We start from the raw sequence: 125,890 nt of genomic DNA, 5'->3' as shown, positions 1-125,890 counted from the left end.
TGCCAGACTCAAACACCAGAGACACCAACATTCAACATTAAAGGGGTTGTACACCTTTAAATGAACTTTCGGTGTGACGTAGAGACGATTTGCAATTGGTTTTCATTTTTTATTATTTGTGGTTTTTGTTTTTTAGATTTTTATTCAGTAGCTCTTCAATTTGCATCTTAACCAATCTGATAACTAGGGTCCACATTCCCCTAGCAACCATGCATTCATTTGAATAAGAGACTGGAATTGAATAGGAGAGGGTATGAATAGAAGGATCAGTAATGAAAAATAAAAAGTAAAAGTGTTTAGAAGGTGAGCAACCCCTTTAAGAAAACAAAATTAAATTGTGGCGCTGTACCTTTAAATGGGCTCTTCAGTCTCCTATTGAAAAGACTGGTTATCTGATCAGTTGCTGCTGCACCGACAGTCTTCCGGAGCTTATCATAATCAAATTGGAACATTAATAAAGGGGTGCTTCACCTTAAAATTGACTTTTAGTATGTGATAGAAAGACTGTCTCATTCCATGCAACTTTTCAGTTGGTCTTCGTTTTTTATTTTGTATAGTTTTTGAATGATTTGCCTTCCTGTGACCCTTTCCAGCTTTCAAATGGGGGTCACTGACCCCATCTAAAAAAAAAACAATTGCTACTTTTTATTACTCCTCTTTCTATTCTGGCCCACTCCTGTTTATATTCCAGTCTCTTGTTTAAATCCATTCATGGTTGCTAGGATAATTTGGACCCTAGCAACCAGATTGCTAAATGCAGCACATATCACACTCTACATCATACTAAAAGTTGATTTAAAGGTGAACAAACTAGGGAGGCACCTATTTTGGATTTCGGCTGAACTCCCGAATCCTTTGCGAGAGATTCGGCCGAATACCGAACCACAAATCCTTATTTGCATATGCAAATTAGGGGTGGGAAGGGATTTGGATTCGGTTCAGCCAGGTAGAAGGATTTGGCCGAATCCGAATCTTGCTGAAAAAGGCCGAATCCCGAACTGAATCCAGGATCCGGTGCATCCCTAAAACAAACCCTTTAACTGCTCATAATTAAATTCTGCACCCGCCCCACATCTGAATTTATTAGCCTGGAGTAGGCTTGGGCCATTAGCCAATGGCTGCACCGCTCCAGTCCCACCAGCAGCCACAGGCGTTTAGGGGATGCTGGGATTTGTGGCTTAAATAACCACTTATGGGCAGCAGTTTGGACTTTATAGAATTTTCTCTTGATTAGAAGGGGGCTCAGCTTCCCTGTATTGCCAGAGGCCCCATTTTTTTTTTTTTCTATCTCTGCTTTCTGCTAAGAAGCGGAACAGTTTTCAATATAACGGGACAGTCCATTGTTGGTGATGTGTACTATAAATAAATATATTTAGAAACACACTGTTCTGTTCTGCACATTTTCACTTATTTTTCTCATTGAATACACAGCCAAGCGTCTCCTCCGGGGATATGTGGTCTGTGATGGGAACAGTGTGAAATCCAGCGCGCACACACACACACCGTATTAATCCCTTCGCTAGTATGACAGTTCCCACATTGCTGCACATTGCGTACTTCTAACTGTCAGCGCCAACTGACACATACACATGGCTAATGCTCTCGCACACTCACTCGCTTTATTTGGCACACAATGTACAAGCAGTTTCTGTTTTCATATTCTCACACTCTGTTTTGGTCTTTTTTTTACTTCTCTATTAGGAGATACTCTTTCTTAAGGGCAGAGACACACGCAAAGATTCAGGGAGATTTAGTCGCCCGGCAACAAATCGCATCTTCTTCAGGTCGACTCATCTCCCCAAACTGCCTTCCCGCCGACTTCCTCGAGAGGCAACTCATCGGTGATTTAGAGTCAAGCTGACAGGAAGGCAGTTTAGGGAGATTAGTCGCCCGAAGAAGAGGCGATTTGTGGCCGGGCGAGTAAATCTTCCCGAATCTTCGCATGTGCTAAAAAACCCTAATTGACTCACAGACACCAAGGGGCAGATTTATCAAGGGTCGAATTGAAAATTTTGATTTTATGTTTTTTTTTTTAAACACTTTATTTTCAATTTTAACAACTAACATTATCGAGTATCTGTAACAATTGAAAATGACAATGAAAATCACAAGTTACATTCAGAATAATTTTCTTAAACATTTCAGTCAGTTAAGTTTTTTTTTTTATGGTCAAAACTGTCAATTTAGACTAGGGAGCTATTCAAATTTCTATTAGAGTTTTTTCAAAAATTCTAATTAGATTTTTGAGATTTTGAGATTTATCATACTCTGGCCCTTTAAAAATTCAAATTCAACTATTCGCCGCCTAAAACCTGCTATTTAAATCAATGGGAGAGGTCCAGGGATCAATTTGGAGTTGTTTGAAGCCTTCCTGACGTTAAAATTCAAATCGAATTCGATTCGAGTTTAATTCATCCGAGTTTAAAAAATTTGATTTTATTTATAAATTTCAATTGGTCGAATTTTGAATTTATGGGAGTTTTTAAAACTCACCTGAATTTGAAATTCGATCTTTGATAAATGTGCCTTCAAGTGTGTGCACACACATACACACACAGCTTCCTTGTTGATTGCTGCAAAGGGGACGGAAACTGGCTGTCATGTGACCAAAGATGGCAGCCACCATCCCAGCTGTACAACTCTGAGCTTCGCTGACAGTAGGTCCCCTGGACATTTATGTGCAGACAGCAATAAAATTCAGGATGATGTGCTGTAGTCGTGGTCATCGATTAAAAATGTGGGGGTGCCCTTTAAGATATAAAAGTCTTTCTAAATTGCAAATGGTGCCATAAAAACCTCATCATATTATTTGCTTGGTAATATCCAGATTGCTGCTACTCACCAGACTGGTCACATTTATGTACCTGCTGCTAGGGGTTCCCCTCAAGTTCCTCAGTTACCAGCCAACACTCTGTGGATCATTTATCAACACTGGGCAAAATTTGCACCTGGGCAGTAACCCATAGCAACCAAACGGCGGCTGGCTTTTTTAAGGCAGTTGCAGGTAGAACAATAAAAGCAACAATGCTATTGACAGATCAGGGATATCCAGCAGCGTAACTAGAGGGGGGTGGGACGTGCAGCCGGGCTCCGCCCCCCCTCCGTACACCCGGAAACGGCTGCATTTACAGCCGCATTTAGGTAAAAACACAGTGGTGCACGAGCTGCCGGGGGGCCCTGAGGGGGTGCGGGCCCTGGCCCAATCGTACCCCCTGCTCCCCCGGTAGTTACGCCACTGGGGATATCCAGTTCCAGTTTTGGCTGAAAAAAATCTTGCGATGTCTCCACCACGTGTTCCTTTCGTCACACACAATTCTTATAACAATGAACCAAAACCGGTGAAGGAAGCTTGAGAAAGGGCTTGCGGCCCGAAACATGTAGTGGCACAACTTAATAAATGTAATTGCAGCAAAGACCTGCTTTTGAGGCTTCCTTCATCGATATTTTTTTTTGGTTAATTGTTACAATTACATTTGGTTGCCATGGGTTACTGCCCATGAGCTAGTTTGCCCAATGTTGATAAATTATTTAAAGGGGCACCATACCCTCAGAATTTTCCTGCGTAGCCGTCCTTGGTGCGGGGAAATCCTTATGCTGGAACAGATTGAGGCTATCCCACTGAAAGAAGTTATGAAAAAACGTAGGAGTTACCCCTGCTACGGAGAGTGCCATTTATGGCCCGGTTTGGCTGGCCACACCCACAGTCACGTCATGCTCTGCCCCCCCCCTTTAATGCCTTCTTATGGGTTTCTGACACAGTTCGAGGTGGGAAGTGACTCTTTCATTGTTATTAACCCCCCACACTCTATATCTACACTGGGAATAGTATACCCCTTATTGTAGAATACAATCAATGAGGCTGAAGTCTTACTGCTTTTCTACAGGTCCTAAAACTACAATTCCCATCATCCTTCCAGCACACTCTTGCCCTGTGCATTCATGCAACTATAATATCATTATATGTATACACATGTACATAATATATACTTATGACACTTGAGAAGACACAAGCAGCTTGCACTGTGGGATTGTCTCCTCGCACACTTGACAGCCTCACACCTTTATTAACCCATTGACAGCCAGACACATCTCTCCTAGTGCTTGTGCACATGGGGAAACTCACACATCTCTCCTTTGCCCTCTGATAGGCTCACACGCCTCTCCTTCTCACTGATAGGCTGCCTCACACATGCAGAGCTCTCACCGCACACACACACACACTCTCTTTCTCTCTCTCTCGCACTATTCTCTTCCTTGAAGTTGATACTGCTGTGTGTGTGTGTCTCCTTACACAGTGGGCTCAGTTTCCCTTGGCCGGAGTCTCCTCTGCAGCGCTGATCAGGTCACACACTTTATTCCTCTCTCGTCTGTCTCTTGTGTTATGGAGGGGGGTCTCGTGAGGGGTTCCTGTTATGTTGTGGGATGGCTCACGGCTAGTACAGCCTTATACCGTTCATATATTTGGAGCAATATTCTGCACATCTCCAGCACTGGACAGGGTTATAAGGAGGTATGGAAAATTAAACAAAAAAACAAAAATAACGAGCATTATTGGAGTTGCACAACACAAGTGTGAACATTACTGTGTATATGCACTGTTTATACAGTGGGTATAGACTTACATGTAATAGAATGAACACACACCCCCACCTCTGACTGTCACTTCTAATGAAACAATGCCTAGGCAATAATTATATGTGTACACAAGGGATGCACATGAATGTTCTCAGCCTACGTATATTATTTATATAATGTCTGTATATTGTATATGTAGATACCAAACAGGACATTTTTAGAAATATAAACAAATTCAATTGTGTGTGTGTGTGTATAAATATAGTGTATAAAGTAACCCCTATTGTAAAATATAATGATATTATATGTCACAAAGGAGTTTCATGACCATATAAAACAACGAGGGTGAAGGCCAAGTGCTTTTATACAGGACATGGAACTCCGAGGTTACTTCTAATATCCTCATATTTTACAATAGGGAGTACTTTATTTATTATACACAAGTTTTAGTGAGTGAGTCATGTGACAGAAATTACATCACTAAGGATTACAAGATATTCATGTTTTTTGCATATATATATATATATATTTATTTTAGTCCTCAATGGAACGCACAACCAAAAGTTTAAACAAATCCTGGGTGCCAGTCCGTTAATGTTAACCGTATACAATTCTTCTGGTGACCACTCTCCAATTAAAGTAAATCCAAAAACAAAAGAAATAAACTAAAGCAGGTTTATTACCGTATATATCCAACGATTCGGTTCTATCTCAGAACCTTCATCAGGGAAAGGTTCTGAGGTAGAACTGAAACGTTGGATATAATAAACCTGCTTAGTTTTAGTAGTTCTTTTGTTTTTGGATTTACTTTACTCGGAGTGCTGTCACCAGAAGAATTGTGTGTGTGTGTATATGTGTGTATATATATATATATATATATATATATATATATATATATATATATATATATATATATATATATATATACACATATACACATATACACATATACACATATACACATATACACATATACACATATACACATATACACATATACACATATACACATATACACATATACACATATACACATATACACATATACACATATACACATATACACATATACACATATACACATATATATATATATATATATATATATATATATATATATATATATATATATATATATATATATACAATCCAGAAAGCTCCTAGCGCACACCGTTAAAGTGAAATACCTGGGTGCTACCTTCAATGGCAGATTACGTAGTTTGCAAAAACGAAGATGCACACCAGGATTTGGCAAGACGATAAAGGTCTTAGAATTAGACCGAAACGTTGACCAGCTCTTTTTAAATGTAAATTAATAAAAATGAATTTTTAACTTTTTTGCCAAATCCTGGTGTGCATCTTCGTTTTTGCAAACTATATACTTGTGAAAAAATCAAGATTTATCGGAGAGGGAAAAAAAAAATGTATATATATATGCATGCATGCAAATTATTGGTGGGAAGGGGAAAACATTTTTTACTTCCTTGTTTTGTGACAAAAAGTCACACAGTTTCCACCCCACCCCTAATTTGCATATGCAAATTTGGATTTGGTTTGGCCGGGCAGAAAGATTCGGCCAAATCCGAATCCTGCTGAAAAAGGCTGAATCCTGGATTCTGTGCATCTCTAATTTGTGTGTGTGTGTGTGTGTGTGTGTGTGTGTGTGTGTATATAGTTCAAATTAGCACTTGTATTTAAAGTTTGTTGAAATGGCATTTTATTATCCTTAGAAATAGGTCCTAGTGAGGACCGAAACGTTGGACTCTAATATAATGTGTTGAAATAAACAGGTGAAGATTTTCATCCCTAGATGATACTGGGCCCTACAGCAAATTTATTTTAGGGCCCCCAACATGTCCTGGGGTTGTCTAATATATGTTAAAATTGTTTTTCAATTAGGATCTCAGGGGCCCCCTGCAACCACAGAGTTTGCTTCCTCTGTAGTCACACCCCTGAGAAGCAAAAAGTTCTACACTCCTAATATTAAACATTTTTTATTTATTTTTATCTCAAAACAAATTTGTTCAACTGACACAAAACCTGTGCCAAACGTTTAAACAATAAACATCTATTAATTTTTTTACTATAAAGTGCAGAGTTTTGTGCTTCAATTTGATACAGGTGTGGGACCTGTTATCCAGAATGCTCAGGGCTTGGGGTTTTCCAGATAACATGATTTTCTAGTAGACAAATTAGAGAAAGATCAGTTAACATTAATGGGCACATTTATCAAAGGCCGAATTTCGAGTCCATGTCAGTTTTTAAAAACTCCCATAAACTTGAAATTCAACCAAACTAAAAGAAAACCACATTTTCAAAACTCTGGTGAAAAGAATCGACCCAAAAACTCAAATCAAATTCGATTGGAGTTTTAAAAACTCGATTAATTGATCCCAGAACGTCTTCCATTGACTAAAACAGTAATTCGGCAGGTTTTATGTGGCGAATATTTGAGTTCTTAAGGACCAGTGTATGATAAATCTTCAAAATCCAATTACATTTTTTTTAAAAAAACTCGAATCTAATTTTAACAATTCCCTAACTGATTTGACAGTTTTGGCCATAAAAAAAAACTTGAGAATTCGAATTTGAATTTTCACTTCAATGTTCCCCAGCATGTAAATTCACACTACTGTGTTAGTGCAGCTCCCGTGCTATTAATAGTCAAGTGGGGAGTGCGGCCTGTCCTCTATTAATAGCCGCCTGACTCTATTTAGTTAGCCCTGCATTAAACCTTCTTAAAATATCTGACTTATTAACTCCTTGTTCTCTCTTGCATTATCCACATAACCAGATACCTGCCTCCTTGGCTGTAACACTACTAATGCAGTTGCCATTCTTGCTTAAACATCTGATTCACTCAGGCATTCAAGGGCCAAAATGACAGCCCAGCCAATCAATGTCTGCCTAGAGATTGGCCACATGAGTATTGGGCAGGTTTAAATTGACTTCTTTGGCCAGTTATTCCGTCACTCACAGCAAGTCTGTATAGGTTCCCCTGATAGGGACTTGTCCGCTTCCCTCCTGTCGCTCTGAACTGCTATACTCAATAATGTGATCTAGTTATGGACGGGTTGTACCTTACATCACTTGCTATACCTCAACTAAACCTCATCAGTTATTAGTACTGTCCAATATTTTCCTTATTATACTTGTATAACAATGATGTAGTTCAGAGAGGTCTATAAAGACATTGGGCATTCACTGCCCACAGTCACACTCCCTTCCCAGAGACTATTATCCATTGTTACTATAGGCACCATCTCTCCCTACTATACCTGCTATCCCACAGTCACACTCCCTTCCCAGAGGACTATTATCCCACTGTTACTATAGCACCATCTCTCCCTACTAAGCCTGCTATCCCACTGAGGCACACTCCCTTCCCAGAGACTATTATCCACTGTTACTTATAGGCACCATCTCCCCTACTATACCTGCCTATCCACAGTCACACTCCCTTCCCAGAGACTATTTTCCCACTGTTACTATAGGACACCATTCTCACCCACTATACCCTGCTATCCCACAGTCACGCACTCCCTTCCCCAGAGACTGATTATCCACTGTTACTATAGGCACCATCTCTCCCTACTATACCTGGCTTCCCCACAGGTCACACTCCCTTCCCAGAGACTATTATCCACTGTTACTATAGCACCATCTCTCCCTACTATACCTGCTATCCCACAGTCACACTCCCTTCCAGAGACTATTATCCCACTGTTACTATAGACACCATCTCTCCCCTACTATACCTGCTATCCCACAGTCACACTCCCTTCCCAGAGACTATTATCCCACTGTTACTATAGACACATCTCTCCCTACTATACCTGCTATCCCACAGTCACACTCCCTTTCCCAGAGACTATTATCCCACTGTTACTATAGGCACCATCTCTCCCATCTATACCTGCTATCCCACAGTCACACTCCCTTCCCAGAGACTATTATCCCACTGTTACTATAGACACCATCTCTCCCTACTATACCTGCTATCCCACAGTCACACTCCCTTCCCAGAGACTATTATCCCACTGTTACTATAGACACCATCTCTCCCTACTATACCTGCTATCCCACAGTCACACTCCCTTCCCAGAGACTATTATCCACTGTTACTATAGACACCATCTCTCCCTACTATACCTGCTATCCCACAGTCACACTCCCTTCCCAGAGACTATTATCCACTGTTACTATAGGCACCATCTCTCCCTACTATACCTGCTATCCCACAGTCACACTCCCTTCCCAGAGACTATTATCCCACTGTTACTATAGACACCATCTCTCCCTACTATACCTGCTATCCCACAGTCACACTCCCTTCCCAGAGACTATTATCCCACTGTTACTATAGACACCATCTCTCCCTACTATACCTGCTATCCCACAGTCACACTCCCTTCCCAGAGACTATTATCCCACTGTTACTATAGACACCATCTCTCCCTACTATACCTGCTATCCCACAGTCACACTCCCTTCCCAGAGACTATTATCCACTGTTACTATAGGCACCATCTCTCCTTACTATACCTGCTATCCCACAGTCACACTCCCTTCCCAGAGACTATTATCCACTGTTACTATAGGCACCATCTCTCCCTACTATACCTGCTATCCCACAGTCACACTCTCTTCCCAGAGACTATTATCCCACTGTTACTATAGACACCATCTCTCCCTACTATACCTGCTATCCCACAGTCACACTCCCTTCCCAGAGACTATTATCCACTGTTACTATAGGCACCATCTCTCCCTACTATACCTGCTATCCCACAGTCACACTCTCTTCCCAGAGACTATTATCCCACTGTTACTATAGACACCATCTCTCCCTACTATACCTGCTATCCCACAGTCACACTCTCTTCCCAGAGACTATTATCCCACTGTTACTATAGACACCATCTCTCCCTACTATACCTGCTATCCCACAGTCACACTCTCTTCCCAGAGACTATTATCCCACTGTTACTATAGACACCATCTCTCCCTACTATACCTGCTATCCACAGTCACACTCCCTTCCCAGAGACTATTATCCACTGTTACTATAGGCACCATCTCTCCCTACTATACCTGCTATCCCACAGTCACACTCTCTTCCCAGAGACTATTATCCCACTGTTACTATAGACACCATCTCTCCCTACTATACCTGCTATCCCACAGTCACACTCTCTTCCCAGAGACTATTATCCCACTGTTACTATAGACACCATCTCTCCCTACTATACCTGCTATCCCACAGTCACACTCTCTTCCCAGAGACTATTATCCCACTGTTACTATAGACACCATCTCTCCCTACTATACCTGCTATCCCACAGTCACACTCCCTTCCCAGAGACTATTATCTACTGTTACTATAGGCACCATCTCTCCCTACTATACCTGCTATCCCACAGTCACACTCCCTTCCCAGAGACTATTATCCCACTGTTACTATAGGCACCATCTCTCCCTACTATACCTGCTATCCCACAGTCACACTCTCTTCCCAGAGACTATTATCTACTGTTACTATAGGCACCATCTCTCACCACTAGTCTTGATGTCCCAACACGGTCACACACTATTTAGACAAGTTTCCAACAGATTCAAAAGTTCATTGCTAGTTTGTAGGTGTTCATTGTGGTTTTCAGAACCTGCTGTAGAAGATGCACAGGGACTCCTGGTTGAAATGTGTCAGGGCTTATTCAGTTCTTGAGAATAATATTTATAAACGACATGTAATTCCCAAAACAGGTGTAAAAATGTTAACCCATAGTAACCAATAAGATTATTTGCTTTTGTTCGTGCAGAAGAGCGAAACTGCTGATTGATTGATTGAATCTAGGTTAGCACTCAAGAATCACATTTACACCAGCTTTATTAATTCTGACTTGGAATAAGGTTTGGTCGGTACTGAATGCTTGCATTATCTATTACTGTTATTATGGGAAGGGATCAGACGTAGCGCTTATAGTTGCTTCAGGGTTGATTGCCATGAAAATGTGTACGTTGGGTTCAGGGTTGATTGCCATGAAAATGTGTACGTTGGGTTCAGGGTTGATTGCCATGAAAATGTGTACGTTGGGTTAATCCATTTTACTGGGAGTATATGTGGCTTATTCATTATCCTGTTTCAGTGGCTTCACCGCAGCTCTGAGTTAATGATATTGCGATATTTGACGTTACCCAGAAGCGAATAACACAGTGCAAATAAGCCGCCCCCCCTGTATGCACGGGGGGCACAGGGCAGTGGTTGTGCATCAGATTTGCCCTCCTCCCGAGCAAAGGGCACACGTTGTGCAGAAGATTCAGTGTACAGGAAACGCACAAAACAAACCAGCTTCCTGTTCATTCTTTTCAGAGCAGAAGGACCTTTAACCTGTGTCCTTTTTGGCTGTTCTGGGCAGGGGTCCAGAATGATTTTAGGAAAGAGGCTGAGAACATCCCGATTAGGGGCACAGTGTATTGCTCTGAGCCCGGGGAGCTTATAACCGAGCCAAGGAACGACAGCGCCTGCACAAATATGCTGCAGGCATAAGGTTAAAGAGCATACTAATCCACTATGGCCCATAGCACAATGTTTCAGTCTTGGGCTTTAGTGGCCAAATTCCCCATTCATTCATTTACATCCGTTTACCATTGCCTGGGAATCTGATGGCTGATATGCCACCACATTGCTTTACCTAATCTCACCACCTCCTTCTCTTACTACATGCAGGATTTGACCTATAAACACCTCTCTTCCAGCTGTTTTGCTTAAAACACAGGACTGGTTCATATACGCAATTAGAGACAGACGGTAAAGTGTAGGGATGCACCAAATCCAGGAATCTATTTGGGAATCGGCCAGGATTCTGCCTTTTTTAGCAGTATTCGGGCGAATCCTTCTGCCCGGCCTAACCAAATACAAATCCTAATTTTTATATGCAAATTATGGGAGGGAAATTGCGTGACTTTTTGTCACAAAACAAGAAAGTAAAAAATGTTTTTTTCCCCCTTCCCACGCCAAATTTGCATATGCAAATTAGGATTCGGTTCGGTAATCGGACTAATCTTTTGCGAAGGATTCAGGGCTTCGGCCAAACCTTTTGCAAAGGATTCGGGGGGTTCGGCAAAATCTTTCGCGGAGGATTCGGGGGTTCGGCAGAATCTTTCGCGAAGGATTCGGGGGTTCGGACAAATCTTTTGCAAAGGCCAAATCCAAAATAGTGGATTTGTTGCATCCCTAGTAAAGTGGCACAGTATAGAAAAGGTGTTTGCGGGTGTCCAGTTTGCTCACGACTGACTTTTTTATTTCTTCAGGCAGTGTGCCATTTCATTGTACAAATCCCTGCATTGACCACAAAGGTTCCCAATGTTCCTAAACTGGCTGCAAACATTTTAATTGTGTATGTCCTGAAACCACCCACAATCCTTAAGACCCTACTCTATTATTTGCCCTCTTTTCAACTTTCAGAATGAGTCTATCCTTGCACTGACCAACACTCTCCTGATAGACATTAGGCTGCACCATTGTTGCTTAGTGTAAAGGTTTCCCTACATTGGCACCTATTGGTTGTCTACAGAGACATTATTGGCTGACCCACAACCCATTGCATGGTCCCAAACCTCTTTCCTTCCTTACCAATAATATGAAGGGGGCCTAGTTAGGCCAGGCAGTAAATCTTACAGGGTATAGACCCTGTCCCACCATTGGTGCAGGTCGGCACAGGCCATCCAGTTGATCCCATCATTGGCCTGGGTGATGATTGGATCATTAAACCACATATTACCCATTCATCCCACTATTGGTGATGACTTGTACAATCCATGCAACACCAAACTGGATAGCCCTTGTCCTCATTATACACCCTCTTACATTTTATCTATGGTATTGTCTTATAATTCCCAATATATGGACGATGGTGGTGCAGTCCCAAGGGCTTTTGGACCTGAGGTGGCCCTATAGCAGTGATCCCCAACGAGTAGCTCGTGAGTAAAATATTGCTCTCCAACCCCTTGGATGTTGCTCCTAGTGGCCTCAAAGCAGGACTTTTTTTTTTGAATTCCTGGCTTGGAGGCAAGTTTTGGTTGGAAAAAAACCAGGTGCTCTGCCAAACAGAGTCTCAATGAATGTCGACAATCCACATAGGGGCTTATTTGGCACCACAAGAACATTTTTCATGTTAGTGTTGCTCCCCAACTTCTTTAACTTCTTGATTTTTGCTCCCAGGTTCAAAAGGTTGGGGATCCCTGCCCTATAGCTAAAAAGTTAGTTTTTCCAAAGAGTGGAAAAAAAAACCCGGTGTTCAATCAAAATGCATGAGTTGAGAGATTTGGGTGCATAGCGGGTTGAATTTAATAATAGAAGATTTTTGGGGCAAAAGTTTGAGATGGTAACCATGAAGAGAAAATTAGACATGGGCTTCTAGTTGTTCTTTTATGCACCCATATGGTGTTATACTGAATGCTGATCAGCTCAGTTTAATGTGCCCATCATTAGTCTTCTATAGCCAATACTAACCTGCTACTCAAGAGACTACGTAGGCCTCAAGAGACTGTAATGTCTGTACATGTTCACTTGATGCATTTACATATGACTACATAAAGAGGAGTGTGGGCATGGCCCTATACCTAATACATTGGCCTGATCTAACCTAAGTGACGTAATTGGTGACTCAGTCATACCTTGCCTACACCTGGGGGCATGAAATTGTTCAACGCCACTGTGATGTTCCAAGGGCCGTACCTTACCTGCACATTCCAGACCCTAATGTCTCACTGTGCAGTCCATAAAATAGACACTTCTATTACTACTGCCCTTTATCACCTTGCATGTGGTCACCGGGCACCCTGTTGTGCACCATGCCCTTTCCTCCGCTTCTCATCATATTCCGCCTCTAACTGCGTAGCTACCAGGGTGGGGGGTTCTGCCCTGATTAGCAGATGAAAAGAAGCTAATTAATTCCGAAAACAAAGGACAATGCTACACCTACATCAAAGGGGATCGTGCTGACACTTTGGGGGGGGGTGTATTTAACCCTTATTTTCCAGTTATAGCCTCTGGAAACTCCACATGTTCATTCCTTGGCTGGGAAACTCTTTTTTTCCCCCCACTGCTGAATGATATGCAGAATATTGGTCTATTTTGGGTGGCTCGCTTCAGGAAATGTATATATTATTTAGGCTGCTGCCTCGCAATATCTAATTGGAATTGTCATTTTAACACCATGGTTTCTACACCAACAGCCTACTCAAGTGCCCCGCGGTGTCTCTCTCTAGTTGAGGTATCCAACCAAAGGAGAAGAACGGCAGACACTCGCAGGTCTCACAAACAGGCTTGTTAACAAACTGAAAACTTTATTTTAGAGCAAAAATATATCAATACATAGCCTTACTCGTTTTGTCATAAGCTCTCTCTTGGTGAGACCCCAATGGATACTTTTTTTAAAAAACATTTCCGCAGGAAAATTGGGGCTGCCCCCATGAAATCTTGCCTTACCCCAACGTCACGTCGGTGCAGTGTGGTTGTTGCCACAGGGAAAGCCCGCCGTCGGTCTAGTGTCGGTCTACCATCCTCTTCCCTGTCCATTCAACGACGAACCTCTATCAATCCGGCACAACCAGTTCCTCTTAGCGTTGGGGCACCAGCTCGAATTGCAAAAAGAAATGGGCGCCGGAGATCAAGTACAACCACTCCAGGACTAAGTCCGCGTTTTGCAGTGCGGAAGAAGCACGGTGGGAGACTACACGGCATTGACCACCAATTTATTGGCCCATCTATGCTGCTGGCCAGCCTAATCCCTATTCAGAAAGATACAGGGAGAAAAAACGAAAGTTCTGAGGATGAAGAGTTGATCTACACGTCCGATGAGGGAGTCGATCTGGAAAATCCCTCCCCCGAGGATGTAGGAGCGACCAGTTCTGGGAATGGATCAAACCTAGAACCTTGCTCTATTGATCATCATAACTTGTAGGTACTAAGGAAAGAATAGATTGATAGGGGGGCACGTTATGCTTAAGGTACTTAAAGAAGAAGGAAAGCTATCAATAGATTATCCACAATGGTGCAAGCTAGAACACTATATTTATTCTGTAGAATACCTGAGTAAAAAGCTCTATAAACTGTTTGTTTAGGATAGCAGCTGCCATATTAGCTTGGTGTGACATCACTTCTGCCCGAGTCTCTTCCTGCTCACTCATAGCTCTGAGCTCAGACCACAGCAGGGAGGAGGGAGGGAGAGGAGCAAACTGAGCATGCTCAAGCCCTAGCCCTGGAGGTTTAATCTGAAGACAGAAACCCATGAGTACACAATAAAAGGAAAATAATGTTGTGTTTCTTTTGACTCAGGACTCAGAGCAGCATTACTTTGAGGGTTTACTGGTGTATTTATATAGACCTTTCTGATAAAGCTTACTTAATGTTAACCTTTCCTTCTCCTTTAATGGCCAGGCTGCATCAGATGACATGAGTGCATTTTGGCAGGTGTATTCAGTTACATTTCCCGGTATAATTGATCATGATGGAGTTAAAAATTTTTTTTTAAAAAAAAGCATAGTCTGACGCGTTTTACCCTAGAACCCCATGCACAGCAGTGCTCTCTGGAGGTAGGTATATCTTTGCTGCCAACCCAGAAGCTCTTCAGCCAAGACCGCCAAGTGTTCGTGAGTTGTAGACTCCGCTACAGAGCCACGAGTTTCAAACGACTATTTTATACAAATGTAATTGAGGCTAAACAGCCCAGTGTCTGCTCAGAACAGGAGTGCATTTCATTTGCAGAACAGAGATTCTCTGAATGTAATTCAGATAATAGCATCTGTTGTGAGTTAATGAAGAATAATCTGCTCTTTGTTCAATATTCCAGAATAATCTCCAGTTAAAAGGAGAACTAAAGCCCTAAAAATGAATCCAGCTACAAATGCTGTATTTTTTTTTTATACTGCACATACTATATCAGCCTAGAGGTTCGGCAGCCCTATAACAGTAATGATACAGGCCTTTAAAGTTGATTCTAGCGATTCCCCATCTTGGATCTTGTTAGGCCTTTTTAGTGTGTCGGTGGCACTGCACATGCTCAGTGGCCTCTGGGCTGCTGGAAGCTAAGCTTAGGGAGCGTGGGAAATCATCAAGCAAGTGAGGTTCATCTGGAATAGAAGCTGATGCTACAGGGGTGATTATTATATTCTGATGCAGACTGCACTGGTTTCTGTGCTGCCATGTAGTAATTATCTGTATTAATTACTAATCAGCCTTATATTGTGACATTTCTATTCTATGTGTACTGTATATTGTGAGTGGGTCTCTAAGCTCAGTAAGTGACAGCAGCACAGAGCATGTGCAGTGAATCAGCAGAAAGAAGATGGGGAGTTAATGGGGGCAGATTTAAAGGTACAGATCATCCCTTCCAAAGGGCTGTGGTCGCCTCGGGCTGGTACAGAAAACCAAAACATAATGTGCAGCGTTTTTATCCTACCTCTTTGTTAAGCTTTAGTTCTTTTACAAAGGACTGATTGTTTTTATACTCTCTCTTCCTCCTTTGAAACCTCAGGGCAGAACTATTATTGTCCCTAAATAAGGAGCCCTTAGTATAGGGCGATAAGCAGGGGAGGTGGGGGGTACGGCAAAATTTCCTCTTTTTAACCACACTGTGCCTATACAGACCAAATAAAACCATTTTCCCGTTGCAATGTTTAGTGCAGCAAATGACACATTTCAAAGGGGAACTACTATTGCGAAAATGAAAATTTAACATAAGCTTCAGCATACTGAAATAAATACTGATTGTAATTACAATCAATTAAAAATACTGCATCATTTCTGAAATAATCAAGTTTATATTCACTATCCCTTTCTCAGCATCTGTTTCTCTTCATTCTCTCTTCATGCAGCAGTTGGGTGTCAGATATTCATTGACAGTTAGGGGCCGATTCATTAAGGGTCGAATATCGAGGGTTAATTAACCCTCGATATTCGACTAGGAATTGAAATCCTTCGACTTCGAATATCGAAGTCGAAGGATTTAGCACAAATACTATTTTTGCGAATTCCTTCGATCGAACGATTCGAAGGATTTTAATCCAACGATCGAAGGAATATCCTTCGATTAAAAAAAACTTCACCATAGGCTAACATTGACTTCGGTAGCTTTTAGCTGCCGAACTAGGGGGTCGAAGTTTTTTTTAAAGAGACAGTACTTTGACTATCGAATGGTCGAATAGTCGAACGATTTTTAGTTCGAATCCTTTGATTCAAAGTCGTAGTCGAAGGTCGAAGTAGCCCATTCGATTGTCGAAGTAGCCCAAAAAATACTTCGAAATTCGAAGTTTTTTTTACTTCGAATCCTTCACTCGAATTTAGTGAATCGGCCCCTTAGATTCAATATATGTATTAGAGCTCACTCAAATAACTGATTCCAGTACAAACAAAATAACTGTCTTTTGCACAAATCCTGCATGTAGAGAGACATGATGTCTGGTGAGTTTAATAGAGTGAGCTCTAATACATCTTCTAGGCAAAAGGAGCCCCCCCTATAAAATATATTGGATCTAACTGTCAATGAATATCTGACACCCAACTGCTGCATGAAGAGAGAATGAAGAGAAACAGATGCTGAGAGAGGAATAGTGAAGATAAACTTGATTATTTCAGAAATGATGCAGAATTTTTAATTGATTGTAATTACAAAGTTTCAGTATTTATTTCAGTATGCTGAAGCTTATGTTAAATTTTCATTTTCGCAATAGTAGTTCCCCTTTGAAATGTGTCATTTGCTGCACTAAACATTGCACGGGAAAATGGTTTTATTTAGTCTTCTTTATTTTAGAAACAGAATATAATTTTTAATTGATTGTATTTAGTAAATGTCTTATTTTAATATGATGAAGGTTATATTCAATTTTCATTTTCGCAATAGTTCCCCAATCGTCAGGGTGTTTATTCCACACCAGCACTTGTTTTATTGGTCGTACAGACATGCCATTGCTCTACACTGACGGAGGAAATGAAACCCAATGATATCCGATCCACAGATCAGTGATACCGGGTTCAGCAGGAACCACGCAAGCACTTAAAGAACCAAAGCTTAACTAAAGATGTAGATAGAAATGTTGTACATAATGTTTTGTGCTTCTGTACCAGCCCAAGGCAACCACAGCCCTTTAGCAGTAAAGATCTGTGTCTCCAAAGATGCCCCAGTAGCTCCCCATCTTCTTTTCTGCTGATTCACTGCCCATGCTCTGTGCTGCTGTCACTTACTGAGCTTAGGGAGCCACTCACAATATACAGTACACATAGAATAGAAATGTCACAATATAAGGCTGATTAGTAATTAATACAGATAATTACTACATGGCAGCACAGAAACCAGTGCAATTAGCATCAGAATTTAATAATCAGCAAACCTGTAGCATCAGCTTATATTACAGCCAGGGAAGCTCATTTTCTGCTGGATAATTAGTGACGAGCCCTAAGCTTAGCTTCTCAACAGCCAATCAGAGCCCACTGTGCATGTGAGTGTCACAGACACTTTCCAAGATGGTGACCCCCTGTGACAAGTTTGAAGTCCTGGATCATTGCTGCTATTGACAAGCTCAAACTTTAGCCTCGTGCAATAAGTTCATTATATAAAATATGGTATATTTAGCCATGTTAATTTTTAGGGTTTAGTTCTCCTTTAAGGCTGAATGTCAGTGCTGTGGCTGTAGCTGTTCTTGGCCTTTTCGGCTAATGGGCTAAAGTGAATATTTCCATTCTCCAGCCTCATCCCACTGGCATGTGGCACGCAGAAAGCCGTGGCTGCTTAATTTATTTTGGCCGGGGTTTGGCTTTCTCTCCTGGCAGCTTTTCTCGGGCACCTGTGTTATATCCAGTATGGGGGATGGAGTCCCTAAGCGCCGGCCCGTTGCCGATTACTTGTCTCGCGTATCTCTAAATACCTTTCCTAAGGCTCACGTGTCTCCTATTGCTCCCGGGTACATTTCAGAGAAAGGAATCTTTTAACAACAGCGAGTATTCTCTTCCTATTAAGTTCCTTATCTCTTGTGCTGATCAGGTCCCGATGGCTCTTTCTATTTGGGCTTAACCATTATTACAAAAAAAAAAAAAAAAAAAAAAATAATGAATGCCTTCCTCTGCTAGTGAGCCAATATTACCCAGGGTGGTAGTGCCAATGTTCCCCATTGGTACCTTGGCACTACCACATGTGGAGCGCTAGACCAGAGTTTAAAGGAGAAGGAAAGCTACTGAAGCAGTTTATTGCCAATAGATTAGCCACAATAGTGCAAGCTATAACATTATATTGTGCTCCTGCAGAACAAATAGTACAATAAAGCACAAATTTGAATGTCAGGAAGGCTACAAACATCACCAAATTGATCCCTGGACATCTCCCATTGACTTATGCAGTAATCCGGCAGGTTTTAGGTGGGGAATAGTCAAAGTCGAGTTCTTAAAGGGCCAGAGTATGATAAATCTCGAAAGTTGAATTTGAATTAAAACATGAATCGAGTCTGGATAATTTGAGAGTTTTGACCAAAAAAAAAAAAAATCGAATTTTCACTTCGATGCTTAATAAATCTGCCCCTCAATATGTATAGGAAAGTAGTCTATGATTTTTTTTTTTTTCCATTGCTGTCTTCAGTATTACTTCCACTTTAAGCATTGACTTGCTTGCAACATTCAGCCTATCCCCTTGTGTCTTTTCAGAAAAGCCATTGCCAAATCCGGAGCCCAGCACCTGGTGGCTACCCCCAGTGTCCTGCCCAGTGAGCCCGATACCCAAGTGCGGAACACAGTAGACTGGAGCGTGAGTATTGATTCTGCAGTTGGCACATTATACACTATAAATGGTCAGTCATTACGGTATATAATGTGTATTAAAGTGGGTAGGCCATTATTCTCATCAGCTGTGGGCATTATGCCTGGCACATTGAAATAACTGAATTTCCCCTTGCACTCTACTCATTATCAGCATCATCATCATCACCTTCTTTTCCTATCTGGCACCCATCCAGGGAGCCCTATCAACCACTGGTAGGGCTCCATTTGTATGGCTAGACTCCTCCTCTTACCTGGTGTATGAACGTAGGTTATATCCACATAAAGCTTTTATCTGCATATTTATATTCTTTAAAACGGAACTCGGCCCAAAACGGTTTTTGGTTTTTTTTCTCTATTAAACAAATTAAAAAAAAAAAAAAAATTTTTTAATAATGTTGGAACCTGCCACATTGGTTACCGTTATTTGTATATTTGAAAATCAGAAAAATTGTAGATGTTAAAGGGATTCTGTTATGATTTTTATAATGTTGTTTTTATTTCTAAATGACACTGTTTACACTGCAAATAATTCACTCTACAAGATAAAATTTAATTCCTGAACCAGCAAGTGTATTTAGTTGTAATATTGGTGTGTAGGTGCATCTCAGGTCATTTTGCCTGGTCATGTGATTTCAGAAAGAGCCTGCACTTTAGGATGGAACTGCTTTCTGGCAGGCTGTTGTTTCTCCTACTCAATGTAACTGAATGTGTCTCAGTGGGACCTGGATTTTACTATTGAGTGTTGTTCTTAGATCTTGTGTTAGGGAATTTTGTTTATTGATAAAATACTATAACAAAGTAACAAATCAATATAAAATTAACATTACACAGGGCACAGAATAATAAACTTAAAAATAACAAATCAAATAATCAATCTGTAACTTTCAGAGATTTAGCTGCTGATGTTCTCTGTTCTCCTGAATGAGCCCCACTCATTCGTGGGCATCCCTCATCCTCGTCTAGGAAGACACTTTGCCCTTCACTTGAAACCTCCAACTTTCCCTTCCTTTTCTTCCCAGAATCCTCTTCCAGCCTCCTGAGACCTGTTGTTTTACAGGGGAGTCTAAAGTACCCCCCAACTGCCCATCACCATTTCTTTCCTTCTCAGAATCCCCTACCTCTCTGTCTCTGCTTTAAAGAGAGAAGTTTATCAGAGCACAAGTCACATGACTGGGGGCAGCTGGGAAACTGATATGTCTAGCCCAATGTCAGATTTCAAAATTAAATATAAAAATAATCTGTCTGCTCTTTGAAGTAACGGATTTCAGTGCAGAATTCTGCTGGAGCAGCACTATTAACTGATGCATTAAGAAAATGTTTTTTCCCGATGACCGTATCCCTTTAAATGCAATAATAATGTCCCTATTAATTGAAATTCCCTTTAGGACTCTGCGGTATACGGGGACCACCTTTGGTTTGAAACAAACGTATCTGGAGATTTTTGCTACCTGGGAGAACAAAACTGCACCTCCAAGGTAAGTGCCTATTTTTAGAATCCAGATCCCACGACATCCGTTCACCCAGAATAGTCATTTACAGACCAGTGATGGGCGAATCTGACCCGTTTCGCCGAAAATTCAACAAAATGCATTGAAGTCTATGGGTGCCATTTTTTTTGATGTGCGGCAATTCTTTTCACCCTTTGGAGTCATTTTCACGGCGAAAACTTGCTGAAAAGTTTTGCTCATCACTTGTTATATCAAATCCATTTTTGTCTCCCTCTTGTGGGCACACGAGAGAATAGCATGACTATTTTGACATGTAAGAACCCAAATGAATGACATGATTGCTCTGTCTTGGCTAATAAAGAGTAGCTGGGGAGATGCCCTGCTATATATAACAGCTGTGTGCAATGCTTGGATGGCTTCCACCGTTTCATAACGTCAGTATTCTGCCTTGTGCCTTGAAGGCATTCATGCTACTGCAGCTCACTGGATACACACAATGTAAAAGGCAGCCATGGAACATTGTCCTAGAACATTGTTTTGTGATGAAATATATCCCCAAGTCTTTCTAAAGAGACTAGACAATGATGAGCATTGTTTCTTGGCTCCACTGGATTGTGAGTGGGATGCAGCGATTCAGTAGCACTGCCATAGGCATAACCCAAGTATACTTTAATATATTGTTCCATTGTATACTGAAAGCTTTTAGTCCCTCACCCATAGGTTGTGCTTCCAACTGTAGGAGTTTTACAGTCTCCCCTCATTGTTTGGTTTTCACATACACTCGTAAAAGGGAATACCTAAGAATAGGACACTATAACATACTTTATATCCTTGTAAGTGTATTCGATCACCTTTAAGGTCATTTTTAGTATGTTATAGAATGGTTTATTTTTTTATAGTTTTATGGTTCTTTGCCTTTTTCTTCTTACTATTTGCAGCTTTCAAATGGGCGTCGCTGACCCCTTCTGAAAAGCAAATGCTCTGTAAGGCTACAAATTTATTGTTAATGTTAATTTTTATTACTCCTCTTTCTATTCAGGCCCTCTCATATTCATATTGCCGTCTCTTATTCAAATCAAGGCATGGTTGCTAGGGTACTTTGTACTCTAGCTACCAGATTGCTTAAAATACAATATAAATATATATATATATATATATATATATATATATATATATATATATATATATATATATATATATATAATCATATATATATATATATATATATATATAATCATATATATATATATATAATCATATATATATATAAATATATATATATATATATATATATATATATATATATATATATATATATATATATATATATATATATATATATATATATATATCCAGCGAGCAGGGGAACGCACAACCATAAGTATAATCCAAGTGCTGGGTGCCAGTCTGTTTAAACTTTTACAAATATCGCCATCGATGAAGGCACTCCATAATCAATCAGGATACACAGGACATCTAGTCATTCATAGGTTTATTAGTGGACCAACGTTTCGATTCAAAACCACGTGAAGCCAGCACTCTCAATAAAATACAGTAAGTTGCCTGGGTGCACGATCAAAAAACTTCTCCATACAGTCGCAAAAAAGGATGATGTCATCAGTTATAAACGGTAAGCAGTGATGTCATTTTTGTCACATGACTCGCTTAAACTTGTCTATTATAATATGATTATTATAATAAAGTACTACTTGTTGAAAAATATGAGGATACTAGAAGTCACCTCGGAGTTCCATGACCTGTAAAAAAAATATATATATATATATAATATAGTGAATAAAGTACCCCCTCTTGTAAAATATAAGGATATTATAAGTTACCGAAGAGTTTCAAGACCATATAAAAACACGAGGCCTTCGGCCTCGTTTTTTATACAGGTCATGGAACTCCGAGGTGACTTCTAATATCCTCATATTTTACAAATGGGGTACTTTATTTATTATAATACACAAATTTCAGTGAGTCATGTGACAGAATGACCTCAGAACTCACCGTTTCTGATGACATCAGAACTCACCGTTTATAAGGATATAATTTACAAGATATTCGTGGCTTTTGTGTATTATATATATATAAATTGCCTGGTGTGTGGCTTATAGCCCTGTGACTGTCCCTGTACACGGTTACACAATGAATGGCAGAAGGGACAGCAGCAGGCACTTTATAGGTTTAAACTGCCATCCATCGTCTCTCTCTATAATAGCATTAATCCTCTCTGCCCTGTACTAAAACCCTCTCTCTTCTTTAAATAGCAAAAGTCGGCTACTCGCAGAAAGTGCGCAGCGTGTAAGATTGTGGTCCATACGCCGTGCATCGAGCAGCTGGAAAAGGTGAGAAAAGAAGCCTGTTTAACCCAGAAAGACTTTCAGAAGTCTATTCTACTCTCCACTTCTTTTTTTGTTTACTGTTAAAGGACCAGTAGCAAACAATTCTAGACAAAAAAAAACAAAACATGTTTTTTATATATATATATATATATATATATATATATATATATATATATATATATATATATATATATATACACATACACTTAATCCAAGTCGGTTCAGCACACCTTCCAGTCAAGAATGACCCAGGTGCTACTCTCATCAGCGAGGTGCACACCAGGAGCCTTTAAAGAGTTTAAAAAAATTTTCCTTTATTTAATACATCCTTTAAAAAAACAGGTCAACGTTTCGGTCTTTGCCTAAGACCTTTCTCAAGACCATACACGGTGTATGGTCTTGAGAAAGGTCTTAGGCAAAGACCGAAACGTTGACCTGTTTTTTTAAAGGATGTATTAAATAAAGGAAAATTTTTTTAAACTCTTTAAAGGCTCCTGGTGTGCACCTCGCCTTTCTGAGATTGTATATATATATATATATATATATATATATATATATATATATATATATATATATATATATATATATATATATATATATATATATATATATATATATATATATAGCACAATGTTTCCAAACACGAATCTGCCCCGTTTCCCTTCGCCAAAAAAATTTGCCAAACTGCTGAAAAATTTCGCAAACGCAGTCAGTGGGTGTTTTTTTTCCTCAAGTTTTGTCTCGCTCCAAATGCACTGAAGTGAATCTGCATTTTTTTCCTTTTTTTCTCTACCAAAAAATTTTCGCGGCAAAGTTTTATGACAAAAATCTTTTGATGGTTGAATTTTGCAGCGAATCCACTTGCGGTGAAAACATTTGCTCATCGCTAATACTGATCTGTTGTGTTTTCAATGAAGAGGAACAAAAGAGTAACGCCACCTATAGAGACTTTAAGAGCTGACATTCTGTTTGTTTTAAATGGCAATATTTGGGCAAAGAGCACTCCAGAATGCTTTATGATAACGCTAACCTTGCAGCCAACCTTTGTAGTAATTTTGGCCACACCAGTCATTTAAAGGACAAGGAAAGTCAAATTTTTGTGGGGTTATATATTGGGCATCCCCCAGTGAATTAAAAACACAAAAATCTGCCAACTTGAGGATGTATTTTTGTTTCATGCCTCAGGTCTGCTAAATTAAACCCCTAAGGGCAGAGACGCACTGCAGTTCCGGGAAATTAATCGCCGGCGACAAATTTCCTCAAACTGCCTTCCCGTCGGCTAGAATGAAAATCGCCGGCGGGATTGCACTTGGAGCGCTTCGTTTTCCGAATTCAGCTGAGGAAACTTCGGGAAACTTCGAAAAACGAAACACTCAGAGTGCCATCCCACCGGCGATTTTCATTTTAGCCGGCGGGGAGGTAGTTCGGGGAGATTAGTCGCCCGGCGACAAATCTCCTCTTTGGGGCAACTAATCTCCCCGTATTGCAGCATGTGTCTCTGCCTTAAGTGGAAGCTTTCCTAGGCAATCCTCTGGTTTGTGTTTGTTGGCAAGAACTGCAAATGCATATTTACATGTATAATGGCAGATTAGTGCTGGGGTGTGCAGATTAATGCATTTAAGCAGCAACATTTCAGATACTCTAAGGTCTTATCCAGGTGGGAGGCAGTGATTGCTTGATTAGCTCTCGAAAGGCTGAAACACATATTTTCTTTTAATCAGCCTATAGACCGTGCCTGACACGTGGGAATCAATCTCGCAACCCATACCCAAAAATAGAAATAATTTGAAGTGCACACAAGTTACCATATTAATTATGTCAGCCCAATTAAGAAGATAATTATTTTGATACCTTATAAATGCGTATTTTTTTTCAATCTGCAGATAAACTTCCGGTGTAAGCCCTCATTTAGAGAATCTGGTTCTCGCAATATTCGGGAGGTGAGTACCTCATCTTACGTTGTGGTTCTTCCATCAAGCCCAAAATTCAGAGGGCCACAGATTACTGTTGTGGCTGCTGCACAAAACTAATTGCATCAGCAGGGAATTCTGCGAGATAAAATAACAAAAATTACTGAGCAAAGATAATTGGCTATATTAGAAGGTGTCACTACTTAAATTACCATAATATAAAACAAAAATACAATAGGACTTCATCCCCCAAAAGCCAGTTACTTGATTGGTAATATTGAATATAATTTAAATGGCGATGTTTATAAGTCAACCATGCCAAGACATACATATTAAAGGAGAAGGAAAGGTTAAAACTAAGTAAGCTTTATCAAAAAGGTCCATATAAATATACCAGTAAACCCCCAAAGTAATGTTGCTCTGAGTCCCCTGTCAAAAGAAACACATTTCTTTCCTTATATTGTGTACTCATGGGCTTCTGTATCAGACTTCCTGTTTTCATTTTAAACCTCATTGCCCCGGGCAAGAGCATGCTCAGTTTGCTCCTCCCCCCCCCCTCTCTACTGTAATCTGAGCCCAGAGCAGGGAGAGACTCAGGCAGGAAGTGATGTCACACCACATTAATACTGCAGCTCCTATTCTAAACAAACAAGAGAGTTTCTAGAGCTTTTTACTCAGGTATGGTAAAACATTCTACAGAATAAATATAGCATTCTAGCTTGCACTATTTCAGCGACTCTATTGGCAATAAAATGCCTCCGTAGCTTTCCTTCTCCTTTAAAACCCTAAGACTCCTGTAAAAGGAGGGGCCCCTCCTCAATTTGTTATTAATATGTATGTGTTGGCATGGTTGACTAATAAACATCACTATTTTAATTATATTCAATATTGCCAATCAAGTATCTTGTTATCTGGCTTCTGGGGGATGAAGTCCTATTGTGTTTATGTTTTATAAAATGCTTTCTCTTATTTAAACCTAGGAATGAAAGTGAATCTAGCAGGATTTCAAAAGCTTCCTCCGACCCATTTGTTTTCAGGCTTGAGAGTGCATATGCTTTGGGCTTCCAACACTCTTGGGGGGCAAAAGGTTGCTAAACTATGAAACGTATATAATGTTTCTCTCTCTCTCCTGATTTCGATGTGACGTCCTAAAAATAATAGGGGTAAAATTGTTTGGCCAGCTGATAAGATCAGGCCGGAGTTGCGGTAACCCCCAGTCAGATTGCATCTTCTATTGATTAGCCCCAATGTGACACTTTTCTGGGAACTATATATTTATATTTTTCTCCAGTACTGATGATAAATAAGTGAGGGCAATACAGATGCAAATTACCAGGTGCTTTGCACGACATCAGGAGACCTGCACGAAAGTTCGTTAAATGTTATTCTATCCTTTTGTTTTATTTTCCCCTTTGTGCTACCTTGACAGCCTGTAATTGTTCGGCATCATTGGGTTCACCGGAGGCGACAAGCGGGAAAATGTCGACAGTGTGGGAAGGTGAGTGATGTTCATCTTGGCATATCTGTAAACCCCTACGCCTTTTAGATGTCTCGCTTTGGGGCTGTATAGGAGGGGACTCCTTGTCTTATATAATGACTATAACACACAGGAACCGAGTGGGCCTCAGCCAAGGACAACTCCCAGCAACTCTTTCTTGCTCCCATCTTACGCCTATGTAACGCCTATAATGTTTTGCTCTTAAATGTAATTTTTTTGCAGTAGTTCCCCTTTAATATAGGCTTTATCTCATGGAAATTAAATCCTTCACCCTGCAGACTATCTTCATTCTCTCCATGTGGGTCAGATTTTAATCGACAGGTAGGTCGAACGCATCTTTTAGGTGGAGGCTTCCTTTCCTAACAGATGTGTTGGCGTTAACTCAAATAACCGACTCCAGCACAAACCATATAACTCACTCTGATATGGATCCTTGGATTCTTGGTTATTTTGAAGAGACCACCCCAAAGGCTGTATTTGAGCTACCTGGCAATTAAAATGAGACTCCAACTCCTGCATGAAGAAGCAATAAGATGAGACATATTGATGAGAGATGGAAGCTTAAATTTTTTCAGAAACCGTACAGAATTTCTAATCGAGTGTTTTTTTAGAAAGTTATTATTTTAAATAGATGAAGCGTATATTTTATTTTTATTTTCAGCATAGTTGCCATAAATCTTTTGAGTTTGGGCTCAGAATGTACAGTTCTTTGGAGGGCTCTAGGAGGCTCAGTCTGACAATGTTTTTTAACAGTTGTCTTATTTTCTTGTTTTAGGGGTTCCAGCAAAAATTTGCCTTTCACAGCAAAGAGATTGTTGCAATCAGCTGCTCGTGGTGCAAACAGGCTGTGAGTTGACTTGAGAATTCCCATCAGTCTCTGGTTTTCTCTCTGTTGATTTTATATTTGTGGGGTTTGTCCCCTCCAACGGTAAATGTCCTAAAAAGCCTACTTTTGTTTTCCTTCCCCTCTCAATTTTAGTATCACAGCAAAGTGTCTTGCTTCATGTTTCACCATATAGAAGAACCTTGCTCTTTAGGGGTTCACGCTGCTGTCATTGTGCCCCCCACATGGATTATTCGTGTGCGTCGGCCACAGGTAGGCCGAGTTAAATTCTCCATAGCCCAGATCTGTATGTGTTTCCTTTCTATCTTATTATTGCTCTTCTTCCTTTCAGAGTTCCCTCAAGTCCAGTAAGAAGAAAAAGAGACCGTCGTTTAAAAGGAAACTCAGCAAGAAAGCATCTGAGGTGAATGTAAAGGCCATGTTTAATACATTATTAATCTAGATGGCCTCCTGGAAACAGCGATGGGGCTGTAACACTAGGATGGAGCATAAAAAGGAGGCTTATAATGGATTGTTACTTTCCCATAGGATCCCAGGCAGCGACCGTTTATCATCAGACCAGCACCATGTCACCTAATGAAACCTGTGCTCGTCTTTGTTAATCCCAAAAGTGGTGGAAATCAAGTGAGTGCCTTCTCTTTCGTTTTCTTTTTCCCCCTTTATCGTGTTTTATTAAAAAAGACCAGCTTTCTTTGGACTTATCTTTCTGTAGGGAAATGTAATTGGGACCTTATATACATATTATTTGGGTGATATATAGCAGTAGGCTCTAATACAGGGGTCCCCAACCACTGGGCCACGGGCCAGAATCAGTCTGCGGACAGTCTTGAACTTGGCTGCCGAGCCTAGCGACAAATTAAAATGGTGCACCGTATTGGACGCTGGCGCTCCAGAAATTGGGCCCCCCTCCCCCGGGCCTTGCAAGAAAAAATTGGCTCTACACCGGTCCCTGGGCCAAAAAAGTTTCGGGACCGCTGCTCTAATACATACTGCTGTCTCCCCTTCACTTGTCTGTCCTATTCCTTTCTGTTTCACCCATTTTTCTCTCCTTCCTCATACATTTATCCTTTCTTCTTTCCTTGTCCCTTCTTTTCCCTTCCTTATTACTACTTTGTCTTTCTCACCTCTGTCTCTTCCAGCTTTTTACTACTCTCCCACTATTTCACCTAAATCCCCATCTGCAACTTTCTCGCTTCACTTTCCTCATCTTCTTATTTCTCCTTCCACATCTCATCCCTCTTTGCTGCTCTTCCTCTGTTTCTTCTTACTCTTTATTCTCTGCCATCATGTGATTTAGTCTTTGCATATTCTCACAGTTCTACATTGATTTATAGACCCCTTCCTGGGTTAAACATCTTACTTTGCACAGTTTTCCTTTTATAGCTTTACAGACACCAAAATTATTTTTAAAAAGCAATATACTTTTTAAATAACATATTTTATAGTGTATGTGAAAGTTTTTGCCTCTTATCTTTATCTGTTACGCAGGGAGTCAAAATCCTTCAGTCGTTCATGTGGCATCTGAACCCTCGTCAAGTGTTTGATCTGAGCCAGGGTGGTCCAAAGGAAGCGTAAGTATTAAAGTGCATGCCTCGCCCAAGACAAGAGGCATTATATTGAAGACAAGTGGGTACTGCTGTAATAACACATGCACATATGCCCCCATTCCTGCCAGCAACCGCTTCCCATTCATTTGAAAGAGAAATGCTCTGCCTGTGACACTGCCAGGAAGGGACTGCTCAATAATGAGGAAACTTCTAAAAATGAGAAGAATTGAGAAGTGGTGGTGGAGGGAGTTTTTGCAGAAGCTGCATTTGGAAATGGAAACAAAAATAGCCAGTAACACTAGCATTACACTAGAGTTAAGTAAAAATGCAGTGCATTACAGGGTCTCTGAGCCTTTAAAGAGAACGGCTGAGTATAAATCCTATTTTTGGCTGGCCATATATATAGGGGAGAGACCTGCTTGTTTGGGGACGTCGCCAAATGAGCAAATCTCTCCCTGCCCACCTTGAGGTGGGCAATATCAGGCTAATCTGATCCTGGGGCCCAATGATTGAGGATCGTAAAAACAAACCGATGCAGTCCTCAATCCGACTGGATTTTTAAACCCGACCAATCGATATCTGCCCAACTTTCTGCCAGATATCGATGAGGGAAGCCCGTCTGAGGGCCCCATACACTGCACAATAAGCTGCCGACTTAATCTGTCGACAGTTTATATCTGTGTCAGTGCTATATAAATACCAGGGATACACTGAATCCACGATTCAGTTCGGGATTCAGTCAAGATTCATCCTTTTTTTCAGCAGGATTCGGTTGAATCCAAGTGCCTGGCCGAACTGAATCCGAATGCAAAACAATTGTGTGACTTTTCGTCACACAAATAAGGAATTTTTAACTCTATTTTACTTTCTTTCCCCCTTGTTTCCCTAATTTACATTTGCAAATTAGGGTAAGGATCCAGTTAAGTATTCGGCCAAATCTTTCCCAAACCATTCTGGATTCGGCTGAATCCTTAATAATTACCTGGAAATAAAATTGAACAATTATTATTGCTGTGCAGAAATGGGCACAAAATTGAGGCCATTGAAACACACCTTACTGAAACCCACTTGCACTCATCTATACTGTACCTACTTTGGTGTATAAGGCAGAAGCAAAGCAGGTGAGCTGCTGCATATCTAAGTAAAGGGTCCCTTTGCATGCGGTGCCTGTTGAATTGCAAGCCTATGTTCCACTAAATGCTGCCCTTTACCTTGCAGAGTAAATGCTGTAGCAAATGTGACGTTTTGCCTTACAAGGCAACTTTGGTCTGCTATGCAATGCCTGTGTTTTAACAGCAGCAATTTAATTAATCTCAGTAAGAAGTAAACTTTAGGTGCTTTGTCACCCTCGCTGGAGGAGATTAGGCATGGGTGATAAAAATAAAACCTGCCATAGCCTTTAGGCTGCACGATTTCTGTGCAAAGTAATAACAGGCACAAGTCTTTGTTCATCTGCTGCAACATTTTGTGCCTGATTGCAGTGTGGCATTTACTCTGGAATTATGAAAAAGAATGTTGCACTTTGGGTAAAAACATGGCTTATTTTTGCACTACTTCTTCTCTGTGGTCTCATCTTCCCTCTTTTGTATTTGCTTGGCAGGTTAGAAATGTATCGAAAGGTCCCTTCTCTGCGCATCTTGGCCTGTGGTGGAGATGGCACTGTAAGTCTCCTATGGGCTGAATATTTTTGATTCACCCTATACGATCCTTGATTGCTTCTCACACACACCCGTTACCTTTGTGTTCTCCACTGTGCTCTTCTCGTTGTTCCTCCTCTAATTTTCTCTCTTACCCATTCAGATTTTATATATATTGACTCATGTCTCTACTTTTGGCATGGTCCTCTCTTCCCAAAGGTTGGATGGATCCTTTCCGCTCTGGACCAACTGCGCCTTTTCCCTCCTCCGCCTGTTGCCATCCTACCTCTAGGGACAGGGAATGACCTTGCCAGAACACTCAACTGGGGTGGGGTAAGTAACTTGCCTCCGAAATTCCCGAATTAACTGCTGCTAAGAAGCCTATACTTTTTACCTACTAAACTCCATGGGAACATTTTTATTTTTTATTTCTATGCACATGCTTCTCTATTGGAAGTAGTAAAGATACAGTTTCCTGAAAGGAACAATAACACCAAGAAATGAAAGTCTTTAAAAGTAATAAAGATATAATGTACTGGTAAAACTTGTGTGATGCTTCAGATATTCTACTATAGTTTATATAATCAAGCTGCTGTGTAGCCATGGAGGCAGCCATTCAAAGGTGAAAAAGGAGAAAAGGCACAGGATACACAACTGTTAACAGATAAGCTTTGTCATTTACAATTGGATTTTACAGAGCTTATCTGTTATCTACTGTGTATCCTGTGCTTGAATGGCTGCCCCCATTGCTACACAGCAGCTTGTTTATATAAACTATAGTAGTACTTATCTGTTATCTACTGTGTATCCTGTGCTTGAATGACTGCCCCCATGGCTACACAGCAGCTTGTTTATATAAACTATAGTAGTACTTCTCTGTTATCTACTGTGTATCCTGTGCTTGAATGGCTGCCCCCATGGATACACAGCAGCTTGTTTATATAAACTATAGTAGTACTTATCTGTTATCTACTGTGTATCCTGTTGCTTGAATGGCTGCCCCCATGGCTACACAGCAGCTTGTTTATATAAACTATAGTAGTACTTATCTGTTATCTACTGTGTATCCTGTTGCTTGAATGGCTGCCCTATTGCTACACAGCAGCTTGTTTATATAAACTATAGTTGTTTTTCTAATGCAAACACACCAGTTTGACCAGTGCAGGGCAACAGTACATTATATTGTCATCCTATAAAACACTTACATTTTTTGGTATTATTGTTCCTTTAAATACCCATAATCAACGCTGTCCACTGGACCTGTGAGTTATAGACCAGTAGTATCTGGAGGGTGCAGTATTTGCCTTTATATGGAATGGTCTGAGCTCACAATCTATTTCTTTACGTAACGCACCCTATTGAAAGGAATTAAACATGTCTACCCCTGCTTATAAATAGCCTATATTTTGTCATTTACCTGATTTTGATCTCACACTCTCTTATGTGTTCCTTCTTCTTTAGGGCTACACCGATGAACCACTCTCGAAGATCTTAAGCCATGTGGAGGAGGGGATCGTTGTCCAGCTAGATCGGTGGAACCTTGTAGTGGAGAGGAACCCTGAAGCTTGGGAAGATGATAAAGGGGATGGTGCCACGGATAAGGTGAGAGGTTTAGGGCAATGGAGAAGAGCTAATGTGGGGAAAGTTCAAAATGATCACAAGAGCAGGTTTGCTTTTGATACATAAGTACATCAGTGTCCCTTGGTGTACCTGCATGGAAAAACATTGATCTACATACTTTTTTGTGCCTGTAGCTCAATGGATGTTTGGTAAATTCTAGGGATGCACCGAATCCACTTTTTGGGATTCTGCCGAATCCTTTGTGAAAGATTCAGCCGAATACCGAACGGAATCCTAATTTGCATATGCAAATTAGGGGCAGGATCGGAAAAGGTGGGAAAAAATGCTTTTTACTTCCTTGTTTTGTGACACACGTGATTTCCCTTCCCACACCTAATTTACATATGCAAATTAGGATTAGGTTCGGCCATGCACAAGGATTCGTCCGAATCTTGCTGAAAAAGGCTGAATCCTGGATTTGGTGCATCCCTGGTATATATTCTGAGTCTGTCTGTAATACATCCACTTTGGGGACGTATGTGGAAATTGGGGCATATTAAACAGTTGGAGCATGTATGGTATCATAAAGGTTCTACTAAAGTATTAACTAAATGGCTGTAACAGTTGCAGTTGTTATTTTAGGATTGCCTATATTTATATCTTTAATCTTACAACTTCTCATTTGCTTTGCCCGTGGGACATGACTTTGTCCTTTATCTGTTTTTTCCGTTTCCGCTTTCTTTATAGAAGTAGCACTGTCATTCTTACATGACTTTCAGACAGGTCTCCGACCCAATCAGCTTCTAGATTCTTTTACATCAATCAATCAATACCGCTGCTTGTTTTCTCTTAAACTGTGTTTTTATATGCCTTACAGCTGCCACTGGATGTATTCAATAACTACTTCAGCCTGGGGTTTGATGCCCACGTCACACTGGAATTCCATGAGTCCCGAGGTAAGTAACTGCCGTCCCGCATTTTTGTGTGCAACCAAATGCAAGGGTCGCTTTTACCATTGTGTATGTGCGTTGGTTAATTAGTTCAGCTATGGGTTTAGACTTTGGGTGCCAGCATGAGATGTTTAAAGTAGAAGGAAAGCTACCAAAGCAGTTCATTGCCAATAGATTAGCCACAAAAGTGCAAGCTAGAACACCATTTTTATTCTTTAGAATGTCACTCTCTGTTTAGGATATCAGCTTCCATATTATCTTGCTGTGACATCACTTCCTGCTGGAGTCTCTTCCTGCTCGCTCATAGCTCTGTGCTCAGATTACAGCAGGGAGGGGAGGAGGGAGGGGGAGAGAGGAGCAAACTGAGCATGCTCAAGCCCTAGCCCTGGAGGTTTAAGCTGAAACAGGAAGTCCATGAGTACACAATAGAAGGAAAGAAATGCTGCATTTCTTTTGACAGAGTACTCAACAGCATGGTTTACTGGTGTATTTATATAGACCTATCTGATAAAGCTTACTTAGTTTGAACCTTTCCTTCTCTTTTAGGGCAGAGACACACGCTCAGATTCGGGGAGATTAGTCGCCCAGCCGAAAATCTCCTCTTCTTCGTGGGCGACTAATCTCCCGGAACTGCCTCCCGCCGGCTAGAATGTAAATTGATGGCCGGATGGCAATCGCCGTGCTTCGTTTTCCAAAGTCGCCCAAAGTTGCCTCGCAAGGAAACTTCGGGCGACTTCTGAAAACGAGCCAATCCGAGTGCCATCCCGCTGGCGATTTAGATTCTAGCCTGCAGAGGCAGTTCAGGGAGATTAGTCGCCCTGAAGAAGAGGTGAGTTATCACCGGGCCACTAAATCTCCCCGAATCTTAGCATGTGCCCTTACCTTAAGTGGCAGCTTCCAGTTATAGAGAAAAGTAGCTAGGCAAGTGTGGGAACCTTTACCGTTTCCCATTGGCACCAAGTGATCGTTCCAGAGAATGCTGACTCATACTATGATTTTACAGATATGGGGCACATCAACTCCTTTTTTTTCGCAAAGAACCAGTGATATGAAGCAAGTTATTGTGCAACACATTTAGTTGGGGGGTGCAATGTGATGTAGTGAGGGGGTTGCAAGGGTATCTTATCTGGTCAGATGATAATCTGTGCTGTATGTTCCCACCCTCAGAGGCAAATCCGGAGAAATTTAACAGCCGCTTCCGTAACAAGATGTTCTATGCCGGGGTGAGTGTTGATTCAGCTGACTGTTGGCATATTGTTGCTGCATCATAGCCTTAGCACTGGAAGCATTGCTCTACCCGTACCTCTGCATCTCACCTCCTCTCTAAAGCTGGCTAAACATCTATCTATTTTCATGCTTTGTGGCCTGACGATCCTGACTAATATCCATTCTTTGATTAGCACCATATCTAGCAGTGCATGGACAGAGAAGGAGTTACAGCTCTTCTTCCCTTTCTGCTGTTCCTCCTGAGCATATCGAATAGTAGAAATGTGGCCTCCATACTGTATACTTACTTTTGCACAGTGGGTCCTATACATGTGGAGTCCGCATAGGTTTGGCCTCCTTCACTTGCAGATATGATTACATGTTTTTTCCTGCCCTCTCTTTAAAGGAGAACTAATCCCTAAAATAAATATGGTTAAAAATGCCACATTTTATAAACTGACCTAATTGCACGAGGCTAAAGTTTCAGCTTGTCAATAGCAGCAATGATCCAGGACTTCAAACTTGTCACAGGGGGTCACCATCTTGGAAAGTGTCTGTGACACTCACATGCTCAGTGGGCTCTGATTGGCTGTTGAGAAGCTAAGCTTAGGGCTCGTCACTAATTATCCAGCAGAAAATGAGCTTCCCTGGCTGTAATATAAGCTGATGCTACAGGTTTGCTGATTATTAAATGCTGATGCTAATTGCACTGGTTTCTGTGCTGCCGTGTAGTAATTATGTGTATTAATTACTAATCAGCCTTATATTGTGACATTTCTATTCTATGTGTACTGTATATTGTGAGTGGCTCCCTAAGCTCAGTAAGTGACAGCAGCACAGAGCATGTGCAGTGAATCAGCAGAAAAGAAGATGGGGAGCTACTGGGGCATCTTTGGAGACACAGATCTACTGCTAAAGGGCTGTGGTTGGCTGGTACAGAAGCATAATGTACAGCATTTCTAGCTTATTTCTTTAGTTATGCTTTAGTCTCCTTTAAGAACATGCTTCAATGCGTATTATATTTATACACATTTACTGTCTTAGCACTGTCCTCCATGCCCTCACATGCTTCACTAAATTGTATCCTTCTCATGTCTGCACCACAGCCTGTGTCCTTCCAGGTTTATTACCATTGTAATCTGAAGTGCCATGCTTTTCTATTCCATAACACACACAGGACAATCTTTATTAATATGTTTTCTGTCCTTTGTACAGACTGCATTTTCAGACTTCCTCACTGGCAGCTCCAGGGACCTGTCTAAACACATCAGGGTGGTGGTAAGTATTAGGCAGATCGTTTTATGTCTTCCTGTTACTTCATTAGATTGCTTCCATAATGGTTAGCCAGTTACGTGTTGATTTATTTGTTCTCTGACCTTCAGCCAGTAGAAATGTTATAAATGGTGCAGTTCTATAGACCAGCAGCAGCCACTGGACAACTAAAGATGAAGTTAGGACACGACTTTCAGCTCTGATAGTATTCCCAGACACTCCATTACAGGTATGGGACCTGTTATCCAGAATGCTCGGGACCTGGGGTTTTCCGGATAATGGATCTTTCCGTAATTTTGATCTCTCCATGGCTTAAGTCTACTAGAAAATCATGTAAACATTAAATAAACCCAATAGGCTGCTTTTTCTTCCAATAAGGATCAATTATATCTTAGTTGGGATCAAGTACAAGCTACTTTTTTATTATTACAGAGAAAAGGGAATCATTTTTAAGGATTTGGATTATTTGGATAATATGGAGTCTATAGGAGACGGCCTTTCAGTAATTCAGAGCTTTCTAGATAGCTGGTTTCTGGATAAGGGATCCCATACCTGTACAAGTATAGGATCCCTTATCCGGAAACCCGATATCCAGAAAGCTCCGAATTACGGAATGGCTGTCTCCCATAAACTCCATTTTATCCAAATAATCCAAATTTTTAAAAATGATTATCTTTTTCTCTGTAATAATAAAACAGTAGCTTGTACTTGATCCCAACTTAGATATAATTAATCCTTATTGGAAGCAAAACAAGCCTATTGGGTTTATTTAATGTTCAAATGAATTTCTAGTAGACATAAGGCATGAAGACCCAAATTACGGAAAGATCCGTTATCCAGAAAACACCAGGTCCCGAGCATTCTGGACAACAGGTCCCATACCTGTATTAGTATTAAACTAAAACACGGACAGTGATCACTGCTATAAAGCTGGGTACATTCAGGCAGATATCAGTATGAATATAACATATTGGTAAATCCATTTGGATTATATTATTGCCCATGAAAAGGAATGGCTTTTTTTCTTAGCCCGGTCCTACTGCTGAAAGATTGGCCTATGTTGTCTGCTTTGGCCTCTTGTGTTTGTAGATCAATTGTCTATTCACCTGCCCTTTAAGGCAGCAAGTCAAATGTTTAAATCATTTTTTTTGCTTGTTCAGATGATTGCTTCTAGGGTTCTTCCACTGGGATGTCAGCAGCTAGGTGTAAAGGACAGGTCAAGATATCAATGAATGTTTGCGGCTCATTTAGAGAGAATGTTTCATGAATTCTGCTTGTTGGTCTCGTGCCACCTCTTAAATTATTCATTTGTTTTATGGAAATATTTCTTTTATTTGCCAGACTACTGACCACATTTTTTTATTCTCCCCCTCGCAGTGTGATGGCATGGACCTGACTGCTAAAATCCAGGACCTCAAACTACAGTGTTTAGTGTTTCTTAACATCCCTCGGTAAGTGTCATGAGAGTTACACGAACACAACACGTTAGCTCAGTGTCTAACTTATAGGCCGTTTTATTGGAGATAGGTGGCTTATCCTTTAAAGGTGTAGTTCACCTTTGAGTTAAATTTAAGCATGATTTAAAGAGTGATATTCTGAGACAATTTGCAATTGATTTTCATTTATTTTTATTGTTTGTGGTTTTTGAGTTATTTAGCTTTTTATTCAGCGGCTCTCCAGTTTGAAATTTCAGCCATCTGGTTGCTAAGGTCCAAATGACCCTAGCAACTGTGCATTGATTGGAATAAGAGACTGGAATATGAATAGGAGAGGCCTGGATAGAAAGAGGAGTAATAAAAAGTAGCAATTATAATAATGTGTAGCTTTGCAAAGAATTAGATTTTTTAGACCCCTATTTGAAAGCTGGAAAGTGTCAAAAGAAGGCAATTGATTAAAAAAGAATATACAAAATAAATAATAAAGACCAATTGAAAAGTTGCTTAGAATTGGCCATTCTATATCCTACTAAAAGTTAAATTAAAGGTGTTCACCAACATATGGCCTTCCAGAACTTAATGAACACATGTGTTGGAGGGGGCAGGAAGGGGTGCATTCGTTTACATTGCCAAATGAGAGGATCTTTTCATGTATACCACAGAGAATGTGACCGGGTCATAGACTTGGGTCATAGACCTATGCTATAGACTTGGGTCATAGACCTATGCTATAGACTTGGGTCAAAGACCTATGCTATAGATTTGGGTCATAGACTTGGGTCATAGAATTATGCTATAGACTTGGGTCATAGACTTATGCTATAGACTTGGGTCATAGACTTATGCTATAGACTTGGGTCATAGACTTATGCTATAGACTTGGGTCATAGACTTATGCTATAGACTTGGGTCATAGACTTATGCTATAGACTTGGGTCATAGACTTATGCTATAGACTTGGGTCATAGACTTATGCTATAGACTTGGGTCATAGACTTATGCTATAGACTTGGGTCATAGACTTATGCTATAGACTTGGGTCATAGACTTATGCTATAGACTTGGGTCATAGACTTATGCTATAGACTTGGGTCATAGACTTATGCTATAGACTTGGGTCATAGACTTATGCTATAGACTTGGGTCATAGACTTTGGTCATAGCGTTGAGTGCTGACACTGCCCATTTGTAGTTTGCTAGAGAGCCGTTGATTTCTAGGATTGTGGCAGGTGACGTTGCGTTGGTTCCCACTAGGTACTGTGCTGGCACAATGCCATGGGGAAATCCAGGGGAGCACCATGATTTTGAACCTCAGCGGCACGATGATGGATGCATTGAAGTGATTGGTTTCACCATGGCATCCCTGGTACTTGTGCAGACATCTGTTTGTTGTTTGTGTGTCCGTTTGCTTTCTATGTGCTGGTGTTTCCTGAGTGGGATGGCTCTACCTGCAGAAGAAGACTTTTGTAAACCCCAACACAACTCCCCCACCCCTGTGTGATTTCTAACAAGTCTATGTGAGCCCCAGATCCAGGTCTATCAAAGCCCCGTCCTTCTGTCTGCTGTTCTGTGTATGATTCTCTGTCCGCTCCTGCAGTACCTTTTTTCAGTGTACTTTGCTTGTACCCATTCTTTTCAGCCCCACTATAGTCTTCATCTGTATTCTAGCTCTCTGTTTTTGTGGTGTCTTATAGTTTGGATCCATTCTTACTCATTTCTGTTTTCTTTAACGATTTCTCTCTCTCCAGGCTGCTCTGCAGGTCGGAGGTCACGGGGAGCGTCTGCACCAGTGCCGAGAGGTTCTGCTTACCACCTCCAAGTCCATTCCCATGCAGGTAGATGGTGAGCCCTGCAAGCTGGGGCCATCAGTCATAAATATCAGCCTACGAAACCAGGCGAACCTTGTGCAGAAAATGAAGAGGCGCACGTCTGTCCCACTGCTCAATGAGTAAGTATCCACCATTCGTCATTGATACTATGCCCTCAACCTGGTCCCTTCCCAAATAAAGCCTCATCTCTTCCTTGCTAACTTGATATAATCAAAGCTTCTCTTTATGTTCAGTCAGCAGCCAGTCCCGGACAGATTGCGTCTACGAGTTAACCGCATTTCCATGCATGATTATGAAGCACTGCACTACGATAAGGAGAAGCTGAGAGAAGCTTGTAAGTAATTATTTTCTTATATGTTTACCCTTGTCCTAAACTCACAATATATTGTATCGCACTTCAATTGTTCTTCAAACACGTGAGAGTCACAAGTGATGTTTGAATAAAGATTCCCACGTGTTTGAAGAACAATTGAAGTGCAGGTCAATTCTAAATAATCAAGTATATGCATTGTTTGACCGAGCACCCACGAGTTTATTGAAGTTTACATAGTGCATAAAGTACCCCCTCTTGTAAAATATAAGGATATTATAAGTTACCGAGGAGTTCCATGGCCATATAAAAACACAAGGCCAAAGGTCACTTTTAATATCCTCATATTTTGCAACAGGCGGTACTTAATTTATTATAATACACACGTCTTAGGGAGTCATGTGACAAATGACATCACTATGCTCCGATTATAACCAGTGACATCACTAAGCTCCGTTTATAAGGATATCATTTACAGGATATTAATGGCTCTTGTGTATCTGTGGCTAGTACAGTAAATCCCGTAGATGAACTACAACGTTTCTAGCCACATTCTTTTTTGGCTTTGGTTCTTACGTCGTAGCCTTTACTGTAACACCCCAAAAAAATGTAAGTGTTTTAGAGTACTGTAATTAAAATATGCACTTGTACTGCTAAAGAGTGTCTGTTTGCTTAGTTTATATAAATAAGTTGCTTTGTATGGGGGCAGCCATTTAAGCTGATAAAGGATTTAAAGCACAGGTCACATCGCTTACAGCAGATAAACTCTGTATAATGCAATGGGTTTAGTTCTTACACAAGAAGCTACACAGCGGCCAAATGTTATTCAAGGCTTTCTATGCTGCCAAGACATCGCATATATGTACATTCTAGATTCCAATAATAAAATATTTTAACTTAATTGTGTGGTGCAAGGACAGTGTCTGTTGCTACTTTTCCTATCATAGCATTTCTGATATATTTCTTATGCTTTAGATTATCCTTGTTTTTTTTTAATTCTTTTTTTTTTTTTTTTCTCCTGTGATTTCAGCTCTCCCGCTGGGAGTTATTGTGGTCCCTGGAGACAGTGACCTGGAGACCTGTCGTGCACACATTGAGCGGCTGCAGGAGGTAGGAACGCAATGTATTCAGCACACAAACATAGCACACACACTCACTACTGCTTTTCTCCTTCACAAATGAGCCCTCTTGCATTGTCTCCACAACGCCTCACATGCATTCATCTAGCAAAATATTTACGTAGATGACAATTATGGATTTAATAATGCTCACAAAGGAACAACCTAACGAGAGTAAACATTCTTCAGAAACAAAGATGCCCCCCTGGGAACACCCCAAACACCCTTTTAGGCTGTGCTCCTTATGACACTTGGTGGAAGGCTTCTGACTACGTATGACCAGTGTTTGGTCTGTATTTTTGTAATGCTCAGTGGCTTGAGCACTGGATTTTCTAAAGCTGGCCATACACTATGCCAACTGCTCATTTGGCTAAGTTGCTAACAATTTTTGCATTATGGAGGCACCCTTACAGAGGTGTGGAGGATCCAGAGAGCCCTACATAGTGTTTCCTATCTATAGGAACACACTACCTCAGGGATAAAGTAAAGGGATTCTAAAGAAGGAGATCCAAGCTTTCCCTAAGGCTGAAGACTCACAAAACTACTAGTAGCAGCTGCCCAAAAAATACCCTGCCATAGAAAATACCTCTGCTAAAACACACATATTTTCTTAGCAATGCCAGTTATCACTATTGCTATTTTGTAGCCATGACCAGTAGCTGCTACTGGTAGTTCTGAGTGTCTTCACCCTAAAAATTTAAAGTCTTGAAGGCAGTTATTGCTTTCCATCGTGTGCCCAAGGATAAATGTCTTTGCTATACAGGCCCTGGAGGTGGTGCATTATATCTGCACATACAGAATGTTGCATGGGTGCAGCCATCACTTTCTGAAGGCACTTTCAAAAGTAACTTGTCCTCAACACTCTGCTCCCCTACTGCATATGATCCGAGCATATGTGTCACTCGGGAGCACCGTAGGGACACTGACATCATGGAAATAGTTTGTATTGTGGATTATTCCACTCTGAGCTGTTTTATGTGGCAGAATCCCAAGCCCCTGCCGCTTTATTACTCTCTTCCCCTCCCAGCAGCCCCATACAGCGCACTGAGGTCATCCCAAATGGATTTAGGTTTATTTAGCTTGGCGCTGGACCCCAAGCACTCAGCGGGGAACCGGCTGCTGGGACACCTTCTCTTTCGCTGTGCCGGAGACGCAAGCAGCACCGAGTTTTTACCTTTTGTATAAACCGTCGCTTTCTCAGCAAGCCAAGTATTCTCCAAAGAGTTCTTTCCAAACTGGTGGGATGATCACATAGAATTTGCTAGTTAGTTTCATGAGTACCAGAATACAGGGCTATTATCATCACATAGAACTGATTTACAGGATTAAGGATAGGACAGAGGGGTTATTAAGCATCCTAGGGGCCTCTTTGGGTAAAGGGGTCAATAAAACTTTAGGTATGCTCAACATGCAGCCATCATATTCTGGGAGTTGTAGTACAACAGCTGGAGGATATGCAAATTGGATATTCCCAAAACATATTTTCTGGCCCTAAGATGGTTCTATATCCTGTTAATAATCAGGACTCCTGTTTTTAAAACTGGGCCCCCTCCATAGACCGAAATGGGCAGGGAAGGATAAAATGAACAAAACAACGGGTATTTGAAATTCTATTTGCGGTTGCTCGGGAGAAGGCGATGTGCTTCTGTAAACAAGTTTTTCTTTGTGCTGTTCACATCCCATTCTGCAGAGCAGCCCATTCGCTCCTGGTCTTCTATTGTGAGGCTATTATGAAGCACAGTATGACAATGGGAACTTCATGATCTCTCCGTGCACTGTTCTCCATCACCTCCATGCATTTGCCATTGAGCACAGAAGGCTGTGTGGCTGCCGCCGGCTCTAGAATACATTCTGTCTCTTGTCCCAGCTCAAGATTTATTCTGTGTGTCATCAGATTCCGGGGGTTTATGGAAACCACAAATTCCAATAGTCTTATAAGGCACACAACCAAATTGCTATGGATATTCTTATTCCTGTGCATCCTTTGGAATTAAAGGAATATTGTTGCGGGAAAACATGTTTTTTTCAAAACACACCAGTGCTCTGAAATCCTTTTTTTAGAGGAACAAACAGATTTTTTTATATTTAATTTTGAAATTTGGCATGGGGCTAGACATATTGTCAGTTTCCCAGGAGCTCTCGGTCATGTGACTTGTGCTCTGATAAACTTCAGTCACACTTTACTGCTACACTACAAGTTGTAGTGATATCCCCCCCCCCCAGCAGCCCATTAGCAGCCTATCGACAAAAAAACGGGCAGCTAACTAGATAGCAGCTATCTGACACCTGGTGAAGGATTTGTTTGCATTGCTAACAACATGGGTAGTTGTTGTTAGTGGTAGACATGAGAATAGCACCAAAGCGGAAACCCCCTGCTTTTTTCCTGCTTGGGTGCTATTCTTTTCTCTGCCACTATGTGGGGTTAAGGAGCACTACCCATGTCGTGGTATAATACAACAGGAAGGGGTGAAACAATACCTGTCTCAAAGCAGTTCCATTCTGAAGTGCTGGCTCCTTCTCAAAGCTCAGGATCAGGCACAATACACTGTCTGCCTCCACACTAATATTACAGCAAAAAAAGATACATTTGTTGGTTCAAGAATAAAATTTTAAATAGTAGAGTGAATTATTTGCAATGTAAACTTAGAAATAAAAAGTAAGCCATAAAAATCATGACCAAATCCCTTTAAGCACTATGGACCCAGCTAGACCCTATATTAATTCATCGCTGGCATTTAGTTGTCACCTATGTACATATTCCTTCACCTGTTAATGACTTATTAAAGGGACTAGGCTGTCTGCCTATAAGCCTGCCTGCCCACCCCCCATACAGTTTGTATCCGCTTGGCATTCCTGCAGTGCACTCATAATTACGGAATGACAAGTATTGGAGAGCAATGAATGGATTAGCCACAATTATAAGTGATTTGCTTGGCTAAACAAGCAAGGATTAAGAATCCTGCTGTCCTTTGTTGTCCTGCCATAAAGCGCCTCTCCGAACCCAGTCACTGTGCTGAAATCCACTGTACTTAACCAGTTCTTGGATAGATTATTTTTTCCCTTTAGCATTTCCTATATGCAGAGAGCAGTGTGTATGGGAGAAGAGATTACAATTTGATCTAAATCAGTCTATTTTTGGACTGGTCTCCCCTATGGAAAGTGTTTGCCAAACTGTGGGCTAGTCTCCTGTGACAATTTGGGCTAAATGTATATTTGTGCCCTGTGAACCACTGGGGCGAAGGGGACTCAGCCTGAAGGCCAGTTAGGGGGAGATTTGGGGTGAGTGCTTATTTGTGCCCTGGGTACCCCTGGAACTATAGCAGGGTGACACCCCAATGTTTCTATATATCTGTAACCTTGTTATGAGCTAAGGGGCCCAGTCTGAAGGTCAGTTAGGGGGAGCTTTGGGGTGAGTGCTTATTTGTACCCTGGGTACCCCTGGAACTATAGCAGGGTGACTGTTACCCCAATGTTTCTATATATCTGTAACCTTGTTATGAGCTAAGGGGGCCCAGTCTGAAGGTCAGTTAGGGGGAGCTTTGGGGTGAGTGCTTATTTGTACCCTGGGTACCCCTGGAACTATAGCAGGGTGACTGTTACCCCAATGTTTCTATATATCTATAACCTTGTTATGAGCTAAGGGGGCCCAGCCTGAAGGCCAGTTAGGGGGAGATTTGGGGGTGAGTGATTATTTGTGCCCTTGGTACCCCTGGAACTATAGCAGGGTGACTGTTACCCCAATGTCTCTATATATCTGTAACCTTGTTATGAGCTATCTGGGGACCCTAAGTACATTTTGGACATTATAGTGGTGTCTTTAACCAAAATAGTCTAAAGAACCAGGCCAAAAGCATGGTTGCCATGGGCTCATTCAGCTTTTCTCCTCCATTGTTACAGCACACAATTTATGAGTGGATTTACACCCCACATATATTTCTTACACTCGTCATTTATTCTATTGTGCAAAAGTTTTGGGGGTTAAGATGATGTGGGTTTTTCTCTCCAGGACTTTCCTGCCTACCCTACAATCTTACAGCGCCTCGATCTAAAGGTCTGTCCAGTCAGAATACTCTGCTATTGTGTCCATGCCATGTGCTCTTCCCTGTGCCGTGTGTGTGTGTATAGATATATAAGATATGAGTGCTTTTCCGTGTCGCTATGGTGCTTGTGTTGGTTTCTTCTGGGCCCCAAATGGCCTTGTCTTCTTGATAAAGTGAATCATCATCATCATTTATTTATATAGTGCTGTCAAGATACGCAGTGCTTTACTGCAGTTATAGCAAACGGAATAAATGGTGGATAACAGACAAGGATTACAGAGTACAATAAGGTTAGAAGGATGAATGCTTCTGTTATTGTAATGGGGGGGGCTGTATGCAGTGAATATTTACCAGCTGTAGCATTATCACTCCTGTGTATTAATGAGAAGTCATATATAAGATTGGCTATTGGAAATCACCCTTGCCTAAAGATATGTGGCTTGCAGCCTACAGTAGAGATGAGCACGCTCCACCTTTTGGGATATAGAACTGGTTGGATATAATACGAGATACAGGGAATGATCATTAATTATGAAAATGCCATTTGACGAGGACCACAGGCCACTTGTAAGAGGTTTACGTAACCCCTTATTGTGATTTGATTGTGGGCCAAATGCTTACACGATTGATATGGCACACCATCTGGACAGCCAAGTGTGCGAATATCCATACTAAATGCGAATATTTGATACTAAATGCCATTGTTCCCTGGCTATTTTTCCTCCTGGCTTGGGCATATTCTATACCATGCCCCACCACAGAGCCTCCGTTGAAAGCAGAGAGAAAAAGAAGGCCCTCTGTACCCCAGATATGTATCAAAAGGTAGGACATGGCATGGCATGGAGGTGCCATGCATGATGCAAGGCATGGAGCCATCTTTAATTTTAAAGGAGATATTGTTTGATTTTAAAGGAATTGTTCGGTATAAAAATAAGAGCTAGATAAATAGATTGGCTTTGCAAAATAAAAAATGTTTCTAATATAGTTAGTTAGCCAAAAAAGTAATGTGACTGGATGTCTAATATAATAGCGAGAACACTACTTCCTGTTCTTCAGCTTTCTTGGTTTACTCTGACCAGACAGTACCAATCAGAGACTTGAGGGGGGGGACACATGGGTCATAACTGTTGCTTTTGAATCTGAGCTGAATGCTGAGGATCAATTACAAACTCACTGAACATTTATGTCCCATGTGGGCCCCCTTATAGTCAGTGACTAACTCAGAGTTAGAGAGCTGAAAAGCAGGAAGTAGTGTTCTGGCTATTATGTTACACATCCAGTCATTCCAGCCTTTATTCATTACATTTTTGGCTAACTATCTATATTAGAAACATTTTTTTATTTTGCACAGCCTTATTTATTTACCTTTTTTTTTTTTTTTTTTTTTACACTGACCTGTTCCTTTATTAACAGCTCGAGAGCTCCAGGCTGTTATTGAGCTATATCTCCATTAAAATAAAGGATGGCTTCTGCATCAGGTTGGGTACCCAAGAAATACCTGCAAGGAAAAAGATCCCTTAATATCCGACCAAGCTGGAGGTCCACAGGCACCTTACATGGCCAGTTGGATGGCTAATCCTTTTCAGTCTGGTTCTCTCCAAGAGTGACTTCATTTCTGGGCTATTGTGATGTCACTTCTGGTTTGTGTCAAACTGATCAGGACATGGCAAAACCCTGCCCTCTGGGGCAGTAAAATTAGCAGGTATTTCTAGGTAAGGCTCTAACTAGGCCAGCATAGGTGTCTATTACAGGCTGGATTATATATAAAATGAGCTTCCATCCTACTTAAATCTCTATAGGCCCCACCTCCACTACGGACAACCTACTGAAGTGATACAGTGCTGTAATGATATGTATAGGTCTGCTCTCATGTAGACGTCCATAATGTTTGCAATGGCATCCCTGCATGTATTCTCCCTGTCATGTGATGAATTTGTGCTTTATATGCAATGCTATATAAATAAATATCTGCCAATATCTAAAAAGAATATTTTTTTTAATCTCTTTTGCAGGAGGATGGAACAGCTAGACCCCAGACTGTCTCATCACAGAGGCTCTCGCCAAAATGGTGTTTCCTTGACTGTGAGTATATGGTAAATACAGTTGGGTCCATAAATCTTTGGACAGAGACAACTTTTTTCTAATTTTGGTTCTGTACATGACCACAATGAATTTTAAATGAAACAACTCAGATGCAGTGGAACTGTAGACTTTCAGCTTTAATTCAGTGGGTTGAACAAAAAGATTGCGTAAAAATGTGAGGAACTAAAGCTTTTTTAACACAATCACTTCATTTCAGGGGCTCAAAAGCCATTGGTGCAGGAAAACAAAGGCATAAATCACCTATTGCAACCACGCATTCCTGCAGGGCAAGCGCATTCTTGGAGAGTCCTAAACAGCAGCAGAGCCTGGTTCTCAGTGCTGCTGTTTAGAATCTAAAAGATTTATGGCGTTTCTGTGCAACAACGTCCATCTGCACAACAAAAAAAAACAACCTCAATCAGATTGTGTATTCACATGAATAGATTCCTCCCACCTCTACGATCCCATTCTGTTAGGGCATGGCACAAAACTAAGGGAAAATGCACTATGTTAAACAATGCAAAGTTTGCAACAGGTCTAGTAACCCATAGCAACCAGTCAGATGTTTGTTTTTTGGCATTTACAGTGCTGACTGGTTGCTATAGGTTCTCCTAAGCCCATATATGTTTCCAAGTAACTTAACATCATCATGTAAAGGCAAAACACAGCCTGTAAGAGGAACAGCTGTTTCTGTTTTTAATGTCTGCATTCAATAATTCCTCACCTTGTTCTTCTGTGTAAAGTGGTCATAGACGTAACAATTACGATCTTTCTTGGAAAAGATGTTCATTTCAATACACACGTGTAGAGCTGAATCGTCAGATATACATATAGAAACAATAGAATTCTACCTGTATCTGACCATTCAGCACTAACAATGGCCGATGTTTGGGTGTCTTCAAATGCTCCCAGTCAAAATGTCCCTGCCTTGCTGGACACCGGCGACAAAACCGCACACGCACCGAATATCGTACGAAAATTAGTTTTGTACGATATCTGTCCGTCTATGGCCACCTTTAGTTTTCCCCTTGCTCACTGTCTGTACACCGTCTGACCTCCGATTCTCCTTTTCAGCCACCACCGCTGACCGTTTCTACCGAATTGACCGTGCACAGGTAAGTTGTAGGTTTTTTTTTGTTTTTTTTAAATCCATATTTCCCCCTCTCGTGATACTGTACTGGTAAAGGTGCTTTCTCCCTTTTAACTTCTGCCCCATGGCTACACAGCATCCTGTTTATATAAACTATAGTAGTACTTATCTGTTATCTACTGTGTATCCTGTGCTTGAATGGCTGCCCCCATGGCTACACAGCAGCTTGTTTATATAAACTATAGTAGTACTTATCTGTTATCCACTGTGTATCCTGTGCTTGAATGGCTGCCCCCATGGCTACACAGCAGCTTGTTTATATAAACTATAGTAGTACTTATCTGTTATCTACTGTGTATCCTGTGCTTGAATGGCTGCCCCCATGGCTACACAGCAGCTTGTTTATATAAACTATAGTAGTACTTATCTGTTATCCACTGTGTATCCTGTGCTTGAATGGCTGCCCCCATGGCTACACAGCAGCTTGTTTATATAAACTATAGTAGTACTTATCTGTTATCTACTGTGTATCCTGTGCTTGAATGGCTGCCCCCATGGCTACACAGCAGCTTGTTTATATAAACTATAGTAGTACTTATCTGTTATCCACTGTGTATCCTGTGCTTGAATGGCTGCCCCATGGCTACACAGCAGCTTGTTTATATAAACTATAGTAGTACTTATCTGTTATCTACTGTGTATCCTGTGCTTGAATGGCTGCCCCCATGGCTACACAGCAGCTTGTTTATATAAACTATAGTAGAGTTTCTGTAGCAAACACACAGCAGTACATTGCATTTTCATTACATTAAAACATTTTAATGTTTTGGTGTTATTGTTCCTTTAAGAGGCTCAAGAAGTGGGGAGGAACTTGTATTTTTGACTGCTAACTTATAAGGGTTGGTACATGGAGCCTTCAACTCCAACACAGGGCAAGACTAGAACATTCTACCCACAGCCAACAGGGCTCTTCCATTTATATATTTTAATTAATCTCATGACTTTTTCATAGATTCTGCATTCTGCCAGTAGGTGGAGCATGCAAGGAAGGCTTACAGCAGAGGAACCTCTCTGCTGCAGTCCTTGCTGAACACCATTGCTGCAAAGGCACGAGGCTTCAAAGAGGCCCACTTGTCATCCTAGCTACAAGCAAATTGCTGCCATAGATTTCTAATGGTCTCCTGCAAATAAATGTAGCCTATTGCATTTCGTAGCACTGCGGAAAATGCCAAACTGCGGTACCAGCATTATCCCAGCATCTCACCTCTCTCTTTTATATTCCCAGGAACATCTGAACTTTGTGTTGGAGATCTGTCAGGATGAACTCTATGTGCTGGATCCAGAACTGATCATAACCCAGTCTGTTGGCACCTCCCCTGCCATGCTGGACATCGGCGATAAAACTGCCAGTCCCAACAGCCGACTTTTTCAGTTCCCCCCACCTCCCACTTCCCCTCCGCTCACTGGATCACCAGACGGATGTCACAGGAGCAGGTCAGCGAGTGACACTTTGTGCAACAAACCAGTCTGCGGCTGTAACAGGTGAGCTCCTCAGGGTCAGTGACTTGTATGATTGATATTCCTGTCTCTCATTCAAATCACTTTGTGGTGGCTCTATCGCAAGCAACATGGCAGCCCCCACTTCCATGTAACTATGCAGAGAAGGAATTCTAAGTAGCCGTATGTTTATACTGTCCCCTCTGCATAAATATATTATCTGTCACACATGCGTAAATACATACAGTATGATAGGCCTCATTCCTATGTATTACCATTGTTTGTTTATATAGTGCTAGCAACTCAAGGGTGTTGGAATTTCTTATATTTGTATACATTGAGGGTTAACTGAATGTTGGCACAAGAGAAATCCATACCTACCTGCACAACTTGGCTATACGGGGTGGGTGTACCTTATTGAGCCGGTGCCAGTATTCACTTGGTGTTAATACCCCCTGTGCAGATGCTTTACAGATGTTGGCTGACTGCAGATTCACTGATACTAGCCACAAGTTTTCTTTAAAGGAATTGTTCAGTGTAAAAATAAAAACTAGGTAAATAGTAAATAATAAAACAGGCTGTGCAAAATAAAAATAAAAATTTGAATATAGTTAGTTAGCCAAAAACATAATGTATAAAGGCTGGAGTGACTGGATGTGTAACATAATAGCCAGAACACTACTTCCTGCTTTTCAGCTCTCTAACTCTGAGTTAGTCAGTGACTTTAAGGGGGGCCACATGGGACATAAATGTTTAGCGAGTTTGTATTTTCAGCTCAGATTCAAAAGCAACAGTTAAAACCCATGTGCCCCCCCTCAAGTCACTGATTGGTTACTGCCTGGTAACCAATCAGTGGAAAGCAAGAGAGCTGAAAAGCAGGAAGTAGTGTTCTGGCTATTATGTTACACATCCAGTCACTCCAGCCTTTATACATTACATTTTTGCCTAACTAACTATATTAGAAACATTTTTTATTTTCCACAGCCTGTCTATTTACCCAGTTTTTATTTTTACACTGAACTGTTCCTTTAACAAGCAGATTTTAACTTTGCAGTCATGAAGGACACATACAGGCGATCTGTGACGCGTAAAGATTTTTGCACCCTGCCCCTGATCCTGTTCGCCCGTTATTTACTCAAAGGGATGGCAGGACATAGACGTTTGCAATGTATAGATACAAACCAAAACCACTTCATTATTAACACTTGCACACTTCTTGGATTTTTTTTGTAGGACGGAGGAAGGATTCTCTGAGTCTCAGTCTAGTGAGTATCCCGTAGCCTCATGTCATACAGAAAAACTTGCTTAAAGGGGTGGTTCACCTTTGACTCAACTTTTAGTATGTTATCGACAACTTTTCAATTGGCCTTAAGTTTTTTCTTTGTTATAGTTTTTTAATGATTTGCCTTTTTATCCAGCTTTCAAATGGGGATCACTGAATCCATCCAAAAACAAATGCTCTGTAAGGCTACAAATGTATTGTTATTGCTACTTTTTATTACTCCTCTTTCTATTCAGACCCTCTCCTATTCATATTCCAGTCTCTTATTCAAATCAGGGAATGTTTACTGGGGTAATTTGGCCCTTAGCACCCAAACTGCTGAAATGCCATACTGAATAAAAAGCAAAATAACTCAAAAACCTCAATTAATAAAAAATGAAAAGCAATTCCAAATTGTCTGAGTATCACTCTCTACATCATATTAAAAGTTAAGTTAAAGGAGAAGGAAAGGCTAAAATTAAGTAAGCCTTATCAGAAAGGTCCATCTAAATATACCAGTAAACCCCCAAAGTAATGTTGCTCTGAGTCCCCTGTCAAAAGAAACACCACATTTCTTTCCTTCTATTGTGTACACATGGGCTTCTGTATCAGACTTCCTGTTTTCAGCTTAAACCTCATTGCCCTGGGCTTGAGCATGCTCAGTTTGCTCCTCTCTCCCCACCCCTCCCTTCTCTACTGTAATCTGAGCCCAGAGCAGGGAGAGACTCAGGCAGGAAGTGATGTCACACCACATTAATACTGCAGCTCCTATTCTAAACAAACAGACAGTTTCTAGAGCTGTTACTCAGGTATGGTAAAACATTCTACAGAATAAATATAGCATTCTAACTTGCACTATTGCAGCTAATCTATTGGCAATAAAATGCCTCCGTAGCTTTCCTTCTCCTTTAAAATTGAACAACACATGGCTTACTTGGAGTCTCTGTAAAGAGGCTAAAGGGAATTAAATAAGAATAGTGAATTGCTTTTAATGCCAGTTCTGTTCTTTTTCCCCAGGTAAATTATTGTTGGAAGCTTCAAAAAATGGCGACTTAGAGAGGGTAAGAATGTGGCACCTCAAGAGGAATTGTTACTCTACTGGGAGGTTGGACTGAGCTCAGTTCCCCTTTAATGTAGTCTCCTGACAATGAGAAAACACACGAGTTGTTTGGAAGGAGTGTCTGGGTAACAGGACTATTGTGCAGGATTTAGGATTTTCTCAGACAGACAGGATTGTGACTCATTACTGTAGGTGGCTCATATTTCACAATCGCCTATTTAACGTGTTCTCTTTTGTTATGGTGCCAGTTTAGGGAGGCGCACCGAGCCGGGGGCAACCTGACGCTGAGAGACTCACAGGGATGCACTCTTCTGCACCATGCTGTGACGTCTGGGAGCAAAGAGATTGTCAAGTATATCATTGAGCATGGTAAGTGAATGCCCAATATTCTGAAAATATGCCATGTCTAAGGGCTATGGCAAATATATAACATTTTGACCATCATCTTGTTCTCAGGAAGAACTCCTGTATCATAGGGCTATAGGGCCAAAGGTTGTTGCTCCATGTTTTATGTATATCTTTTAGCCAAGGTTTCCAAGGGCCTCCATCTTTCTTAACTCAGGCCCTTAGTCTCAGTTTATTGTGCAACTCTTATACTTTTCTTCTTCTCTCCCCAGCTCCTGCTGAAATTCTGGATGTAGCAGAATTAATGAAGTGAGTGTGAATGGGAGATATTTATTTTTTGACTTTCTAAATGTGCCAAGCCAGGTTAGATATAGTGAGCACAATTCAGCAGGAACAGCCCCCTAAGTTTGCACACTGCTCATACAGAGAGAAATAAAAATATGGCAGCATAGGTATTCCCTTGTACTAAGCACAATTCAGCAGGAACAGCCCCTATGTTTGCTCATAGTCTGTACAGAGAGATCCCATAAAACTATGACAGCATAGGTATTCCCTGTACTAAGCACAATTCAGTAGGAACTAGGGATGCACCGAATCCACTTTTTTGGATTTGGCCGAACCCCCGAATCCTTCACGAAGGATTCGGCCGAATACCGAACCGAATCCGAACCCTAATTTGCATATGCAAATTAGGGGTGGGAAGGGGAAAACATTTTTTACTTCCTTGTTTTCTGACAAAAAGTCACGCAATTTCCCTCCCCGCCCCTAATTTGCATATGCAAATTAGGATTCAGATTCGGTTCGGCCAGGCAGAAGGATTCGGCCGAATCCTGCAGAAAAACGCCGAATCCTGGCCGAATCCCGAACCGAATCCTGGATTCGGTGCATCCCTAGTAGGAACAGTCCCCTATGTTTGCACATAGTCTGTACAGAGAGATCCCATAAAACTATGGCAGCATAGGTATTCCCTGTACTAAGCACAATTCAGCAGGAACAGCCCCTAAATTTGCTCATAGTCTGTACAGAGAGATCCCATAAAACTATGGCAGCATAGGTATTCCCTGTACTAAGCACAATTCAACAGGAACAGTCCCCTATGTTTGCTCATAGTCTGTACAAAGAGATCCCATAAAACTGTGGCACCATAGGTATTCCCTGTACTAAGCACAATTCAGCAGGAACAGCCCCCTAAGTTTGCTCATAGCCTGTACAGAGAGATCACATAAAACTATGGCAGAATAGGTATTCCCTGTACTAAGCACAATTCAGCAGGAACATTGGAAGTTGGTACCAGAGGAGTATGTGCCAAAGACAGACCCATACTAACTGGGTGCTCCCCTTGTGCTATACATTTCTGTTGTTAATACTCATCTATTTCCCTCTTTATTCTCTCCTGTTTGCAGCAAAGACACAAAGCATCTAACATATTGCTCCTTTTCTCTTGATTGTCTTGGCAGAGGGGAGACCTGTTTGCATCTCGCAGCGTCCTTACGCCAGCGCACAATCTGCCGTTACATAGTGGAAGGTGGCGCATCCCTGATGAAAACAGATCTGCAGGTAAATAGCAATGGAGATGTCAGGGAGATGAGCCGAAAGGTCAGGCTAATTACGCCGCGTCGTGCTGAGACACCATGAGAAGATGGAAATAATATGTAGCACTGGGCTAAGGACACCTGATGCCTTTATAACACACAAAAACCATGAATAGCCTGTAAATGATATCCTTATAAACGGTGACTAATTATGTCATCAGTTATAAACGGTGAGTAGTGATGTCATTTTTGTCACATGACTCACTAAGACTTGTGTATTATAATAAATAAAGCACCCTGTGTTGTAAAATATAAGGATATTAGAAGTCACCTCTGAGTTCCATGACCTGTATAAATCCTTATATGGTCATGGAACTCCTCGGTGGTTTTGTAATATCCTTATATTTTACAATAGGGGGTACTTTATTCACTTTACATTTTATCCACTGAACATGTTTCCCTCCACCGCAGGGTGTTTTAATTACTGCAGCCCCATACACACACACACACACACACACACACACACACTGTCCATTTGGGGAGGGGGGGGCACAGTGTGCTTTAGTGCTCCGCCCCACCAGACATCTGTCTTTCTACAAGCACTTCACCTGAGCCAGGACAGCTGCTGATACAGAGGCCATTGGTGGGAATGGCAGGGGGGCAGAGGCAGACATAGGAGGGGGGTTGAAAAGTTTCGGGAGAAGGGATAAGACAGAAGCTGAGGAATTCCAGACAGCTGCAGACGAAAAAAGGGGTCTCGCTCCGCCCAGGTCTGCCCTCTCCCCTGCAGCTGCAGCTTTTAATGCGCATACCTTACCAGCTGGTACCAAGAGCCCGACCCTGCTCCTGGGAATTCATTCACGTTTCAACTCTCGGCTCCATAGATCCCGCAATTACCACTCACCCCCTCCCAAAAACATACGGCACCATGGATTATTTAATACTAATACAATTGCTATTAAAGGGCCACTAATACTAACCAATGAAAGGGCTTCAAATAATGTACTATTAAAGGGCGAGTTCCCCTGTAAAGGGGTTGTTCACCTTCCAAAAACTTTTTTCAGTTCAGTTGATTTTGGATTGTTTTTTTCAATTATCCATTATTTATTTGTTGCCGTTTTTCCAAGATCTTAGTTTAAAGTTGAATGTCCCTGTCTCTGGTGTTTGAGAACAGCTTACAGGGTCGGCGACCTAACCCCCTCCCAGAGCTGCTTTAGGAGGTGAAAAAAAAGACACTTTAAACTTCAATATTCGAAAAATGGAAAATAGAAATTAATTGGAAAAAGTCGTTATTTCTGGTGATCTATCTGAAAAGAACTAGTTGTTTGAAGGTGAACAACCCCATTAAGTTACTTTTTAATTAGTATGTTATTAAATGGGCAATTATTTATAAAAAAACTTTTTTTTATATCGTTTTTATAAATAATTTGCCTTCTTCGTCTGACTCTTTCCAGCTTTCAAATGGGGTGTCGCTGACCCCATTTAAAAACAAAAAACGAATGCTCTGTAAGGCTACACATTTATTGTTATTTCTACTTTTTATTACTCCTCTTTCTATTCAGGCCTCTCCTATTCATATTCCAGTCTCTTATTCAAATCAGTGCAAGGTTGCTAGGGTGATTTGGACCCTAGCAACCAGATTGCTGAAATTGCAAACTGGAGAGATGCTGAATAAAAAAACTAAATAACTTGAAAACCATAAATAATAAAAAATTGCAAATTGTTTCTGAATATCCCTCTCTGCGTGATATTAAAAGTTGACTCAAGGGTGAACAACTGCTTTAATAAAGCACAAAATATCATCATGGAAGCTTATTAAGATAGTGCCCACACCTTGTCTCTTATTCCCTTCCCTTTAGATTGTAAGCTCTTTTGCACAGGGCCTTCCTCACCTTTTGTACCTGGTTATGGTTGTGATGTATGTAACTCCATATGTTCTATGTATGTAATTAATGTGATTTAGTTGTATAAACAATATTTACTTTACAGCGCTGCGAAATATGCTGGCGCAATATAAATAAATAATAATAGATAGGTAGGGATGCACCGAATCCAGGATTGGGTTTGGGATTCCTCCTTTTTCAGCCGTATTCGGATACGGCTGAATCCTTGTGCCTGGCCGAACCGAATCCATCATTTGCATTTATGCAAATTAGGGGTGGGAAGGGAAATCACGTGACTTTTTGTCACAAAACAAGGAAGTAAAAACATTTTTCCCCACTTTTTCCTTTCGGTATTCGGCTGAATCTTTTACGAAGGATTCGGGCAGATCCCAAATAGTGGATTTGGTGCATCCCTAATTCTAGGTAACCTGCCGCTATTCCCAACATCCCTATTGTTTCTGCTAAATGCTAATGACACACGTAGGGTTTCTCCGGCCTGGCAGATGTAATGCTGAGCCTATGGCTGCCCTGGGAATTCTACACTCATCATTCCTACCTCCGATCATCACTTTTTTATCCTAATCTGTTTAAACGTTTCCTTTCCAGGGGGACACCCCAAAAAACAAAGCAGAGAAGGCGAAGGACATAGAGCTGGCGGAGTACCTGGAGAATACACAGCACTGCCAAATGATCCAGAGGGAGGACCAAGAGACGGCAGTGTGATGCTGCTGGGTGGGAGAGGAGCAGAGACTGTACCCCCCCTACAGACTTGAACCTCTATACGGAAAATCCTAAACTTCCTAATCATTTTGATGGGAGAACAGCACTTTTGTCTACACCCTCTCCCTGCAGAAGGCCTTACTCTACACCTCCTTCCAAGTTTTACTTTGGGGAGGGGGGAAATGTTCCATCCTTTACAGAGACATTGGCACTTCCCTACTTCCTGCAATCACCTCCCCCCCCCCATCATACGGGTACATGATGCCGGTTTATACATTGGTTCTATGTCTCTGGAATGGATCATTCAGTACTGGAGGGGGGTCGTTCGTCCTGTGCATATTTGCATTTATGCGACAGCTGCCAGTTAAGACGACGACTGAAAAAAGGCTACCTCTTTATCACCACTAGGGGTGCTGTCTACAGTGATGCATTCAGGGGTATAAATGCAGAAATGTGTTTTGGGAATGGGGGGGGTCCTCTTTCCAAATAAGGTAATATTTCCCCTTGAAGTGATTGTAAGCTGAATGTTTTATCCCTGTCTCCACCGTTCCTTAGAGCAGTGACAGCTTGGTTTAAAATATTTTATTTGATTTTCATATTAAACAAATGAAATCAAAATGACAACAAATGTTATGCAGATGAAGAAAATATGTTGCAAAGGAGACAATGGCATGATAGTATCAAAACTATATCATTCATGAGTGACAGCTTGGGATGTGGGGGGTTTGGGTTTAATGTAGGGATGCACCGAATCAGGGCCAGAACTAGGGCTAGGCAGAAGAGGCACCTGCCTAGGGCGCAACGGAAAGGGGGCGCTGGGCACATACCTGTCTTCTACCTACCTCTAGTCCATGTTTGCTGCTCTCCCCTCTGATGCTCTCCCTATCTGCCTCCCTCCCCTCCGACACTCTCCCCTATCTGCCTCCCTCCCCTCCGTCGCTCTCCCCTCTGACGATTCCCTTCCCCTCCAACACTCTCCCCTACCTGCCTCCCTCACCTCCGAAGCTCTCCCCTCTGACGATTCCGTTCCCCTCCAACTCTCTCCCTATCGGCTTGGCCTGGCGCTGCATTGAATCCAGGATTCAGTTTGGGATTCGGCCGAATCCTTGTTCTTGGCCAAACTGAATCTAAATCCTAATTTGCATATGTAAAATATGGACGGGAAGGGAAATCACGTGACTTTTCATCACAAACCAAAAGAAAAAAAAAAAAACTTTTTCCTTTCCCAGCCCTAATTTGCATATGCAAATTAGGATTAGGTTCAGTATTCGGCCGAATCTTTCATGAAGGATTCTGCTGTGGTTTTGGTGCATCCCTAGTTGAAGGTCACTGCTTTAGAGAGGCTCCCCTATAGACCTGCTCACTGTGCATACCTTACTATAGGCCGTATTGTTATTTTTCTAGGATCCGTGTCAGAATACTCTTATTTGTGGTTGTTTTTTGTACAAACCCTTGCACTTACCCCTCCCTCTTCGGCTCAGGACTGGAGGCAAATGCCACTTTACCCTGCTCTGGCCGTGCCCACGTTCTGTGCGTTGGAGTGACCACCTCTCGCCCAACCCGTGAATATTTGGGCTGTGTGCTGTGCTAACTAGATAACTAACTAGCCATTTGGAGTGTTTACCGGCCCACCCGCTGCAACTTGGACTTCCTTTTAAGGCCCTCGTCCACATATCGAGCGCAGGTCAGATTGTGTTTTTGTGAATTTCGATGTTGCCTCTCACACGAGCTCTAAATTCTCAATCCCAAACTATTTTGTGGCGGTTGTTGCACATAGCGAGGGGCAGATCTTTCTTATACTTGACGTTTTTACCTTGGACCAGGAACTACATTGATCATTCAGCCATCTTGGACCATTGTTTTTCTCTGTTTTTGTTTTTTTTTCGGCCATCTTGCTGTAGTCACTGGTCGTGTCAACCACGGCCTGGCGGCCATCTTGGTGCAGCCGTTTCCTTGCCTCCCGCACCCACGAGTATTGTAATCTACAAACTATAATATCACTGAGATGAGTTCTTTGTTTCATACTGTTCAAGATTTGTTCTTTTTATTTCAGTGGTTTTATTTTAACTTATTGCATATGTTATCATAGTTTTTTTTTGTTATAATGTTGATTAACAATGTCAAATAATTACACTATTAACCTCCTATATCCCCTCATTTCATGGTCGGATGTTCAGAGATTCGTCATTCCCACCCGTGGGGCGCACTTTAATGCTCCACAATCATGGCAATAGCCCACGGCTCCATATTTGGGCAAATTGTCCGTTCCCTGTGTTCTTCCATATGGACTAGAGACACTTGATATATGGGGCCATCAGTAGCTTACTCTTAAAGGAGAACTAAACCCTAAAAATGAATGTGGCTAAAAATGCCATATTTTATATAATGAACTTATTGCACGAGGCTAAAGTTTGAGCTTGTCAATAGCAGCAATGATCCAGGACTTCAAACTTGTCACAGGGGGTCACCATCTTGGAAAGTGTCTGTGACACTCACATGCTCAGTGGGCTCTGATTGGCTGTTGAGAAGCTAAGCTTAGGGCTCGTCACTAATTATCCAGCAGAAAATGAGCTTCCCTGGCTGTAATATAAGCTGATGCTACAGGTTTGCTGATTATTAAATTCTGATGCTAATTGCACTGGTTTCTGTGCTGCCATGTAGTAATTATGTGTATTAATTACTAATCAGCCTTATATTGTGACATTTCTATTCTATGTGTACTGTATATTGTGAGTGGGTCCCTAAGCTCAGTAAGTGACAGCAGCACAGAGCATGTGCAGTGATTCAGCAGAAAAGAAGATGGGGAGCTACTGGGGCATCTTTGGAGACACAGATCTTTACTGCTAAAGGGCTGTGGTTGCCTTGGGCTGGTACAGAAGCACAAAACATAGTGTACAACATTTCTACCTACTTCTTTAGTTAGGCTTTAGTTCTCCTTTAAAGGGGTTTTTTACCTTTGAGTTAAAGGTATGACGTAGAGGGCGATATTCTCAGACAATTTGTATTTGGTCTTTTGAATAACTGTGTTTTTTATTCAGCCACAACTCTCCAGTCCAGGAATTTCAGCAGCTATCTGGTTGCTAGTGTCCAACTTACCCTAGCAACCAGGCGGTGAGTTGAATGAGAGACTGGAAGAATAGAAGTGGCCTGAAAAGGCAGATACGTAATAAAGTTTAACTATAACAATGACATTGTAGCTTCATTTATCAATAAGTTTTTTTTGGCTATTGGTACAGCTTGAGAAAAGTGCAGAAGAGGAAAATAAGGTATTTTTAAAAATGAAGACCAATTGAAAAGCTGCTAGGAATAGACCGTACTAAAAATGAGTGTAAAATACCCAGAGTTTTGGAAAAGGAATATAGTATTGTGTGCTTAGTCCTGTGTTCTGTCTAAATATGAGGATAGTAATACACCTGCAATGCCACCTTCAACCAGCAGGTGTAGTTGTGTAGCTGTTGCATTACTGCACTCAATAGGCCAGGTATTTATGGGTATCTGCCAGATAAGATAAGAATATGTGCTGCAAGGCTAATAGTATAGGTGACAATAAAGTGATATGTGTGGAAGGTCAAGTGGAGACTTGAATGTCCGTCCAAAGCTGCAGGTACCGGAATTCCTCGTCTAATCCGGGACAAGTCATAGGGCAGCTCCCAGCGCTGATTATGTTCAAGGGCAAGTAAAGGCAGCAGGTCAGTATAGTATTTGTATTGCTTATTTATGGATTATCTACCTCAGTCACCCCCTTGCTTAAAGGGGTGGCTCACCTTTAAGTGAACTTTTAATATGTTATAGAATGGCCAATTCTAAGCAACTTTCCGATTGGTCTTCATTATTTTTTAATTATTTGCATTTTTCTTCTGACTCTTTCCCGTTTTCAAATGGGGGTCACTGACCCCATCTAAAAACAAATGCTCTTGTATTGTTATTGCTACTTTTTATTACTCATCTTTTCCATTCAGGCCTCTCCTATTCATGTTCCAGTCTCTTATTCAAATCTGTGCAGCTAGGGGAATTTGGACCCTAGCAACCAGATGGCTGAAAATTGCAAACTGGAGAGCTGCTGAATAAAAAGCCAAATAACTCGAAAACCACAAATAATAATGAATGAAAACCAATTGCAAATTGTTTCAGAATATCCCTCTGTACATCATACTAACAGTTCGATCAAAGGTGAACAACCCCTTTAAGTCAGTCACCAATTAGGAATGTGAGATTGTAAAAAGCAGCCACTTCCCCAGTAGTGCGGGTTGAGAATTTCCCGGCCCAGGCCCAGGCCGGCTCCTGCCCTCTTTTTATAGACCCGCCCGCAGTGACATCACATAAGGGGCGGGGCAAGGGGAAGTCTATAAATTCCAGCGCCGGCAGTAGTAGGCCGAAGATTTAGTGCAGGAGTCAGCCCGAACCTGTCTGACCCGCAGGTCCCAGAACTGCCCACACATCACTATTTCCCAGCCTCCTTCCTACCCATAATAACATGAGACATTATCACTTTTATCATATTATCCCTCTTGTAAAGTTATACCTAACTACTATTGGAAGCTGCGTTTGCCTCCTATCTTTTCTCTGCCCGGGTGGTTCTGACTTGTGAAACAATGTAGCAGTCCAACCAGAGAGGAAGACTCCTTCCAATTGACACTTACAGGGCCATTGATATTTTCTAATGACTCTATATTGGAAGTGATACTCCATGAGGCGAAATGTGGTTTTTTGGGGGGTTTATATCCCCTTTAATGCTCCTCGTGTCCTGGATCAGTCCTATCATGCTAGGGTGTATATTAAAGGAGAACTAAAGCTCTAAATAGAATTAGGATGGATTTGGTGCACATTGGGGCTCACTTATCAACACTGGGCAAATTTGCCCATGGGCAGTTACCTATAGCAACCAATCCGTGATTAGCTTGTTAAAGCCAGCTGCAAGTAGAACGATGAATGCAGAAATCTGATTGGTTGCCATGGGTTACTGCTCAGTGTTGATAAATGACCCTCAGTATGTTTTGGGGTTCAGTTAGGGTATTTTCCCGGCCTGGCTGGTACAAATGAAGCTTGATCCCAATGTTAATAGAGGAAATGCATAAAGATATAGGAAGGCCAGTATTTTTTTCATGAAAAGGTGCTAACCCTTAATTCAGTACCAGCCCAAGGTTCCCACTGGGTACCCCCCGAGTAGCACCCCATCTTCTGCGGATTCCCAGCACATGCTCTGTGCTGCTGTCACTTACCTGACCCACTCACAATATACAGTATATATACAATATAAGGCAGATTAGTCATTAATTCAGATTTACATTACATGATCACTCAGAAACCAGTGCAGTCTGCAACAGACTATAATAATCACCTCTGTAGCATCCGCTTCTATGGCAGATGAACCTCACTTTTTGCTTGATAATTTCCCATGCTCCCTAAGCTCAGCTTCCCAACACCAGTCCACTGAGCATGTGCAGTGCCACCGACACAGGATCAGAAGATGGGGGAGTTGCTAGGGGCAACTTTGAGCCCTGGGGCTCAGCCCAATTTGGCCTAACTTGATACGGTGAACCTCAGCAGCTCCTGAAAGAGAAGTGTCCTCTGCTACATTGTTTCAGGAGTCTGAACAGATAGGGACGGACAAAGGCTGCTTTCAATAGCAACGACATTTACATACACGTTTATAAAATCATCGCAATGGTGATGTGAATGTATAATGGAAAGTTGCTTAGAAGGACATTTTCTTTCAAACGTTACAGGATAATGAAATAAAAGTGTTGCAGGCAGTGAGGTCACAATGGGCTGCGTGTACTTTAATCTGAGTAACCTTCTGTCGGGAGTAACATCTCACAGTAACATATTACTCACAGCTCAACACTTAGTCACCAGAGACTGAATCTGGCAGCTACAGGTCAAGAAAGTTGCAACCCCCCCCCCCTTCCATCCGCCGCTCCTGGGCTCCCATTGGAAGGCTAGTTGTAATATGAGACAATCCCTCGGCTCCACAGCACAAAGCTTTAACTGCAGGGGAGAGAGAGCTGTTTGTAAACCACTTGAGATGCAGTTCATTAAAAGAGTTTGCAGAGAAAGAGGGCTGTGAATGGAGGAGCCATTAAAGTTTGAAATAAAGCCCCTCTCAGTGCCACCTCCCCTCCCCCAGCACATGGGCTCTACCACTTTCATTGTGATGAATTGAGAGCAAAAAAAAAAAAAAAAAACATTGGCCGGTGCTGTTCTGAACCATTTCACTGCCTGTCTGTTTTGGTGTCGTTTATTCATTATTATTATTAGCTGCTATTTCTATAGATCTGATGCATGGACACAGATTATATCTCATTAGGGTTGTCACCTTTTCTGGAAAAAAAAAATACCGGCCTTCCTGTATATTTATCTTTTTTCCCTATTAATAACATTGGGATCAGCCATTATTTTTACCTGCCAGGCCAGTAAAATATCAGCCAAGTGTCAAAACGCATCAGTTAATAGAGCTACTGCAGCAGAATTCTGTACTGAATCCATTTTTCAAAAGAGCAAACAGATTTTTTTTATATTTAATTTTGAAATCTGACATGGGGCTAGACATATTGTCAGTTTCCCAGCTGCCCCCAGTCATGTGACTTGTGCTCTGATAAACTTCAGTCACTCTTTACTGCTGTACTGCAAGTTGGAGTAATATCAACGCCTCCCCCCCAGCAGCCAAACAAAAAAACAATGGGAAGGTAACCAGATAACAGCTCCCTAACACAATATAACAGTTGCCTGGTAGATCTAAGAACAGTCAATAGTAAAATCCAGGTCCCACTGAGACACATTCAGTTACATCGAGTAGGAGAAACAACAGCCTGCCAGAAAGCAGTTCCATCCTAAAGTGCTGGCTCTTTCTGAAAGCACATGACCAGGCAAAATGACCTGAGATGCACCTACACACCAATATTACAACTAAATAAAATACACTTGCTGGTTCAGGAATGAAATTTGTGAATTATTTTAAATGTAAATGACAGCTGCCTGCCTAGTAAAATCCAGGTCCCACTGAGACTGATTTGGTTACATTAAGTAGGAATGATAACAGTCTGCCATTAAGCAGTTCCATCCTAAAGTGCAGGCAGAAGTCACATGACTGGTGGCAGCTGGGAAACTGACAATATGTCTAGCCCCATATCAGATTTTAAAATTAAATAAAAAAAATTCTGTTTGCTCTTTTGAAAAAAGGATTTCAGTGCAGAATTCTGCAGGAACAGCACTATTAACTGACGTGTTTTGAAAAAAACATGTTTTCCCATGACAATATCCCTTTAAGGGCAGAAACACACACTTGGATTTAAGGAGATTTAGTCGCCCGGTGATAAATCTCCTCTACTTCGGGGCAACTAATCTCCTCGAATTTCCTCCCGCCGGCTAGAATGTAAATCGCCCTGGGATGGCAATCGGTGCGCTTCATTTTCTGAAGTCGCCCGAAGTTGCCTCACGAGGAAACTTTGGGCGACTTCTGAAAAGCGCTCCAAGTGCCATCCCGCCGGCGATCGAGATTCTAGTCGGCAGGAGGCAGTTCGGGGAGATTAGTCGCGCCCCGAAAAAGAGATCACCGGGCGACTAAATCTCCCTGAATCTTCCCGTGTGTCTCTGCCCTTAACCGTCTCATGGAGAAGGGAGAGGGGCTGTTTGTTAGTGCAGTTGTACATCGCCCCGGGGGTAGGAATTCTTCCAACACATCTCGTTTCCTGTCGTTATTTGTCCTTTATAATTACTCCCCAACACAGGGCTGTGTAGTTTAACTGCACCCCCAGGCACTAATGCCTTTATATATATATATATGTACTCTCTGCTGTTTGTATCACTTCCACTCCAAATAAAGACCATGTTTATAGAGTAATGGAGAGGTATCATGCTACAGTTTACAAATTAGGATGATCTGATGATCTTATTGGATGTTCTACTCCTCGTCCAATGGGAGTTTTTTTTCTTCAAAACGCATCAGTTAATTCTGCACTGAAATCCATTTCTCAAAAGCGCAAATTGATTTTTTTTATATTTAATTTTGAAATCTGACATGGAGCTAAACATAGTCAGTTTCCCAGCTGCCCTCAGTCATGTGACTTGTGCTCTGATAAACTTCAGTCACTCTTTACTGCTGTGCTGCAAGTTGGAGTGATATCACCCCCCCCCCCTTTCCCTCCCAGCAGCCAAACAACAGAACAATGGGAAGGTAACCAGATAGCAGCTCCCTAACACAAGATAACAGCTGCCTGGTAGATCTAAGAATAACACTCAATAGTAAAATCCCATGTCCCACTGAGACGCATTCAGTTACATTGAGTAGGAGAAATAACAGCCTGTCAGAAAGCAGTTCCATCCTAAAGTGCTGGCTCTTTCTGAAATCACATGACCAGGCAAAATGACCTGAGATGCACCTACACACCAATATTACAACTAAAAAAATATACTTGTTAGTTCAGGAATGAAATTGGTGAATTATTTTTATTTGTAAATGATGCTGTTTACAATGCAAACGACATAATAACAATCACAATAGAATCCCTTTAAAGTCACAAGGAAAACAAACAAATACTTTTAGGCTTTAGTTGCCCTTTAACAGACACAAATGCATATGTGCAGTTTAACTTGCCCGGGCAGTGCACGTGCCTTTATACAGAAGCTGAGGGAGGCGGCTGCCCTTTTGCTCTGCTCTCCAGGATACTACTTATGAGCAGGAGGTAATTGTGAATGTAAATAGCTCAGTGGTGAATTGGTTCCCCCCAGCTGTTCCCAAGTGGCACCCACATAGTTACACAAACAAAGTGCTGTCATGGAATGAAACAAAGGGTCTTCAGTTCTTTCAATGAGGCGGGTGCTGGATATCAAGTGGCTACATGACCTCTCTAAACACCCCACCATGAGCAAATGCAAGATACTACGGCTGTGGGATAGCAGGTATAGTAGGGAGAGATGGTGCCTATAGTAACAGTGGATAATAGTCTCTGGGAAGGGAGTGTGACTGTGGGATAGCAGGTATAGTAGGGAGAGATGGTGTCTATAGTAACAGTGGATAATAGTCTCTGGGAAGGGAGTGTGACTGTGGGATAGCAGGTATAGTAGGGAGAGATGGTGCCTATAGTAACAGTGGATAATAGTCTCTGGGAAGGGAGTGTGATTGTGGGATAGCAGGTATAGTAGGGAGAGATGGTGCCTATAGTAACAGTGGATAATAGTCTCTGGGAAGGGAGTGTGACTGTGGGATAGCAGGTATAGTAGGGAGAGATGGTGTCTATAGTAACAGTGGATAATAGTCTCTGGGAAGGGAGTGTGACTGTGGGATAGCAGGTATAGTAGGGAGAGATGGTGCCTATAGTAACAGTGGATAATAGTCTCTGGGAAGGGAGTGTGACTGTGGGATAGCAGGTATAGTAGGGAGAGATGGTGTCTATAGTAACAGTGGGATAATAGTCTCTGGGAAGGGAGTGTGACTGTGGGATAGCAGGTATAGTAGGGAGAGATGGTGTCTATAGTAACAGTGGATAATAGTCTCTGGGAAGGGAGTGTGACTGTGGGATAGCAGGTATAGTAGGGAGAGATGGTGCCTATAGTAACAGTGGATAATAGTCTCTGGGAAGGGAGTGTGACTGTGGGATAGCAGGTATAGTAGGGAGAGATGGTGCCTATAGTAACAGTGGATAATAGTCTCTGGGAAGGGAGTGTGACTGTGGGATAGCAGGTATAGTAGGGAGAGATGATGTCTATAGTAACAGTGGATAATAGTCTCTAGGAAAGGGAGTGTGACTGTGGGATAGCAGGTATAGTAGGGAGAGATGGTGCCTATAGTAACAGTGGATAATAGTCTCTGGGAAGGGAGTGTGACTGTGGGATAGCAGGTATATTAGGGAGAGATGGTGCCTATAGTAACATTTCCTATGTTATTTATATACCTGGAGTTTTCTGGTCTACTACACTAGTAATGCACTGACAGTCTCCCCAGTGGGTATCATTATTAGTCCATCTGTCAATTCTGTCCTGTTCAAGCCTGTGTAAGTACATCTTACTATCAATAGGCAGAGCAATCTGATCAGCATCATCACTGGGTTCCAGGGCTCAGACAATGACAAGATCACTTTGACAAGATAATTAAAGTTCCTGGAAAACAGACGGAGTTCAGTGATGAATACTGGAATTGCAGAAGCCATTTTCCCGTAAAAAGCAACAGAATTAACTGTTTTATGTAAAACATTGTGTCCTGTAACCAATGTAACTACATGCACCTTACAGTAATATGTCTTCATAGCAGCGTTTTTAAAGAGAGATGGATGGATAGATATAGATAGAGAGATAGAAAGATAGAGAGAGAGAGAGAGAGAGAGAGAGAGAGAGAGAGAGAGAGAGAGAGAGAGAGAGAGAGAGAGAGAGAGACAGATCAATAGCATTCTTATGTGTCAGAATAGGGGTTACATTATATCTGTGCAGAACAGAGTTGGGATCCCAATGGGATTCTGGGGAAAATTCTGGCAGGTCCTGGTGGGTTCTCTGGTGGGACCTCAGTCTGACACTGATCAGGGGACCCAAAAATATCAGGGAGTTCTTCTACCCTAGCAACTATATGAAGTGAGGGCAGTTAGTGCAGCTGCTGATTGGTCCACCAAGCCTATATTCTGTATAGATAAGTGTAAGGGCAATAATCATACAAACTGCCCAACTGGTAAAATCCAGAATGGAGACAATGGCCCGACCTTTTGCTTTTGTTACGGGGGTTGCTGGGAGTTGTACTTGTTTAACAGTCCATAGGTTGGGCTGTGCTGCTTTAAATAAATAGAGAGGCCCCACCGCATCTGCCCCCGAGGCCTGGCACATACCTGTCCATCATAAAACAACTGCCAGAACTATTTCCCCTCTAGCTGTCCACTGGGGGGTAAAGGTAGGCCTGTCCCTTTAAGCGCCCAGAGCATTTCAGGGAATGTCTCATAGATGGGCTCAAGTGCCAAATCCATTTATTCTCCATTTATTCCCCGGCATAGAGTGTTAAGTCCAGATTTGGCACAGCTGGATGATCTGAAATGGCTGGAGTAGCCCCTGGCCCCCTCCTCTCTCACCTCCTCCCCTCTTTTTTTTTTTTTTTTTTTTTTAATACTTTAGGGGGAGGGTCAGAGTTTGGGAAAACTCCCTGCTGGTGTCAGCTGAGCAGATAATTGAAAGGTTTCTGTGGGACTAGCTGAAACTAGTTGGGAGAACACAAAGGAGTAGGAAGATAAGGAGAGAAGTTCAGGAACCCAAAGCTGCTGGGCTGTTCCTGCTGAAACCTATTCCCCAAGTACAGGCTCCGCTCTCCCTTCACTGACCAGTGACATAGAAACAAGGAACGACCCAGTGAGGCAGGTAAGTGGCACTTAGAAGTGGCAGTGGGAAAGTTTTCTCCTTCCCTTTTTCTTTCTTTGCCCTTTTATTCATTCTTTTCTTTTGATACATAGTTATCAAAGTGACTCGTGTGTAACTTCTAGTTGCTCCAGAGGAATTTATTATATATCAGTTCAGCAGGGGAGAGATTTGTGTCACTGTATGGAATATATCCAATGGTCTATTGTCTGATGTTACATATAAAGCTTATTAGTGAGACAGGGCAGGGAGAGAATGTAGCCGACAGCTGTTACCGAGTAGAAAGAGCAGCTAACCCACAAAGCTTGCACTTACCAGTGAAGAATGATGTTGATACATGGGTGGAGGGGTTTATTATAAACAGAGGTACTGAGGGATCTTTTCTCTCCCTGGGTCCTGAAACAAATTGCCACTTAAATAATCAGTCGGCGAGTCATTTCTCTGGATCCTCGAGTGGGAGCTGAGCGGCACAATGAAAAGATCTCACTTTATGGCATTTCTTTAAAGGTTTGTATATGAGTTGAATGGGGCTGAGCAGTGAAAAGGCCAAGATAGCAGAGGGGGGTCCTGCTGGGTATTGAAATGTACAGGGGGGGGGGACAGTATGATGCACGCAGAAAGAATGCTGCTGGGGGTAGATGGACACGGAGTAGAAGAGGGAGGGTGAGCAGTAGGTAGGGTTGGCACCTTTTCTGGAAAAAAATACCGGCCTTCCTATACATTTATCATTTTTCCCTATTAATAACATTGGGATCAACCATCATTTTTACCGGCCAGGCCAGGTGGCAACCCTAGTAGTAGGTAGAAATGGATGGGGGGTACCTAGAAGAGGGTGGTGAATTGGAGTGGAGGGGTGCACAGAAGAGGGAGGGTGAGTAGTAGGTAGGAGTGGGTGGGGGGTTCCTAGAAGACGGTGGGTGAATAGGAGTGGAGGGGTGCACAGAAGAGGGAGGGTGAGTAGTAGGTTGAGGAGGAGGAGTACCCAGAAGAGAGAGTACATAAGCAGCACAAAGGTGTGGAGGATAACCAAAAGAGGGGGTGGGTAGTTGGTAGGAGTGGAGGGGTACCCAAAAGAATGAGGGTTTGTGGGAAGTAAGTAGGAGTTAAAGGAGACCTATAGGAGGGTGGGTGAGCTAGAGGTCTGGTGGGGACACCCAGTGAGTGATTAGTGGGTAGACATAGAGAAGTATCCAGAAGAGAGAGGGTGAAAAGTATGTATGCATGTATGTATGTAGGAGTAGAGGGGTGCCCAGAGGAAACAGGGTAAGCTATACATAAAAGTTAAGAGGTGAAGAGCATGTAGACAACATGGAGACTAAGTTGTAGAAGGGGAAAAATGGGGAACGTTCCTAGGTTGGTTATGTGTCTGGGAGATGATGTGTAACATTTAATGTAGCGACAGCCTAACATGTCGACAAAGCTGCTCTCACGTTGTGGGTTTCTGGGAACATCTTATTCTTCTAAAATCTTTCCCACGTTGATGGAATCTCTATAAGCGAATGCTCTCCCACTGAGCCCCCCACCTAGTTCCCATTTACTGGTTCTGCACATGTTTGGGCTTGTCAGGGCAGCACAGTCACGGGGAGAGCAAATGTGAAGACTGCTTAGTAAATAATGATAAAGTTAAATGTGGCCAAACCTACACCCCTTTGTTGGACAATTTGGGTATGTCTAATGCCTCTCCATATGGAAATCCAATTTGTTCCCCACCCCACTGTTTTCCAAAGCATCTAAACCACCCAGTACCCAAACTCCAGCATCAAATTCCAACACCCAAACACAGACTCTAACATCCAAATTCTGGCCCCAGCATTGAAACTCAAAGTCCAAACTCCAAACAATATCTAAGACCCAAATCTAACATCTAACCTCTAATATCCAAACTCTGAGTCCAGTATCCAACATCCTAACTACTCCATCCAAACCCTGATGCCAACATCCAACATCCAAACCCCCAATTTATCATCCAAACTCTGACTCCCATATGCAAACTTCAAGTTCATTATTCAAACTCTGACCCCGACATTCAAACCAATATCAAAACCCCAACTCCACCATCCAAACAATATGACCAATATCTAAACTCCAAGATCCAATCTCCAACTCCAACATCTAAGCTCTGACCAATATCTAAACCTTGACTCCATCATACAAACTCTGACTCCAACATTCAAACCCCAACCAATATGCAAGTGCCAACTCCAAGATTCAAACTCTGACTCTAACATCCAGACCTTAACTTCAAAATCCAAAGTCTGGCTCCAATACGAAAATTTCAAGACCAATATCTAAACCCCAACTCCAACATCCAAACTCTGAACAATATTTAAACTCCAAATTCCAACCAATATCAAAACTCCAACATCCAAACCCTGACTCTAACTTCCAAACCCTAACTTCAAAATCCAAACCAATAAGAAAACTGTCCAGTATCCAAACTCTGACTCCAGTATCTAACATTCTTATCACTACATCCAACCCCTGATGCCAACATCCAAACCCTAACTTTAACATTCAAACTCTGACTCCAATATCCAGACCCCAACGCCTACATGCAAAGCCCAGCTCATGTATCCTGACTCTGACATCCAACTCCGGCCCCAGTATCCAGATGCAAAACTCCAGCTTTCTGTCTCAGGTGTTTCCATACAAATCAGCTGAATGCGGCTCATTGATAAAAGCCTGACTAGTAGTGTAATATAAAGAAGCCCTTGGAACTGGCGAAGAGAAGGAATTCGAGTCCTTTCAGACGAGAGCCCACAAATCAGCAGGTTAGGAAATCTATACACTAGAATTCCATGAAGAGCCCTTATGTTGAGTTGCACAAAGAATATATAAATGGAAATCCCCTCCTACTCCTGCTCACATTACTGTTGCCTCTCGCTAACTGGGCCGCTCTCCTCCACTCCATTAAAAGCCATTAAACTCTCTCATGTGGCTCTTCAAATATTTATGCAGCTTTTAATATACTTTATTTGACCAACATCCAAAGGCTCCTGACCTTGGATTTCCCTGCTCAGTGAGATCCCCTCTCTCCAGCTTTCCAGTTAAACTTAATTGGGCAATTTGTGCGTAATCCTGAATTTGGAAACGTGAGCAGAACAGTTCTTTGGAAAGAGCATTTGTGAGCCTAAAATCCACTCACACACACAAGGTACAGGCCTTGGGCAATAACATGACTTCATTTGCTGGATTCCCAAAGTAACGGCCATTGGACTGGGATTATACAGCAAACTAAAATATTAGGATACGGCGGCAGGTGCAAATTCAGCTTTATGTTCAACCTCATCACAGTGAAGCCTCTATATAATAATTGTGTTACACTTGGACTCATTACTGTTAAGGGCAGAAACTGTGCCGCTCTATTACTGAGGCTGTTTGGCAATGAGAATTGTGCTGGTCAATTACAGGGATTTCTGTAGGAAAGAAGTTGTGCTGATCCGTTACAGGAGCTTATGGGGGGGAGAGAAGAGGTGCTGACCCATTGCACGGGATGTAGATGAAGAAAAGTTCTACAGATCCATTATAAGTACTTTTGGGAGGAGAGAAGCTGTGCTGATCCATTAGGGGTAATGTAGTTAAAGAAAAGTTATACTGATCTATTATAGGTGCTTTTGGGAGGAGAGAAGCTGTGCTGATTCATTAGGGGGATTGTAGTTGAAGAAAGTTGTCCTGATCTGTTACAGGTGATTTTGGGGGAGAGAAGCTCTGCTGATCTATTAGGGGAGAATTTAGTTAAAAAAAAGTTGTGCTGATCCATTATAGGTGATTTTGGGGGGTGAGAAGCTGTACTGATTCATTGGGAGGGTGTAAATGAAGAAAAGTTGTACTGGTTCATTATATGTGCTTTTGGGGAGAGAAGCTTTGCTGATCCATCACTGGGGCTGTAGGTTGGAGATGTACTGATCGATTAATGGGGCTGCTGTAGAAAAGAAGTTATGCTGATCCACTAAAGGTGCAGCTTGAGGAGAGAAGTTGTGCAGATTCATTAAAGGATATAGACAAAGAGAAGTTTTGCTGATCCGTCACTGGGCTTGTCAGAGAAGAGTAGTTCTGTTGTTCCATTATGGTGGTACTTGAGGGGGAAGCTAGGCATTACAGGAGCCTGACTGGGGCAGACCTCAAAGAATTGGCCTATTGAGTACAGCAAGTGAAGCAGCTGTGCAGCTCCAGCATTTCCCCTATTTTTTCATACCATGTCAATATTTGCTCGTGTTTACATCAAGCCATCCTGTATATTTGCGGAGATATCTAGTGATTTATTGCTCAGCTATCTGAGCCTATACAGATTGTTCCCTGAAGCAATTGCACGACCTTTCCTGTATTTACTTGCCAAACACCATAAATCCGCTCCGGCTGCACCATGGGCAAATAAGATGGGGGGAGGGGCATGTGTCATCCATTCTCTGGTGCAACCATCTGACTCATGCTGTCTGCAAGGTACAGGGAGCATGAGTCACTGGCTGGAATATAAATTGCATTCTGATCTATCCGTGTTACTGAAGTGTGTGCCCAATGGAGCTCCCTCAGAACCAGTGGGGTTATGACTTTTATCCAATCACAGCTTTGGGTAGGGTAAGCCGCAGTTCTCTCTTAGGTCCTCTGGTGGCACAGAACAGACTAGCCGGCTCCATGGCCACGTTATAGGAATGGGTTGGCATCCTACCATGCATGTGGCCTTGGGAAGCGTCCAGTGGATGTCAAGTAAGCTTCCTGGGGTATTTTAAAGGGTAACTTTCCTATAAGTGGTTAATCTACTTCTAGACTGTAAGGGTCACATGCAATTACCCTGGGTGCAAAAGTGAGCCCCTCCTTAGTCTTCATTATAAAAGCACTTGTGTCCATGGTCTGGATACTATCGCTACCTAGTGGCAGTTTGGAAGCTGGCACTTAATGCAGGGCACATTGCTGGCAGTGCCATCAACCATAGAGCTGGCAGTTAGTACAGGGCTTCATTGCAGTCTCCTGGCATTCGGAATGACACTCATTGGAAGCATAAGGGGGAGAAGGCATTTGTGTCTCCGTCAGTGGTGTAAGTAGATAATACTGGGCCCCACTGCAAATTATTTCAGGCCCTTAAAATGTGTAGAGGTTGACTTGTTTTTATTGAAATTGTGTATGAATTAGGGCCTTAAGGGACCCCTATACCTCCTGAGCCCCCCTGCAGCCGCAGGGTCTGATTCCTCTGTAGTTAAACCCCTGGTCTCCGCCTGCCCTTCGTGAATACAGTGCTACCAAACGCAGTTCTACCTGGGCCAGTTCTAATGCACAAACCTGGTGGAATTTTGCCCTTAGCACTCTGATAATGCCATCTATACTTCCCCTTTAATATTGAGATAAACCTATAATTTAAAGGGGCATGCATATATGAAACTGTCATTTCTTCTTGAAGAGCAGCTGGCAATTGGCCCATGATTGCCCCAGATCTGTGTGTAACTGTCAGGCTGCGGATGTTTATCCATCTCCAACCCAAGTACCTCTAGATATACAGTATGTTTGTACATTGCTCCCTTCATGAATACAGTGCTACCAAATGCAGCTCTACCTGGGCCAGTTCTAATGCACAAAACTGGCGGAATTTTGCCCTTAGCACTCTGATAATGCCCCCTATACTTCCCCTTTAATATTGAGATAAACCTATAATTTAAAGGGGTATGCATATATGTATTTAGTAAGCAGGGGTGCTTCGCCAATGAGGCGAGTTGAGGCTGTCGCCTCAGGCGGCAGCGCCCCACTAGGTACCAGGGGCAGCAAAAATGCTGCTCCTGGTACTTTAAGAGCGAATTTCCGGGGGAGGGGGGGCAGCAGCAACTGCTGCTGCCTCAGGCGGCGGAGGGGCCAGGATCGCCCCTGTTAGTAAGCGCAACTGTCATTACTTCTTGAAGAGCAGCTGGCAATTGGCCCATGATTGCCCCAGATCTGTGTGTTGCTATCAGGCTGCGGATGTTTATCCAACTCTAACCCTAAGTACCTCTATATACTGTATATGTTTGTACATTCCTCTGTGTTTGTGCTAATGTATATGCTACTGCTAACTGTCAGCCCCCCTGTTGCCTGCTGAGCTGACAGATTGCTCTTTGCGCTGACACTTTGTATCCTTCCCCTGTATATAAAGATACATTGTCTCATAAATGATTGCACCCTTGTTACAGTTTCATGGGGGTAATTTATGTTGGAATTCTCGGCCTGCTGATATATTGCTTAGTAAATTGCTGCCGATGATATATTTGGCTCCATAGATTGCTATGTGCAGGGCTGGAATCCTCTCTGTGCTGACACTTTGCTGTATAAACTGCTGCTGGTGCTGACTGCCTGCTGCTGCCTGACAGTTAGTTATTAATGGCTTGTTGGGTTTGGAGTGGATAGAAACCAGGTCAGAGATCCAGATGGGAATCCCCCTGGGTGGAAGGCGATGAAAAATCTATGCTGGGTCCTGGGAGTGAAATTGGCCTGGGGTGGGGTGTAAATGAATGAACTGCCACTGAGCTATAGGAAGGTTTTGCCTGGGGCAATGGAGGGGAAACTGACAGCAGACAAGTGGAAATGTTCCATTAGTGGCCCTGTAATGTCCTCTGTGCTTAGTTAGTGCCTCGGCTGCTGCTGATGCTCCTGTTGTCGCGCTATCTCCTGGGAGTCTGAGCAGGGGAGATACAGTAAGATCAGCATAGTCAGGCTTCAGAGAGTTCTTGTCTGAGCCAATCATTCATTTGCCACTGGCTTGTAGAGAGGTGAGCCAGATGGGCCCCAGATGTGGGGTACTACAGCTCCCATCATGCTCAGCCAGACATGTATAAAAGCTGGACTTTCTATTTATTATTATTATTATTATTATTATTATTAACATGTACAGTATTTATGTAGCGCCAACATATTCTGTAGCGATGTACAGAAAGGAATGGCCAGAGCATTGTTACATGTCTAGAGCATTCCAGTCTGAAGGACATTCCTGCAATGAGGGACCCAGTATCTTCTGACAACTGGTCCATTGAACCCTATATTGTCACACTAGATATATTGTCACTAGATATATTGTCACTAGATATATTGTCACTAGATATATTGTCACTAGATATATTGCCACTAGATATATTATCACTAGATATATTGCCACTAGATATATTGTCACTAGATATATTGCCACTAGATATATTGCAAGGCCTTAGGAAATAAAAACCCATAAATGTAGGATCTACAGCCAGTGCCATAGATTGTACTTACCGTGGCAGGTAAAAAGGCTTCTGATTCGTTGGCCTGTAACACAACAGGAGGGCTATAGGAAGTGATAAGGATAAAGCTCCAAGCTGGGTCAGGGGAACATAATCGTTCCATTAGACAAATGCAAAGTAATTTGGGCAAGTGGCCTTTATATGAAGATTTTATTTATAGAGATTGTTTTTTGGTTTTTTTTTAGCTCATCTGCTCCAAACCCAGGCTGCTTGTTCTGTACCTTTACATGACACTGACCCCTAGTGTTGGATAATGGGATAACAGCGTTACCCATTCTGCCCATTACATTACTGACCCAGTTTTATTTCTCTTCTTCAGTAACCCTATATATCCCAGAATAGATTCCACAATAATAAAAATCCATATATTTATTTCCATCTTTATATATATATATATATATATATATATATATATATATATATATATATATATATATATATATATATATATATATATATATATATATAATCTCTTCAATACACGTCCCTTTGTGAAATCATTGATAGTTATTTATATACACATATTACAGCACTTCAATGTTTCAGTCCTTATTAGGACCCTTTTTACATATATAGGTATGAGACCTGTTATCTGGACTGCTTGGCACCTGGAGTTTTCTGCATAACAGATCTTTCTGAAAGTCACTAGAAAATAGGCTGGTTTTGCTTCCAATAAGGATTAACTATATCTTCGTTGTGATCAAGTACAAGCTACTGTTTTATTATTACACAGAAAAAGGAAATCATTTTTACAAATTTGGATTCTTTGGATAAAATGGAGTCTATGGGAGACGGCCTTTCCGTAATTCAGAGCTTTCTGGTTAATGAGTTTCCGGATAACCGATCCCATACGTGTGTGTGTGTGTGTGTGTGTATATATACAGTATATATATATATATATATCTATCCAATTTATTAAATCAAATTAAAAACAGGCCTACGTTTGTGTGTATATATATATATATATATATATATACACTTTGAGAAAGGCTCTGGAAGAGCCGAAACGTCAGTCCATAGCTCTTTAATAAAAAAATTTATTTTATTTTTTAAGACCTGTGAGTGGTGATCCTGTTTTGATCCTGTATATATATACAGGTTCATTGTTGCCCTATAATTTAACTTGCTATTAAGTGATTCTAGTTCTATTAATTTCCTCTTTTATTTCCTTATATTCTTCCATTTCCAATTTGAGTCACTGCATCCCCTTGCCCGTGTGCCCAGACTGCACCTATAAGATGGTTCCCAAAATCAGCCCTGGTCCCAGGTACCTGTACCAAGGGGATGCAGTTGCCCTTTCATTTCTGGTCTCTGTCCTGTTTATAAAGTTTGGGTTTCTTTGGTGTCTTATCTCATTAATTTCTTGTTTTCCAGGATGGAATTACGAGCATTTTGCGTCATTCTCTTGATCACAATCCTGGCCGTGAGTTCACAAGCAGCAAAGAACAAAAAAGGTGAGGAACAGCCCATATTTCTGTCCCCCATAAAGGGTAAATTAGGTTAAAACAGAGAATATTTTCCTCTATCATTTACTTTATCATAGTGAGCCTCATTATTGAAGCTGCCCAATAGTGAATAGCTAAGGGCACCCACAATGATGCCATAGTGAATGTAACTGTGCCATGCCTCTTGAATAGGGTTCAGGGTTGTAGTGTTCAGGGTATAGGGTTCAGGGTTCAGGGTGTAGGGTGCCATAATTGTAGCATTGATTTCAATGTCTGTTGTTGCCCTAACAGAGAAGGGTAAAAAGGGGGCGTCTGACTGCACAGAGTGGACTTGGGGGAGCTGTATCCCCAACAGCAAAGACTGCGGAGCCGGAACTCGGGAGGGAACATGCAAAGAGGAGACCCGTAAGCTGAAGTGCAAGATTCCCTGCAACTGGAAGAAAGATTTTGGGGGTGAGGAGCTTCCCATTCACTATTAAATCCCAAAATGCAACAGTAACGACAGCAGACCCAGTGGCTGCCAATGTGCCATATCAGTGTCAGACCGATTGTACTCACCAAGACTTTAGTATGTTATAGAATGGCAACTTTTCAATTGGCCTTCATTTTTCTTTTTTTATAGCTTTTGAATTATTTGCCTTCTTCTTTTGACTCTTTCCAACCTTCAAATGGGGGGTCGCTGACCCCATCTTAAAAACAAATGCTCTGTAGGGCTACAATTGTTATTGATACATTTTATGTCTCCTCTTTCTATTCAGGCCTCTATTCATATTCCAGTCTCTTATTCAAATCAATGCATGGTTGCTAGGGGAATTTGGACCTTAGCAATGAGATGGCTGAAAGTGCAAACTGGAGAGCTGCTGCATAAAAAGTTAAATAAGTCAAAAACCACAAACAATAAAAAATGAAGACCAATTGCATATTGTCTCAGAATATCCCTCTCTATAGCATAGGAAAAGTTAATTTAAAGGCAAACAACCCCTTTCATTCTGCCTTTCTCTTTGCAGCTGACTGTAAGTACAAATTTGAGAACTGGGGGGAGTGCAATGCCACCACTGGGCAGAAGGTTCGCTCTGGAACCCTAAAGAAGGCCCTGTATAATGCCGACTGCCAGCAAACAGTGGAAGCCGCCAAGCCCTGCTCCCTCAAAACCAAGTCCAAATCCAAAGGTGAGGGTCTGTGATTTGCCTTGTGCTATGGAACGGGCCCATGTGACCAAACAAGGGTCCCCAGACCCACAGCTGGGGGGATGGGGGCCGCTTTAAGGTCAAGTAAAGTGACATATGGGGGTAAAATGTTTTTCCAGTCCTAGATAATTATTGACTATAACTGTATGTCTAATAGAGCAGTAATCTCTGTACCGGGTCTAGTAACCCATAGCGACCAATCAGATCGATCCTTTGCATGAGACTTATGACTCTGTTTCTCTGTCCTGCAGGCAAGAAAGGCAAAGGGAAGGAGTAGAAGAGCAGAGAAGCCTCAGCCGGATCATTTTCTGCAACCTGCACTCCCCCTTTTATTTGTCATGGAATTTCCTTCTTTACAATCTGTCTCCGAAATGCACTCTCTCAGCCCCGCCCCCTCCACTCTCCAACTCCTCCCTGCCCCGCCCCCTCCTGAGACTGACGTTTTATAATCACTAATTTTTTTAGGGAAAAAAAAAAGAAAAGGAATCAATGAAAAGAAGCAGCCACTGTGTCTGTCCTGACCCCCCGGGCGCCACTCTATATACCACTACGTCCCCCCCTCTATATACCACTACGTCCCCCCCTTCCCCATTTGCGTTTGTGGCTTGTTATATTTCTCTATTTTTTAGGAAGATTCCTTCTGGATTTGCTTTTTTTTTTTAATAAATGTACAGTTTGAATTTGTAGCTCTGTCTCTGTGTTCTCTCCTGTGGGTTTTCAATCTTAAAGGGGAACTTAAAGGGATACTGTCATGGGAATTTTTTTTTTTATGCGTCAGTTAATAGTGCTGCTTCAGCAGAATTCTGCACTGAAATCCAATTTTTAAAAGAGCAGATTTTTTTTATATTTAAGTTTGAAATCTGACATGAGGCTAGACATATTGTCAGTTTCCCAGCTGCCCCCAGTCATGTGACTTGTGCTCTGATAAACTTCAGTCACTCTTTACTGCTGTACTGCAAGTTGGAGTGATATAAAAATAAAAAAAAGTCACAGCTTCTATTTATAAGAGAGAAGCTTTATCCTCTGATCTCTTGATACTCATTAAATAATTAATTTCCCAAAGAAGGCCATGTCTAGCCACTTCTAGATTGCTAGCTCTGTGGGCCAGAGGTTCATTTCTCTTCAACAACAAACTCATAACAAAAAAAAAAGTCACAGCTGCTATTTGTAAGAGAGAAGCTTTATCCTTTGATCTCTTGATATTCATTAAATAATTCATTTCCCCAAAGAAGGCAATGTCTAGAGACCTCATTAGATTGCTAGCTCTGTGGGAAAGAGGTTAATTCCTCTTCGACAACAAACTCATAAGCAAAAAATAAAAAAGTCACAGCTTCTATTTGTAAGAGAGAAGCTTTATACTCATTAAAAAATTAATTTTCCCAAAGAAGGACATGTCTAGAGACCTCATTAGTGTCCCTGCTGCCCCCAGTCATGTGACTTGTGACCTCATTAGATTGCTAGCTCTGTGGCAAGAGGTTCATTCCTCTTCGACAACAAACTCATAAGCAAAAAATAAAAAAGTCACAATTCTGTTTGTAAGAGAGAAGCTTTATCCTCTGGTCTCTTGATACTCATTATTAAATAATTCATTTCCCCAAAGAAGGCCATGTCTAGAGACCTCATTAGATTGCTAGCTCTGTGGGCAAGAGGTTCATTCCTCTTTGACAACAAACTCATAAGCAAAAAATAAAAAAGTCACAATTCTGTTTGTAAGAGAGAAGCTTTATCCTCTGGTCTCTTGATACTCATTATTAAATAATTCATTTCCCCAAAGAAGGCCATGTCTAGAGACCTCATTAGATTGCTAGCTGTGTGGACAAAAGGTTAATTCCTCTTCGACAACAAACTCATAACCATAAAAAAAGTCACAGGTTCTAATTGTAAGAGAGAAGGTACAGAGTCAAAAGAGAGAATACAGGAGACTGGGAGGCAAGAAATGCACTTTGGTTAAATGTGGTTAAACAGAGTTTATCTCTTTAATTGGACTTTAATAGCACCCACTGTCCCCCCAATAGTTAAAGCGGCACTCAGCCGGGATCATGCAAAAATAATCAACAATCATTAAATAAAAGCACTGTATAAAAATATCTTGACAATTCAGTTTGTACATAGACTTTCCATATAATTATCATTCACATTATAAGTCATAAAATCACCTGTCAATCATTTCAGTCCCAGAGACACGTCGGGATTATGAATCGGGGTGTATCGGATCCCCTCAGCGGGCCCTGGAGATTTGTTTTAGTGGAGTAATCTACGGCAGCCAATCGGATCTTTCCTTTCATTGTTAGAACTGCCCTAGAGCCATGAAAGCTGAATGATGATTGGTTGCTATAGGCTCCTGAACTAGTATATAAGGGAAGGTTCTGATTCTATGGGACCAATACACTGAATTGAAATATATTTTCCATGAACCTCAATAGAACATGTCCACCTGTGTTTAACCACCATGGGGCTCATTTATAAACACTGGGCACATTTGCAGCTGGGTAGTAACCCATAGCAACCAATCAGTGATTAGCTTTTTTTCAGTCAGCTGCAGGGTAAACACTGAAAGCAATCATCCGATTGGTTGTTACTGCCCAGGAGCAAATTTGTCCAGTGTTCATAAATGAGCCCCTTCTTTGAAAAAAAAAAAAAAAGAAAATGTTATTCTATGGGGAAAATAAATCCCTGGTGACCTTGTGTTTGCTAAGGGGGTTGTTCACCTTTAAATTAACTCTTAGTATGATGTAGTGAGGGATATTCTGAGACAATCTGCAATTGGTTTTGATTTTTTATTATTTGCGGTTTTTGAGTCATTTAGCTTTTTATTCAGCAGCTCTCCAGTTTGTAATTTCAGCAATCTGGCTGCTAGGGTCCAATTAACCCTAGCAACCATGCACTGATTTGAATAAGAGACTGGAATATGAATAGGAGAGGGACTGAATAGAAAGACAAATAATAAAAAGTAGCAATAACAATATATTTGTAGCCTTACAGAGCATTTGTTATTTAGATAGGGGTCACTGACCCCTTAGTTAAAGCTGGGAAGATTTACAAAAAAAGAAGGCAAATAATTCAAAAACTACAAAAAAGAAAAAATGAAGGCCAATTGAAAAGTTGCTTAGAAGGAGTCATTCTATAACATACTATAAGTTAACTTCAAGGTGAATCACCCCTTTAATATTTTATCAGATTTTAAGATTATGTTTGGGGCAGCAGATAAACACAGCAGCCAATAGAAAGCCGGGCTTTGAGAATTCCAGCCCAATCACACGCTGTTCATACTGTATGTATAGTATGTATAGAGACAGTTCTTTAAATATGTGCACCAAGAGCATCGTGTCTTTGCATATTTGCATCTATAAAAAGCAGGAGCTGCCATAATGAATGCTGTTCATGGCAAACATGGCAGAAACAAGGGGGAAGCAGTAGAGGAATGTGCTCCGGGAGCAGTCGGGATGGAGGTGAAGGAGCAAGCGGAGGATGGGACCAGGGACTGAGCAGCGTGGGGGTGAGTGGGTGCAGACCAAGTGGGTGGGAGTCTATGGAGGACCGAGTTGCAAGGGGTAGTAGTGCTGGAGTGCAGGCCAAGAGGGGGAAGATATGTTCACCCAGCCAACAAGGGAACTAACAAGCAGGTGTACGGTTAAGCATTATGGCAGCTTCTACTTACTATTTATATCTACAGCAACCACAACCACCAATCCCATCTCAGCTGAAAGTGAAGGGGAGAACATTACAATTAGAATCAGATGAGAAATCCCATTCTCCTAATCAGCCACCACCCCAGTCCAACCTCACCATGTCCCTATGGCACAATAACAATAAATATCTGAAAAGTGCTTATCCAACAAAAATGAAACCGATAATAAGGGATGAGACGTTTGGCATGTGAACTGTTAATGCAGGGAGTTGTGAAACCTGTGGGTAACCTGCTTTGCCCCAAGTTATCCAGTTACCCAATCTGGGAGTCACAGGGCAAGTAAATTCCTTCTGGGGTCCCTTTTCTCTGGCCTGTCTTTGGCTCTTCTGTTGCTTGACACTCTGTAGGATTTCTCTAGAGCCCCCCCCCACTTCATTGTAGGGTCCAGGGATGTGGTGGGTACTGGGCAGAATTCTTTCTTCTCTACGCCACCATGATCTGGCGTGTATTTCTGTAATTCTACAACCTGCAGCTAGAGGGCAGCACACGCCAAGGGTATTGCACCAGGGATGAGACAGCAGAGCGGGCAAAACAATGTAAAGTACTGAAGCCTAAAATAAGGGGGGTAAAGGATAAGTAAACCTTTCAAATATGTGAATCTAAAATGTATGAGAGTGCTATTCTAAGCACTTTTGCAATTTACATTCATTATTAATTTCTCTTTAATTCCAAGATATTAAGGGATACATGTGCTGTTAATATGAATGAATTTTGTTACAACAGCGCCCCCTGCTGGTCACTTTCTGACCAGTCTGACCACCAAGTAGTCAAGGAAGTTGTCAGGAGAAAGAAAGAGGCTGCTCTGTTTTTCTTCTGCATAGGAATAAAATTAGAAACCTTTCTCAAATCTTTCCTAAGCAGAAGAACATCAGAGCAGCCTCTTTCTTTCTCCTGACAACTTCCTTGACTACTTGGTGGTCAGACTGGTGGGAAAATGACCAGCAGGTGGCGCTGTTGTAACAAAATTCATTCATATTAACAGCACATGTATCCCTTAATATCTGGGAATAAAAATTAAAAAAAATAATGAATGTACATTGCAAAAGTGCTTAGAATCGCACAATCAACAATTTTACAATCACTTATTTTAAAGGTTTACTTATCCTTTAAGGATAACTTCCAATTTACTAAAAAAAAAATTATTCTAATAAAAGTGGATGGCATGTATTTTGATAGTACCCCTGTAAAGGGAACATACATTTGAACCATTTGTCACAGTGAGTTGAGGGTACAGCTCATTAGTGTCTACAAGAAACCAAAAGTCCATGGGGAGGTAGAAAGGGGGTATTTAACACACCAGCCACGGATCAAGTCTGCGTACCCCACCCGGCCAAAGTCTATTGGGTAACGGAAGTTGTAAATCTCCCCAGACTGAAGAATTTGTAAACCACAAGGTGCTTGGTTGTTGCCCACTGCCCTCCTCAGTGTGGCACACAATCAGTTTGTCTTGACTTTGTACAAGTCTTTATCCCGGGTACTTGACTGTACAATTGCCGCTTCCCATCTGCCTAACTGCCAGCTCAGCTTATTACTAGTGCAAATGCCTCCCGCTGGAATCTCAGCCTGTGTTGGCACTGAGGTAATTTCAGAAGACTTGCTCGCCGGGCGTATCATGCTCAAGGCTTCTGAAATACCTACTCCTTGCCAACAGGTCAGCAAACTTATAGTCATTGTTGTCTATCTGGCCATGCCAATGCTTTTGTACTGACACATGAGGAGGTGTTTGAAAGTCTTCTTGAAGGTGGCATTGCAAAGGGCATAGCAGGCTGGGTTTATGGTGCTGTTGACATAACACAGCCAATACCCGATGTACCAAACGGTTTCAGGGATGCACGTCTGACAGAAGGTGTTGATCAAGACCATGACATTGTAGGGTGTCCAGGTAATGATGAAGGCCAGTAGGATAGCAAAGATGGTCCTGGTTACCTTCTTCTCCCTGGCCGCCATCTGCCTCTTTTTTTTCACCTGGTTGCGGGCGATGCTGGCAAACTTTCTTGCAACGTTGACTGGCCTGTTGTTGGCCTGTTGAGACAAAGGAATTGCGCATTCCGGAACAATCTCAATAGCTGTCACACACTCGTTGCCGGACTGCTTGGTGACAATCTTGATCTTGGACCACTTTGAAGAGGTATTCGCTGTTGGAGCCAGTGGTGGCATGCTCTGGGTTGGGGCCAGGACAACCCCTGAAGGGGCGTCGCTTAAAGGCTGCTTCTCTGGAGGGTGGTGAGATAGGCTGGCTGAACTGGATTCATTTGAGGTCTCCTTTTCTTCAGCTGTCTGGAGGTTGGTCATTGATTTCTCAATCTTGCCATTGCTCACTCCATTCTTTTTTTCAACCACCTCTTCTCCAGCTCCTTTTTTGGGCAGGTTCTTGGTTTGCTTAATTAGAGGGCTTTTCATAGAGCTAATTGGCTTTTTTTTCTCCTGACGGGTTTCTGGACAGTGCCTGCGGACTCTGCTCCTGCTGGCCAGAGAGATGTGGATGTAGAGTATAGTCATAATGACCACCGGAAGGTAGAAGGCAGCAATGGCTGTGCCGAAGGTGACTGCCGGGTTGCTAAGAAACTGGATGTAACATTCCCCACTTGCCACTGTCCTCTGTCCTACAATAAACTGCCAGAAGAGAATAGCAGGGGCCCAGAGCACAAAGGAGAGAAGCCAAGCTGCTGCAATCATCAGCCCTGCCATCTTAGTGGTTCTTCGAGCTGGGTAAGTCAGTGGTTTGGTCACGCAGAAGTACCTATCAAAACTAATGATGAGGAGGTTCATCACAGAAGCATTGCTCACCACATAGTCCAGAGCCAGCCACAGGTCACACACAATAGGTCCGAGTGGCCAGTAACCCTTGATAATGTAGAGAGAGTAGAGATTCATGGAGAACACACCAATGATAAGGTCAGCGCAGGCCAGGCTGAAGAGGAAATAATTGTTGATTGTCTGTAGCTGTCTGTTGACTTTAATGGAGAGCATGACCAGAATGTTGCCCACCACCGTGACCAAACTAAGGGAACCAGTGACGGTGGCGATAAAGATCATTTCCATTGTCTGGTACTTTCCAGGGATTTCCATGGTGGTTTCGTCCACGGTCTGGTTGCTGGCGTTTGACTCATTTTCCCAAGTGTCATTTTCCATTGCTGGGGGCCAATAAGGGACAGAGAGGTTGTAGAATAAATCTAGAGAGAAAGATATATGGTTAGGTTTATAGCTCAGATAATCCTGGAATCACAAGCATGGCCAAGACATAATAAGGTGGCCAGGGCTAATTCCCAGAACACCTTGCAGTATAAATGTAGTGCCAGTTCTATGGACAATAAATGTGCTGCCAGTTTCAAGCAAAATGCCCCCCAGAACATGGGGCAGAATAAATGCAGTGGCAACCTTATGTATAATACCTCCATACTTGTATTATACGTATTGGCTTTGGTTTGGGGAGACTTAGTCTTTCCAAGCCTCCATCAATATCTGCCTATGCTAAAGTGGCACCTAACCCTTTATTAAAGCTATCGTATATATCTGCCAGTACAACTGGAAGTATAAATAAAGTGCCAATTGTAATTTTATAATTTATTTATACTACTATGTGTTCTGGGATATTATACATGAAACTGACACTGCATTAATACTAACATGTTCTAGTGGCATTATATATGGAATTTGCGCTGTATTTATCCTGCCATGTGTTCTGGGGTATTATATATGGAATTGGCACTGTATTTATCCTGCCATGTGTTCTGGGGTATTATATATGGAATTGGCACTGTATTTATCCTGCTGTGTGTTCTGGGGTATTATATATGGAATTGGCACTGTATTTATCCTGCCATGTGTTCTGGGGTATTATACATGGAATTGGCACTGTATTTATCCTGCCATGTGTTCTGGGGTATTATACATGGAATTGGCACTGTATTTATCCTGTCGTGTGTTCTGGGGTATTATATATGGAATTGACACTCTATTTATCCTGCCATTTGTTCTGGGGTATTATATATGGAATTGGCACTGTATTTATCCTGCCATGTGTTCTGGGGTATTATACATGGAATTGGCACTGTATTTATCCTGTCCTGTGTTCTGGGGTATTATACATGGAATTGGCACTGTATTTATCCTGTCGTGTGTTCTGGGGTATTATATATGGAATTGACACTGTATTTATTCTGCCATGTGTTCTGGGGTATTATACATGGAATTGGCACTGTATTTATCCTGTCCTGTGTTCTGGGGTATTATACATGGAATTGGCACTGTATTTATCCTGTCGTGTGTTCTGGGGTATTATATATGGAATTGGCACTGTATTTATCCTGCCATGTGTTCTGGGGTATTATACATGGAATTGGCACTGTATTTATCCTGTCGTGTGTTCTGGGGTATTATATATGGAATTGACACTGTATTTATTCTGCCATGTGTTCTGGGGAATTATATATGGAATTTGCACTGTATTTATCCTGCTGTGTGTTCTGGGGTATTATACATGGAATTGGCACTGTATTTATCCTGCCATGTGTTCTGGGGTATTATATATGGAATTGACACTGTATTTATCCTGTCATGTATTCTGGGGTATTATATATAGAATTGGCACTGTATTTATCCTGCTGTGTGTTCTGGGGTATTATACATGGAATTGGCACTGTATTTATCCTGTCGTGTGTTCTGGGGTATTATATATGGAATTGACACTGTATTTATTCTGCCATGTGTTCTGGGGTATTACATATGGAATTTGCGCTGTATTTATTCTGCCATGTGTTCTGGGGTATTATATATGGAATTTGCGCTGTACTTATTCTGCCATGTGTTCTGGGGTATTATATATGGAATTGACACTGTATTTATTCTGCCATGTGTTCTGGGGTATTATATATGGAATTGACACTGTATTTATCCTGCCATGTGTTCTGGGGTATTATATATGGAATTGGCACTGTATTTATCCTGTCGTGTGTTCTGGGGTATTATATATGGAATTGACACTGTATTTATTCTGCCATGTGTTCTGGGGTATTACATATGGAATTTGCACTGTATTTATCCTGCCATGTGTTCTGGGGTATTATACATGGAATTGGCACTGTATTTATCCTGTCATGTGTTCTGGGGTATTATACATGGAATTGACACTGTATTTATCCTGCCATGTGTTCTGGGGTATTATATATGGAATTGACACTGTATTTATTCTGCCATGTGTTCTGGGGTATTATATATGGAATTGGCACTGTATTTATCCTGCTATGTGTTCTGGGGTATTATATATGGAATTGGTGCTGTATTTATCCTGCCATGTGTTCTGGGGTATTATACATGGAATTGGCACTGTATTTATCCTGTCATGTGTTCTGGGGTATTATACATGGAATTGACACTGTATTTATCCTGCCATGTGTTCTGGGGTATTATATATGGAATTGACACTGTATTTATTCTGCCATGTGTTCTGGGGTATTATATATGGAATTGGCACTGTATTTATCCTGCTATGTGTTCTGGGGTATTATATATGGAATTGGTGCTGTATTTATCCTGCCATGTGTTCTGGGGTATTATATATGGAATTGGTGCTGTATTTATCCTGCCGTGTGTTCTGGGGTATTATATATGGAATTGACACTGTATTTATCCTGCCATGTGTTCTGGGGTATTATATATGGAATTGACACTGTATTTATCCTGCCATGTGTTCTGGGGTATTATATATGGAATTGACACTGTATTTATCCTGCCATGTGTTCTGGGGTATTATATATGGAATTGACACTGTATTTATTCTGCCATGTGTTCTGGGGTATTACATATGGAATTTGCGCTGTATTTATCCTGCCATGTGTTCTGGGGTATTATATATGGAATTGACACTGTATTTATCCTGCCATGTGTTCTGGGGTATTATATATGGAATTGGTGCTGTATTTATCCTGCCGTGTGTTCTGGGGTATTATATATGGAATTGGCACTGTATTTATCCTGCTATGTGTTCTGGGGTATTATATATGGAATTGGCACTGTATTTATCCTGCCATGTGTTCTGGGGTATTATATATGGAATTGGTGCTGTATTTATCCTGCCGTGTGTTCTGGGGTATTATATATGGAATTGACACTGTATTTATCCTGCCATGTGTTCTGGGGTATTATATATGGAATTGGCACTGTATTTATCCTGCCATGTGTTTTAGGGCATTATATATGGAATTGACACTGTATTTATCCTGCCGTGTGTTCTGGGGCATGATACATGGAATTGGCACTGTGATACTATGAAGAAATCTGTTTAAAAAATGTCTTTAATTGGTCTCCCTAAACACAAAATTCAACCTTCTTCCTTTGTCAGTGGTACAAATGAGATAAGCAGTGATTTCCCAGACGATATTCACCCCTCCTTACCAGCAGATGTCACCCTGATTCCATTTCCACCATCAATTCCTAGAAAAATTAAATATTGCCGGCAGCTCCGAGCGGCCTGATGCCATAGATAGATAACTTAGCCCTATTGATTTATAAAGCATCTGAAAGCCTTTAATTTCGTTTCATACAATCCCCTAAAAGTGATAAGAAATGACAATGCCCTCGGTGGTGCCGCTCTACAAATACTGAAGGGTTACACCGCTTTTATTTCCCATACAGAAGTTCTAATTGGGCATCAGCATTTCTATAATATAAGACAGGCCCTGTTTTGAATTCATATTTTGTATCCGTTTGCCCGTCTATAAGACATCTCGGCGCCGGAGCTGTTAATCCTAGCTAACATATACAATTAACACAGCGCTCAGCCGATCTCCATTCCTACACTGACACACGGAGGCATCTCTTGAACTTTAAAGAAATTACATGTTAACAATGAGGCATTAAGGGGGAAGAATTCCTGCAACCCAGCATTATAGTGACACTGAGATCTCTGCCGGCGTCACCCATTCATGAAGAGCTTTGATTCTTCTTCATCTTTTTTTAGATGCAGAAATGTAAAAAAAAAAAAAAGAAGCAGAAAAAAAAAGTAATTCTGACAGATAACTCCATTATCGAAATACGAGTAACCTCTTTTCTTCTTGATGGATGTTCTGCCCTTCCCTAGGAAAGATTATATATGTAAAGCAAGCTGCTCTCTTGCCTCACTCTTGGGAAGCGAAACCCTCTGGGAAACTGGGCGGAATCCCAAGGAATTTTGCTTAAAAAGCTGCAGACACGGCAGAGCTCTCCGGCCAAAAAAGAATTGCTGGCTGTAAAACAGCACCGGTATTAATAGCCCATCTTGCGCGGCTGATCAGCAATTAATTTTCATGAAGATTCATGTTGTATATTAATTGGTAATTAGCCTTTTCAGCATTGTAATTGTGTATATATGCCTGGCTTTTACAAGGGGCCACGTGCGAACCCATAGCCGTACCCTTGGAAACCCACTATTAATGAAGCAAATACGTTAATAGGCTTCCTGTTATTACAGAAATATAGGACAGAGGTTATTTGTATTAGGGGCCACAAGTTTTAACAAACATATTTGCTTAATTAATATTGAGATGTTAAGGGCACAACTATGGGTTCCCACTGGGCCCCTTTATGTAAATATACTATCAGGGCCACCATCAGGGGGTACATTCTGTGCTGTGCTGCACATTTCGAATTAGCCGGGCCCCCCTTGACATCAACGAACCTTCAAAGTTCCGAATATCTGAAGTCCCGAACCAGCACCCTCAGTCATTGGAGACTCTTACTGGGTAAATGGTCCAAAGCTGACGGCAGTACTTACCTCCTTTCTATCACTGTCTCCCTAATTACTTCCTGGTTCTGGGCTGGGCCAAGCTGAATTTTATTATTAAATGGGGCGGAGACAGATGGGCTGGCCTTAGCTACAGAAGCTGGAGTCTGTATTGGTTCCATCTACTGGTCATCCCTGGTATTACAGCTAAAAAAAGGTAACTTCCATGGCCACCGTTGACAAACAAAGAATAATAGGCTCAGCCGGAGTTGCATTATATAAACAACTAGAACTCGCAAGGTCCCTTTGGCTGAGGCGTTTACCCAAAATAGAAAGACAGTCCAGGAGGCAGCTTAGCCCCCTGGCAGTCAGAGATAATTTTCCATTCAACGTGTAAAGACGGCCGAGCAAATTAGGCCTCATGGATATGGAATATACTAAAAGTCCCTAATGTAATCACGCCAGTATTCGTTAACCTCAAGCTCGCATTATGCTAATTGTGTTAGCCCACTCAGCGAGCACATCATGTTAATGAAACATATCTGCTTCGATACATTTTACTCATAATTGGCTTCCCAGGGGAATGCTGGGAACTATTTCATTCATTATACCATATATGTGTTGCCGTGGACTCTATTCTGTCCACTGTGTTGGACTCTAATTTGAAAGGTCGGCCACTTTTCTGCGGCACTAAGTGGGGCTCCATCTTATTTTCATAACGTCCAATGAATGTAATAGAGCAAATGGTCCCTCATTAATCAGGAATCATTCAGGAACAATACAGAATATGTTTCATTGGAGCAGCTCTGCGACCATGTCCTCAAAGGCTTAGTAACCAGCAATACAACATGACTGCCATGTTCCACTATCTTTAACTACCAGACAATAAAGGAGGCCTCCATAAATGGAGGCACCAGATGGAAGGCAGTGAGCTCCTGGAGCACGATGGTTCAGGTATGTAAAAAGTCAGGAGAGAGGCTCGGACAGACCTTCCAAAGTCCCAGAAGAAGACCATTCCCATCAACTGTTTCTCATTTCCACCACAGGTCTTTTTGGCACCTGTCTACATCTAATTGTTGTACGAGTGGGCCTTTGATGTTGGGTTCTTGTAGACCACAGGAGACACTGTCATAAGGCAAGGAGTTAAGCGACCATTCCCATACCTAAAGCAACCGGTCAGTAGCTTTTCCTGGTCTTTTAATGTGGTGCACCCCTACCCTGCCTTTTACACTGCCAATGCCCTGCCATACTAAGATCAAAACCGTTGTCTCCCACCCAGTCACCAGTCAAATGCGGGTACTGAGCAATACATTGCTCATAAAACTGTGCTGTCCTAGATTCAGGCCTTCCCACAAGTCTCTTTTCCATTGCACTCCCCAGTTCTCCAAAGTATCAGGACAAAATGAAATTTTTGCTGCAACAGGGGACCCTCCTATAGCAATCCAGATAGAATCCTGATAGAACTTCTGCCCATCTAAGAGCATGGGCAGAAAACAGGAGCAGATCATGGCAGCTACTATCCAACCTGTGGCACTTCAGCCTAAGTTTAATGCTGTATAATTCAGTAATCTTCAATCTGAGCTGCCAGTTGCAGTGACAATGCTGCCATATTGCCCTACTGATACCATATTGTTCTGAGAATCCTGTGATCCCCTACTCATTCTATCTAGAACTGTTGCTCTGCAGGACCCAAGTCAGTGACTCTATTTGCATTGGTTTATTCTGTAAATCATTCTGCTCTTTGGCCCATTGAAACAGTAAAATACCAGCCAGTAGGTAACCCTACCAACCACAAATCCCAAACCTATGGAGTAGGACCCAAATATTGGTCCCTATGCTGTTCATAGTAGGTCTTCATGCTCTCATACAGCTTCATACTCCTATTCTACTATACATCCATATATCTAGCCCATATTATATGTGACCTTTCCCATTATACAAGAGAAAATTCCAATATATTGTCAGTGTCAACATAAAAATGAGCTTTTATCATCTTTCACATGGTCTCTCAATAGCTTTATTTCTGGGCTTCATTGTTTTCTTTGTGGCTTTTTTAAATTCCCTTTTTTTATGCTGCACTCCCACGTCTAGCATTTAGATCTGTCCTTAGTGCTGGGGTCAGTGACCCTAGCAATAAGATACTGTTCTAAATGTCATACGGTTTGGAAGTCAGAAAGAGGAAGAAAAGGATAGTGATTATATTGAAATAAACGAAGAAGCAAAATCCAGATAAAGCCATAATAACAGTAATTATATTAACACTGACTACAATATTTTAAAAAGTGTATTTCTACCTTCCAAAGCAGTCATAGTCGCAACAGATGTTGCCATTTCTACATATAGTCCCAGGCATCAGTCCTCATGATCACTGTCACATTATATAATAAGAAAACCCAACATTTTGGCTTAATTAACTAAAAATAATGTCCCTGAATGTGCACATATACTGAATAATGAAACACTTAGGGATTTGCTCTTCAAAGGGTTTTTATTACTCTTGTGTGAAGAAGGGCACGTCCTGAAGTTTTCCATGTAATGTTTATTTAATAAAGCCCACAGGGTTGGAAGGAACCTTCTTTTGAAGGCCCAGCCCATACACAGATCATGCTATGAGGTATAAATCAGGGTTTCTTAATCTTTTTCTCTAGAAACCCAGATTAGCTCTGGGCATCAGATTCATGGACCAATAACTGGCATATGATGGAATGTGGTGGATATTCATATCTGTAGAAGATTAGTTCTAGGCATCAGCTTCATGACTTAATTGGGATGTGGTAGATGTCCATTTCTACAGAAAATTTGATCTGGGCATCAGCCTAATGGTCCAGTAACTGCCATATATTGGGATATGGTGGACATCCATATCTGCAGAAGAGTAGTCCTGAGCATCACTCTCATAACTCAATAACTGAGATGTGTTGCGATGTGATGGATATCCATACATGTCCATATGTTCTTATAAAAGAAGCCCAGCCCATACAGAGATCATGGCACAAGGTAGAATTCAGGGGTTCCTTACCTTTACCTCAAGGAAACCAAATTGGTTCTGGGCATCAGTTTCAAAAACCAATAACTGGTATGCATTGGAATGTGGTGGATAACCATATCTACAAAAGATTTGATCTGGGCATCAGCCTAATGGTCCAGTAACTGCCATATGTTGGGATATGGTGAATATACATATCTTCAGAAAATTAGTTCTGAGCATTATCTTCATAACCCAATAACTGAGATGTGTTGCGATGTGATGGATATCCATACATGTCCATATGTTCTTATAAAAGATGCCCGGCCCATACAGAGGTCATGGCACAAGGTAGAATTCAGGGGTTCTTCACCTTTTCCTCAAGGTACCCAAATAATTTCTGGGCATCAGTTTCATAAACCAATAACTGGCATGAATTGGGATGTGGTATTTATCCATATCTATAATGGCATCTTCCAGGAACAGAAGAAAAAAACAAGCGCATATGCTTATACATTTGTACATATGCTTATTTCAATCCTTTTTCTAGAATTAGCCTTACGTTCAACCCAACACTGCTGTTCCTTTTCAAACACTCGCTCCTACAGAGGAACACTCATGTTTAGTAGATGTTTCGGGGTGTAAAGACCCAACTTTGAGCTACAGAAGCAGAATTTAGGACTGTTTCATAATACATAATATGAAAGATGAGAATCCCTTATAACCATTTCCCTTATAAAATCCGGCCATGAGTCAGCGTCATACATATCAGCATAATGTAAGGAAGGGGCAGAGTGGGAATACACGAGGAGCCACTGAAGTGTTTTGTCGTTGTACGCAATATAAAACTTTAATCCAATGACTGCATAAAGCTCTCAAGCAACATTCCATCATTTAAGTTCAGCTGCTGCCCATCCTCATGCAAATCAGGGGGACTGATGAAGAAGCACCATTTAGTGGAATGAAACCCATGGGATATCCGGGGCTCTAACCACTTTTCCTGACACTCAGAGAATGATGGAAACTGGTTTCCCCTTGCTTGACAGTTTCCTTCTTTTGGGACTGAAGAACATAAAGGAAAGCCTTCAGCATGTTGAGAGACCATAAGAAGATGTAGAAAAGAAAGAAGAAGAAGAATAAAAGGAGGGAAGTAAAAAGGAGATACTATTTATAGGAATCATACTGTGTAAAATGAGTCTAATTAATCAAGAACAGAGTTTGAGGAATAAGGCAGGTCCAGCTGTCATCAGTGAACCCAAAATAGCTGAAAACGTAAAAGACAAGATGTTTCTTTCTGCCTTTTGAAAGATATTTTTTTGTCTCTACTAAAGGCAAACACCACACATCCATCCTGGAGTGATTCTGTGAGATAGACTCTAACCCAACTGAGTATGTTTTACAGAGCCTTTGAGAACGTTTTCCTCCAAGTTCTGTTTGTCGTTGGAGAAGGGGAAGAATGAGAGAGAGTCAGAGAAGATGGGAAAAGAATAGATCAGAAAGAAAGAAGAAGAAAATTGGACTGGGGACAATGAAGAAAGAGTGGAGGGAGGAAGTGATAGAAAATAAGAAGGCATAAATTGAGAGGTACCAGGGGAAGGTGTTCCCTTTGTTTACTGTCTTTCTTTCTTTTCCCTCTCCTTCTCTATATCTATCTTCAACTGTTCTTCTCCTATCTTCTCTCTCATTATTCCCCTTCTCCTATGTCAAACAGGGGCAAATTGAGAGAAAAATAGTGAGGAAAAGGGATTAACTGAGAAGACAGGAGAAACCAAGTTAAGATGAGACCATTAATATCAAGACAGAGGTGGAACAGAAGGCACTAGAGGGAGCAGGAAAAACAATGGGACAGAAGAAAATGAGATAACATGGGGGAAAAAGAAGAGAAAGAGGGGGGGAAATAGGAACATTAAAAGAGAATGTAGGTGATAATAAAGGAGAGAGTGGCCACTAAATATCAAGAGAAAAGTTCAACAGAAGGTACTAATGGAAAGAGGGAACAAGAGGAGATACCAAGGCACAGAGGGGAGAGAAGATTTAAAGGGAGACAGAGAATGGGATACAAGGGAGAGAGGAAAATAGCAAAGGAAATAAGAAAAAAGGGAGAGATACAGAAAGATACTAGGAATGAAGGATTAAAGGAAATCAATAGAAAAGGAGGGGGAATTGTAGACATGCAGATGTTGATGCTAAGGAATGACAAATAAAAAAGTTGAGTGAAATGTTGAGCTGGAGGTAAATACTGGAAGTGAGTAGATGGCAAATTCACTAACATGGGTATACATTTGCCTCAGTGCAGTAGACTGTAGCATCCAACCAGACTCAAGGATTCCGTGATATTACTGAATTAAGGTCTATTTTTAGCGGGGTATTTATCAAGAGCTACCTCTAAACTGCCAGAATGCTGCTACCGCGCCACGAAAAAATACAGCCTTAATTACATTATGCTGAAAGTAAATCCATTACCAGCCATTACAATTTCATGAACAGCACCTATCCCTCAATTTACATGTTTTATCGATGAGAATGATGGCTGATATAATAAATCTAGCAAGACACTAGTATCGTGATCTACTGGTCACCAGCCCAAGACCTCCTGGAGATCTACTGTAAGTGCACAAGCAACAAGCAATGATAATTATTATTCTTTAAAGGTTGGAAAGGGTCAAAGAGGAAAATAAAAGAAGAGACAGCAAGAAAAGAGACAGAGGGGGTTATTGGTGTGTGTTGGGGGAAGTGAGACCACAAAGGAAGATGGGTTAAATGAAGAAGAGAAAATAGATGAGATAATAGGAAAAGGGGCAAAGGGGAGTAAGGAGTGAGATAAAGAAATATATTGTAGAGAAAGAATAAGACAGTAGGAAAAGACCCAGAGAGGAGGGAGACAGAGAGAATTATTGAAAGAACATTAAATACAGGTTTAGAGGAGGTAAGAAAAAGCACTAGGCAGAATAAAAGAGAGGGTAGAGGAGGGTGGCAGAGTTTGTGAGACAGCAAATAAACGAGACAGAGCAAGACAAGGAGGAAGACAATCTTGTAAAGAAAGAAGCTAAAGATTAGAAAGAACTGCAGACAGTGGTTGCTATGGGAGCATTAAAAAATGAAGAGAAGGTTAAAGTATAAAGCCTAATGAATCTGACAGTATTGCTAACCACATCACCTGTTGAACAAGCGCTGGCGTTAGGAAATTGGTCCTAAGGGTTCTCTAGAGAGCAAAAAAGAAAAATGGAAGAGAAAAAAGGTATAACGGGCGAAAGAGATGAGCAGGACAAAGGCCAAGTAAAAGAAAAGGAACAAACCTATGTCTCTCCTTCTTCTGTCAAGTGTGGAAGTTCTAACCGTGTTCTTGAACCAGCAGGTGGCACAACACATGTGGCAATGTAGGGACAACTACAGGGTACTGCTCTACGCAAGCACAGATAGGAGCAAACCCTAAGCTCCATTATGGTGTCTACCATTGATCAATGAACCCTTTAGTCTTGTTTGGGTCCACTCTAATGTCTTCCCCTTGGTCCTAAGGGTTCTCTAGAGAGCAAAGTTGAAAAACGGACGAGAAAAAAGGTATAACGGGCAAAAGAGATGAGCAGGACAAAGGCCAAGTAAAAGAAAAGGAACAAAACGTTGTCTCTCCTTCGTCTGTCAAGTGTGGAAGTTCTAACCGTGTTCTTGAACCAGTAGGAGTTACAACACATAGTCGGGGCCCTGTACTTGCATGATGTGGCAATGTTGGGACAACTACAGGATACTGCTCTAGGCAAGCACAGGTAGGAGCAAACCCTAAGCTCCATTATGGTGTTAACAATTGATTAATGAACCATTTAGTCTTGATTGAGTCCACTCTAATGTCTTCCCCTTCCTTAAAAGCTGCCTTGCAAGCAGAGGGAGTAAGTGAAGTAGTAGGTGATACATTTCTTGCCTGAGTAGGTTAAGGGCTTTCAAAGCCACCCATGTGAGATGTCAAGGCTTGATGAAAGAGCCCGTCCATCTTGCGCTACACTGCATCGACTGCATTGAGACAATAAAGGCATCACCTTTGCTCTACTTATTCCCAATGCTAACACAGTAATGGCCTTTAGCTGATGGACAGAGGCCGAGGGTGGCAGGAGGAACGAGGGACCATAAGAGAATATGCTATTACATGCATATCATCGACCAAATGTGTTCAGGGGAATATATGGATTTAATCTCTTTGCAAGAGATGCATGAATGTATCAGCCCTATACAAATAAAGGAGTATAAATAAATAAATACAATTAGCAATCATAATGCGGTACAATGCCATATGGCCCAAAGCAATGTTATCTATCTAAAGCCAAGATGCATCATCCTTTGGTCTTGAACAACCCATAAATACAAGCAACACAATCCAAATCAGCAGCAGAGGGGGACGGGCATCACACTGAGCTCCCAATCTCCTTTCCAAACCTTGTCCTTAATTCTTTTGGTCTTTGAATGCAAGTAAACAATGAGGAACACCAAGGACAAACAATCCAATGGCCACGACAGAAGAGACAGATCGAAGGAAAGACCACGATTCTCTTGGCCGATCTCTTGGGAGAATACTCCATAAAAAACTACTCTCAAGAAAATTAGAGAAGCTTTAAGGACTTGCTGTCAAATAATCATGAGCAATTGTTTTAATGTTCAATCTAGGAGAAAATGAGAAAAGGGACCCCCAGGGCCACCAGAACTGTGGCGAGTTTTTACTATTGAAGAAAGCCCCCCCCCTCAGTAAACATGGGAATCCCAAGAGTCAGCGATTGTTTGTTCAGCCGCATTGAAAATACAAGTCACCAATTTGTGAACATATTGATTGAGGTCATTGATAGGTTTATTCAAGGGAGCTTCCCATGGGGTCATATGTCAATCACAACATAAACTCTACATTAAAACCTCTTAACTTTGGGGTATTTGCATTATGTATGGGCTGTGGTTCCTCCAGTGTGTCCCTTTAACTCTTTCTTTGAGCTGCTAATTTATGAGCTTCTACACCCACCAAGCCCTTCCTCCACTGGACATCACTCATAAACCTTGATGTACTGGAGGCAATACTCATGCCATGCTAGCATCATCTCCCTCAAAACTATTCTGGAGATGGCCTACTAACCTCTATAATGACCAAGTATGGAGTAAGTAACTATAAATAAGAGTTTTTCCAAGGGCACCCTGCACTTTGGACAGATACCAAAGGAGATGCTTTCTGACCTATTTATTCTTTGCACCTAATACTTTTCAAAATAATTGAAATGTATCCTTTTCTTGAAGACGCTGGTTGGCCAATCTTGGCCTAATCATTAGCCTACTGTATAGTATATGGGCCAATGATCCCTTTGCTAATCATTTTTTCCCACGGGCTTGGGTTGGGTAGAAAATCAAGTTGACTGCTGGTCAGATGTATATTCTCTATCCACAACCCCCAATGCTTTTCCTACTCATCTTGACTCCATCTCACCCATTTTCCCTTCAGCCGACTATCACCATCATGTTGCTGACCATTTCAAAGACAAAATCAATTCAATCAGACAAGCCATTTAGTTGGATCAGACTCCTAATTTCCAATATTCACTTCTGTCCCCACCCACCTCTATTGTAAGCTTCTTTAGTCCCCTTTCTAAAAATGACGTCAACAGATTCTCCTTTTTGCACTCCATGCTCTTTGCTCATTAGACCCTAATGCTGAAATAATTTCTTGACATATTGCATTCAGGCACATCCTCACCAAATTCCCGTTCTCAGCCTCCTTCATTAGAACCTTTATGCTTTCATAAGTAGAACTGACATTTTAGGGGTCAGTCCAGATGAACATATAAGGGGTGCAAACACCCACTAGCAAAGAAGGTGCAGAGGGTAGCGCCAGTAAATGCAAGGAAGCCCTTTCATTACTACACACAGGGCAAAAACATGGCGGACTGCACCTGTTTTTTTGCATTCTGCATCCTGCCCTATGGGTAGCACCTGTTTTAGTAAATAAGCTTTCTTCTCCAGTGTATTCCAGACAGGGATAGAGGTTTGTGGCACAGATATACACTAGAGCCCAATTATAATACAAAAAACATAGAAATACAGTATTTGTGCATCTGCTTCTCCATTCGTCCATTACCTCCATTCATGTCCCCTTCAGACCATAATGATTTATGGTCTGGAACCGTCTTTTCTCATTTTTCCACTGCAGACGCCTACAGGGTTATCTCTTTTCCTTGATCAGATTTGTGTGCGGCCGTGCCTCGGCAGTACGGATATATATGAGTGTGAGCTCCCTGTGTGTGTCATTTTGAATCACCATTATTTGTGCTAATAAAACAAATGCTAACAAATAGTGCAGCAGTGATTAGCGGGATTGCCTCTGGGTGCAACTCTGTGCCACAAATCAGTTCCGATTTGTCCCTGCCACTGTGGCCATCCATAGATCCTTTACTCTAATCTCTTAATTACACACAGGAGCCATGAATATCCTGCAAGGTACATCTTTAAGTCCCCCTGATCTGTAATCTGTAATAATTGGTACTTATTCATGTTGCTTGTGTCACAGGAGTCTATACATTCATGTCAATGAAAAGCCCTTGGCTAAGGCATTTCTGCTGGTGGAGAAATGGTACTCACCACTTAACCTGCCATAGACATAAATGGCAAACACCTGATTTGCTGGTTTGGGTCAGAAATTTGAGCATATCACCTCAACTGTGTCAACGATTAGGTAGGGGGCGCTGTGGAGTCTGATGAGGGAAGGGTGAGTCCTTGAGGCAGGAGCTGTATGTGCCTAGAGAACACGTAAAGGGAAGGCAGGAACAGGTTGAAGAGGGCATTGAGTCAGACTGGAACAGGTTCAGAGCGGAACAGGATGGAGATCAGATCAGGAGCATACTAGAAGTATAAGACTGGACGGTGCAGCCGTAGATCAGATCAGGAGCAGACTAGAAGTATAAGACAAGACGGTGCGGGCATAGATCAGATCAGGAGCAGACTAGATGTATAATACTGGACGATGCAGGCGTAGATCAGATCAGGAGCAGACTAGAAGTATAAGACAAGACTGTGCAGGCGTAGATCAGATCAGGAGCAGACTAGAAGTATAAGACAAGACTGTGCAGGCGTAGATCCGATCAGGAGCAGACAAGATGTATAATACTGGATGGTGCAGGCGTAGATCAGGAGCAGACTACAAGTATAAGACATGACAGTGGTGGCGTAGCTCGGGAGCAGACTTGAGATCAGGAACAGGAGAACTGGATAGCGGGAGGAGACTGGAGCAGATAGCAGGAAAGGACTGGAACGGATAGCAGAAGAGGACTGGAAAAGGCAGGGCAAGATGCAGAGCGAGAGGAGGGAAGATAAATACAGGGTACAGGTCAGAACAGGAAGCAGGAACCAGAAAGACACGGTCAGGTCAAGGTCAAGGCAAGATCAGGTTTGGAGTGAGGAGCAGAGCAAGATTCAGAATAGCAATACAATAACTGGGCAGGGCAAGGTCACAGCAAGGTTAAAGCAAGAAAAGGTCAAGGTTTAAATCAGGACCCGAGCAGAACTGGAAGGGGAAGGTAAGGCAGATAAGACTAGGTTCAGAGTCAGGCAGGACAAGACAGGGAAGGGTACAGACAACATAAGACAAGACAAGATACGGCAGAATAGGAAGGAGACCAAAACAGGAAACCGTAGCTAAGGACAATGCCGCACTGCAAGGATGGGAACCAATGCTCAGGCAAGGAGTGCTGCAGGCTGCTCACATGTCCCAGTGGTTAAGGCATCGAACCATAAACCCAAAGGTCCCTGGTTCAACCCCAGCAGATCCTGATTAACAGTGACTAGTGTTTCTGCTCCCGCAGCAATATCCAAATAAATCCTGTAGGCTTTGGCCCTTGTAAGCCCACCAGCCCAGACTAATTCCCCATGGCCGCCTGAGACTGTGCTCTACTCCATAACCTAGATCTGCGAGCACATGAAGAGATAAAAAGGTATGCGCTTGGGGGGGGTAATGGTGGGGCCCGTATGTGGCTGCCCCAGTGGGCCTGGATCCCCCAGTCCAATTGTCCTAAAGGTATACCCTTTAGGACCCAGGATGCAACTTTGCATTTTAGTAAATTAGCGTTGTCTGAGTGAATTTTCGCCTGGCAACATGTTGCAATGCCGTCGCTGGCGAATTTTCGCCGCTTAGTAAATTTACCCCGAGTTCGGAGTCATTACGGAGATGTTTCTGCAACCAGCACAGGTACCCTACCAAGGCCAAGGGAGCTACACCCTAAAAAATCCAAGGTATAAAATGGACGAAGTTGCACAAATTCGCATGTAATTGTCATATCTGCTCGTTAGCCAAGATGTACATGTCACTAAGCGCTTTGTGTGCTAGCAGCGAGACGTTTATCGCAGCTTTAGTTCCTCCGCTCCATGTGAAATTATAATGAGGCCTTCCTTCTGCTATCCAGAGACAAGGAAAGGGGGGGGGGGCAGAATAAAGAAGAAATAGGAAGCAATAGAGGATTGAAGCAAAGAAGAATCAGGCAACAGTCTAATAATGAGGAGCCAGTCACAAAAGAACTACACTCTCTCTAGCGTTAATTCGATTGTAAGCTCTTTGTCGCACTGAATGCCTTTTTGTTTGAATCCAGCTGATTCCAGACATTATTAAAGGGACACTGTACCCTCATGTTTTCCTCCTTTGTATTCACATGATAATGGTGAAATCGTTCGCCCCTTATCTCCATCCTTATCTTGTCCCTTCAGTCCGTTCCCAGTGTTATCATTCCTGAGCAGGAGATTGCTTGATGGAAACGGCCAGGAATGAAATCATAAAAGCACAGCCGCAACAACCCCCTACGGTTGCTCATTGCCGCTACAGAGAGAAAAACCCGAAAACCAATAGAAGTGTACCCAGCACAGGTAGGGGATCCGTTATCCAGAAACCTGTTATCCAGAAAGCTCAGAATTACTGAAAAGCCGTCTCCCATAGACTCAAGTTTATCCAAATAATCCAGATATTTAAAAATGATTTTACTTTTCTCGGTAATAATAAAACAGTAGCTTGTTCTTGATCCCAACTAAGATGTAATTAATCCTTATTGGAAGCAAAACAAGCTCATTTGGTTAATTTAATGTTTGAATGGTTTTCTAGTGGACTTAAGGTATGAAGATCCAAAATATATATAAAACCAGCAAGAAAGAACCGCACTCTCAGGTCTTATATAAATTAAAGAAAATTATTTATTGTTAAATGCGAGAAAGTCTAGCATTTAACAATCAATTATTTTCTTTAATTTATATAAGACCTGAGAGTGCGGTTCTTTCTTGCTGGTTATATATTGGAATTTATGATACTTCACCCAGGCAAGTTAAACTTTTTTTCGTGAGTGCTGGCTACCCTGTGGACTGATATATATATATTATATATATATATATATATATATACAAAATACTTGAAAAAATGATGCACACCAGGATTTAAAAAATAGCTACGGAGCAGGGTTAAATACCCTATATAATCTTTACATATTTGGGGTAACCACATGTGAGCGGGAACAGTTTATCTATAAATGTGTCGTTTTTATTAAAATTTTTGGGTCTTGACAAAGGTCTTAAACGGAGACCTGATCTATTTTAAGAAATGCATTAAATAAAAGTAACTATTTTTTAATATTTTTTAAATCCTGATGTGCATGGAAGGACATATGGATAGAACCTGGGTCATTGTTTGATATATTTGATATATATATACAGTATAGTCCAACTGTTGGACTATAGAGATATATATATATATATTAGGAATTCGGTTCGGGATCCGGACAGGATTAGGCTTTTTCAGCAGGATTCGGCAGAACCGAATCCAAATCCTAATTTGCATATGCAAATTGGGGGTGGGGAGGGGAATCACGTGACTTTTTGTCACAAAACAAGGAAGTAAAAATGTTTTCCCCTTCTCACCCCTACTTTGCATATGCAAATTAGGATTCGGATTCAGTTTGGTATTCGGCCGAACCTTTCATGAAGGATTCGGGGGTTCGGCTGAATCCAAAATAGTGGATTTGGTGCATCCCTAATATATATATATATATATATATCTATCTATCTATATATATAAAACATATAATACATCACAAGAGTGGCGAGGGAAGGAAGCCTGGATTAAGCAGTGGCAATAAACCTTCAGCCTTGAGTGTTGAACTACAAATTCAAGGCTGAATGACAGCTGAAGGCTCTTATGGGGTGTGGGGGTCTCTCACAGCCATCTGAACCAAAAATAAAATCAAAGCTGCAGCAGGAACAACTCCCAACAGCTGCTATGTGTAATGGGGGGTCCCACAATGTCTGCTCCCCTTGGATGGGTGGGTAGAGCAGAGCTTATAGCACTCCCACTGACCTGCGGAGACCCTATATATATAGCAGATTTATTATCAAACTGTACTAATTAGCATTGCTTAGACCTCTCGTCATTGAAGTGCTAGAAGGGACCCCTACTGAGATTCATCCCTTTCTTATCACCAGCCCCTCCAATAAAAACGAGGAACTCTGAGTCGCTGAAGATCTGACAGTGATCAAAACCCCACCAGGCTCCGAGCTGGATAATAACCAATATTACATGAAAGAGCCGCTGTCAATTATACATGTATTCACAGCACACCATACATGCCGTGGGGTCGGGTGAGTGGCAGTTGGAGTCTTGTCAGGGGCCCAGCCCTAGTGGATCCCCTGCCTGTGGAGTTTATGGCAAAAATGGGAGACAATTCCATGGTAAGAGGCTGTGGCCAATGTCAGACTGGAGTACCTGCGGCACCGCTCCAAATAACTGAGCCTGATCACTACAAAACTCTATTAACCCTAGATATGGCAGAGAGATCCCTGCAGAAAATGGACAATGAGCACTCCATTAACCCCAGGCATGCCGAAAACATCACTGCAGTAAATGGCCAAAGAGCAGTCCATTAACCCCAGGCATAAAAAATAAGATCACCGCAGTTCCTGCACACTAACCGACCCATGTAGCTGCACGTGTATTTATTTGACTGATTTATATTTTTTATTCTCTTTATGAAATACAAATTATAGAGACATTCGTGTGCCTTATTTACCTGCTTATGGCTTGGTTGGGTGGAGCAGAGAACGTGTGTGTTGAGTCAACGTCAGGTCGTGGTGGGAGAAGGGTGGTGAGAAATACAAAGGCCCCCATTTGTTCCTTGGTTTGTATTTAAGCAAAGTGTCTGTGTGCAGAGGATTCAGCCTTTGGTGACGGCAATATAAAAGTGCACACGGCACAGAGGGGCAGCAAAGCCTCACAGTTGTGAGAATCTGGTTTATTCTGACTTTGGGCAGCGGAATCCAGCCCAGACATTCTCAGTGGTTATTACATTACTCACACAAATGCATATAGGAAAGAGTAAAAAAATGCACAATCGGCACAATGGGTGCTGAAAACTGAATTTCAGCAACAGCTGGGGCACCAGAATGCCTATATTGCCCCTACGTAGATGTCTCTGAAAAAGACACAAGTCTAACAAGTTCCAGTTTTTAGCTTTTTCACCAGAATTCTCCTGTGATTATTCGTATGGGATCCTGTTGGGTCTGGACCTCGGTGAGAGACCTTTCCAATGATACAGCCAACGCCCCTTATCAATGTTGCAATCAGAGAAGGAAGTTTATTGAGATACAGAATAGAAGCATTCAGTAGCTCGGGTGAGAAAGTTCTGCTAGTCCCGACCCTTGCAAATATATTTATTAGGTAACGTGTTATAATGCAAAAGCACTGTGTTATACATGATTGGCTAAAATATTACTTGCAAAATATACGTAATGATGCTAAGCAAAATATTCTTATATGGGCATAAGCTTTATACTTGGTACAGTTGTTTGTTTATCTGACCACAAGCAATTTCTTAATAGCCAGGTAGCTAGGCGTTGGCTATCAGGTTCTGCTTTTATATTTATTCATATTTGCACGTAGCTATATTAGATGAAAAACATGTTTACTGTTTTGAACATTTATATGTAGCATATACAGAATGGAAAAGATATATGAACCAGGGTTCAAAGGTCGCTTAGGCCTTAGGCTAGTTTGGATTCATCAATCCATCATGAGGTGATGGACCAAATTATTTCTGTAACCAGAGGCATTTAATTGTCTGATGCTGCAGAAACAGAAGTAGGAAGTCAACTAAAAGGACTTCTCACCTTAAAATTGTGGTTCCCCAACTCTGGGGTGGACTCCCCCTTGGGTTGTCCAATGTAGTGCAAGGTTAAAGGGCATCCTGGAGGACAATAAGGGTGAATTGTAAAGGTTATCTTGGATAAGCCTGGAACTAGGAAAGTTGAATGTAGTTACCTACTGGCTACAATCCTGAACCTGAAAGGGCAGCTTGCACCAAAAAAAAGTCTGAAAACCTCTGCTTTTTGTTTTACCCCATGCTAAACAGAACCACGAATTGTGGACATATGAAGTTAGTGGGGCTCATTTATCAACACTGGGCACATTTGCCCATGGGCAGTTACTCATAGCAACCAATCAGTGATTCGGTTTTTAAAGCCAGCTGCAAGTAGAACAATGAAAGCAACAATCTTATTGGTTGCCACGGATTACTGCCCATGGGCATATTTGCCCAGTATTGATAAATGACCCCCAGTGTGTCAAGAGTATTTAATGTCAGGGATCCAGAATTTGGGGGGAGGCCCCATCTTTGACGGGTGAGAGAAATGAAATGTAGAAAGATAACATGCCTGTCTAAGCCAGGGGTCCCCAACCTTTTTTACCCATGAGACACATTCAAATGTAAAAAGAGTTGGGAAGCAACACAAGCATGAAAAAGTCCCTTGTGTGCCAAATGAGGGCTGTGATTGGCTATTTGATAGCCCCGATGTGGACTGGCAGGCTACAGGAGTTTCTACTTGGCACTATACTTAGTTTTTATGAAATTAAAACTTGCTTCCAAAAAATCTTGCTATTCAAAAATAAGCCCCTGCTTTGAGGACACTGAGAACAACATCCAAGGGGTTGGGGAGTGACATGTTACTCACGAGCCACAATAATTTCCCTTGATAAACCCCTTTTCAACAACACTCTTGGCACTGATTGCATATCCTCAAAAATGACAACACACACAAAGTGAGGCTGGAAACCCCCATAGTGGTTTGACAACAGCTATCTCAACTACCTTCCAAGGTATTATAAAATAATCTATACCATTTTCCTAAGATTTATACATCTATCTCCACCAAGCACGTTACCTCCACCAGCCATTGCAGAAACCCCACTTGATGTCTCCATAGCTCATATCTGCAAATGAATACATTAATCAGGTCATCTTGTGACCATTATGTTGAACATTGACTTCAAGTAGCAATTTGGACATCTACTGGAATTTAAATAAAGATGTAAAAGGGTTCAGGCAAGTTCTGCCATAAGAAATAATTAAGGAACGTAACATGTCAAGGTCAAGTGAAGTCATTGGTAAACCAAAGTTCTCATCATTGGTTGGTTTGAGTTCTACAACAACAGTTGCCCATACCTGATCCAGTTTGTAGGTCGGTCTCCTTCTGACCCTAATCAGATTGTAGGTCAGTCTCCTTCTGACCCTAATAGCACCCCAATATGTGCAAGCCCCTACTACCAATTTATTGAAGATTGAGATGACCAACCAAGAGTGACAAAATGTATAAACTTGGAGATAAGAGTCAACCAAAGGACAGAAAGTCTGATATTGGCATTCTGGTTCCCTTTCATCAACATTGTTTATTAAGTATATGTTTTTTGCATAAGGACATTTCTCTTTGTAGAATAAAATTAGAATTCCATTTTGTCCATGTGGCCTTCAGTAAATCTGGGCCAGCCGCAACTGTGGGGAATTACAAACCCAAGTTGCTATGGATCAGAGATAGGTTGGAGACAAATGTTATTTCATTACGGTATGGAGAAATGCAAATGAACGGAATATTGCCTGCAAAGCAAATTGACGCTGGTAAGAATGTGGGTCTTATTATAAAAATGGGGCGCATTTTCTCTTTGGAGATAACACAGCGGGCTTGGAACTGGGCGCATTGTCCAATACACAATGAGAGTGAGTCACTAAAACCCTGTTGCTAAGTTGCCTCTCATCATAATGGCAGGTGAGGTGGGGGCTGAACAACTGTAACAGAACATTGGTAAAAGGGGTGCAGGAAAATTGAAAGGAGCGTGGCCCCTCTTATCCTTGGTCTGAAGCTGTGGCCCTTCATCTAATAGAAAGGAAGCTTCTTCTGGATGGAGAGATTTCTGAATACTAAGAAAAGTCATTGAATCAATGCTTGTGAATGGCTGAGCTTTTCTCTAATGCAGAATGGTGGTGGTGGGATACTGAACCCATGGAATGGGTGGCCTTCCAGCTCCTGCTTATTATTTCCAATAAAAGGTTGGAGGCTATAAGTTGGACATTCATACACAGACAGTAGAAGAAACATTATAAGGTCCCTACCACCACCACCACCATGAACCAACAGTGCTGCAGAACTAAGAGCATTTATTGTAAAGCATAATCATTGCATAAAGTCATGTGCATGGGCAGTCAGGACCCCCGGTGCAATGGAGGGTCCCTATGCACCCACTGTACAGGCTACATGTCCACCCTTGTCTGGGAGTTATGTCTGAAGGGACACGGGATGACTGGCCTTGCGTTAGCTCCAGAAAACACAGCAATATGTGAGCTCCACTTGAATAGGACCCTGGGGTATCCCAGCTAATTAAACACTAGTCCATTAACGGAGCGGCCTAATGGGACTTCATTATTCAAGTTGACAAGCAGCGGGCCGCATCAAAGCCACTTTTATGGTTGGTCTGGATAAATGTCCAAATGGACAAGCTGCACTCATCCCACTGTGGTTAATTATAGTCTGGCCAGGCATCATTGCAGAGAAAGCAAGTTCAGTGTTGCAGAGCAAAACAAACTACAAAGAATTTGATTAGTGTTTTTAATAGGAATCCACATCAAATATAACCCAGTACACACTGCCCCTTACTGTATATAATAAGCTTGGGGTTTTAGAACCCACTGCCCCACACTGTATATAATGAGCTTGGGGTGTCAGAACCCACTGCCCCACACTGAATATAATGATCTTGGGGTGTTAGAACCCACTGCCCCTTACTTTATATAATGAGCTTGGGGCGTCACAACCCACTGCCCCTCAATGTATATAAAGAATTTGGGATGTTAGAATCCACTGCCCCTTATTGTATATAAAATGCTTTGGTTGTTAAAACCCACTGCCCCTCACTGTATATAATGAGCTCGGGGTGTTAGAATCCACTGCCCCTAACTGTATATAATGAGCTTGGGGTGTTAGAATCCACTGCCCCTAACTGTATATAATGAGCTTGGGGTGTTAGAATCCACTGCCCCTAACTGTATATAATGAGCTTGGGGTGTTAGAATCCACTGCCCCTAACTGTATATAATGAGCTTGGGGTGTTAGAACCCACTGCCCCTCACTGTATATAATGAACTTGGGGTGTTACAACCCACTGCCCCTCACTGTATATAATGAACTTGGGGTGTTACAACCCACTGCCCCTCACTGTATATAATGAGCTTGGGGTGTTAGAACCCACTGCCCCTCACTGTATACAATGAGCTTGGTGTGTTAGAACCCACTGCCCCTCCCTGTTTGTAAAGATCTTGGGGCGTTAGAACCCACTGCCCCTCACTGTATATTAAGATCTTGGGGCGTTAGAACCCACTGCCCCTCACTGTATATAAAGATCTTGGGGCGTTAGAACCCACTGCCCCTCACTGTATATAATGAGCTTGGGGTGTTAGAACCCACTGCCCCTCACTGTATATAATGAGCTTAATTCTGGAATGTACAACCATATCCTATGTGACTAATTAATATTTAGATTAGAGGTATGCTGCAGACTTCACTGATTTCCAGACTCCCATGCAGTATGAGACTGTTCACCATTGTTCCCCATTCTGCATGTGGATTTTGTGACTTGTATTAGGGGGGAGAGCTGTTGACCCCAACTACAAATACACCAATTTCACTATCCACTAAGCCCATGTTATTGGGTCAATAAATTCAGTGTGTATCAGCCATGCAGCACAGGGCTTTAATATGGGGAGAAAAGAAAATCTATAGGCTGGCACTGTCCATTTCTTCCCATGTAGTACTGTCCAACTTCTGAGATACAGGGGGCCAGAATTTTTGGAAACCAGTGTTGACCACGCCCTGTTTTTAAACCACACCCACTTTAAACCACACCCATGTTGCCACAAAAACTTCAAAAAACCATCACATACACAGGGTGAACATACAAATAACCCACAGATTGCTCAGTGGCTGGAACTGAACTCATGGGCTCAGAGCTAGTGATGGGCGAAAAAAAACCGACAGGCGCGAATTGGAGGCGAATTTCCAAATTTTGCCGTCTTCAAATAGATTGCAGCGATAATACGCAGTCGAAAAATCTGCTGCATCATATAAATTGACGTGTGCCAAAATTATTCGGATGCCCATTGACTTTAATGCATTTGGACAAAATAGGCACGAGTATATTGACTTCAATGTCTTTCCTATACAACATGCAGCCATTACTACTCCCACTATCACCTCCTTTCAGGGAATGCCTCACATTTCCCAGTTATTTCCAATAATCAGGATCATTCCTGTACCCACTCAAACCCACCCAAACTCAGTTCTGCACCCCTGTACACTCCCCCACAATGCATTCTCTTACACTTTCCATTCAATTCCTTTACCTCCTTCTTTTATACCCCCAGCTTCCCTCCTCTTCCTCTTCCATCTCCCCATTATATAACAGCACATATTCATTCTTACACCCTTCAACACCATTCCCAATGTTCTTTCATTCCTACATCCCCTTATACGTCTGATTCCCCATAGACGTTCCTTCAAATCCTCTAAGCAGTGTCAACTTTGGTCCCCCATAGAAATGCACTTCCTCCACCCTAATTCCTCCATCCGCGGACATTTCCTCTAGTGCAGAACATATTCATTCCTATACCCCCTGCACCTTTCCAAATCATTCACATCAACACAAGCCCATTCCTACACTCTCCTACACCCTCCCTAACACCCCATGCTTCTAATACATTGTCGTACCTCTTGCAGTAAACACAATTCTTTCACCACTTTTCAATCGAATCCTTTTACCACCCCAACCGTGTCCCCACCTCTGTACTCTCCAAGCTGATAACACATTTCCCATCACCATTTTATACCACTGACCACAAAGTCTTCTTCCCATTCCCTCCCCAGTGTATCTTTAATTCTCCCTCTTCCCATCAACAGAAGCAGTGAATACTCAGCCACATCCATTCCTCCTCCTGAACAATCTGCCCTTCCAGCGTTCCTCTGTACTTCTCTATCCAGTATACAATTCATTCCTATGCACCGTAACATTCCTGCACCCACTCCATTCTTACACACACATCACATAGGCTTCTTACAAACATGGCACCTAAAACCCCCCTCTGAGCTGAACCTTTCACCCAGTGGGTGCACTGGTGATCCTTTGATTAGATTGGGTGCATGCGCTGTACAGTACAACTCTCAAGCAGTTTTATACTGCACTTATGCCAGGGTGCCCCAAGAGACCCCAGGAACCTCGGGAAAGATGCACCTCCATACTCTCACAGAGTTTCCCAGGCCAGTTCAATTTAAAGAAGAGATCATCGGGGGGTACCATACAAATTAGCGCCCCTTGCATTTTTGATACTTTACTTGACCTTTAAGAATCCCTCCTTGAAATCCCCTGAGTCTACACACACTATGGGCACATACTCAGTGCAGTCTCCACGCTGAATCTTCTCCATTTATTATAAACACATTTGCTATGCAAGTGCACTCTCTGCCTCCGCCCCATTTGCAGAGACATGACCTTGGCCTATCAGCTCACACTCTTTGCTCCCTGGCATCACAGTAAATCAATCCATTTCCCTCAGACTACAGATGATTCCTTTTAAACATGACACCAAATGTGCAATTTGATCCCATGAAATTCTCCCAGAGCATCAGAACCGCTAATATGGAACACGCAGAGTCTATTTGGGCCCCTGTATGACTGGCACCAATGATACCCCCAGTTCTACTGAATTCTTTCCTTACACTTCATCCTCTAATACCAATGCCAACATAAAGTGCCAACATACTCTACTGCACTGCACAATACTGCATTAATACTAAATCAGTGAAATCACCAATTCTTGCCATTTATATCCCTTGCATAGATGATATATTGTCATTAACTGTCATTTGTATTTATTGCCACATCCCCTGGCTATTTACTAGTATTCCCTGTGCCACATCTGCCCACCCCTGATCACTGTGCAGCAACTCAGCTCATAAAATGACCACCCACCTGTGCCAGTCCATTGGTCGGAAACCTAGTCCTTACCTTCCACTCTGCTCTCCTCTCCCCCATACTACAGGCTGGTAATACCTCCTTTGGGGCAGATGATCTAATAACAACTTGCTCAATCCGCCGCTCAATATCTACCCACAGGCATCTCGGCACCTGCCTTTAACCCAGCGGCACTTGCCTAATTGCTAATTGCTTTTACCCCTTCCCAGCTAATTGCTCCTTCTACCCTCCCTGGCACTTAGCTCTCTGCCCCTTCTCTATATAAGAGCACCTGCCTTTCCTGAGCTTCTGCCCTGTGCATCCAAGTGCATCTTAAATCTCATGCTTTTCTTGCCCCAAAAATATTACTCAAAGCATGAGAAGTAATAACCAGGCAGGTGTTTTTTCTGTTCGTATTTCTGTTCATTACAAGCCTTACCCACCTTTAGTAAACTGCCCTGTACTTGCCCTGTACTTGCCCTGTACTTGCTCTGTACTTGCTTTAGGAAGGACTGTTTGCTTAATAATTGTTATAAAATGAACTATTGGAATATCACTGCTTATAAGACCCTGTCTGCGATTACAACCCACCTACCATGTTACCCAAGAGGCACTTGACTATCACAGACCAGACCACCTTGTTCCATAACCAGGGGGTAACTATAACAGTCTGTATTCTGTTCTACTGAAGGGAACGTAACTATTACCACCTGACTCCACAGAATACCCTCCAGTATCACAGGTTGGCTACTAACCCATCCAGGGGCACTTGCCTTTCACATTTCGCCTTCTCTGCAGCCCCAGGGCACTTGCCTTTCAGCCCCAGAGAGGAAATGTTGCCCATTGCAGCCTATTCTTCCCTGGGGACACGTGACTAGGACAGGTGACTACCCCAGTCTGCCCAATACCCTGCCCAGGGGCAATTCTTTATCAGCTCTTTCCCTCAGAAATAACCACGTGACCAGCTCAGGATCAATGTTCCATGTGTTTAATAGAACTGGAGTCTCCCCATAATCAGGGCACTTTTATACAGGAATGTATTTGCCCAACTCTTTCCCAATCTGCCCAGTGCAACTACTCCCTCTCTGCCCCACATCTTTGTACCTTGTGAGAACTTACCCGAGTGCTCCGGGTACAAAGTCATGACTATTTCCCGGGATTCAAGTGGCCTTTGCGCATCTCTGGGCTCCGGTCTCGCGGTCCATGATCTGAGCAGCAGTTTCCCAGCCGGTCCCCCCGAGCTCCGCGCACTGACTGTCTCTCACCTCGGCCGGCCGGGGACTAAGCATCTGTGACGTCACGCAGGGCCAGCCAATCGCATCGTGGTCCCGAAGCCAGTTCCCACCTGGAGCCGCTGGAATGGGAGGGACTATAACCCGTTCAGCGCCGGTGCGGAACCAACAACATTCCACAGGGGTCGCGCGGGGCAGTGGGGCGGGCGAGTCCAAATGAAGGAATTCCCGGGGAGACTCGGGACTAAATGTGACTCCACTGGGACAGACAGACAGCTCACACCCTTCTATTGTATTTATCACCTGGATAAAGTAACTCATTTATTTCCCATAGACTATGGCACAGAGCTGACACTCTATTATTAACCCTCTAGTTATCAGGGCTGTGTGACACAAAGCTGCTGATCTGTTATTAACCCTCTTCCTGCTATGAGTGTGTAAAACAGAGCTGACAATCTATTATTAACCCTGCAGCAGCCGTGACTGCGTGACACTGAGCTGCTGACCTTTTAACCCTTTAGCTGCCATAACTATGTCATAGTCGATGATTTAATGTTAACCTTCTCGGTACAGAGCCGCTAATCTATCATTAACCATACAGCTGCCGTGTCAGTCTAGTTTTAACCCTCTTCCTGCTATGACTGCGTGACACAGGGCTGCTGAGATATCATTAACCCTGCAGCTGCCGTAACTGTGCGACACTGACCTGTTAACTCTCTAGCTGCCATGACTATGTTGCATTGAGTGTGTGATACAGAAGAACAGATCTGTTATTAACCTTTACGTTGCATTGAGTGTGTGATACAGAAGAACAGCTCTTTTATTAACCCTAAAGTTGCCTTGAGTGTGTGATACAGAATTGCAAGTTTGCATTTAATTCTCCCAGGTGTCATGGGTATGTAAATCAGATCAACCAATTGTTTATTAACCCTCTGGCTGCCTTGGTTGTGTGACCCTCAATAGCCGAACTACAATTAACCCTCTCATTGCCGTAGGTACTGGATACAGAACAGCAAATGTATTATTTACCCAGCATAGGCAGATTTTCAATAAGGCTAGGAGAGGCTAAGCCTCCCCGGACCTGTCTGACCCCTAAAATAAAAAGAAATAAAACAAAATAAAACCTGCTCCGTTGCTGAGTGCACTGTTCCTTTAATCACGGATTGGTAGCTAAGGTCCGCCTCCAAACCACGATGCTGAAAATATATGTGGTTTGTAGCTTTACCAATCAGGGCACAGCTGACTTTACAGACAGTAAAATGTACCAACCAGGTTCAGAGTAGGTGTGGCTATGAAAACGTTACCGACTGAAGGCAGCATGGCAGAAGGGAGACTGATATGAAGCAGTTGGAACACTGATCTGGGCATGTTTGGAACTTTCAGTCAACTCACAGGTACTTTATACAGCAGCTTCTCCACCAGCTTGAAGAAGTATTAAAGGTTTTCTTAGGTTTTTTTTGCTCTGTTTCTTGTTGCTTTATACTAGTTTTTCGGACTTGTTTCATTGTTGTTTTCATGGAAACAGCCCTCTGTTATAACTTCCATTTGTCCTGAGACTCTTATATGTAAATTAGCATTTCATTTCCCACTGAGTATAATGTGCCAGGAGCCACTGTCACTATATGGTCAACTTTAGCCTCTCCAAATCACCCACTGCCTATGCGCTTGGCTGCCAACTTGATGCTAACCCTTTACTTGCTGAGGAGAAGAAATCTATCTGTTACCTGTCAGTGCCATTATGTGTCGTAGCTGCCAGTCAGGCAGATGATTAAAGCCTCGTGCAGACAGTTCGTTTTGCCATTGTGTGTGACAGTTGTGTGACAGCCAAAGCTTTGATAAATGTCTCTGTGCAGTTGTGTTTCACGTTCTCTCTCTCTCTCTCATCTATCTGTCTCTCTCACATCTTTCTCTCTCATTTCTCTCGTCTATCTCTCGTCTTATCTCTCTCTCTTTCTCTCATCTATCTCTCTCTCTCTCTCTCTCTCTCTCGTCTATCCCTCTCATATCCATCTCCATATCTCTCTCTCTCTCATCTCTCTCTCATCTATCTCTCTGATATCCATCTCGCTATCTCTATCTCTCATCTATCTATCTCTCTCTCGTTCTCTCTCGTCTATCCCTCTCATATCCATCTCCATATCTCTCTCTCTCTCATCTCTCTCTCATCTATCTCTCTGATATCCATCTCGCTATCTCTATCTCTCATCTATCTCTCTCTCTCTCGTTCTCTCTCGTCTATCCCTCTCATATCCATCTCGCTATCTCTCTCTCATCTCTCTCTCTTATATCCATCTCGCTATCTCTCTTTCTCTCGCTCGTCTATCTCTATCTGTCATCTATCTCTATCTGTCATCTATCTCTCTCTCTCTCGTCTATCTCTCTCTCATCCATCTCGCTATCTCTCTCTCTCTCACTCTCATTTCTCTCTCTCTCGTCTCTCTCTCTCTCTCTCTCTCTCTCTCTCTCTCTCTCTCTCTCTCTGTCATCTATCTCACTCACTCATCTATCTATCTTTCTCTCTCTCTCTCTCTCTCTCTCTCTCTCTCTCTCTCATCTATCTAAATCTATCTCTATCTCTAGCTCTTTCTCAGTCAGAAAAAAATAAATAATAACCCTTATAATTATCCCAGGTGTGGGACACAGGTTATTGAAATGGTTAAAGGTTTTAACCCTCTGTTGGCCAGAGCTGTGCCATGCAGAAGAGTAAACCATTTATTAGCTCTCTGGTGTGTGACACAGAAAAGTCAATCTGTATTAACCCTCTGTCTGCCAGTGCTGTGTGACTAGTGAATAGAAGATCTTTACTGCCTCTGTGTATTTGTTGGTTTGAAGATACTCAGGGTCCCAAACACATGGACCAGATATGGTCCTTTTATTTCTCATACCCTTTTCTTTTCTAGTTTCTCACTTGGATTTTCTTCTCATTTACCTTACCCTCTGGAGCACATCGGCTATAAGTGGGTACTTAAAGGGGTTGTTCACCTTTATATTAACTATTAGTGTGATGTAGAGAGTGATATTCTGAGACAGTTTGCAATTGGTTTTCATTTTGTATTATTTGTGGTTTTTGAGTTATTTAGCATTTTATTCAGCAGCTCTCCAGTTTGTAGTTTTAGCAATCCAGTTGCTAGGGTCTAAATTACCCTAGCAACCATGCACATGATTTGAATAAGAGACTGTAATATAAATAGGAGAGGGCTTGAATAGAAAGATCAGTAATAAAAGGTCGCAATAACAATATATTTGTAGCCTTATAGAGCATTTGTTTTGTTAGATGGGGTCAGTGACCCCCATTTGAAAGCTGGAAAGAGTCCTGGGGTCCAAATTAATAAAATATTATGAATTATTCCAACAAACAGATGGCAAAATCAATTGAAAATGTATCCTAAACTAATTAAGGTGCCACTAAATTAACTACAAGCTACGTAGGAATTTAGAATGTGAGTCTATTTTCAACCTTAGCAACTATTATATATGGTCTCATCGTTCCTGGGGCCCTAAAAGGCAATATTTAGGTCTCTCCCCTTGGGTTCTTTAATGTCCTACTTGTTCATAGCCTAGAGAGCCAATTGAGATTCCCGTGATTTCTATGATTGTACCGGGGGTCCAGCTTTATTACCCCTCTCAGTGGCCTAGGGTACTGGAGCAATGATTGTAGGGAATTTAGCTGAATGCATTGCACGTACTTAGTCAAGAAAACCCAAAACACATAAATAATAAAGTTCTTTATTTGCTGAAAAGAAACAGGAACTCTCCCTTTTCACTGTCCACAGACCCCAGGGCAATTCCCAGACGCAGGAATACAAGGCTAACGAGCCTCGGGGCTGTCTTTAGTGGTCCTCAAAATAGAACACAATCCAAAGTATTGTTCTTCAACAACAGGTTTAACCAAACTGCTTTAATATAAATAACTAAATAAATACATATATAAATAAATAAATTGACCCATGCTCTTCCTTCCTTCCTAACCCCCACTACTTGCAGGGCAGTCCCCACCAGTTACTCTCCCATTAAAGCAGCTCCGCTGAGCCTTCCCTTATAGAAACCCCTGAAGAAGACCCTACTAGAATCCCCTTAGACAATCCAATGGGAATCTCCCTTCTCATCTCCTTGAATATTTCATTCAGGAAACAAAATAAAAAATAAATCATGTCAGGAAAATAAACATCAAATGACAGGTGGGCCGTGGAGTATGAAAAGCATGAGATGTGCATTGTGACATATGCCCGGCTGTATATATAGATGCTTATTTATTAGATGGATAATTCCAGAGGGAAGCTGAAAACCAGAAATAAGTCCAACGAGAGGGAGGCAAATAGAACCCCTGTAGAATCGTTCATGTGGTTTCTTCCTGGCCCTGAACGCTCTTTGGATCAATTACTGCTGAGTTTGTTTGTTAATTATAAAATTCGCTTTTTTGCTAACGAGGCGTCCAGCCCATTCTTGTACTCACCAGTAAATTACTGTATAGACAGACGGGCGGGGGGGGGGGGGAGAAAATGACCAGACATAAGAAGCCACAAAGACAGATACATGTTGATAGATACTGTATGTACAGAGATAAATAGATAGACATGCATGAAAGACAGAAGCAAGATATAGATAAATAGATAGACAGGGATGGATAGATAGATAGATAGATAGATAGATAGAGGGATAGATAGATATATAGATAATAGATAGAGGGATAGATAGATAGATAGATAGATAGATAGATAGATAGAGGGATGGATATATAGATATAGATAGATAGAGAGATATATAGATAATAGATAGACAGATAGTAGATAGAGGGGTAGGTAGATGGATAGATAGATAGATAGATAGATCTATCAAACAAACCAATCTACACAGTATAAATATCTGCTCATACCTAATAGCAGATTCTCGGCTGAACCATAAACAGTACAGAAGCTGATTCATATGTAATATTGTCTGAAAGCAATCTGCTCCCAGCAATTTGGGCCCTACTTATATCCACTGTCCCACCATTATGTTTTGGCATCTACACATTTTAAAGACTTTAGAACCAATCCCACTGCCCCACCATCCCTGTTCTGGCTTGCTGTCCCACCATGTGTTTAACTTCCCCTTTAATTGTGTCTTGTTCATAAAGCTCTCTCTTTCTCTCCTTGTGTGTAATGATAAGGATATTAGAAGTCACTGAGGGGTTGTTCTGTGACCATATAAAGGCTCAAGGCTGCAGGCTGAGTTATACAGGGAACTCCGAGTATCACTCATGTATTATAAGGGATAATGTACCCCCTACTGTAAATGATAAGGATATTAGAAGTCACTGAGGGGTTGTTCTGTGACCATATAAAGGCACAAGGCTGCAGGCTGAGTTATACAGGGAACTCTGAGTATCACTCATGTATTATAAGGGATAATGTACCCCCTGCTGTAAATGATAAGGATATTAGAAGTCACTGAGGGGTTGTTCTGTGACCATATAAAGGCACAAGGCTGCAGGCTGAGTTATACAGGGAACTCTGAGTATCACTCATGTATTATAAGGGATAATGTACCCCCTACTGTAAATGATAAGGATATTAGAAGTCATTGAGGGGTTGTTCTGTGACCATATAAAGGCACAAGGCTGCAGGCTGAGTTATACAGGGAACTCTGAGTATCACTCATGTATTATAAGGAATAATGTACCCCCTACTGTAAATGATAAGGATATTAGAAGTCACTGAGGGGTTGTTCCGTGACCATATAAAGGCACAAGGCTGCAGGCTGAGTTATACAGGGAACCCTGAGTATCACTCATGTATTATAAGGGATAATGTACCCCCTACTGTAAATGATAAGGATATTAGAAGTCACTGAGGGGTTCTGTGATCAAATAAAGGCATAAGGCTGGGTGCTTTTAACATACGTTATATAATAGTAAGGGGTGTAATAACATTACACAACTTACACAACATAATATCTGAGATTTTATATCATGACATCATTGAGTGCAGTTTGGGGTATGTTGTACAGATTAATCAGGATTCTTAAGTATTTCTCCGCTGATTTTTGACCATGTTACAGCTCATTACTGCGGGAATATCTTGACTCTTCAGATTCTTTGCAGACGAGGAGCCCATGTGCATTCGCACAGTAGATAATGGATGGTCCAGAGCCTAATGACGACACAGAACGCATGACTAATCGGCTGTGTTTAATGCAGGTTCTTCTGCCGTCATTCTGTACCCATGATTCATTTACACTGCACCATCTGTTATATGGGCACCCCCTGCATCAGGCAGTATGACTTACACTGTGTTCTACATCTCACACACACAACACACAGTAACATGGAAATAACAATGGTTTGGAATCAGCTCCATTGCAAGTTGACAATAAGTTTCTTATTAATTCCAGCGCTAATTGCCATTGTGTCTCTGCTATAAAAGACATATTTAACATGTGAGTTTCCAGAGCAACACAAGAGATTCAACAGATTTTCAAGGAGGTGGAATAGTTGGCACCCGATTTGCAGGTGCATCAGTCCCAGAGAGACAAAATGACTTCATGTGTCGGAAAGCGAAAGGAAAAAAGTTACATCAGGAGAAAAGCCATCTGTTGTGGTGGTGGGACTTGGAGGGGCGGCATTATTTTTATATAAGAACTGGCACAAATGTTTCATCCTTCAGTTGCTGTTGAACTACAGATTGCAGCACCCATTTACACTCTATAGTTGCAGGGCAACCCAGAATATCAAAATCTCCCCATGTTCCCATGTCATTCTGCTATATCTACTATAGGCACCATCTCTCCCTACTATACCTGCTATCCCACAGTCACACTCCCTTCCCAGAGACTATTATCCCACTGTTACTATAGACACCATCTCTCCCTACTATACCTGCTATCTCACAGTCACACTCCCTTCCCAGAGACTATTATCCACTGTTACTATAGGCATCATCTCTCCCTACTATACCCGCTATCCCACAGTCACACTCCCTTCCCAGAGACTATTATCCCACTGTTACTATAGGCACCATCTCTCCCTACTATACCTGCTATCCCACAGTCACACTCCCTTCCCAGAGACTATTATCCACTGTTGCTATAGGCACCATCTCTCCCTATCATACCTGCTATTCCACAGTCACACTCCCTTCCCAGAGACTATTATCCACTGTTACTATAGGCACCATCTCTCGCTACTATTCCTGCTATCCCACAGTCACACTCCCTTCCCAGAGACTATTATCCACTGTTACTATAGGCACCATCTCTCGCTACTATACCTGCTATCCCACAGTCACACTCCCTTCCCAGAGACTATTATCCACTGTTACTATAGGCACCATCTCTCCCTACTATACCTGCTATCCCACAGTCACACTCCCTTCCCAGAGACTATTATCCCACTGTTACTATAGGCACCATCTCTCCCTACTATACCTGCTATCCCACAGTCACACTCCCTTCCCAGAGACTATTATCCACTGTTACTATGGACACCATCTCTCCCTACTATACCTGCTATCCCACAGTCACACTCCCTTCCCAGAGACTATTATCCACTGTTACTATAGGCACCATCTCTCCCTACTATACCTGCTATCCCACAGTCACACTCCCTTCCCAGAGACTATTATCCCACTGTTACTATAGACACCATCTCTCCCTACTATACCTGCTATCCCACAGTCACACTCCCTTCCCAGAGACTATTATCCACTGTTACTATAGACACCATCTCTCCCTACTATACCTGCTATCCCACAGTCACACTCCCTTCCCAGAAACTATTATCCACTGTTAAGGTGCCCATACATGGAGAGATCCGCTCGTTTGGCGATGTCGCCAAACGAGCGAATCTCCCTCCGATATGCCCACCTTGAGGTGGGCAATATCGGCTGATCCGATCGTGGGCCCTAGGGCCCAACGATCGGATCCTAACGATACCCAAACAGGCGGTCGGATCGCGGGACCGCATCAACGAATAGATGCGCCCGCGATCCGACGGGATTTTCTGTCCCATCCGATCGAGATCTGGCCGACTTTCGGCCAGATCTCGATTGGTGAAGCCCGTCGTGGGGCCCCATACACGGGCCAATAAGCTGCCGACACGGTCTGTCGGCAGTTTTTATCGGCCTGTGTATGGCCACCTTTACTATAGGCACCATCTCTCCCTACTATACCTGCTATCCCACAGTCACACTCCCTTCCCAGAGACTAGTATCCACTGTTACTATAGGCACCATCTCTCCCTACTATACCTACTATCCCACAGTCACACTCCCTTCCCAGAGACTATTATCCCACTGTTACTATAGGTACCATCTCTCCCTACTATACCTGCTATCCCACAGTCACACTCCCTTCCCAGAGACTATTATCCCACTGTTACTATAGGCACCATCTCTCCCTACTATACCTGCTATCCCACAGTCACACTCCCTTCCCAGAGACTATTATCCCACTGTTACTATAGGCACCATCTCTCCCTACTATACCTGCTATCCCACAGTCACACTCGCTTCCCAGAGACTATTATCCACTGTTACTATAGACACCATCTCTCCCTACTATACCTGCTATCCCACAGTCACACTCCCTTCCCAGAGACTATTATCCACTGTTACTATAGGCACCATCTCTCCCTACTATACCTGCTATCCCACACTCACACTCCATTCCCAGAGACTATTATCCCACTGCTGTTATAGGCACCATTGGAATGTTAGGTTATTTCTTATAATTATTGCAGTATTTTTACAGATTGTCTTTGATTTAGCAATCGGAGTGCTTAATTTTCCGGTCATCCGAAGTTGCCTCACAAGGAAACTTCGGGCGACTTCGGAAAACTAAGCGCTCCGAGTGCCATCCCACCCGCGATTTAGATTTTAGCCTGTGGGAAGGCAATTCGGGGAGATTTGTCGCCTGAAGAAGAGGCTATTAATCGCCGGGCGACTAATCTCCCCGAATCTCCACGTGTGTCTCTGCCCTAAAGAAACCTGCTTTAACTTCTGCAGAGGAATAGATTTATTCACCACTTAAGCACAGTCATTATTATGCTTCTATTTAATTTTATTTTCTGCTTTTTCTGGAATTATTTAATAGCCGTGTTTTGTCACACAGCAAAATTTCGGGTGACCGAGGTTAAGAGCTATTTCAGAACTGATTGGATAACTGGATGCTGAAGCAAAGGAATCTGTTTTTGGCATCAGATAAAAAGCGTCTGTCAGGGTGATTTCTGAAAAAGTCCTGGGTGAAAGACGAAAGTAGCGGATTATCAGGAGAAAGTATTAGTCGCCGTTTAAGGAACTGCGAATTCCAAATCATGTGCCACTCATTGGAAAGAACACGATAAGAACCTTTAGAGATAGAAGAGCAAAAAAAGGCTTTCTTAATGTATTGGGACTTAAAATATGTGCTGCAACATTGTTGACGCACTTAAGAGACATAAAACTACAGCCCTGAACACTGCAGAGCTCTATAAAAATAAAATAAACCAGACGCGTTAAACACTGTTTCATATACAGTCATGTGAAAAAGTTTGGGAACCCTTCTCAGCCTGCATAATAATTGACTCCACTTTCAACAAAAAAGATAACAGTGGTATGTCTTTCATTTCCCAGGAACATCTGGTTTTAAAATTCAGTTGTATGAAATGAAATCAAATGTAAAAAACTGGCTGTGCAAAAATCTTATTTTGCTAATTTGAATGCATGTAACTTGCTCAATAGTGATTACTGGCCAAACCAAATTGGCCCCCTGTTCTATGTCCATAGTCCCATTGTGGTGCATAATACCACGCTCAATTAACAAAACGACACCACTTTGGTACATGGTTCAAACAGCAGCATTAGTAAAAAAGAAGCTCTTTACAGACACACTGTGGCCCCCACCTCTGGCAGAAACAATTTTTTATATGCCCTTTAATTTGATATAAATATATATAGATATATATAAACCACAGCTGAGCAGGAGGATTGTTAAGCCAAAAGTTTCCCAGTTATCCCAGAGTCATGAGACTAATAAAAGCCAGAGGAACTGATTCAGCAGTAATTCTTATTGATAGGGGGTGGAATGTAGGGAATGCACAGAGCAGGGTACTGGGAAAACGATGTGGGCAGACGTTTCTATTGCTGGAACCTTGATCACATGACAGAACTTGGAGCAAATGCATTGCCAAATTCAGGTTCAGATTTAGGCCAAAGCCCCTGTCGTCATGGATCAACCACCATCACACCACCAACCTCCTGCCCTCCCACACGCTTGCTCTTCCTTGGGTCCCGAATAGGGTTGCCCAACCCTACCGGTCCGCTTTTGAACTGGACAGTCAGGTTTTTACACCTGCTGTCTGGTTCGAAAATACCTGCCTGGTTTTCAGAAGTCTGAAACCTGGGCAAGCCTGTTCCCTGCTTCCCCCGGCGTTGTGGCCCGGTCTTGACTGAGAATTAAAATAGGCCCTGGCATTTCAGGTACACAGAGGCCCAAACAGCCCCACCAGCCCACTAAATAGTGACTTTCCATGGCACCTTACAGTAGCCCCTCTGGCATTTGCCAGAACCCACAGATTGCCATTCCGGGCCTGGTTGTGGGCAATTAATGGCTGCCCCGCCCATGACCTGCCCCTTTACATCACTGGTCCACCCTTTCATGTTGCTGGCCCTGCATCTGACATCACGGCCACTTGATCACTACCGGCCACTGCCCGCATTCTGAATGTAGGAAAGATGGCAACCCTAGTCCCAAATAGGGTTGCCACCTTTTCATAAATTTTCTACTGATGAAAAAGGGGTGGGTCGTGATGAAAACAGGGACGGAGCCACATTTGGCAATGGCCAGAAGGAGGAGAAACGTTGGGGACGGGCCAAGGGGTTTTGTTAAGGGTATTACAAATTTACTGGAAACTACTTGTAATACCGGCCCAGCCTTGGCTTGCCCGGTAAAACACCAGCTGAGTGGTCCCGAAGTCCCGAAGTACTGGAGAATTGACAAGCTCATTCCCCAGTGAAAGTGAATTCGTCAGGGTGGTAGGGTTGCCACCTTTTCGGCCTGGTGGAGACCGGGCAAGTGGGTGGGCCCTTCACATCAGGGTGCAGGGCTATGACTCACCGATTGGCCGATAGCCTTGTCAATCATGGGGAATCCTGCCCGGTTTTCCTAATTTGGAGAACCAGGCAGGACGTTTTGACCCGGACAGCCCTTCAAAATACCAGGCTGTCCGGGTCAAAACTGGACAGGAGGTAAGCCTCCTCTAAATTCACCAGCTGTAGTAACAAAAAAATTAAGTGTGTACAGAACCTCCAACCTAGGCCTCCCTTGATGCACCCACTCGAGTCCCCCCTCGCATCAGTGTTGGTAAGGGGCAAGGGGGAAGGGGCATTTCTAACAACTAGAGGAACCAGCTCCCTGTGGTCTTCTGCTGGTTCTGCTTCCTCTGTAGTTATGCCACTGGTAAAAACATTAATTTAAATGGCAGCTCAGTGAGCAGTAAACTAAAGCAAATACTTTCAGCTCACGAATTCTCCGTTGGAGAAGAGCTTCAACCACCCTAGAGATAAATGGAGTTATGTACTCATGCATTTGAGCTGCTATAGACCAGAACTTTTTGGTTCTTGAAATGCCAGAGCATGTTTTGAATCTCAGTTTTTAACACTGGCAAATGGGGGCTTTTCCTCCCCCATGAGAGTTTTACCTTCAAACAGGATCAGGATCACAGGCTTTGTTGTCTTTTGCCTCTCCTGGTCGTCCAGCCTTTGACATACACTTTCACATACAGGGTCGGACTGGCCTGGCGGGATATCAGGAAAAAACCCAGTGGGCCCAGCCAACGTGGGCTCGGCTGGCCCAGATCTGCTCCCACCTGCCTGGCGATTTCTCCCTGCCCCGACCAATAGAAGAAAATCGCAGATACACGCGGGGTGGAGGCGGGTTGTGGGCAGCTGCCGAGGGGGGCCCTCAGGTTGGCGGGGGGGAGCCGGGGGCCCGGAGCAGGTGCATGCAGGCTCCTGATATGGCAGCCCTAGTCCGACACTGTTCACATATAACTAGGGCTGCCACCTGGCCGGTATTTTACTGGCCTGGCCGGTAAAAATGATGGTGGATCCCAATGTTATTAATAGGGGAAAAAGATAAATATATAGGAAGGCCGGTATTTTTTGGCAACCCTACATATAACCCATATAGTGGATTTCATATTAGTTCCAGCCATAGTCATATATGAGATTCAGCGATTATATGTTTTTTTTTAATAAAGAAATCTATCATGTGTTGAAATTTTAATGATGTGAAGATTTCTATATTGCATTTATGTTCTTTGAATATATAAAGGTTATACCTTGCCCATTTATATGTGTTATGATTGAGTGCATGTGGTAGGCTGGCCGGCTACTGGGTAATTCATATAAATATATTATTGGTTTTATAGCAGAGACATATTAAGATATATCTGTGTATTTATCCATAACTTTAACTTTCAAGTGGGGCTTTGCCTCTTAATTTGTTCCCTTTTTGAGTCCCTGGCACTATGGGTCTTAGTCAGTGGGAATTATTTTGGTTTTTTTCCTGCTTCTTAGGGCAGAGACACACGCTCAGATTCGGGGAGATTAGTCGCCCAGTGACAAATCTCCTCTTTTTCGGGGTGACTAATCTCCCCAAACTGCCTCCCCCCGGCTAGAATCTAAACCGTCTCGTGAGGCAACAAAACAAATCGCACCGATTGCCATCCCGCCGGCGGGAGGCGGTTTGGGGAGATTAGTCGCCAAGAAGAAGAAGAGATTTGTCACTGGGCGACTAATTTCCCCGAATCTAAGCGTGTGTCTCTGCCCTTAGAAGCAGGAAAAATAAATAAATAATTTCCGATTGACTTAAGGTGGCCATACGCGGAGAGATCCGCTCGTTTGGCGACATCGCCAAACGAGCGGACCTCTCCCCGATAGTGGGCAATATCGGGCTGATCCGATCGTGGGCCCTAGGGCCCAACGATCGGATCCTAACGAATAGTAATGGGCGGTCGGATCGCGGGACCGCATCAAAGAATAGATGCGGCCGCGATCCGACGGGATTTTTAGTCCCATCTGATCGAGATCTGCCCGACTTTTGGCCAGATCTCGATCGGGGAAGCCCATCGAGGGGGCCCATACACGGGCCAATAAGCTGCCGACACAGTAGTTGCCGACACCCATAGTTTGTGGTTTTTGAGTAATTTAGCCTTTTATTCAGCAGCTCTTCCGTTTGCAATGCCAGCAATCTAGTTGCTAGGGTCCAAATGTCCTTAGAAACCATGCACTGATTTGAATAAGAGACTAGAATATGAATAGGAGAGGCCCGAATAGAAAGAAGAGTGACAAAAAGTAGCAATTCCAATAAATGTGTAGCTTTATAGAGCATTTGTTTTTTTTAGATGGGGTCAGTGACCCCCATTTGAAAGCTGGAAAGAAGAAGGCGGCAAATAATTCAAAAATTATTTAAAAAAACAATAAAAATAAATAAATAATGAAGACGAATTGAAAAGTTGCTTAGAATTGGCCATTCTGTGTAATATACTAAACGTTAACTTAAAAGTGAACCACCCCTTTAAAGACAGATTTGGAATAGTGAAATGCTGGTCGGCAAAGCAACCCTAACCCACCTGCACCTGACCATTATTTAGATACCTGCACCCATCCCATCCAACTCTGGGGACAGGTGCAATTATATAAATAAGCCAATTACAAGCAGCCGCCAATAGAATTGGGAGATGCAGGCATGGGGGGCTGTAGGGAGAATTCGGACTGTCACCCCCTGCAAACTGCCAGTTCCAGGCCACCACCACATCCCTACTCTAAAGGGAAATGGTATCAACCGACAGATAAGTCTACAAATAGTTTTATTCCCCTTAGCTTATTTTTCATATCATTTTTGATAACCAGCGATATCATTAACGTATTGTTCAATGGAGACCGCTTCCCCCCAATCATTTCTTGTCATTAAACTTAGCAAACATTAAGGATTAAGTGGCGGAACGCTCCTGAAACTCATTTAGTTCTCTAATTTTAACCAGGAATAAAAAATGATTTAAGAAAAGAAAATGATTAAAAATAATAAATACAATGAAATATGCGGAGGGCCACAGACAATACAGATTAAAGTAATAAGAAGAAATTGATTTACAAAGAATATTTTTTTTTTTTGGCCAACTCTCTAACGCATTAAACTTGTAATGGTGTTTATGTTCCCTAACATAACGTCCTTACTATTCACTTAAATTAATATCATATTTTAGCTTTAAAACACTGTATCTCCCTACCTAAACCCCCGGGAGCAGCAGTTCACAGTATAATGGGGTCTCTCGGTTGCATTCTCCGTCAAAATCACCTTGTAATGTTTAGAGCCGAGCAGCTAAGCACAAAAAGACTTTAATATTGCTTAATTTGTCTTAATATGACACGGCTATCCTTCATTGCTGCTCAGCTATTGGGTGTCAGGAGGATGTGTCTCCGGGCAGACCCTGATTTTATTGTGTTTTATACCCAGTTACATTTCTGAAATATACCCAATAATATAGAAAGCTGAAATTCTTTCTTTTTAACAGTATTCCCTGGTTCCACTCCAGTTTATCTGCTTCTGCCCCAACCTTGATGGGATCAGAGACCCCCAGTTTGAAATAAGTCCTATAATTAAAAAAATAAATAATGAAGACCAATTGAATAGCTGCTTAGAATTGACCATTCCGTAACATACTAAAAGTTAACATAAAGATGAACCACCATTCAATTGTGAAGTAAGGGAACAGAAATAGGGAGGCAGTTTTCTATTCCCAGTAAAATGAGCCAGCCCTAGTCAAAGTCTGTTTCATATCTGCATGGAATCAGTGGTGTAACTTCAGGGGCCGTGGTTCACCCTCCAAAAAAATACATTTTTGGGCCCCGAGATTTGGCCTATGAGGTTGAACAAGTGAATGATAGTTGTTAGTAAAATTGGGCAAAGATCTGCATGGCTGGGAACCTCATTGAGGTTCAAAGAGATGGTTTATCATTGTTTATCGTTCTTGTCAGTCCCTGGTCCATTGGAGCTTAC

At 42.1% G+C, this 125,890-nt stretch overlaps 3 protein-coding genes across 7 annotated transcripts; 2 read left to right on the top strand and 1 right to left on the bottom strand.

Annotated features, from left to right (window-relative positions):
* The first annotated feature begins 4,240 nt into the window (after positions 1-4,240).
* On the top strand, positions 4,241-56,409 carry LOC108713453 (diacylglycerol kinase zeta). 2 transcript variants are annotated; one of them, XM_041589802.1, is made up of 33 exons: positions 4,241-4,342; positions 13,813-14,536; positions 19,268-19,367; positions 20,767-20,856; positions 23,100-23,177; positions 25,058-25,114; positions 26,514-26,582; positions 27,358-27,429; positions 27,562-27,678; positions 27,758-27,829; positions 27,955-28,050; positions 28,915-28,997; positions 30,574-30,634; positions 30,830-30,943; positions 32,072-32,212; positions 33,048-33,126; positions 34,288-34,343; positions 35,542-35,604; positions 36,976-37,049; positions 38,289-38,400; positions 38,783-38,982; positions 39,097-39,197; positions 40,204-40,283; positions 44,298-44,342; positions 46,344-46,413; positions 47,488-47,528; positions 48,789-49,045; positions 50,234-50,265; positions 51,279-51,322; positions 51,570-51,690; positions 51,939-51,975; positions 53,124-53,223; positions 55,688-56,409. In XM_041589802.1, the coding sequence occupies exons 2-33, from the start codon at positions 13,998-14,000 to the stop codon at positions 55,802-55,804; spliced, it is 3,318 nt and encodes a 1,105-aa protein (XP_041445736.1). In that variant the 5' UTR covers positions 4,241-4,342; positions 13,813-13,997; the 3' UTR covers positions 55,805-56,409. The 2 variants fall into 2 exon arrangements, with proteins under 2 accessions (XP_041445736.1, XP_041445737.1); XM_041589803.1 differs by lacking the exon at positions 44,298-44,342.
* Positions 56,410-64,646: 8,237 nt separating this feature from the next.
* On the top strand, positions 64,647-77,670 carry mdk.L (midkine L homeolog). 4 transcript variants are annotated; one of them, XM_018256576.2, is made up of 6 exons: positions 66,919-67,129; positions 67,552-67,633; positions 75,727-75,806; positions 76,089-76,250; positions 76,805-76,966; positions 77,236-77,670. In XM_018256576.2, exons 3-6 carry the CDS (start codon positions 75,728-75,730, stop codon positions 77,259-77,261), a joined length of 429 nt encoding a protein of 142 aa, XP_018112065.1. In that variant the 5' UTR covers positions 66,919-67,129; positions 67,552-67,633; position 75,727; the 3' UTR covers positions 77,262-77,670.
* A 4,065-nt stretch (positions 77,671-81,735) lies between these two features.
* chrm4.L (cholinergic receptor, muscarinic 4 L homeolog) lies at positions 81,736-110,954 on the bottom strand. Its single transcript, XM_018257343.2, has 2 exons — positions 110,763-110,954; positions 81,736-83,845 (listed from the first exon to the last, which is right to left on the bottom strand). Exons 1-2 carry the CDS (start codon positions 110,785-110,787, stop codon positions 82,350-82,352), a joined length of 1,521 nt encoding a protein of 506 aa, XP_018112832.1. The 5' UTR covers positions 110,788-110,954; the 3' UTR covers positions 81,736-82,349.
* Between the last annotated feature and the right edge of the window lie 14,936 nt (positions 110,955-125,890).

The sequence above is a fragment of the Xenopus laevis genome, chromosome 4L, assembly GCF_017654675.1.
Source record: "Xenopus laevis strain J_2021 chromosome 4L, Xenopus_laevis_v10.1, whole genome shotgun sequence".
Lineage (NCBI taxonomy): Eukaryota > Metazoa > Chordata > Amphibia > Anura > Pipidae > Xenopus > Xenopus laevis.
This window is presented reverse-complemented; position numbering and strand designations above follow the sequence as displayed.

Bases quoted from the DNA above. Each gene is read 5' to 3' on its own strand.
- LOC108713453 (XM_041589802.1), top strand. From the start codon at position 13,998: ATGGATACTTTTTTTAAAAAACATTTCCGCAGGAAAATTGGGGCTGCC. The intron at 35,605-36,975 runs GTAAGTATTAGG...TCCCCCTCGCAG, and splicing joins CTAAACACATCAGGGTGGTG to TGTGATGGCATGGACCTGAC. The intron at 38,983-39,096 runs GTAAGTATCCAC...CTTTATGTTCAG, and splicing joins TCTGTCCCACTGCTCAATGA to TCAGCAGCCAGTCCCGGACA.
- mdk.L (XM_018256574.1), top strand. From the start codon at position 64,662: ATGAGCAAATGCAAGATACTACGGCTGTGGGATAGCAG. The intron at 76,251-76,804 runs GTGAGGAGCTTC...TTCTCTTTGCAG, and splicing joins CTGGAAGAAAGATTTTGGGG to CTGACTGTAAGTACAAATTT. The intron at 76,967-77,235 runs GTGAGGGTCTGT...TCTGTCCTGCAG, and splicing joins AACCAAGTCCAAATCCAAAG to GCAAGAAAGGCAAAGGGAAG.
- chrm4.L (XM_018257343.2), bottom strand. From the start codon at position 110,787: ATGACTTTGTACCCGGAGCACTCGG. The intron at 83,846-110,762 runs GTAAGTTCTCAC...CTTTCTCTCTAG, and splicing joins TTTGTACCCGGAGCACTCGG to ATTTATTCTACAACCTCTCT.